The sequence below is a fragment of the Mauremys reevesii genome, linkage group 3 (assembly GCF_016161935.1).
Source record: "Mauremys reevesii isolate NIE-2019 linkage group 3, ASM1616193v1, whole genome shotgun sequence".
In the NCBI taxonomy this organism is placed as follows: domain Eukaryota; kingdom Metazoa; phylum Chordata; order Testudines; family Geoemydidae; genus Mauremys; species Mauremys reevesii.
This window is the reverse complement of record NC_052625.1, coordinates 128,534,576-128,666,178: the sequence shown is the minus strand read 5'-3', so window position 1 is coordinate 128,666,178 and position 131,603 is coordinate 128,534,576. Positions and strand designations below refer to the sequence as shown.

The 131,603-nt window shown below is 42.8% G+C and overlaps 3 protein-coding genes and 1 long non-coding RNA gene across 15 annotated transcripts; 2 read left to right on the top strand and 2 right to left on the bottom strand.

Moving 5' to 3' along the window:
* Positions 1-51,053: 51,053 nt before the first annotated feature.
* On the top strand, positions 51,054-51,311 carry LOC120401155 (histone H4-like). The gene has a single exon (XM_039530817.1). It carries the CDS (start codon positions 51,054-51,056, stop codon positions 51,309-51,311), a length of 258 nt encoding a protein of 85 aa, XP_039386751.1.
* A 3,469-nt stretch (positions 51,312-54,780) lies between these two features.
* LOC120402298 lies at positions 54,781-63,253 on the bottom strand. 5 transcript variants are annotated; one of them, XR_005597120.1, is made up of 7 exons: positions 62,885-63,253; positions 59,821-59,871; positions 59,238-59,294; positions 56,371-56,631; positions 55,827-55,933; positions 55,512-55,665; positions 54,781-55,264 (listed from the first exon to the last, which is right to left on the bottom strand). It is a non-coding gene; the product is annotated as an uncharacterized LOC120402298 (long non-coding RNA). The 5 variants fall into 5 exon arrangements; XR_005597117.1 differs by lacking the exon at positions 62,885-63,253 and adding an exon at positions 62,607-62,856; XR_005597116.1 differs by lacking the exon at positions 59,238-59,294.
* On the top strand, positions 62,395-90,820 carry NR2E1 (nuclear receptor subfamily 2 group E member 1). Of its 8 annotated transcripts, none has more exons than XM_039532821.1 (10): positions 62,395-62,743; positions 63,482-64,191; positions 68,843-68,988; positions 72,861-72,948; positions 75,334-75,569; positions 77,740-77,886; positions 83,054-83,150; positions 83,536-83,685; positions 83,941-84,046; positions 86,088-86,321. In XM_039532821.1, the coding sequence occupies exons 2-10, from the start codon at positions 64,131-64,133 to the stop codon at positions 86,278-86,280; spliced, it is 1,224 nt and encodes a 407-aa protein (XP_039388755.1). In that variant the 5' UTR covers positions 62,395-62,743; positions 63,482-64,130; the 3' UTR covers positions 86,281-86,321. The 8 variants fall into 8 exon arrangements, with proteins under 8 accessions (XP_039388755.1, XP_039388753.1, XP_039388756.1 ...); XM_039532819.1 differs by lacking the exon at positions 62,395-62,743 and adding an exon at positions 62,832-62,949; XM_039532822.1 differs by lacking the exons at positions 62,395-62,743; positions 86,088-86,321 and adding exons at positions 63,161-63,375; positions 89,580-90,820.
* A 5,309-nt stretch (positions 90,821-96,129) lies between these two features.
* On the bottom strand, positions 96,130-124,321 carry SNX3 (sorting nexin 3). Its single transcript, XM_039532945.1, has 4 exons — positions 124,054-124,321; positions 100,854-100,949; positions 100,360-100,484; positions 96,130-96,837 (listed from the first exon to the last, which is right to left on the bottom strand). The coding sequence occupies exons 1-4, from the start codon at positions 124,213-124,215 to the stop codon at positions 96,732-96,734; spliced, it is 489 nt and encodes a 162-aa protein (XP_039388879.1). The 5' UTR covers positions 124,216-124,321; the 3' UTR covers positions 96,130-96,731.
* Positions 124,322-131,603: the final 7,282 nt, after the last annotated feature.

The following is a 131,603-nucleotide window of genomic DNA, read 5'->3' as shown; positions in this document are numbered from 1 at the left end:
CACTTCTTCTCTTGAGAAAAGTGCCACACAAGTGATGTGGAGTTGGAGTTCTGCTTCATCCTAAAGATGGCACTGCCGGGTGGCACAATCTGCCCTACCACCCTCTTCGGGTATTGGTTCAGCACTGGCTTAGATGAAAGAGAGCCCCCTACTGAAAGACCAGCATCGCTTCCTGCAGCGATTTTCTTAAAGGTTTCCTGTTCAAATTTTGAGGTAGCCTGCTTAATATGAGATCTGGAAAACCACAGCCTGAAATGAATTAGTTGCACATAAAAGGTGATGCGTACTAAAAGCAGCCAGGTTACAAAAGGTTAGTCATATCAATGACCAAATAAAACAGGGCACAATTAGTAATAATTTGGTTTTCCAAGGATCTTTAATCTGAGTTCATGATGCCTCAATGCCAAGTTAACCTGAACTGTATCTTGTTTAATTTGGTCAATGAAATGGCAAACATTTTGTGAGCGGGTGATTTTCCCATCCTGCTCCAAAACATAATGCACCCACCCCCAGAGACTCTGAACTCACCATCTCTCAGTGTTTGGATTCATTAGCAGTAAGATAACACAGATTCCAGCAAAAGCATCTCTGCAATGCTAGCTGCTCCCAGGGTACTTCCCTCAAGACTATTCAGCCCACACCTTAAATCCTTTCTCCTCAAAGAGCCATTCACGTTTCCCTTGGATCCAATTGGGTTCACAAGACACTGGCCTCTGTGAGTCGTCAGAACCCACTAATCCCTTTCCCAGCAGAAATACCCTGCTAACAATGCTAACAATGTGCGGGTGTTCCAGGCAAACCCTGCCAACCTCGTACCAGATTTAACATCTCTACTCTAGTTTATGCCACACACAGGTTTTTTTCTGCCATATCTATCCTGCCCACTGCCACAGGGATCAAGGAGCCCAAACCCTCGCCACTATTCCAGTACCCGCCAGATCTTTACTTCCCTTATACAACATCTCTGCCAACCTCAAACTGGCCATCATCGTGCCACAAATGCTGCAGCTGAGCTGGGTTCCAGGATAAGGGCTTTCCAGGGCAGGCTACAAAGGCTCAAGCAGCCTGTTCACGCTCCCAACACACCACCACCCTTCCGACATACGCTGCCAGCTCCCTCATAAAAAATAATATACCCCCCAGCCCCATAACTCGCAGGCATAATTCCCCCAAACTCTCCTGCAAGATACTAATCTTCCCCACCCCATTGCAACAAGCCCCAAAAGTGAACTCCTTCTTGATGAATAAGTCACCCGCCTTCAACCAAAACAGGGGGAAACTGTCCAAAGCATTCCTGCCTCACTGCCACTGAGGGTGGGCCATTGGGGTGATCTAAAGTGAGGCAGGCAGAAAAGCCATCATTAATTCTCACACCCACTGCTTGCACCCACAACTGTACACAATTAGCCCCTCTCCCATGTAGCACACCCACAATTCCAGAAAAAATAATAACTCTCTGTTTCAGATTTGCTTCTTTGTAAAACTATAGGGATTGTTATGGATAGAGAAGGCATGGATGGGACCATCTAATCCTCTCCTCACCCTTAAATGTTTGCACATAGTATTCTTTGTGAATCAAATGCAATAAAAATGCCATTTTAATGCACCTGTCAGGTTATTTTCTTTAGAAACAAAATAAGAGGGTTTTTTTTAAGCCTGACTAGGAAATGGTTCATTGTTAATAAGCAATCATGTTATACTGAAAAGATCCATCCTGAAATAAGTTTACATTTTTTTTAGGTGGGGAATGCTACATCTGAGCAATTTAATGGTGCAACATTTTGTTTAGGGGTCCTGGGTAACTCTCAATTTCTTTTACTCATATGTTTCTAATTAAATCTTAATTGTGCCACATGAAGTGAAAGAAGAGCTGTTAGACTGGGTACCTTTCATGAGAGGAAAACAGGATGATCCTTGTAAAATAGCTAACGTATTGAAAAAGAAAAAAACATGCAAAAAAGCCTCTTAGAAGTAAGAACACTGAAAAAATGACACAAACATTAAAGAACTGCATAATAGTAAAATTATCATAAGTAACACTATTTCTTGATTGACATCAGTGATGTTAAAGGTACATGGTTATTAACAATCATAAAAATATCCATTTGGGGTGGATGGCTATCTATGTTCAGAAATCTATATGGGGCCAAATTATGCTGTAAGTTTCTCTGGGGTCAGTCTAGGGTAACTCCATTTTCGTCTCCATATAGCTATATATTTAATGTCTTGCCACCTTGAAAAGGCATATTTGTTAATATAAGAAACTGTTTACATATATTTATTGTTGAAATGCACTAACTAGGATATAAAAATGAATAGATATCTTTTCTTGCATAGTTAGACTCAGAAGGATTCCATTTTTATCAGTAAATGTCAGTCAACATTGATTTCACCATATGCACACAAACCAACAAAAAATACTTCCATCGGTAATAATCTAAATGTACAGGTAGGCAAAGTAAGAAAACATTGCTTCAGAACATATTAGACTTGATTTGCGGGTATTTACTTTGTATATTTTGACACGTTATGTTTACAAAATATGTTTTAACAGTTATAAAGCTTTCACCTTTTGAATCTCAGCATCTACCATCATTAACTAATTATTTTCGGATCCCCTATTGTTTGCCCCCAATAATTTCCCGAAACTGTGAACATTTAAATCAATAAAAATAGAAAAAATATCTTTAAAATAACCATTGATAGTATCCCTCAGAATTATCAAAAATAAACAGTGAATTCTGCAAATCCTATGCATAGTTCATTCAGAGCCAGATTCTGCTCTCATATCCGTACAAGCCCATTGAACTTCAGTGGGATTTCCTAGCTATACAGGCCTGATCCATAGCCTGTTGAAGTCAACAAGAGTCTTCTCTGCTGACTTTAATAGACTTTAGATCAGGTTCTCAGGGAGAGCAGAATCTCATCTTATATTTTATATTTGTCCTGGTGTAATTGCAATATGATTTTATGTATTGCACTTTTCATAACAGACAATTGCTATTGATCTTTATTAGAAGTGCTGCTCAGGGGCTGGCTATTCTCCAGAAACACAGAAGAATGTTCCCTAATGATCACTCCATGGACAACACGGGATGTATGTCAGGGCAGAAGTGGTAACAAGTTCGCATGAATACTATAGACATTGGCGCAGATGTCATCTGCACTTTTAGCTGGCTGTAAGCTATTGTAACCGCACCTATGAAAGAGAAATTGAGAAGGTGAAGGGGAAAAATAATAATCTCTTCCTATCTTTAATCCCCAGAGTGGGTCTAATCCAGATGACCTTCCTTGTACAAAGATACCCACAGAAGCAAATTAGCATCCTTTTCTCCTTATTTCCCTCCCAATTCCATTTTACACTGCAGTCATTAGGCAGTTTACATGCAGAGCAGAAGCCTATTCGTATGAGCGAAGAGAGAAGAATTTGGCAAATGTCTCCAGTTTGCTAGTTATTTCTCTAGAGATATCTGTTCTGGTCAGTCCTCTAAAACAGGCCTGCACAACCTACGGCCCGCGGGCCACATGCAGCCCGCAGAGCCTCACTGTGCTGCCCGCGGGGGGATTCTAAATCCCGTGCACACGGTGCTCTGCAGGCAACCCAGAGCCCTTTAAATCTCAGCCGCGGCCGGGATTCAAAGGGCTCTGGGCTGCCCGCAGCAGCGGGGAGCCCTGAGCCCTTTAAATCTCAGCCACCAACGGGATTCAAAAGGCTCTGGGCTGCCCGCAGCGGCGGGGAGCCCTGAGCCCTTTAAATCTCAGCCGCGGCTGGGAATCAAAGGGCTCTGGGCTGCCCACAGCGGCGGGGAGCTCTGAGCCCTTTAAATCTCAGCCGTGGCCGGGAATCAAAGGGCTCTGGGCTGCCCACAGCAGCGGGGAGCCCTGAGCCCTTTAAATCTCATCCGCAGCCGGGATTCAAAAGGCTCTGGGCTGCCCACAGTGGCGGGAAGCCCTGAGCCCTTTAAATATCAGCCGTGGCCGGGATTCAAAAGGCTCTGGGCTGCCTGCTCAGGGCTCCCCGCAGCTGCGGGCAGCCGAGAGCCCTTTGAATCCCGGCCACGGCTCCAGCGGAGGGCTGGGGCTGGGATTTAAGGGGCTCGGGCTCCCCTCAGCGGCAGGAGCTCTGGGACCTTTAAATCCCTGCCCCAGCCCCACATAGCTCTGGGGTCCCCCAGCCACCGGAGCCCCGGGCCCTTTAATTTGCCCCTGAGGGCTCCCAGCCACCTCTTCAGCTGGGAGCCCCGGCTGATTTAAAATCAAGTATCACCTCCCCACTCCCAACCTTCCTTTTTGGCCCACAGCTGTTTTGGTGGGGCGGCGCTGGGGAAGGAGGGTTTGTTTCTGCAGGGTTGGGCGGTGCTGGGGCGGGGTGTTTCCACGGGGCCGGGAGGTGCTGTGGGGGTGTTTCCGCGGGGCTGGGGGGTTTTGGCCCTCAGCTGTTTTCTTTGGAGTAATATGGCCTTCATCGCATTACGAGTTGTGCAGGCCTGCTCTAACATAGCAGCTTCTGCCTCTTTGCTAACACTGCTCCTCGCTGACAGCTTTCCGCCACCCTCCTGCTAATTAGGAGATGTACTCCTCTAACAAGGAAAACAATAACAGAAGAGCTTCCTTTTAAGAATGCTGGATTATTTCAACGAAGGCCTACTCAGAGCCTGAGGACCCATTGTTCTAGTAGTCTGAAAGTGCACTGGGGCACTCAGTCTCTACACTGATTGGAAAACTTGAGGTCTCCAGTATTAAAACGAAGGGTTCCATGGGACATGAGTTTCCTTCAATGAAATTATGGGAGGAAGTGCGGTGTGGTGCTTAGATCACTGGTTGAGCAGGGGGTTGGACTAGATGACCTCCTGAGGTCCCTTCCAACCCTGATATTCTATGATTCTTTGATTCTATGATAGGGAACGGGGCTTTTGTTGTTCCGTTCCTGGCTCTGCTATTGTCTCACTGTGTGAATCTGAACAAGTCCCTTATCTCTGCCACTAACAGCTGTGTAGCCCCGTTACATGATCTGTGAAATGGGGTTACTAATACTTCCCTACTCACAGGAGTCTTGTGTGGTGTGATTAATTAATATTTGTTCAGTGCTTTGAAATACTGGAATGAAAGGTGCTAAGTATTGTTCAACATTGCAGCATATTTTACAAACATTGTTCAAGAGTTGTTTACCACTAAGGGCCAAATCTGCTTATCTTATTCATGTAAGTACTTCTGCTGACTTCAGTGGACCTACTTGCATGAATTACAGTGGCGGATTAATGATTTTGCCACCCCTTGGCCTGAAATAATTGCCGCCCCCAGCCCCATATGAACTTGTTTTAGTTATTTTACAAATTTGTTTGAACTAAAATGCATCTAAATATCATTAAAATAATTGAACATTTACAAGTTTTATTATAAATAAAATTACAAGCACAGCGGACCCTCGCTTGAACACGCGTCTGTATAGCGCAATGTCGCTTATAGCACAGGACTGCGCATGGATCCAAAACTGAGAACCGCTTAAATTTCTTCCTTCTGGTCATATTATTAACGTTTAGGATTCTCGTGAATATGTTTACTAAATGGTGTCGCGCCGTCATTGGTGGTTTCAATACGCGCTATGATTCGTAGATTACACTGATGCCACGATTACAAAAATGCTGCTATTATAAATTTGCCACCCCTGCAAATTTGCCACCCTAGACCTAGGCCTTGTTGGCCTGGGCGATAATACGCCACTGATGAATTAAGGTATGCAGGATTTGATTCAGAGGGGTATAAATACCATATTGGATATCAGATTATATTCTTTATGCTTTGCGTGAGCCAAAAAGGAGCCTTCTAGAGACTACAAATGGTTCAATGTGGTGAATGAAACATTAAAAATAATTGCAGTGGCATCATTTTGATCCCATACTGTTTGTTAAAGTCTTAAATTCACTCATCACATTCCAAGGATTCACAATTATTAGGCAACACAACCAATGAATCAAAGCTGTGTTTCTGTCTGGGAAAGATTTTGGGCACTACATATTTTTAATTCTCTCTCTCTCTCTCTGTTTAACCTTAAGGATATTTTTCAACACTGCACCAGCTCTTGAAAAAAACCCAAAATCATTCCCAATTTTAAATTCTGAACAGAAAATCTTTGTTTAATCTTTTCCGGTGAATTATAAAAAACAAAACATCTGTTCAAATTAGCAACTATCTAGACTACTCAGGCAATATTTCCATGCCAATCAATGGGCAAACCCTTACTCATAGGAGTAATCCTTACTCAACTGAGCAGTCCAATTGGCTAGTTCCATGGGACTACTCATGTGAGCAAACATTGCTCTTGTGAAGAAAGCATTTCAGGATCCAATCCAATGGGAGTTTTGCCTGGGTACAGAATGCAGGATTAGATCTGAAGGATAAAATAGTTAGCTGTGCTATTCTAGAGCAAGATGACATTCCATTTTCATATTCTTACTTGATTTTGTGTGTTCGTATCTTCTGATCTGCACAGTGATTGCCAATTCATGCAGCATTTAACTAAAATGTTTGAGGAAGGCTATTTATCGATAGATATCAAAACTTTGTATCTTCTTGGACAGCAAACTAATATGACGTGACTTGATCTCACGTCATATCAGAGGTACACAATACTGAGGATCTGGATGTGCTACATAAAGTCTGTCTACAAAATGACAAAACTGAAGGCTGCAGTAACATTAAGAGTCAATGGGATGTCCGTGGGAGTGGAGGGTACTCAGCACCTCACAGAAGCAAGCCCACATTTAAATAAATAAATAAATATTTCTTCTTGTATTTTAAAACAGCATTCATTGGTACCCAGGTGTTTGATATCACAAGACAGCTATGCAGGTCTGGTCAAAATTAATCTAGAGCCCACTTCAGCCCAGGTAGTGAGAGATTTGGGCAGACAGTGAATCCTTCCACTTAGCCTTTGGGGCAAACGGAATATTTATCAAAACAAATGTGCTCCCCAGAATCCTGTATATCCTGAGAGGTCTCACAGTTATTGTCCCTCCATTTTACATCTGTTTGCATATACCATAATGAGTAATGTATATGATATACATTACTCATTACAGTAATATATACTATAATAAGTCATCTCTTTGTAGTGCTTTAAGGAGTACTGTTTCAAACTGTACTACATTAAAGCACACTAGGAAACCTTTAGTGCACACCAGCAGGGTCTACGTGGACCAATTAGTACTCAGCATTTTAGTGCACTTTAGAAATCACACCCCCATAGCCTGCATTACTGCTCTATGTAAGCAAACTCATAGATACAAGTAACCATTGCTGGTGTTTTTTTCCTGTATTTGTTGGATAAACACAAATTTCATTTCTTCTTCTTCTTTATTTGTTTGTATTGAGGATATTTTATCAGTGTCTAGCAGTTAAAATCTAAAATCAGAAGCCCTCATTACAGTGCACAGGCCTTGCCGAAACAGATTACTGCAGGAAATGTGGGGCTCCCAGAGCCACACTGGCTCACATGTTTTGGGACTGTCCCAGGATACAGTGCCTCTAGGTAGAAGTAGATAGGAGGATTAATATGACAGTGGATATCTCCTTAAAAATTACTTCCCAGCACTGTTTTGGGATCTATCCCATCAACATGTAAACTCTCCATCTCATGGAAAGCACAATTCTCTGAAGCAGTGCATGTCGCCAAACGACTTATAGTGTTTTAATGGAAGAGCAAACTGCCTCCAGGGGCAGAAGTTCGACACAGTAACCTGGCTGTCTTGGCAGCTGAAGAATGGATAATGTTTTGGAGAAGAGAGACCTCAGACAAATTTGAGAAGATTTGGTCTAACTTTTTAGAAGCCTTTGATTAATCTCTGAGATGGAAAGCAAGATGTTGCTTTCCTTCCCCCTCCTGCCCCTTTCTTCCTTTCCTTTCCCTCCTTTCCCATTCCTTTTGGTTTTGTTCTTTTGTCATTTTCTGTTTTCCCTTATTTTGAGGAGGGAGGGAAAATTCAATGAGAAAGAAAGAAAGAAAGAAAGAAAGAAAGAAAGAAAGAAAGAAAGAAAGAAAGATCTTCCTCCCTGCTGTGCTTAATTTCAGAATTAATGACTATCACTGGTCCCAATCCCAGATTTCTTAAAATGACATAACTTCCATTGTGTTCAAGGGAGAGCTTTGCATGCAGTCAGAGGCCCCTTTAACAGTAGAAAAAAACAAAAACAAAAAAACCACCCTTACATCTGTGCCCCACATTAATCCAATTCTCAACTAAACTTTTTTCAAGTACTATCCCTTCTGACCTCTATAGAATGTCTGCTCCTTTAGTCCATGTTGTAAATTGATCTTGCCTTTCTGACAGAGAACCATAAAAAATCTTTGGGGGAGGGATTTTTTTAAGCTTTGCTGTGTCCTATCATTCTTGCATGAATATACACAAATATTTTGATTTATACACCTCACCTTCTGGGCCCAGTCTAAAGTGGATTGAAGAACAACTGCAGTGAATTTTTCATCAGAGCTGTGCAATCCGGAGAACAACAAGCCCTTGGAAGTTGTGAGCTTTGGTTTGTTACTGCCATTCACCCAGGGAGCGCTGTCTTCATCACAAGCCTCGACTGTGCCCAAGAAGCTTTCAGTGGAGAGCAAGGGTTTTACAACGAAACGCTGCAAATCACACCACCATGCTGGTGGGAAATTCAACCTGTTGTCAGCACAGGAGGCAATGGAGCTGCTGAAATGTTCAAGACGAGGTTAATGTGTCCTGATCTTCTTGTGAATGTTGAGAGGAGGCAGGGAGGAGGGGCGAAGGGAGCTGAGTCTGAGCTACTATGTGTTAATGAGAGAAGGAACAGAAGAGGAAAGGGAGCCTGGCTTGAGCAATACAATAAAAATAAAACAGGTGATAAATGTAAATCATTGAGCTCAGTGGAACTTCCATACAGTGAAGATTTCCTCACTGAACTGCACAATGGAAGTACTGCACTTCACTCGTTTAATTTCACTGTGATCTCTGTCTACGTGGAGTTCATTCTTGGAGTTGAATGTTGAATCACAGCTCAGCATTTTTAAGCGTCTACTGTATTGCACTGCACAGATTAAACCTGAAACCCTGGATAACATTTTAAAAGGCCCTGTTTCCAAACCACAGGATCCCTAGACTGAAACCACCTTTGGGTATGGCAGGTCCTAAAACGGAGCCTTTATGATAAACGTGTAACAAGGGTAAATTATTTCGACATTTCATGGCGATATGTATTACAAACACTAAGGATCGAATTATTCTGAATGCCAAAATCCCTTTGCTGTTGCTGCCCCAGTTACTCTGTGTCCTCATACTCTGCCCATTCATTTTGGGGTAGCGTGGTTAAGCCCAGAACTGCTGCTGTCATGAAGGGGATTGGAGCTGAGTTTGTGATGCACGACAGTTTTTTTCACCCAAGAGTCTGAATCCTTTCCGCCAATAAAAAGGACGGAAAGGATGCCAGCATGTCATTGGAGGGCTCTGGTACCTATTCCGGATGCAGGATCGAGCTTTTAATCTGAAAGTGAATCTGTAACAAATGTCCCTTTCCATCTCTCACGGGGGGAACAGTGATGGTCCTTGGGGAGTTTTCCTAGGTTAGTTCTTTATTTTTTGTCCACAGCATATTCCGATTTCCAGGTTCTTCCACCAGGGGTCGACGTTGCTTCTTTTTTTCTCCCGGCTGATGTGACTCCCTTGTTCAGTAAGCTCCTTAGAGCAGCTTTATACCGCCCCAAAATGTGTCGCGGTATTTCAAGCCCTGGAGGCAGCCGTCATCAAAACACCCACGGGCCAATATCCTGGAGGTGTGTCGCTCCATGTCAGGTTTCTCCCAAGCAGCAAGAATTAAAACCACACAACTAGGCAGAGATCCCTGGTGTAGCGGCCGGGGAGTTTACCCCTCAGGATCTAGCTGGCTGCTGAGGAACCGCTGAGAGTAGCTTTCAGAGCGAGTCTCGGGGAAGGTGAATGTCGTGGAGCAGGTAGATTTGTGAGGCAACAACAGCAAAGACTTTTTGTCCAGCTGAGTGCAACAGCCGCTGTCCTGCACCGCGGCCCCCTCTCGGGAATGATCTGATGCTGTCGGGGAGGCATCGCATTGTTGAGAGCTCCCTGGGGTGTCTTTCCACAGGCCTCGCGCCTGCCACTGGGCTCAGGGGGGACTTTGGCTCAATGGACAAAACCCCTCCTGGGACTTCGGCTCTATCCCTGCCGGGGGCAGCGGGGGAGCGGAACCTCTCCTAGGTCTCAGTAACGGCACTGATTGCAGTGTAGGTGAAATCCCGGGAGCAACCCCAGCTGCCAACGTGGGGTCTCCCGGGGATGGCCAGAGCCCCCTGCACTAGGCTGACCTAAGAAACTCCTTTGCTAAAGGGGAAATCGGAATGTGAGCTTTCTATGGCCGAGACACTCTCTATATAGCTCTCTCTCTTACACACACACACACACAATCTCACACTCTCTCTCTCACACAATCTCACACTCTCTCACGCACACACACACTCTCTCACACACACACACTCACTCAATCTCTTAGACACACACATAGACACACACACTCACACACACACTCTCTCACATACACACACACACACACACTTACTCACACACACACTCACAGAGGAATTCGACGCGTTTTGAAATCGGTTGTGTTTCAAAACAAGATTGTGACTTTGGGGGATGAGTGTTCGTGTGGCTCCCGCTTCCCCGCTCCCCCCACCCTCCCCAGGTCCCCCAGTCTGACTCCGGATCCCATTCGTCATGCTGCGGTGAAATGTTTACATGTCACTTTCACTTGTCTCGCACTGCCCGGACGGGCTCTCCGACTCGGCTTGCAGTTATTTTCCCAGAGAAGATATTAATTAAAAGAAATACATGATTAAAAAGTAATGAGTTGAATAAAAATTATCTCCGCTCATTTTCTGATTATGTTAATTGTTAAAAACCCTTCAATCACGCGGTTGCAGTCAATGGGTTTTAATGTGAAATTAGTGGGCTCTTGATAACTTACAGTCCAGAATAATACTGGAGGTTTAGTCATCATTCCTAATAACGAGCATGTTACTAAGAACAGCGATTTGACATGATTTTGCTACACGCAGCCCTTCCCCCCATAAAAGAGTCTGTCTTTGTGGTACACAACTTCTGTGCTCATGCCTACGACTACTTTGTTAATCCTGCCCAGCAGACTACTCTGTTATATGCCAATTACGATAGATAGATAGATAGATAGATAGATAGATAGATAGATAGATAGATAGATAGATAGATAGATCTGGCATACCAAAAGACAAACAATACGTTAGTGGGCATGTAATTGTATTTTTTATTTTTCTATCAAATTCTTTTTAGCCTTTTAACTGTTTACATTCTTTTATTAATTACATGCATAATATGTATTTAACCCAGAATGATATGAAGACCTGCATGAAATCTAATTAAAAGTATATGAAAAATTATTTGCTGCAAGAGTTTATATCATAGAGGGAGTTAAAGTACTATGAAATGATAATAAATGCGTAGTGCTTTTCCTATTCGTGATTACAAATGGCGATACATGCAGAATCATGCAAGTACAGTCCTCGTTTTCAATATTTTCAGCCCTGTGTTTTGGAAATACTATGGAATCCCCTAATATGGCACCTCAATCTCTTTCCCCAAAGTGTTTATCTACCAGGAATTCGTTTCAGAGGGATTCCACTTGTGTACAGCTAATTAAATCTGTTAATTTCTATTTGTCGTCGCTGAGAATTTGCATGTAAAATAATCTACTTTTAACCAGCTAACAATTTAGATACATTTCAAGTATTAATATAAAGCACACTCCTAAATGCAAGCAAAGAGTACGCCAGAAGAGACGGGAATGCTTCTAGGGGAATGCCAGTGGGACCGGCTGTTTCCGTGTTCTGTCCATTGCACACATTTCCTCACGAGACCACAAATTCATAGTTATGCCAGCATTTATGTTTGCCTGGGAATCAGACATTCGGTGTAAATGAAATTCACTCCATCCTGTGCCTTACTTGTAGATTTCCAACAGGAACACGCTGCTGGATGTTCTCTGCGGGTCTGTAATAAAAGACACTGTGACATTTGCTATATACATATATTTAGATTAGATTCCTCTCGCCCCAGCCCCGCCAACAAGTTCCCTGAAACAAAGTAGCTGGGGATCTATGTGTCAGGGGGGAGGGGCCGCTAATTACTAGTGACAGATCAGAAAAGACGTTTTCATCTACCCCAAGAAGCGGTGGGACATAAGGAGCAGAGGGAGGGAGACGTTCCCTGCCGGCCGAGCCACCAGACTCAACTCCCGGGAAAGTCAAGAGGGGAGCCTGAGTAAGGACTGCGGGATCCGGCCCCTCTGTGGGTTCGGCCCCAGCCTTACGTAGCACGTGGCTGTTCCCAATGCCATTGCTTTCGCGAGACCCCACAGTGGTAAGCATCATAGATCGGGGCCCGATCCCGCCCTGGGAGGCAAACCCGCCCCCTGCTTCCCAGCAGTTTCGCCGGAGAAAGAAGGCGAGGCTCGGGCCCCTAACGTTGGCAGGCGCGGATTGCCTTTTCCTCCTCTGTCTCCTTGTACCTGGCCTTGCACATCGGGCACGACTGAGCGTGTCCCTCAGTTACACACCCACCAAACGGAGCTGGAGCCCCGGTGCTGGGCTGGGATCGGAGGGCGGGGGGGGGAGCCTCTTCTGCCCTAATTTGTTGTTTTGTTTTTCTTGCACCTCGTAAAAGAGCAATTGGTTTTCAAAGCGCTCCAGTCCCACACCTACCCAGCCCTAAACCAACAACCAGCGGGGATCTCGGCGAGGGGGGGGGGAAGCCCCTCCGGGTAATTTCCTCTTGTTCATTTTCCTATTTGCATCCGCTGTTAGCTGAAGATCATTTTAATAAATAACAATGACAGGGACGCGCATCTCGAGGGCTTGTCGGCAACATTTAAAAGCCAATAGAGTTTATAATTCTACTCTATCATTTCTTATTGATTAGAGTAATCAAGATAAAAAGCTAGCCGGGCTCCGAGGAGTTCAGCGGCATATCATTAAAGATAAGAGTCAGTTAATTCTGGAGCTGGGGTAATGGTGCCTGCGCTGAAGAGTTCATTTGCATGAGCTGCTGAGCCCAGTAACAAGAGGACAAAAATCACTAATTAGGATTGCAGAGTGTCTCCAGCTCTTCAAGCACCCTCTGGAGATGAGAGATGATGCAAAGATCGCACTTTTATGGAAATCTGGGACAGGACACCACAGTGGAAATGTTGCTTATAAGCAGCGATTATCTGAGTACTCCTGACCGCCCCAAGGGACAGCGGTTTTATAGCCCTGAGGATAGATAGATAGATAGATAGATAGATAGACAGATATGCGCAGTTCTAGCGCTATGGACCAGATCCGCTTTGCAAAAGGGACCGGGAGAGAGCTGGGAAGGTCTGGACAGAGCATTTCGTTATGTTAAAAATTGCGAGTGGTCTGTCTCACTCGCTGCCCCGTTTGAAATGTCCTCTGTCTTCTGCATGCGTCTGTCAATTACCAACCCGTTTCTTTGATGCAGGCCTGAGCAAGGGGCCGGGCACTCTGCTAGAGAGATTCCCAGTGTCTTGGACGCTAGTAGACACTAAAATGAATGAAGAGGAGACAGCAAGGAGAATGGGGGCTTACTCATGTCGGATACACTTGAAGGCGTTCCCATCCTACACTTTGGTGAATTCCCTCTGTACCCTGAACCAAACACTGCCCTGGCAGCGAGGGTTCCCTGGGCAGCTAATTTCATTAATAATTTCATTTCGATCCCACTTTAAAAATAATTATATTCCTCGGGGTTGTTGAGAGAAAAGAGTAGTAAAGATAGTCAGTAAAAAAAGTGGATCTATCGTTAGCAGATAGCTTTTGGAAACTAGACCTAAGTGATTATATTGACAGCATTTCAAAACTGCGTAGATAGATAGATAGATAGATAGATAGATAGATATGCGCCGTTTCAGATGCATAGCTATGTGTGCGAATAGGAGTGTGTGAGATTCTCTGTGTGTGTATCCACGTGTGTGTCTGTGTCTATGTACACATCGGGGGTGTATACACACCTATAGACGTGTATAATGACTGAGACAAAAGATTCCGGTACTGTACTAGAAACCCACAGGCACATGTCAGTACAAAGCAGGGCTAGCAGACTCTTTGATTAGTTACATAGCCGGGTCTAACAAGTTGCTACATTTACCGTAGCTGTTTTCCAGGCAGGAGATTTCCCCCTCCAGGTCCTTAACACTATAAAAACCGACCCGCACACGCCAATATTAATGATCAATAGACAGCACGCAAAAAATTGTTAGTGAGGGGGGGCTGAACTTGGAGCTTCCCGGTGTTTGTTGGTGGGGGGGGGTTGGTTGCTTTTGCTGGAAATGTTCCGGGTTGCTGAAGGAAAACGGGCTAGCAGGTTTTGTATCCACCCTCCAGAGATCGTTGTGCTAATCAAGGAAGCTGCATTTCAGCAACTGTCTGTCCTGAAGGCGGGAGGAGAAGGTGAGGTCGGAGGGTGCACCACGGTTTGTCTGTTCCCAGTGGAGTCACCAGCGCTGCTACTGGTTTGCACTCGCCCTGGTCTGCGAGATGGGGGGAAGCCCACACTCCCCATCGGTGCTACATTCCCGCCGATCGGGCACAAGCGAGGGAGAAATGGCCTGTAACAGCACCACGGGACGGCTGAGGCTGGCCTCGCAAGTCTGATTTTCTCTTCACCAAATTAGACTCCTCTTAGTGGGTCTCCGTTACACAAAAGCCCCCTCTTCTAGCCGCTCCGGCTCCGAACAGCCTGCTCACAACACATGTGCCCGCTCTTGTTGTTTTCCCCGGAGGTTTGATTCAAACTCTTCATCTAGCCTGGAAGTTCAGAGGAAATAAATCGTGCGGGTTCCGCGCAAACCACAAACAAGCGCGGAGGTGACCCAAATGGGGAGGGAGGGGGGATCAATGGCGGATCAGGAAAACTGAGCGCGTGCAAGAGTGATTTTCAGGTCTGTCAAGTTGTTTACTTGTCTAAAACCAGCCATTCCCATGAGCGCTTGGCACGGGCAGCCAGCTCTTTGGTGCTGACTTTGCCCCTCACGTGGCTGCGGAGGAAAGGAATCCTGGCCTTATTTTGGGTAATTGCAGGTGTCAGCCTGGAAAGGGGCTTTCAGACGTGTCCCTGTCTCTCTCCCCCTTAACAGCTCCCGACCCTAGCCGTGCTGCGCCCCTTCCTCAGCTAGATGCGCGGTTTGCGCAGGGGGATTTTGAGAAAGATCAGATCAGGTTGAGAGTACAGGCAGTAGGCAGAAAGAGGAGCGCTCAGAGCACAGACCTTCTCACTCTGTCTCACATACACATTGTTACCCACATACACACCCCCTCCCTTACAGTTACACACACACGGCCTCACTCCCTCTCATTTTCTTTCTCCGGGGCCCGTGAGTGTCCCAGGCATGTTTCACACACTGTCTCGCACACACACAGTCTCTCCTCACATACACACCTCCCTTTCTCACGCTCACATTTATTCTTTGACGCGCGCTCACGCACACACACACACACACACACACACACACACACACACACACACACATATATTTCCTCTCCCAGATAGTTTCTCTCTGAAGCACATGCATCACACATTCTCTCTGTCACATACACACACACACACACACACACGGCTCTGTGCCGAGGCTACAGACTTGCCTATTTCTTCTGCCTCGCCTCCCTAGCCCTCGCTCTTTGGACTTTTTGTCTAGCTCTGTGGCTGAGGGCTCCTTTCCCCCTTGTTCTTCCCATACAGAATAAAGTCAGTCTGTATTTAATGGTTATGGCGGATGTGAGGAGGATTTGGCACATGAAGAGGCCCTTTCGCTCTAAAATATTGCTCCTTACGTCGTGTGAGTCTACCAACCCACCACGACCCCATATTCTTCTCCGGGTGTCTGACTCGAATGACAAACGAGCTGATTTTTTCAGTACATCGCTGGGAAATGTAGTGAGTGATAATAGAGATTTCTCTTTCATTTTTTACGCTTGACTTGGTTATTGTTGCTTTTCTTTTCCCGTGATTCCTTCTGCGGATTAGCTCTGACTTCCCCACTATTGGCGGTCAAAGTGGCCCAAACTCTGGATGACAATTGATGGGGATCAAGGGATTGCCCATTCTGTGCCTGTAAGAACTGATTTGTGCCAGAGAAACTCATCAAGTATAGGCGAAGAATAAAAAGCATTTGGGGGTAAATGTATTCATTGAGAAGGGTTCTCCCAAATTGCTTCTAAGTTTTCTTAATGAAAAGTAACGCTTGCAGCAATCAACGGCTTTTTGACGGATTACAAACCTTGACAGAACTATGGAGCTGCATTTAAAAGTGCCCCAGCCTTAGCATGGGGGCAGCTTACTCACAAAAGTGTAGGAACGAGGGTCAGTCCCGAAAACACAAAGCTGAGGTTTGATGCATGTAGGAGTAATGAAAGGTGCATTAATTTATTAACATGGTGCACACAGGCAAAGTGAAAGAACAGTCCAGTGTAAGAAGAATCATTAACTCCCTACCCCAGGCACCCACCCAAAGCCTGCCATTTACATCAAAATAGTTATTGTAGCTTCACACAGAAAAATCCTACAGCAGCAAAACTGCGTGTAAAAGCTCGGAGAAAGAAAGAAAGAAAGAAAGAAAGAAAGAAAGAAAGAAAACCAGCAATCTGAGTTCTAGACAGGGATTTAGATGCATTGAGTGTGCAAGTTGCTGGGAAGGTTCATTAAGACGGGGAGAAAGGGAAGTTGACTTCGTCCCAAGTAAGGACAGAGTTTCACAAGAAGATACTGATTACCCCCGCCCCCTCCTCCCACCCTGAACTGCCTTACAGATCTCTCTCTCCCTCCCTCCCAGCTATAGATCCCATTCTGCAGTCCTCACTCAGGCCAGACTCCTCATTGACTTCAGGGAGAGGGGTCTGAGTGAGCCTCAGTCCTCATGGCTGTTTGTTTGCAAGTCACCCACGTTGGTAAACAAAATACTACTAATGAATACAGCACGCTTAGCTGTATCGGGGGCAGAGCTGTAACTCAGCTGTCGCTGCAGAACCCCGAAAGCCAAGAGCCCCCAAAGGCCGAGAGTGTTTGTGTGTTTAAGGAAAAGCAGGGACACCCAGTGGAAAATTAGGAACAGATGAGCAGAATGTAGGAATCTGACTTTTTTTTCAGCTCTGTTGCACCGAAGGCTAAAAGCAACGAGTTCTTCCCTCCTCCCCTTTAAACAGCCCTCCCTCCCCCCAGCATCACTGACAGCCGCTAACCCAAAGCGATGGCTGGGAGCTCACAGGAAGAAAAGTCTTGCCCCAGAACTTTGTGACACAGAAGATATGTTATCATTATTCCATGCAGATCACACTAATCAAACTTGTCAGAGAAAGGACTCGACTTTCTCCCCCCGCCCCAAGCCTCTGCTATTTATTTGCCTTCCTCGGATCACGTCCAGTTTAGCTTTCCTGGCGTTAAAGGTCCAGGAGAGAGCCCTTCGCTCTGGCCCTTGGCATTCGGACTGCACCGGACCCCCCCGCCGCATGAAGTGTGGCTTGAGATGTTTAAACCTCGATGTTGTTGAATTAGTCGAATCATTAAGGACCAGGGAAAGCGGCTCTGGGGAGAGGCGAGGAAGAGAAAGGGAGACTATATTCCGAGGGGGATGAAACATACAAACAGCTTTAGGAGGCTTTGTTCATCTGGGCCATTTTTAATGCTTTACAGGCTCAGGGTGGGTTGGGTTTTTTTCCTTACGCACGGTGGAAGTGTACAATGAAAATGAAGAGATGGGGGGGGGGAATAGAGGGATCCTCGATCCCTTATATTAACCCCCTTCCCCAATCCTGGAATATTAACCTTTCCCCCCCTTGCATCTTGTCAATGCTATCATGGCTTTGATGGGAGGATCTTCAAGGTGGCACATTTCTGAACTTAACCCCTTTTCAAGCTAACTCTCTACCTCCTTGTTAGTGCCCAGCTCTGAACTTCTGAAGAGTATTTTTGTGTGAGTCAGGGTTCATTCACTCGGGCTCTTTTGTGGGACTTTCTTCCTTTCAGCCCTCAGTGTGTTACACCAATTAAAGGACGACGTGCTGTAAATGTAATGGGCCGAGGAGTGATTGTTTTTGACAAGCAACAAAACACATAGATCCACCCCTTAGATTAGGCCGTTGAAGGGGAGGTTCACGCCGGTCAGTTTACTGAATAGTTCATGAACTGTAATTCTGAGGGCTCGTGTGAAAGAAAATGTCTCTCTCTCTCTCTCTCTCTCAAACCCCCCTCCCCCCAAAAGAAGAAGAAACAAGCAGCATCTATGAAGAGGGGGGTGGCTGGAAGGGTGAAGGGAGGAGGAGGAGAGCGCTGATGGCCCTGTCTTGTCATTTAGAAAAAAGATAACAATCAAGCCACTTCATGATATTAAACATGCCAGCCTCCTTTACAGAGATGCCCATCCATCATCTTTACTTATAAGCTGATGTAAGGCTTTGATTTAATAATCACCTAGCTGGAGCAGTGTTTATACCCTCTGATTATTTCTATTGTGGCAGCACCCAGGAACACCACTAAAGGACCCAGGGTCCCATTATACTAGGCACACAAGACAAGGAACAGGAAAGGCAGTCCGGGCCCCAGGGAGCTTGCAGTCTAGGTGCTTCTGACTTTATTTCCTATGGTACAAGCGCTAATCGGATCTGTACACACTGCCTCCATCAAAGGCACAGAAAGCATCAGAAAGAGCCTAAAAGGATCCTTCACCATCTGCCTTCCTATGGGTCTGATCCTGTTCCTAAGACCTCAATGGCAAAACTCCCTGAGCTCAAGAGAAGCAAGCCAAAGCATTTCCAAACTCCAAGGGCCCGACTCTGCACTCTGAGTCACTTGGGATGGGTCAGGTGCTCCCCAGATGACTGAGGGAAGAGAGGGGCAAAAAATCTGACCCTGCCTCAACCAAGCCAGAATGTTCTTGTCTTGCTCTAAAATGGCCCTTCCTGGACTGGTCAGGAAATGTACTGAACTGTGAGTTGGATTTTTATAGTGTGTTTTAGAAAGGAATCTGTCTGTGACACAAAACTGCAAGAGATGTCTGCTGAGCAAGCCTGGGCAGTGAAAAGCAGGAAGAACAGAAGATGGCTCTCCTCGTGAAAATGGGAGAGTTCCTGTGGCTGTTTCCACTGCTAAAGTCACAGAGAATATATTTTGATAGCATTTTGTACAGTATGTTAATGGGGTTTTACTACACTGTAATTAAGTAAAGTGGAGCCGTGCCTGTGTTGTAAGTTTTCTGCAGTTCTATAGCTTCACAATAAACGCAGGGCACAGGTCATGTACGGGAATTGTGATAGTACAATCTGTTTAAGATAACATAACAGCAAACATATCCTATAGATCCCTTCTAGAATGGCTCCAGAGTCTCTGAGGGGGATTTGGCCCTCCATTACTGCCCAATAAAAGCCTCTTAATTCCCTGGGGAAGAAACCTCCCAGTGCAGGAACTACCTTAGACAGCCATAGGTTGTTCTGTGCAGGGCCCCTCCAAATCGGATCACAGAGAGTGTGCCAGGGAAGGGGGCATAGGCCATGCCGCTGCAGCCATTCTGGGTATCTCTGGGTTGTAGAGATGCCTATAGGCAGCCCAGGCAAGTGCTGCTGCAACTTAGAGCAGCAACTTGAGCTGCTTACGTTGCACTGGGGACAATCTCAGAGGGGCAGCTGGGTCAAATCTCAGCAGCATTGCGACCAGCAGCTGCCCTACTGATGGGATCACTGCTTAAAAGTGGGCAGGCCAAGGCCCCCATCTGCAGCCTATGGAACTTTGAGCAAGTGATAAAACATTTGGGAGGGGGGTCATTCACTCCCCCAGCCCATCCTAACTGGAGGCACTGCCATGGAAGGAGGGTTCAACCACCTCCCCTGCACCATCTTCACTTCCCTTGAGGACCCGGAAAGCCTCTCAGATCAGTGAGCTCTGTGCAAGGGAGACCAGGCAGATTGGGCAAAAGAGAGGGATGGGCTGGGGCCCGGGGGAAGCACACTAGTTCCAATAACTGGTCTCAGGGAGCCAGGAGCCAGGCAGAGGCAAAGGGCTTTGCTGTAAATGGCCCTGTCCTCTCTCAAGTCCCCAGGGATCTACTGGGTGGGGGCTGTTCCCTGGCCTCTTCCACAAATAGACAAACCCCACCAATTGGCCATGAGAGGATCCCCAAGAGCATGTGCTTGTGACAATTTCCTCCTGAAGAAACCCTCCCAACGCCATGGCGCACTCTCTCTTCACTGAGTAACATTTCAATTGGAGTTGCCCTTGAATCAGTATATTATTTTGTATTCCTACAGATGCCCTATCTATTTCCATAGGAATTTCGTAGTAAGTCAAGGACTTCTTCAAGCCTCTGCTAACAGATGCTAAATTCATGCTGTGCTGCAATGAACTGTGGCACTGCAGAAATCCTTTGGCTAGCCAGGTGGAGAACATCCAAGATTACTTCAGTGTAATGATATTGTAGCTCTGAGGGCACAGCTTGCTTTGCAAAGGAAATATTTCCTAACTCATTCCCTTCAGCTCAGTACAATGGGACCTAATTTCTGCAACAGCTTTGTGATGCAGGAAGTTGTTTACGTTATTAATAAGACTACTCTATGCTCTAAACTCTGTACATGTCACTGCTGCAAATTAATGAATATGTGAATCCCAACTGAACCATTTAACTCCCATTGACTTCAAAGATATCAGCAAACAAACAGACGTGTGCTAACTTATAAACAAAAGTATATTACGCAAATTCTAGTCTGCAGGGCCTCAGCATAGCAGACCTTACATCTGTGATTGGTGCAGGCCTGCATGTTGTCCACCCTGGGCCTTGGACCAGTTTCATTTTGGGGTGCAAATGGAAGGAACCACTGTGGAGGAAGGTTGTTTTAAAAAGGTGTCTGTTTGAAGCTGCCCAGAGGTTTGAAATCTGTTCCTTGCAGAGAAGGACTAATTAGGTAAGGCAATCAAAGGGGAACAATAAGTGCTGTTAATCACATGACCCTGCAGGTGATGGCTATCACCACCAGATTTGCACCCGTGTAACATCCATGCAATACATTGCAAAGCTATGTGATAAACATACAAAGGGGCAAAGGAGCACAGGCGCTCCAGTCCTGTGTCCTACTCCAGGAGGGGAAAACCTGACTTCCACTGGTGGCGTGATGTGAGGAATCTCTCTGAGCGGGACTTCTTGGCAAGTTTCCCTCTTTTAGCCCCCCCCCCCCCCGCCTGTGGGTATTGACAAGCGAGCGGATGATCTGGCCCATGATTACTAAGGCACTTCGCTTTATGGCTGGAGGGATACAAGAAATAATCCTAATGAAAGGTCTTTAAACTCTGAAACATGGCTCAGTTAGCATTTCTCTAATGAATGTGGCTTGTGCAAAGTACATAAGGGTATGGTGTGGTAGACAGATGTTAGTGAGTCTCATCTGGGAGGAGCTGCATAACCCACTCACGGTTTTGCCAGTTGTGGGTAACGTGTCCATCCTAAACGCATGCCAAAACACTTTATATCACCAGCTATTTTGCTGAAGTTTCTTTACATCAACCGCACAGTGGCTGTTTAGCTGCACACAACAATTTAGGACAGGAAGTGAAGAATTCTGCATGCCACTGACGCAGCAGTGTGTAATTCTGAATGGCAACTGGCCATCTCGAAAGACAATGGTGTAAGTGCCAAAGCCCTTCAGTTCCTGTGTGTCTTGCTGCAGCATCACAAATGGCTAAAAAGTCCAGTTCTTCAGTGACAGCCCTTGCCACAGATAATGCACGCATAAAGCACAGGGCCAGAAGATGACAACAATGGCTAAGCAACCAAAACCAATTTGTCTATGAAAAATAAAAGGACACATACACACACATTTGTATGTGTATATAAATATATTTGTATGTCAGTTGATTAAATGATTTACCCACAGTATTCTCCTGGATTTAGCTGTATCGTAAGAGTCTTGTGGGGCTTTATTAGTTAATGTTTGCACTATGCTCTGCGAGTCTTGGTTGAAGAGTGCTGTGTAAGTTCAAAAATGTATAGTAACACTGTTCCCTTGGGTTAGAAAATGTGTTATTCACCAGATCACAATCGGACCCCAAGATCTGAAAATTAAAATAATATTTACCATTAAATCATTCCACAAAAATATACTCTTGGACTGCAAGGGTTCACTGCAGAAATAATGCACCCTCGTGGCATATAAAATTAGTTGTGTGTTATATGGAATGCAGAGAAATGGGAATTTTCATCCACTTTTAAAAGTAAAGTACTGGCTCTTTTTATGAAAACGTAGCTTCTTTGGATTCTGAGAAAATAGGTGGGGAATGATTCATTTGTATGACAAAAATAAAAGTTCTAACAATTTCTGCAACTCTATTCTTTACTCAAGAAAAGCACAGAGTAGAGACGTGTGTGTGTGTGTGTGTGTATGTGTGCGCGCGCGCACTCCCTGCCCCCTGAAAATACTTTAACCTGACTGAGAAAATGTAAAATTAATATTTTAAAATAATCTTGTGGAAAAATGCATCAAATAAGGATCTCTAGATTGCCAACAAGCAACCCTGACCAAACGTGGTGGCAGTGTCCACACTGGTTAGCGTATATTTGATTGGCAAGTAATGTTATCTCCTGTGGAGGTGGTTTTCATATCTCTTCACTTTAGAGATATCAGAAACACTGGCCAATTTATCAGGACTTACACCTTATGAATACTACACTGGGTAGTTGCACGCAATAGGACTTTTGTTGCACTCTGATATGTGTGAAGGATCGGTGACAAAGAGAGATATATTGATAAGCAGCGTATCCAAAGACATTCCCCAAGTAATCTGCTTCCTCAATGTTCAATATTTCTCCTCTCTCCCCTTTCTCCTCCATTTATCATTCCATGGTTTGTGTAACCATTTGCCACCTATATCAGAACACTTTTTATCCAGTCCCACAGTTCTGGGACCTTTGTGTGGTTTTCTTAGAATGTCTCAGAATTTCACAAACAACTCAGTGCAGAGGAAAAAAAAGCATACTAAACTAGCCCTAGAAAGCACGTCAAATGATAGATTTTATGAAGGAAAGGGTCTTTTACACAAGGCTATTTTCTGGAGCTGCAGTAAAGGGAGGGCAGGGAGAGGCAGATTAAAGCTGTTTTACATTACCGGCTCTGTGAATGATCATTGGTAAAAGTAGAGGAGACTGACTGTTGTGCAGAGAGATTAGCAGAATTCACATTACCACTGAATGAAAAGGTGGGGGAAGGCAGAAAGCTAAGCAAGTGAATTCAATTACATCTGAAAAAGAATAGCCTAAATTAGGATTCTCTTCTTGGGCTTGTTCCGGGGAATATTTCTACAAAGTTGGTTGAAGAATACCAGTTATCCAAACCCTGATTTTGCTATTATGTCAAAACTCTTATTCCATGGTGGTTTCTGATTAGGAAATATTTCCCTTGTTTTGTTTATGCTGCTGGCAGGTGACCTCTTAATTTAATTTTGGTTTCTGATTACACCAGCCAGTGTAAACCTGTTTGTAAAGATTTCAAGAGGAACACAGGACCAGATCCAAAGCCCACTAGAGTCAATGGAAGAGTCTCAGTGATTTCAGCAGGCTTTGGATAGTCCCAGAGTATATTAAGCAATCTGAGTGTTCTATCAGTTTCTACAGAGCACAGTGGAGTAGAATATCTTAATGAATACACTTTGAATGACTGCTGTGCTTGGTGTTATGAAGTGTGTTGGTTCTACGGCGCTATAGTAAATGACCTGGAAAGTTTGTATTTTAAATATATTTGCTGTGTTGTGTAGTACTTTTTTTGTAGTAAGTAATATTATGGTGTAAGTATTATTAATTTTACAGTACATTGGAAAGAGATCCTTTGATTAGGAAGTTTAGAATTCCCACCTTTGTTGTCCTGTCTATTTAGACTGTAAGCTCCTGAGGGCAGGAACTGTCTCCCGTTCGGCGTTTTTTACAGTGCCAGGCACAATGGTGCTCCAGTCTCGGCTGGGCCCTCTGTACATTACTGTAATAATAAAAATGATAATGTTAATATAGGCTGGGACTGTAACTCCTCTGAGGGATGGATGTCAGTGTTGACAGAGAATAGCCTCCCTGGGGCTCTTAGTCCCCATCCCACACAGGTGGGCAGCCAGGGGTGGGGAGTAGGTGAAATCTTGGCTCTGCCCACTCGCCCTCATGCACCAGAATAAGTAATAAAAAAATAGGTAATAATTGGAGATATACCAATCTCCTAGAACTGGAAGGGACCTTGAAAGGTCATCTAGTCCAGCCCCCTGCCTTCACTAGCAGGACCAATTTCTGCCCTAGATCCCTAAGTGGCCTCTTCAAGGATTGAACTCATAACCCTGGGTTTAGCAGGCCAATGCTCAAACCACTGAGCTATCCCTTCCCCCAAATAAATTAATGGAGATATACCTATCTCATAGAACTGGAAGGGACCCTGAAGGGTCATGGAGTCCAGCTCCCTGCCTTCACTAGCAGGACCAAGTACTGATTTTGCCCCAGATCCCTAAGTGGCCCCCTTAAGGATTGAACTCACAACCCTGGGTTTAGCAGGGCAATGCTCAAGCCACTGAGCTATCCCTCCTCTGCCACAGCTGGGCTGCTGGTGTGGAGTGGGAAGCAACCTGCACCAGATATAGGGCTGGCAACCATCATTTCCCTCTGGGACAAGAAGGAAACCAGGGACCTGACCCTCTGGGTCACAATCTGGTTTCAGGTCTTCACTAGTTGTGCTGCCCCTTATTCAGCACTTATGAAAAAGGCACAGTTGAGCCCATAACAATTAGTTATTTGGACCATTGCATCTATTTTTACACACTTTAGGAGGCAACGTTCAGGTTGGGAGGGAAGAGTAAATGAGGTGGGGGATAGTGTATGGGGAAGGCTTATATGGCACTTGGAACCTGGCTGGATCCCTTCACTGTTTATTTCCACACTTTATAAAGGTGTAGAATTCTACACAAAGAACATGAACATTGCTTTGGTGTGTTAGCTGCGCTTCACTGACACACACTCACAACCTTAACTCTTCTGAACGTAGTGTTTTGTTTGTGAATGTGCCTGTTTTTTCATGAACAGGGAAGGCTTAAATTAGCTTAGCATACATAGCTACAGTCTGCAAGAGGGAAGCCTTGCCTGGCAGATCTCAGGATGCCCATCAAAGCAGGGCTTCTCTCCTGGAAATGTTAGTGAGTCCTTCGAAGGTAGGTGGGGACAGGCAGGTAAAACAGAAGGCGGGTGGACAGTGGAGGGAGGCGTGAACCACTTACATGGTTAGATCTAGAAATAGTAAGTGTGTAAAGTTTGACGTAAAGAGAGACTCTGCCTTTCCCTGTTCTATTCTCTACCTCTTCTGGTCCCTTTGCCCCCATCTCTATGCTCTCCAATTCCCTGCAACCTTCTCCCCACCTCTGGCTTCTGTATCTCCTGCTAATTTGTCCATTCCCCACTTCCTAACTCCTCTGCTTTCCATGGCTTTTCCCTGTGATCCCCACGTTCCCAGCATCCCCTTTATAGTCCCTGCATGCCAGCTTCCTAGCACCCCTGGATCTCCTAATTTCAAGAATGGGGAGCAGATCTCCATATCTTCCCTCTACATGCCCCCAGTACCCTGCCTCCAGTTCATTATTAATTGGGCTTGTATTTATTTGTATTGTAGTAGCACCTAGGAGCCCGAGGGCATATCTATGCTGCAATTAAAAACCCACAGCCAGCCTGTACCAGCTGACTTGGGGTTGTGGGGCTCAGACTAAGGGGCTCTTTAATTGCGGTGTAGCCTTTTGGGTTCAGGCTGGAGCCTGGGTTCTAGGACCCTGTGAGGTGGGAGGGTCCCAGAGCTCGGGCTGCAGCCCACACCTTAATGTCTACACCACGATTAGACAGACCCTTAGCAGGAGCCCCGCAAGGCCAAGTCAGCTGACATGGGCAGCCGCAAGTGTCTAATTGCCGTGTAGACATATCCCCAGTCATGGACCAGGGCCTCGTTGTGCTAGGTATTGTCCAAACACAATACAAACAGATAGTCCCTGCCATTTGTCCCTGTCACCCCCTTCTTTATACCCCTCATTCATATCCCCATCCTGACTCCAACCCCTCCAGATCTTTCCCTGCTCTCCTACCCCTCATCCATTTCCCATCCCCACACAACTGCAGAAGCATAGCATTGAGTCAGTCCGCAGCAGGTCAATTTACAGTTATAAACACTATCAAATAATGGTATCCATTGCTCTGTGTCACTAAAGAGCAGGAGGGGGCTCCTCGATAGCAGAGGCAACCTTTGGGCCCCAGGAAAGAGAATTTCAGCTTTCAATTTTAAAAAGCACATCAATGTAATTTCTAGCCCTTTCCTTTTGAAAGTAGCCTTGAAAAGATAAACTGATGTAAACCATTTGCAGTGGCTGAAAGATGCAAACATCTGGGCTCCCTTTCTGGATCAGCAAGCTGTTCGTGCAGGCACGCATGCACGCGCACACACACACCCCTGATTTACTGCACAAAAAGTGTGTCCAAAGAATTATATTGGTAACCCACCCCTAGAGTCTCTTTACAGAACTCACTTGTCTGCGCAGAGCATTTCTCCCCACTTATGGGGAATCAGAACTGGGATCCTGACCAAAACCAGACAAAAAAGAAAAACTGCCAGGAAAGGGTGGCTTGCTTCAGCCAAATGAAAAGAGCAGAGAGGGCCAGCTCTTCAGCTGAGGTAGATGAGCTTAGTTCCATAGAAGTAGATGGAGCCATAGTGATTTAGCCCGGCTGATGATCTGCCCTGCAGTCCTTACCTATGCATAGCAAGATGGCCAATTTTCCTTGCTGCCTGGACCTGGGAACTCCCTGACCCTGTTTGTTACCTGGGCTGGGTGGAGGTGGGGCGGCAGAGTGAGAGAAAGAAGGTGCTCTAGCTGCGTCTCCTTCATATATCCCTGCTCTAATTTGCCCCTAATAAACTCCTTTCTGGCCTACCATAGCATGGGGTGTATACACTCCACCACAGCCACTCAGAACACTGCGAGCTACTTTTCCTCAGCAAGGTTAGCAAAACAGAAAGCATGTGGTGGTTATAAACCAACCCTTCTGGAGCTAGGGTGAACCAAACCCAGAAAAAATTAGGAAGTTTTTCAAAAAGTGAAAAACCAAGGAAATGTTTTTAACGTGAAGGGTGGGATTCTGGGGGACAGCCCCAGGAGGAGCAGCACAGAAAGGCACAGCCTTGGGCCACCTTTTTGTCCTCCCTATTTTGGATTCCTCCTGGAGCTACCGCAGCCTCCCAGCATAAGTCAGAGCAGCCAGGAGTCTATCTAAGTCACAGTACCCTGCCCAACCTCCTAAGCTAATTAGGGCCTGCTCCATGGTCCACAACAGTGGAGAAGCCTCATAGCTGCAGGAGCTACAAGGACTGTCCACCTCCCCTTGATACACCCCTTTTGGCCCTTTGCACATTCCCTACACTGGGGCTTGGAAACGGCAGCCTACCCAGGGATTACACCCCCAAGGAAACTCTCCCTGGCTAGCTAAGGGGCTTTCACAGCCCCTGTAGCAGGAAAGGGAATCTTTCCCCACCCCAGAATTTTAAAACTGCTTTCCAATTTTTTTCCAGACTTCCCAGAAAAAATTCTCCTTTCAGTTGCGAAGTGGCAGAGGAATTTGGTTCTTTCGGAAGAAGTTAAGGGTAGGGGTTGAAAATCTGGTTAGCAGACAAAGGCATAAACAAAATCCAGTGACTAGACAAGTGCAGACTACAAGTAAAGTGCTAATTTTTAAGTTGGAATAATTAACCATTGGAACAACCTACCCAGAGCCGTGGTTGATTTCCCACCACTTGAAGTCATTAAATCAAAATTGGATGTCTTTCTAAAGAACAAGCTCGAGCTCCACCCGAAGTTATGGCCATGGTGCAGGAATCTCTGGGTAACATTCCATAGCCTGGGTTATGCAGGAGGTCGGATTAGATGATCATAATGGTCCCTTGTGGATTTAAAATCTATAAATCTATTAATCTTCATTTACTACTGTGGAACCTACTGCTGCTACATAATACAGTAATAATACTGAGCCTTTATAAAGCACTTTTCCTCTCTCAACATGCTTTACAATGGTGGAGAAGTATCTGTTCCATTTTACAGGGTGAGAAACAAAGACACAAAACAATGAGGACCAAAACTGGAGTCATGGATGCTCACCTCCTCTGGAAGTCGGGCTCTATATATCCCCGCTGAGATGCTCAAAATAAGAAGACACTTTTGAAAAGTTTGGTCTCTGGTGAGTTATTGACAGAAACAAGAATAGAACCATTATATTCCCCATCCCCTGTGCTCTATCCCCTGGTTTACCTACTTTATTCCCATATTCCCCTCTTGACCCACAGCATGTGGTCCATGAGCTCTATAATAATTTATGATGAGCTCTAGCTAGGACCCAAACAGAAGAGCTATGTAACCCCCTTTCAGATCACACTCCACCAGAGAGAAATACTGCTATGGAGCAAGGTGTGCTTAGGTCTGGGATCACATTTAAAAATGTCCATTCAGAGGCCCCGAGACTTACAGCCCTTACTCACCAAGTAATCCTTACTCACCAAGCAGTCTCTTTGAAAGCAAGGTGACTACTCACTTGAGTGGAGGTTGCAGTGAAGAGCTTCTAGTGAGTATATTGAGATTTCTCCACCATTTATATGGAAGAGATGCTGCCAGTTCCTTCTCAGTTGGACAAATTGCTTTCTATGGTAATGGTATTATTTAACTCTAAAATGTTTTAAGGTACCACTTGCATGAAAGATGTGATACAAAATATAGTATTGACTTTTGCTATAGAGTATAACAAATATAGACGGTAAAGTAGTGTTGTCCTGCATGTCTCTTATTTAATATTTACTTCTAAAATGTAGCAACAGATTTTTAAGGTTAGACTATTTCACGGTACAATGGAATAGTAGCAAAATTCCTTTTGATGGCGGGAGAAGTTTTGTCCGAGTTAGAAGTGCCAGCATAGGCACAACATCCTTTCAATGTCCTGGTAATATTTAATGGCCTGAAAGTGTGTATACATTTGTTGTTTATCATGGAGAAAGCCAATGAAATAAAGTGCTATTCACGCAACTACTTTATTTTTGAAATGTTACTAATACATTTTCTATCACTTGGCATCACTGAAGGTATCTGTACATTCATATAAGATTTGATCCTGTATTTTTGAAGTACTCAGAACTCTCACTGTGGTCAACAGATGTAATAGATGCAGAGTTGGGCCTTTAAACGTAAATATGTCATTTGCGGGTAACTGTTGTCCCTGCCTTCAGTCTCTGGAAAATGACAGCCCCTCATGTCCATGCGAAGTGTTGCTCAGATATTATGGTGATGAGCAATACATTGAGCGGGTGACGGGAGAGAGAGAGCCAGTGAGAGAGAGATGTGCAATGGGACTTATTTGGCAATGACTGCGCATCAGATTTTCCATAACTGCTACGGTAGATATGTAGAGACACACGAACAGAAAAGCCACCCCATCCGTTCAAAATGTGAAGTGCAAAATTATAAATAAAATAGTCACAAAAATCATGCCCCCGCCCCTTGCTCCTGGTAGGTAAAAGAAAATAGTCTCATTTTAAAACACGGGGACTCTACAATGTTTCACGTGGCGTTTCCACAGCGACACTGGAACTGCAGCGGTTCAAAGAGGGCAAAAAAGCCATAGTCTCCATCAAGGCCCTTCAACATTAAAGTGAATGTATGAGTGTAGGACGAAACGTTTCCAGCACAGATGCCTGTTCACTGACCACTGCTTAACAGACTGGTTTAATGTTAGGAAGGAAGGGGGATGGATAGCATTTTACCATGCAAAAGCAATGTGTTCTGCCCAGGAAGACTGGGATATTAACTACTAGGGCTGAGAGGCAGCAGCAACAGCAGCAGCAATGAGTTTCTCTTGCTCTTCTCCCCGCCCTCCCCCCCAACCCCATCTTCCAGGTTCAATAAAGATTACATCATGGAGAAAGTATGCAATGTAGCCTGAGACTCAAAGCCGTCACAATTGGCGGCTGTTTAACTGTAATGTCGCTGAAACACATACTTTCCACCCCCCACTTTCCCCCGACCAGCCCCCCCATCCCACCCCAAACCCTCGGCTTTTCGTACTATTAAGGGGAGCATTACTGGGGAGAGGAAAATCTGATCAAAACTGTCGACCGCCAACTGCCGATTTTCTATGGATTCAATAAAGGCCACCTTAACGATTTCCCTAATTAATGGATGACATCTTTGGCTGGAGGAGAGGCGATGTATTCTACTCTGCCTTAGTCTTTGTTAACCTTCTAATTAACTTTCATAGGTCACCCAGGTCTCCCAAACCTAAAAGTGAAGAGGGCCATTGTGCTAGGAGCAGTAAACTTACTTTTTCTGCCTGGATACTTAAAAGGGGGAATGATTATAGGCAGAGAAAAATAACTCCATTTAAAGTCTTTGTGACTACAGAGAATGCATAGGTCCCTGCCTTAGAAAATAATTGAAACACCATTTATACCAATATTTCCATGCATAATAAAACAAATTAGCAAAATGCATCTAAATTCAGATGCACACCTTTTTAGAATGTGAACTTGGGCAGGTCAACAAAAGGATTTAGATTTACTGTGCAAATTGCAACTGCAACAGCAATCAGTCTTTTTACTGAATGATCTCAGGCAAAGAGTATGGGCTAATAGTGTGTGCGTGCACGCGCACACACACACACACCATCTAATACTATAATATTGGGCCAGATTTATCCAGTGTAAAACCACTGAAATCAATGGAATCATGTCGGAACGAATTTGGCCCACTGCCTTTTGTGGAATCTAATATGGACAGACCATTGAACTGGAGACATCAAAGATGATGAACACAGTTCCCTTTCAAACAGACTGATGCAACCAAAAAAGGGTGGGCAGAAGGCATTTGGGTGGCCTTTTCCTGTGTCTACAATGTTTTCAGTGAAATTCTGCCCTCCTTCACACCCATGCAGCCCTACTGAAGTTAATCGGATTCTTTTCAGAAGTTGCTATTAAAGTGCATGGCGTAGGATGGAAAATAAAACTTCATGGTGGCAACCTGAAGTTAATAAACCTGAAATTAATGGTGTCTTGAAAAGTAATGAATATGAGTGGTTCTGTGGCTTTGGGAAAACACATGGAATTAACAGTTCTCTAACTAACGTAGAATAGTAATAAGATAGTACAGAATAGGATAAAAATATAACACACATATGCACACTCACACACAAACTCACATACAGCTCCTTTCTCTTATATAAACAGGAATACAGAGCCCCAACAATTTACTTGTTCAAAAATGTTGCCTGGGGAGGGATAATTTAGAGCACATTTTGCAATGAGGAAGAGGAAGTCTGATCTGTGATTAAAACACAGGGCTGGCAATCAGGCTATCTGCGTTCGATTCCTGGATCAGCTACTAACTTGTAGTGGGATGTTAGGAAAACCACTAAGCCAGGTCTACACTAAAATATTAAGTCAACCCAGCTACGTTGTTCAGTGGTGTGAAAAATCCACACCCCTGAGCGACTTAGTTAAGCTGGCCTAATCCCCTTCCATCAACCTAGCTACCACCTCTCAGTCACTGTAATGAGTGTCTACACTGATGCGCAACAGTGGTGCAGCTGTGCGGCTGCAGCATTTCTAGTGAAAAGCTAGGCATGGATTCTCTTTGAGTCGTTTCTCCATCTCTGTGGTAGGTGAGCCAATAGCGTAATGTTTATATAGTACGTTGAGATTCTCAGATGGGATGCACAATAGCAGTCCCAAATATTAAGCAACAAACCAAAAGATCTAGGTTTTCAAACGGTTAAGTCTTTTATTACAATGGTTCGATTCTGCCGCTGTGTGCATGTTGCATAGTACTGGATTTTGTAATAGGCCAAGTGTAAGGTCTGGCCTGCAGCCTGTTATATACTGCCCTCCGTTCATATAGAGAACTCCCAGGGTCACAAACAGGCATTCCCTGTGCAAATCCAGGGAAGTACATGGCTCCGCCGCTTAACTTTTGATACACTAGAATTCCATCTTCTTTCTAAAGTTTACTTTGGTTTGATAAGTCTTCTGCATTTGTGATGGCAAAGCCCAGCAGGAGATGTAGTTTACTCAAAAGGGGATGGCTATCCCTATACACATAGGGCTAGACTGTGAATTGTACTGAGGTAACATAAAGGGGCTGCAATGGAAACAGAAATGGTACCCTCCGAATCCCTTTGTCTCAGGAGGGTTCCTGGGCTTGCACAGAACCCAAGTAATGGCTTTATACCAGCCACTCTCACAGCCTGCAGTGTAGGGGATGGGCCAGAGGTGGGAAGGGTTAGGGACAAGGTAGGAGTCCCTACAGTGCAGCACAGATATTCTGTCCTATTTTGAATGAATCATAGAAGCCAATGCAACTTAGAGCAGCTCTGGATTGCTCTAGGTTGCAGTGGGAAGGGGCAAGGAGGCCCTAATCCAGGCCAGAATTCAGGAGACACAGAGATGACTTAAAGCAACTTTTGCCCACCTGATTCCCCTCTTTCCACCTCCACACACATATACTTTCGTGTATCCAGCACAGAAACAGGGCCACCCAGGGGAGGGGGGCAAGTGGGGCAATTTGCCCCAGGCCCCGGGCCCCGCAGGGGCCCCCACAAGAGTTTTTCAGGGCCCCTGCACTCCGGGGGCCCCAGAAAATTCTCATGGGACTTAGGTCCCCAGAGCTTCTTCCGCTCCGGGTCTTTGGTGGCAATTCGGCAGTGGGGGGGTCCTTCCGCCCCGGGGCAGAAGGACCCCCCGCTGCCAAATTACCTCCCAAGTGGGACCCGCCGCCGAAGTGCTATGTCTTTGGCGGCAATTCAGTGGCGGGTCCCGGAGCGGAAGGACCCCCCGCCGCCGAATTACCGCCAAAGTGGGGGCCCCCCACCGCCGAAGACCCTAGGCCCCCTGAATCCTCTGGGTGGCCCTGCACAGAAAAAGAGTAGGAGGGAATCAGGTATATAGGGTCAGGTCAAAGTCATCCTTAATGTAACTCCCCAGTGTAACTGGGGTTAATTTGGCCCATACTTTTTTTCAACTACTGTCTGAAACAGGGGACTCAGGTGTGAATTCATTGAGCATAAATTGCCGCTGAGTTTAATTGAGAATAACATACATCTTGATACTCTCCAGCTGTGTAGCCAATAAGCAGCTATTTGGCTTTGTGAGTTTTTCCATCTCTCTGACCTAAATCAAAGATTCAGATGAAATAGCTGGGACCCAGGGGCAACACAGGCCAGCTCCTGCTCCTGTTGAATTCCAGAGGAGCAGGAAGGCTTTTGATACTGTCTCGCATGACCGTCTCATGAACAAACTAGAGCAATACAACCTAGATGGAACTACTGTAAAGTAGGTGCATAACTGGTTGGAAAACTGTTCCCAGAGAGTAGTTATCAGTTGTTCACAGTCATGCTGGAAGGCCATAACAAGTTGGGTCCTGCAGGGGTCAGTTCTGGATCCAGTTCTGTTCAATATCTTCATTAATGATCTAGATCAAGGGTAGGCAAGCTATGGCATGTGTGCCGAAGGCAGCACGTGAGCTGATTTTCAGTGGCACTCACACTGCCTGGGTCCTGGCCACCAGTCTGGGGGGCTCTGCATTTTAATTTAATTTTAAATGAAGCTTCTTAAACATTTTAAAAACCGTATTTACTTTACATACAACAATAGTTTAGTTATATATTATAGACTTATAGAAAGAGACCTTCTAAAAACATTACAATGTATGACTGGCATGCGAAACATTAAATTAGAGTGAATAAATGAAGACTCGTCACAGCACTTCTGAAAGGTTGCCGACCCCTGATCTAGATAATGGCATAGAGAATAGAATGGCATAGAAAGTTTGCGGATGATACCTAGCTGGGAGGATAGGATAGGATTTTAGGATAGGCTTAAAATTCAAAATGATCTGGACGAACTGGAGAAATGGCCTGAAGTTAATAGGATGAAATTAAATAAGCACAAATGCAAAGTACTCCACTTAGGAAGGGACAATTAGTTGCACACATACAAAATGGGAAATGACTGCTTAGGAAGGAGTACTGCAGAAAGGGATCTGGGGGTCATAGTGGACCACAAGCTAAATATGAGTCAATAGTGCAACACTTGCAAAAAAAGCAAACATCATTCTGGGATGTATTAGCAGGAGTGTTATAAGCAAGGCACAAAAAGTAATTCTTCTGCTCTACTCCACATTGATAAGGCCTCAACTGGAGTATCGTATCCAGTTCTGGGTGCCACATTGCAGGAAAGATGTGGACAAATTGGAGAAAGTCCAAAGAAGAGCAATAAAAATGATGAAAGGTCTAGAAAACATGAGCTATGGGAGAAGATTGAAAATATTGGGTTTATTTAGTCTGGAAAAGTAAAGACTGAGAGGGGACATGATAACAGTTTTCAAGTACATAAAAGTTTGTCACAAGAAGGAGGGAGAAAAATTGTTCTCGTTAATCTCTGAGGATAGGACAAGAAGCAATGGACTTAAATTGCAACAAGGGCTGTTTAGGTTGGACATTAGCAAAAAACTTCCTAATTGTCAGGGTAGTTAAGCACTGAAACAAATTGACAAAGGGAGTTGGGGAATCTCTGTCATTGGAGGTTTTAAAGTGCAGGTTAGACAAACACCTGTCAGGGATGGTCTAGTTTTCATTTAGTCCTGCCTTGAGTGCAGAGAACTGGACTAGGTGACCTCTCGATGTCCCCTCCAGTCCTACAATTCTATGATTCTATTATGTGACTTTTACTTCTGCACCAGATAGAGGTTTATAATATTGTTCATTTAATTATTACAGTAGCACCTCAGAGTTACGAACATCTCAGGAATGGAGGTTGTTTGCTATGGTTGTTCTTTCAAAAGTTTACAACTGAACATTGACTTAATACAGCTTTAAAACTTTGCTATGCAGAAGAAAATGCTGCTTTCCCTTTATTTTTTAGTAGTTTACGTTTAACACAGTACTGGACAGTATTTGTTTTGTTTGTTTGTTTTTTAAAGTCTCTGCTGCTGCTTGATTGCTTCCTGTTCCAAATGAGGTGTGTGGTTGACTGGTCAGTTCGTAATTCTGGTGTTTGTAACTCTGAGGTTCTGCTGTACTCCAGGTATAATCAAGTCAGTGATACGGTTTAAAATTGTCTTCCTTTACTTAAGAACACATATGTGAGAGAACATGAAAAAATTGAAGCTGTTTTCATAAAAATTAGTGCAAGATGTGCTGTGCAGCTGAACTGTAAGTATTTTGTAACCATAGAAGTCAAAATTAAGATATGATTAGGGAGCCTGTTCTGAACCGGACAGTCAAAACGATGCATATAATAGATATAAACTTGTTCAGATTGACACATATCTCTGGATCAATGCAAGGATTAAACACTGACCATGTTTTAGAGAAATACTGCTCTGAACAACCATGTCCACGGCCAGATACACCAACACTGACTGATATATATCAAATGGAAACAGAAGGTATCAATCCTGTTGTCACTTGCCAGATCCTGCAATTGTTTAAGTCAGTGGGAGTTTGCCACTGATTTCAACAGGAACAGGACAGAGCCCTTTAAACTGTCCTCTGTCTGTGGGCCTAACCAAGCCATATACTGCTTCTAGGCCCTATATTGAGCTTCCACTAATCTCAGTAGAAACTGTATGGACAGATCTAGGACAGTATATGGCCCTCACATTTACATATGTTGGTCACAGATCTTCAAAAGGACAGAACTTGGCCTGTGTGAGAATATATTTTTGGTAATGATTTGAATGCCTTCAATGAGGGGATGTATAATCCTGTGTATCAAGGTGAATATTGCCTTTCACATTTGTTATGCATTTTAGCCCAACAATAAATAATAAATAACAAGTCTGAGTTATTTTAGATTCAAAGCCCTTCTCGATCTGTTGAAGAGTTTCTTCTCTGCCTTTCTCAGAACAAGGAAGTTGCATATAGAGTGGAGCTGGACAGTGAGAATCAACATTTGTAGAAAATTGTTTTAAAGATATCGTTCAGCTCTGCTCTTGCATGGCTCCAAATGACTTGTGCCTGGTGCAGCATCTATAACACTAATTAAAGGCACACTTTTCCAGAAGTTGCATGGTTTAAGAAGGTAAGCATCTGCATGCTCTGCTTTTTCCTCATATTATTCAGATTCGGCCCTCTTGGAAACACTGTCAGCTGGAATGGGCACTTTAATTATAACCTGGCATGTTAGAGCTTGGTTCTCCAAGCAAGAGCGCTACAGTCCCATTTATGGGATCACATACAACCGATTTTCAACACGAGGTCTCTGTAAGAAAAAGAAAGCTGATTGCAGCTAAACTTCCAAGAAAAAATGTGAATGGAAGTATATCTTCTCCTCCTGGCACTGGTAGGCAGAGACACTATTAATGTCAATGACATGCAACTAGAGGAAAAAGGAAGACCAGAACCCTGCCAGCCTGTGACTAAAAAATCACAGGCAATTAGGTAGGGTTTGTGTATTTTAGACTGATTAAAGATAAGAAGATGGACATTTCTGGGGGAGACAGATGATCCGTCGTTACTGGCCCTTTCATTTTGGTAGCTTACTTGGCTGAAAGTGTTCAGTGTCCCCAGTGCCACGTTCCACCTGTGGAGAGGCCTTCTTCCAAAAACAGGAGATCCTTAGGGAGGACCTTGTGGGTAAGGCACACAGGAAATCTAGGTTCAGTTCTTGGCTCTGACACCGACTTCCTGGGTGCCTTTGGGCAAGTCCCTTCATCTATCCGTGCCTCAGTTCCCCTTCTGTGAAATGGAGATAATAATATTTCCCTTCTTCCAACCTTGGCTTTTCTCAGCTTAGACTGTAAGTCCTTTGGGACAGGGACTGTCTCTTACTGTGTGTCTGTACACAACCCAGCACAATGGGTCCCCGTGTCTGGATGGCTATAATTTAGGTACTATAATCATAATGAATAATGAATAATAAATAAATAACTTAGATGCACTGTAAACTTCCTTTGAACTGCCTGTGCATCTTTAAAGTGTGATATGGTGAATTAATTCTGTATTTAGTTAAGATAAACATAAGGTCTAGTCTTTAATAACACACAACAAAATGCTTTAAACTTAGAAATGTGTCAGACTGAGGCTGAACAGGGGGCTTGGGGGTCCATGAAAAAAATTAAATCAAAATGGGGGTCCTCGGGTTGCTAAAGTTTGAGAACCGCTGTTCTAATGTAATGAGCCCAATTCTCACTTACACAAAGACCCTGTCATACTGCTCTCGCAGTGTAAAGGGGCCTTAAAGTGGGCATAAACTATATTCACACCCATTTTAAGGCTCCTTTACACTGCCAGAGCCATGTAAAGGGGCTTCGCCCTTGCTCCTCAAAGGTACTTAGGTGCCTACCTCCCACTGAAATCAATTGGAGGTGGGCACCTAAATACCTTTGAGGATCTGGGCCTTAGCGTAAATGCAGTCACTTTTCAGAGCAGAACGGCACTATACATGAAGAAAGAAGGAAACTATTCTTATCCCAGAAGAAAAAGTTACAATGCAAGGGCCTGATCTTGCAACCTCCACCTAGTATTCTTGTTGCTTATTATTTGTGTTGCGGTACTTCCTACAAGCCCCGTCAAGATCAGGGCTCCTTTGTGCTAAGCAATGGACAAGCAAACGGAGGAAAGGGGTGGAAGGGAGAACAAGGATAATGAAAATATGATCACCTGGTTCCCTAAGTGGCTATTGCATAACTTGATGGCTCAGAAGGTCTCTGTTTTTTAAAAATAAATAAAGTCAACTATCCCTGACTGATGTACAACTAAACTACTCGTAGGCCTCACAGCAGGGGTGGCTTTTGAGGAGGAGAGGGCAGTGGCCTTATCTATTTATTAAGGTAGAGTGTCCCAGCACAGAGAAGGTGGTGGGAGAAGCTGACATACTGACGGATAAAGCTTCTCTCATTGATGGAGCGCTGGAGGCCAGGGTGAGGAGCAACAGCACAAAAGACAAGAGACAAACAACAGGGCAGAACAACGCTGTAAAGGCCCTTGGCGATGAGAACAGGAAGTTTGACTGGGCTGTGGCGAAAGAGGAGGCGCCGGTGGAGGGATCTGAAGAGGCGGTGGCGGGGGGGGGAAGATATGGTCAGAGCAACAGGTAAGAAAAATAGTCTCGTGGTTGCAATGTGAATGGCGGTGGGAGGTGAGTGTGTCAGAGAGAAGCAGACTGCAGTAGCCCAAGAGGAAGGAATGATAATAAAGGCTTGAATTAAAGTTTAGCAGCATGGACAGAGTGAAAGGGTCAGAGTTGGAAATGTTACGGAGGACAAAATGGGGAAGGTATAGAAACCTGGATCGATAGGGATCTAGGGATGAGGTTCCAGGCCCAGCCTCGGGCTAGGGATGTTGGGGAAGCAGCATGCTCAGCCTTTGGGAGGGAGCACCTCACTTGGATCAGCACAACCCTCTCTGGCTAACTGAGTAGCACCAAAGCCAGGCTCTGCAGGGAGCCCCCATCCCTCAGTGATCCGGGCATTGAGGCCTTGAAGTGGGGGACTCACAGGGCTCTGACAGGAAAGCAGAGGCAAACTAGGGTGCGTCAGCATCCAGTTCTTCCTGTGGGAGAACTCCAGATGCTAGGAGTTCACATCTTGAAGCAATTCTACCCTACATCTCAGCACACCAATAAGTTTGTAAAAGGGGCACAGTATGTGGCGAATGGCATCAGATATCACAGCACTGAAGAAATAACCTGGGGAATTATTTTGCATAAAGTCTCTTGGAAAACCCACTGTTAAGTACTGAGAGTATTCAGTCTGGCCAGTCTTCCCATACAGAGACAAGCCCGAGCTGCTGCTGGAGCTGCGGTATGCTTTGCTTCCTGCTCTTTATCCTTCTGAGTCTCCTCAGATTTCCCAGTGATGGAGAACAGCAGCCTCACTCAAGCAGGCTGTCCTTGTTCACATGAGTCGCTCCACTGAAGTCAATGGAACTACACATGTGAGTACAGATTACTCAAGGAAGGAGGATTTCTTGTACCCATCCCCCAGCAAACACAGGATCCTTGGTTACTAAGAGCACTGCTGTTTGAGGTTCAGAAGCAGAAAAAAATGAAACTAAGCCATTCAAAACACCTAAAAAATGAACCTAAAGAATCGTTTTAGCCATACAAATGTCATCATTAAAAATCCAATGCCACAGGGCCTTTCAGCAGCAGCGGTTCCAGGCACCAGCACACCAAGCGCGTGCCTGGGGGGCAAGCCATGGGGGGGCGGCCTGCCGGTTGGCGTGAGGGCAGCAGTCAGGCTGCCTTTGGTGGCACGCCTGCAGGAGGTCCGCCAGTCCCACTGTTTCAGCGGCAATTCGGCGGCGGGTATGCCAAAGGCGCCGGACCGGCAGACCTCCCGCAGGCACGCCGCCGAAAGCAGCCTGACTGCCATGCTTGGGACGGCAAAATACATAGAGCCGCCCCTTCCTTTCAGGGCCAGAGGCACATTACATGTGTCCCATTGCGGGGGAGGGCTAGCTCAGTGGTTTGAGCACTAGCCTGCTAAACCCAGGGTTGTGAGCTCAATCCTTGAGGGGGCCACTTAGGGATCTGGGGCAAAACCAGTACTTGGTCCTGCTAGTGCAGGCAAGGGGCTGGACTTGATGACCTTTCAAGATCCCTTCCAGATCTGATGAGATCTGTCTGTCTCTCTATATATATAGGGAAGTTCAGATTGACCCTTTCCCTGGATTTCTCATTTCTCACCCTGGATAGTCACAAAATATTGGATCTAAAGCTTTCAAGAGACTCATGGCACAAGTTTTTCTGGACCAAAAGGCCAGCTCTGAGTAGCTATGATGGGATAGCAAATAATCTGGGGTCAGTTACAACCTTTCAACTGGAGAGGTCAGTTTGCTTTGGTTGTAGTTTCAAGGCTGCCTCTGCAAGGAGGGTGAGGATTTACTTTTGTTTTTGAAAGAAAGCTGAGATTCTCCTTTACAGTTCCTGCTCTCCCCAAAAAAGGGAAGCCCCCCAACCCTGGGCTTTGTGAACCCCTGTGGGCCAGTTTTTGCAACTTCCTACAAAATACTACAGACTCTTTAGCAGACTAAACTCTGAGTAACAGAAAGCATGGCTTCAGTTGAGGATCCAGCAGAGGAACTGCATGATGTTTGCCTTGTATGTGATATGTAAACTCTGGGCACACATTTCTGGAACCCTGTGGGTCAACTGTTGAGACCTAGGTTAACCAGCATAATGGTATGTTATTGTCTATTCAGTCCTGTAAGTGTACACAGGGCCATAGAGTGAGGGAGGTGTAGCAAATAAATATCCAGGGTCCTTGTCCCAGGGGTTTAACGGTCTTGGCACATGCAGGCAAGAAATGGAATAATACAAGAGAACAGAGCTGGATTCATGATGCACACAGTGTTTGGTAAATATAATCCCATATCTGGTACTAGATTTATTCTTGTCTCAAATCTCCTGTTCTGAAAGGCATCCAGTCTCTCCTTAGGATTATACTGAGATGAAGGGGAACTAACTGGGACTAACACCTGATGCCCACATCTTTTCTCTCCCTGCCATCTACAGTCTTCTGGGCACCTCCTCCTCCCCCTCTGCTGCATTTTTGTTGCTTGGCTTCCTCTCTCTCTCTTCTTCTAGTGTCAGTCTCTACCTGGAGATTCCTGGGATTTAAACCAGCACCGTGACTATCTAGTCAAGCCCAGCACCCCTCACCTCCTCTGTTTTGGGCTCCAGCAATGGACCAACTCTCCTACTGGCTGACTTGCCGATTTATCCTCAAGTTCTAACATCTCTGTCTCCACGTTTCTTTTCTCACCACTATCTCCACTCCTTCAGCCTTGCCTGTTCCCTCCCCCTTGAGCTTCCTCTCACCCCGTTTGAGACTTCCCATTCATTCACTACTTCAATTTTGCTGCAGGCTTGGACTCTCTCCACCCTCCCGCCAATCCATTGATTCCATTGTATTTATCTATAACTTCATGCTCTCCTCAACACTTGACACCTGTTGCCTATTCGTCCCCACTGACCCCTAGACTTTGTACTATCTTCTGCTCTCTACTTTCACTCGTGCCTTGGGTTCCTTTTCTTTTTGTTTTCAAACATGTCCCTGCATCTTCCATAACAATGCATCCCTCTCTCCATCTCCACTTATCTCTCTATAGGATAATGGAAGGATAAGCCAAACCGGATCAGTAGCTATGATATTTTTATGTCAAAGAGGGCAGATTTTGGAGAATTAATCAAAGAAGTGATACGGATTGAGGAGCTTCAGGACTTAAATGTGAAGGAGGATCCCAAGCAAGGGGAAAAAACATGTAGGGAAAGGCTCCAGGCCCATCTGGATGAATATCCACCTCAAAAGGTTATTAGGAGTAAGCAGAGAGCCTATAGGGAATGGGAAAAGGGGCTGATCAGCAAAGAAAGTTTCATTGCAGAGGTTAGAAAATGTAAGACTAAAGTGAGAATTGCTAAAAGTCAAGCTGAATTAGCTCCTGCCAAAGAAATTAAAATTAATAAGAGGGGTTTTTTAGTTATAAAATAATAAGAAAATAAGGACTGATGAGCTTGGGCTGCTATGCAGTGTTGATGGGAAAGAGATTAAAGATATCTAGGTATGGCCCCAAAACTAAATGAATACTTGGCCTCAATTTTCAATAAGGATGATAATATAGAACATAGCCATGAAGGCAGTATGGCTGATGGAAATGAATGTCTAGAAGTGGAAATGACCACCTTTGAGGTGGAGGAAAATCTTAAAGAGTGTAATGCACTCAAATTGGTGGGAACCAGATAATTTCCATCTCAGAATACTGAAAGAACTGACACATGCGATTTCTAGTCTGCTAGCAAGGATTTTTAATAATCTATATAGAGGTGGTACTATATGACTGGACATTAGTTAATGTTGTAGCTATATTCAGGAAAAGGAAAAAAAGTGATCTGGGCAGTTATAGACCTGCTAGTCGGACCTCAGAAGTCTGCAAGGCTTTAGAACAAATTGTGAAGGAAAGAATAATTAAATTCACTGAGATAAATGGTAAAAGGAATGTAATGCAACTTGGGCTTACGGAAGGTTCATTGTGAGAATCTAACCTGATTTCCTTCTTTGAGAAAATAACTGATCCTTTTTATACTTGGACTTCAGTAAAGCATTTGACATGGTACCAAATAGGAATTAAATTAGGAAAGATGGGGATCAGTGCAAGAATTGTGAAGTGGATAAGAAATTGGCTAAAGAGTAGAAGGCAATGGATTGTGTTGAAAGGTGAGTCATTGGACTGGAGGAAGGTTATTAGTGGAGTCCCTCAAGGATCTGTATTGGGACCAAGCTTACTTAATATTGTTATTAATGACTTTGGCACAAAAAATAGGACTGTACTAATAAAATGTGCTGATACAAAGTTGAGGCATCACATTAGTGGCTCCTAGTCATCCTGCGGTCCTCCCCCACACCCAGGTCTCTCTTGTCCTCTTTTGCTTCCAGCTGATGAGCCCCCAGTTTATAGCAGAAATTCTTATTAGGGCTGTTAAGTGATTAAAAACATTAATCGCGGGATTAATCGCACTGTTAAACAATAATAGAATACCATTTAAATATTTTTGGATGTTTTCTACATTTTCAAATATATGGATTTCAATTACAACACAGAATACAAAGTGTACAGTGCTCACTTTATATTTACTTTTGATTACAAGTGTTTGCACTGTAAAAAGACAAAAGAAATAGTATATTTCAATTCACCTAATACAAGTACTTTAATGCAATCTCTTTATCATGAAAGTTGAACTTACAAATATAGAATTATGTACAAAAATACTGCTTCAAAAATAAAATAATGTAACATTTTAGAGCTTGCAAGTCCAGTCAGTCCTACTTCTTGTTCAGCCAATCGCTCAGACAAACAAGTTTGTTTACATTTGCAGGAGATAATGCTGCCTGCTTCTTGTTTACAATGTCACCTGAAAGTGAGAACAGGTGTTCTCATGGCATTGTTGTAGCCGGCATTGCAAGATATTTATGTGCCAGATGTGCATGCTTCAACCACCATTCCAGGGGACATGTGTCCATGTTGATGATGGGTTCTGCTTGAAATCATCCAAAGGAGTGCAGACTGACATGTTCATTTTCATTATTTGAGTCAGATGCCACCAGCAGAAGGTTGATTTTCTTTTTTGGTGGTTCGGGTTCTGTAGTTTCTGCATCAAAGTGTTGCTTTTTTAAGACTTCTGAAAGCATGTGCCACACCTCGTCCTCCTCAGATTTTGGAAGGTACTTCAGATTCTTAAATCTTGGGTCGAGTGCTGTAGCTATCTTTACAAATCTCACATTGGTACCTTCTTTGCATTTTGTCAAATCTGCGGTGAAAGTGTTCTTAAAATGAACAACATGTGCTGGATCATCTTCAAGACTGCTGTAACATGAAATATATGGCAGAATGCAGATAAAACAAATCAGGAGACGTACAATTCTTTTCCAGTGAGTTCAGCCACAAATTTAATTAACACATTTTTTTTTAACTAGCGTCATCAGCATAGAAGCACGTCCTCTGGAACGGTGGCCAAAGCATGAAGGGGCATATGAATGTTTAGCATACCTGACACGTAAATACCTTGCAACCCCATCTATAAAAGTGCCATGCAAATGCCTGGTCTCACTTTCTGGTGACTTTGTAAATAAGAAGAAGGCAACATTATCTCCTGTAAACGTAAACAAACATCCTTGTCTTAGTGATTGGCTGAAGAAGTAGGACTGAGTGGACTTGTAGCCTCTGAAGTTTTATATTGTTTTGTTTTTGAGTGCAGTTATGTAACCAAAAAAAAAATCTACATTTGTAAATTGCACTTTCAGAACAAAGAGATTGCACTACAGTACTTATATGAGGTGAAATACTATTTCTTCTGTTTATCATTTTTACAGTGCAAATATTTATAATCAGAATATACACTTCGATTTCAATTACAACACAGAATACAAGATCTATGTGAAAATGTAGAAAAACATCCAAAATATTTAATGAATTTCAATTGGTAGTCTCTTGTTTAACAGTGCAATTAAAACTGCGATTAATCACGATTAATTTTTTAATCGCAATTAATTTGAGTTAATTGTGTGAGTTAACTGCAATTAATCAACAGCCCTAATTCTTATTATTAGACCCTAACTGCATGATTTTGCACTTTACACTACTGAATTCCATCCCATTTGTGTAACTCCAGCCATTAAGGCCATACAGATCTTCCTGTATAATATTCCAATCCTTTTCTGTACTGATGATGCCTCAACTTGTATCAGCAAATTTTACTAGCACGCTCCTACTTTTTGTGCCAAAGTCATTAATAAAAATATGATTTGCTCCAAGACAGATCCTTGAGGGACTCCACTAGTGACCTCCCTCCAGTACAATAACTCACCTTTCAGCACAATCCATTGCCTTCTCCTCTTTAGCCACTTTCTTATCCACGTCACAATTCTCGTGATTGGCAGTGACCTTGGGAGTTTTTCCACCTTCTTCTGCAGCACAGGGCTGCAGGTCGCTGGCCAGGATTATCTCAATATATTTCATTTAATTCTTTCTCTGCCATCTCAGGTCTCTCCTATTCTCTACGTGTGGATCTCATTTACTTTGGTCTCATTTCCATTGTTTGGCTTAGGGTGCACGTGGTGGTCTGTGATATACAGGAAGTCAGACTAGTGATCTAGTTGTTCCAGTACATTTTTCTCCTCTCATCTCTTCAAGTGATTCATTTACTTCCATACTGCTACTGCTTTCTGCTACTGTTCAATCTGGTTTTCAGCCACTTCACTCCACTGCAGCTGCTCTTGCTAAAGCAACCAATGACTGCCTTTTAGTCAGATTTAAATGCCCCATCTCCAGTCTTTTTCTCTTTAATTTTTCCACCACCTTTGAAAAAAACTGGTAATTCCTGTTCTTGGAGCTGGCCTGGCCTTCCTCGGTTTAGGTGCTCTCCTGAAAATGTTTAGGTTTAGTTATTGGTAGTGAAATCGACAGAATCATGATAATAAAGGGGCAGAATGAATAAGACTAATTATTAAATTGTCTTCTGCCCTCTAAATGGGCTCCACATGAAGTTTTTAAGAGCAAAATCCAGCTGTCAGGAAGATCCCTTTTTTAGACTTGTGAAAAAATTTGCCTTTAAAATCTTCATGGTCTCCTAAGTGGGTTCTATTAAGGAAGAAGAAAACAGTGAATCATCTTCTGTGATTATAATCTAATTGTCTACTGCCCCAGACTCATTATTATCTGAGCCTGGGAGTTCAGTTGTCAATAACTATGACTAAACATGAAGCAATTCAGGACACATATCAGGGCGGGGGGCAGAGAATATAAAAGTACGAGGATCAGACAGTGGGTGCAGTGCAGTCACCGTCACTCTCAGTAAAGGCTTTACTATCTAGTAGAAGCAGATCCTGCTACATAGCTGGGTTTAGAATAGAAGCTTCAAGAGCTATTAGCTATATGCAACATTCAGCTCTAGTTGTACCCATTTTCAGAACACCTTACTTCTGCTGCATGAGTGTATGTAATAAAATCTAGAGTCAGTTACGTGGACTTTAAATTACAATTTCATGCCCAGAGCATATAAACACATAATACATGGAAATTATCTTAAGCTTCACATCAACCTGGGAAATCAAAATCACTGCACTTCATATTCTTCAGCCTTATTTCATGTTCTGTTTACCTACTACATAATCAATTACAAAACTAATAATACTAATTTATTAGCATAGCGAATACATATTTTATCTTCAAAGTTCATATTTAGATTACTAATAATTATGTCTATAATATTATTTTAAAGACTCTGAAATGGACTCCTTTTAATTTTGTGCTGTAGTATGCCTATATGCCCCTATATGTCAGAGCAATGCACGCAAATAGGTGGAACATCAGATACCTAGGTCAAAGGTGGAGGAAAAAACCTAATTTCTGATTTTCCCTTACAAGACAAAAATACATGAAAATGAATGGCAGGTAACTTTTTTGGTATTTGTGTGCATATATCATGTCATTAAACCACCCCAATGGGGAGAGCACCATCTGATAAGAGTCTCTCTTCTTCATGTGTGGTATTGTAAGGATCACCTTCTCTGAAAGAAGGACCAAATATGATGAAATGGTGTATCAAGTGTCATGAGATCATCACAACCATTAAAGTGATTAACTACCCCGAAACTATGCCCAGATAACCGCAACCACGGAATGACTGCAGGAATCTGAAATGTCTAGTAAGATCTGTATGTAACTTGATATTTGAAAAGGATACATCACCTCTCTTTTTATTTCTGACTGCTCCTTTATAAGTTGCAAAGTTTTCATGCATGCATTAAATCAACCAAGTATGGGACTTAACCTGTATTCCTTGTACATCCAAATCTCACCTTGAAGTCAGTGGGAGTTTGGGGTGAGCCAGAGAGACCACTGAAGTCAGACACAAAGTAATCAATGCGTATTGCCCATTTCCACATGGGAAAACCTCCATAATTAAAACAAAGAATGGTAGAAGTAGTAGTAGGCCATGATGTCCTCTATGAACATGTTAAAAGAACAGGAGTACTTGTGGCACCTTATGCTCAAATACATTTGTTAGTCTCTAAGGTGCCACAAGTACTCCTGTTCTTTTTGCGGATACAGACTAACACAGCTGCTACTCTGAAACCTATGAGCATGTTATTATTCATGATTATCATACAGTGCCTTGCATCCAAGGAGCACAAAGCATTAGAGAAAACTGTAGGAATGGCCTTATAATATATGGAGACGTTTATCACCATTAAACAAGAGCTCACGTTAAATCCCCCATGCACAAGTACACACACCTAGGACCCAGTTGGTTTGCTGGCATGCACACATACACCAGTATGGATGGTTTGTTTGTCCTTTCATTTGTTTTTTTTCCCTCACTCTTGTCTTAAGGGAGAAGCAACTTTAAAGCATGGGAGAGACAGACAGAGAGAGCATGACGCCCTATAATCCAACAAGTCAACTTCCCGAGCTCAAACACGAACTGATTTTTTTTTCTTCCCCCGCCTTATAAAAAAGAAATTGACTTTTGTTTGGAGTTTGTGAGAAGTGGGACTCGGGGCCCAGTCAATGGGGCTCCCCGCGGCGCAGGCTGAGTGGAGCCATCTCGAACCAGTCAGCCGCGGCACCAATTAATCCGCTCTTTGTCACAGCCCCAGCCTCAGCAGCAGCAGCGGCAGTGGCAGCAGCAGCAGCAACACATTTGCCCATTGTTCAGCCCTTCATGCAATGGGATTTACCCTTTCAAAGAACCAGTTTTGTCCCAAAGAGTTCGAGCGGAAGTTTCTCACTGACAATTTGCCCCAAATAGATAGATTTGTCAGCAGCAACCTTTAAAAGCAAAAAGCCACACCAGAAAAAAAAAAGGTGCATCCCTCTGTCTGTGGATCTGGCCTGGTGAGGTGAGCTAGGGATGCAGTCTGGCTCTGAGGTAGGGGAGAGCTAAGCAGCCTGGATGGGGCACTTGTTTCCCTGAGACAGATCAAGGGAAGGGTAAATGGCATGGATGGGGCTCTTATTCATCTTCTGACAGATATCACAGGGAAGCTAACATGCTCCCAAGGCTGCTGTATGGCTGCTGAGTTCTGAAAGCCTTCAGGGGTGGGTGTTCTTTTACATGCCGTTGGCATGCTTGCTCCACAGCATTGCATTAGGCCAAGCAGGCTTTACTGACTCCAGAAACACCGGTGGCAGGGCTGGAGCAACAGGCCAGGCCCAGTTCTCCATTGCCCAGCCCCTGGGCTCATCATTTACACCAGTGCCAACGGGATGTAAAATGCTACCACATCGGAATGGGACCACTTCACACATGCAATGCACTGGTGCGAATGACTACCCAAGGGGCAGGGCCAGGGCAAAACAGCCTTGCAGTCTTTTTTCAGGAGCAGGGCTGCTTCACTGTGCTGGGGCAGGTCTTCAGCTGCTGGTATAAATTGTCGTAGCTCCCTTGTAGTCAATTTATACCAGCTGAGGATCTGCCCCCCTAAGGCTGCAAAACATAGCTATTTGCACCTGACAAGGTGAGCAGAGGAGTATCACAGCCTAGCCCAGGAGTGCAGGCCCACTGGAGGGTAGCCTTTAGGAGCTGTGCCACCCTATCAAGCATACAGAAATGCACACGCTAGAGGAAGTAGGGCTATCATCAAGGATAAAGTTTCAATAATCTCAGTTTAGAGCAACAGTTTGAGAGAGAGTGAAACACGTGATTGATCTCACCAATGACTCCACCTCCCTTCCCATAACACCCTTTCCCGCGCATAGAGAATCATAGAATATCAGGTTGGAAGGGACCTCAGGAGGTCATCTAGTCCAACCCCCTACTCAAAGCAGGATCAATCCCCATAGGACGTGGGTGGATGTGACACTTATGTGAGCTTTGTGATGCTGGAAATTAAAGTCCTCTATTTATCCAGAAACTGCTGGGAGGGGTTCAATGGCCTGACTCTTAGGATCAGCCTTGTACATGCCAAGGAACTGTATCAAACCCAGGATTAGGCAAATGTTCATGGAATTTGCCCAATTCCAGGAGCCCATCCTTGGCAAAGATGCCCAATTCATTGAATAAGTAGTTCTTTTGTAATAGGGGCCCTTAAAGTGGACTGGGTCACCGGGGCAGGCAAGGGAGGGGGGGCAGGCTCTGTGTCACAAACCAAGCCAAGAAAACCAGAGATCTCTGAGACAGGCCCATGGCAGGCTGCCTACCAAAGAGGGGGCAGTTGAAATGAAATCTAACCCAGCTATCCTGGCCCTACACTTTTGCAGGGAGCAAATGAAATTACATCATTGGGAGATAACAAGTCTGGCTCTTCTGTGGGACCACTTCAAATGTACCAGAGATAAGGCAAGAGACAATCTACTTCACTCAAGACCATCATCACTTGAGCATTGCTTGACTTACAGCTAGCTATTTTATAGCATGCAAACGTTTACTAGGAACTTCACAGAAGACTGAAAAATATGGAACCAGGTTCAGAGTGATGTGTAAGATGGTGTCAACCCCTTTACACTCACTTAAGATCATGTAGCCCTGCTCTTTTGGTGGGTAATAGCATGTCAGTGGGTGTAACTTATAAAGTGGGGTGTTAAATGATGTTTGGGACGGCTTTAACTAACTCCTCCTTCTGGCTCCACAATGGGCAAGTTCCACTCCTTCAAAGCAGTCGTTCTCGACCAGGGGTACACGTACCCACAGGAGCACACAGAGGTCTTCCCGGGGGTACATCAACTCATCTAGATATTTGCCTAGTTTTACAACAGGCTACATTAAAAAGCACTAGCGAAGTCAGTACAAAGTAAAATTTCATACAGACGATGACTTGTTTATACTGCTCTATATACTATACACTGACATGTAAATACAATATTTATATTCCAATTGATTTATTTTATATTATGTGGTAAAAATGAGAAAGTCAGCAATTTTTCAGTAACAGTGTGCTGTGACACTTTTGTATTTTTATGTCTAGTTTTGTACGCAAGTAGTTTTTAAGTGAGGTGAAACTTAGGGGTGTGCATGGTAAATCAGACTCCTGAAAGGGGCACAGTAGTCTGGAAAGGTGGAAAGCCACTGCTTTAAAGCCTCTTGCACCTCAGTAGGGCAGTTTTAAGTGAAAATATGGCTCTCAGAGTAAGCATGGGGGTGTATCTAACTTAGACCGCCTTACGCTTGTGAATTTGGTCACAGCACCTAGCCCCAAAAGCAAACAAATCTAAATACTAGAGTTGACAAAATGGGAGGATGACCAAAGGTAGGAAGGGGACAGGCTGAGGAAGGGCAAGCGTTACACAGCAGTGCAATCATGTGGTCACTCAATTTAGGCATAGCCACCTTGGCGTGGTGTTTTTCAGTTTCACTGTTGTTGTTTGGTTGGCGTGGATGGGAGGGTGGATTTTTTTAAACCAGACTGTCCACACTGACCTCACTCGGGCTCAATTCGGTGAGATGCTGAGCATTTCCTGAAAGGTGAGAAGTGCCCTCAACTCCCAGGGCACCGAGTATCTCAGAGGATCAGGCCTTGAAACTCTTCCCCCTCCCTCCCCCAAAAAATACTCTCTGGCTTCACTGTTAAAAGCAGATACTGGCCCTTTTGAATTTAATAGCAAGTCCTGCATTTTCAGATATTGTTTTGGTTAAAATCATCAAGATATGGGGCTGTGTCTCCTGGAGAGACCTGGACTTTGGGCCTCTAGCCATGGAAAATCCACCTAAGGATGGGGTCCAGGGAGGTTGCAGTGGTCCAAGGCATCCGCAAGCTTGGCTGGTTGGCCTGGCACCAGCTAGCACAACTCCAAATGCAGTCAGGACCCCCAGGAGAGATGCTTATTCCACATCTCTCGTGGGGAAGCTCCACTAGTGGGATTCCTATGGAAGTCCAATGGTAAATTAAAGCTGCCTTCCCCTGGCAGAGCACTGGAAAACAGCCCCTGCATCCGTGAGGGGAAACCAAGCTCATGAAGTTAACATAAGCAGAGCTGTACTTTGCTCATTGAGTGACGGCTTTGCTGATGATCTCTTACAGACCAGAAATACAAACAGTTGGTTTTACAGTGTGCAATAATTCCACTGCAGAGCAGTAGTCGATTTCTTATTGTGATGCTGGCAAACCAGGTGCCAGCTCATGCCAAGGGCCCCATGTCTCAACTGAACACTGACAAATACAGAGCTAGAATTAGTCTGGCTCACTTGTGTATTAGTATGGTCAAAACAGGTATTAGAGTTATAGAAATGTGCTCGGTCTTTAGTCTGTATTGAATGCTTGTATGTTGCCGCATGCATCAATCTCACTTAACATCTGTATCTCATATTGTAAGGTATCAGAGAGAGCTCATGCTGCAAAACATCTGTTAGTCTATAAGGTGCCACAGGATTCTTTGCTGCTTCATATTGTAAGGTGAGCGTTTGCATTATCGGTTGTGTGTGACTTGATTTCGCCATGTCTGGTCGCGGTAAGGGTGGTAAAAGCTTGGGCAAGGGAGGTGCGAAGCGCCATCGTAAAGTGCTTTGGGATAATATCCAAAGTATTACCAAGCCAGCTATTTGTGCTTGGGGAGTGCTGAAGGTGTTCTTGGAGAACGTGATCCGTGATGCTGTCACTTACACTGAACATGCCAAGCGAAAGACTGTAATGGCTATGGATGTGGTTTATGCCCTGAAGCACCAGGGTCATACTCTCTATGGTTTTGGTGGCTAAATGGGTCATTAAAATCAACAGGATAAGCCTCTGTAACTGTGTAAATCACCAGACAGGCGACAAGCATGAACTAGCGTGAAACAATAGACTCCAACAGAAGGTGTTAGGTCCTGCCAGACGAAAAAGGGCCTTCGACACCAGAGAAACTATTCTGGAACATGACAGGACAAAAGACTGTTGATTGCTCTCCCCACTCTCATCCCCCATGAAGAGGCAATGTGCCAGTATCTGCAACTTGGAGCAGAAGTGGGGAAAGACTAAAAAGCCCTAACAAGGAGGAACTATATATTTATACCACTTGGACTGGCAAGAATTACTAAACATAAGCAAAAGATCCCCAGTGCTTAGCCTGGGTTAGCCCTAAGGAACATATAGAACTTGCTTATTATAGAAGCTATCACCTTTTGAAAATTAAGACTAACTCATTTGTGTGTACATGTTTACGTGCTTTAACCTTGTAAATAACTCTCTTGCTTCTTTTTCCTAGTTAATAAAGCTTTAGAGAGTTTATTATAGGATTGGCTATATGGATTGTCTTTGGTGTAAGATATAGCATGCAACTGAGCTGGGTTAAGTGACTGGGCTTTTGGGACTGGGAGTAATCTGAATTTATCACAAAGGCAGGTTTACCTGGGTGGTGAGATGGATCAGGGTACCCAAGAGGATTGTCTGTGACTCCATGTTAAAGTTGTTATAGTGCCTGAGGAGTTTACAGCTGGTAACATCTGAATATAGAACTTGCAACCAATTTGGAGTTTGTGCCTGAGACAGGTACGCAGGATCTTACGCCACTGCAGGGTAGCTTGTCATTCATGTGTAAGATGTGAAAAGTGAAAGGAAAGAACTTGTTCTTTGTTCAACCATCAGGTGATTAGGTACTTAACCTCATATAGAGAAAAACTCTAGGAGGTCTCTAACAAGACTTCAGCAGAACAAGACTTTGAGCCGCTACTTGCTGCTGATGACAATACAATAGTATTTAAACAAATGTACTTGACAACAGAAAACTGGTTAATTACCAAGCAGTGGTTTTGTAGTTAATTCTCCCTGTACATGTGCAGTATTTTGTCCATTATTAAAAGTGTTTTTATAAACCATTATTTAAAATTTAGGACAGTCCCCTCTGAACCTCACCAAAGGCTCTTACGCAAAGTAAGCTGCCCCGGGGTAAGAGGGAAGGTGCTCTCATGGATTGGTAACTGATTGAAAGATAGGAAACAAAGGGTAGGTATAAACGGCCAGTTTTCAGAATGGAGAGAGGTAAATAGTGGTGTCCCCCGGGATCTGTTCTGGGACCAGTCCTATTCAACATGTTCATAAATGATCTGGAAAAAGGAGTAAATCGTGAGGCTGCAAAATTTGCAGATGATATAAAATTACTAAAGATAGTTAAAACCCAGGCAGACTGTGAAAAGTTACAGAAGGATCTCTCAAAACTGGGTGACTGGGCAACAAAATGGCAGATGAAGTTTAATGTTGATAAATGCAAAGTAATGCACATTGGAAAACATAATCTGAACTGCACATATAATAAGACTGGGACTTTTCAGCTTGGAAAAGAGACGGCTAAGGGGAGATGTGATTGAGGTCTATAAAATCATGACTGGTGTAGAGAAAGTACATAAGGAAGTGTTGATTATCCTTTCACATAAGACAAGAACTATGGCTCATCCAATGAAATTAATAGGCGGCAGGTTTAAAACAAATAAAAGGAAGTATTTCTTCACACAACACACAGTCAACCTGTGGAACTCCTTGCCAGAGGATGTTGTGAAGGCCAAGACCAGGAACAGGGTTCAAAAAAAAACTAGATAAATTAATGGAGGATAAGTCCATCAATGGCTATTAGCCAGGATATGCAGGAATGGTGTCCCTAGCCTCTGTTTGCCAGAAACTGGGACTGAGCGACAGGGGAGGGATCACTTGATGATTACCTGTTCTGTTCATTCCCTCTGGGGCACCTGGCACTGGCTATTGTCAGAAGACAGGATACTGGGGTAGACGGATCCTTGGTCTGACCCAGTAGAGCCATTCTTATGTTAATCATCATCTTAGTTGGAACAAAAAATATTTGTTAGAACAAAAAACGTCATCTCCAATTTTGACTCTTTGTAACTAACTGAAAAATAATAGCTGTAAATTATAGTGCCAGGCAACTGTGCTTTCACCCTGCTAGCACTACCCCAAAGCAGAATAAATATAAAAAATGGTTAACATTAAAAATATTAATATTAATATTTATAAAAATACTCTCTACATGTATGTCACCATATTACATTAAACCATATTTATTGCCATTACAATGGCATCATCCACACTAACCCTGAGAGAATATTTAAATATACTGTATATGGCCATACACAGAATCATGACACAAGAGAAAGAACTATCCCAGGATTCCCAGCACTGCTTACACTGATCTGTGTTTCACTAGGAGAAGGCTCTCCCCCAACAAAGATGTAAAATATTTGAAGGTTCTCAGCCTTTATCATGTGGGCCACATCTTGCTAAAGAAACTGTCTCCTGCACCATCTTCCCTCCCATTCCCAATCACCTAGAGTGCCTTCGTTTGCATTTTTTAATCACAAAATATCCCTGCGATAGCTACTTTTCCATGTGCACAGTTTTTTGTAACATTGGGAAAGACTTTAATATATATCTGTAGCTTCTTTCAAAGCAATTTAGCAGGTGAAATCCTAGAATGTTAGCAGCATGCAATCAGTCAACTCTCTGCAGTCCACCAGCAAGTCCTCCAGGAACCACAATTTGAGAGTCCCTGAAACAGACCACAAATACAAAGAAGCAGTGCCCAAGACTTCAGAAGAAGGCAAACCCTGCATGACCTCATAAAGCACCCAACCAATACTGCAATGCAGTACATGGTGCTATTTTCTCCCCGGCCTTGCAGGTGATCACTTTACAGCCTGAAGTATGTGATTTGTGTTCTATGAAGCGAGTGATCACCTGTATTTTAGCCGGCGTAGCTATAAACACTGCTAATGATCACACAATTTATGCAATTGTAAAACCCTTTCTAAAATCCAGACACAGAAATTGACTTAATCAGTTCAAGCAGCCAAGAATGCCATACACTGGCTCTGTGCTTCCTAAGGGAATATTTAATTGTGTGAGTTCTAAATTCACTGCCCTAACTAGACACTTTGGGCCATATCCTCAGTTGCTGTAAATAGACACAGCTCTGTTGAAATCAATGGAGCTGCACCTATTTACAACAGCTAAGGATCTGGCCCTTTTGAAGGACCTTCTCTGTTGGCATTATGCTGTGTATTCTGTGATTGCCTAAGAGATCCGATTATTAATATGGTTCTGCCGCCAACTCTGTGAAAACAGTCCACAAGACAGAAAAATCCTAGGCTAACCTATATTAAACAGGGCCATATCTGACACAACCCCCTCCCCCACCCACACCAAAAAAAAAGAACTCAGGGCTTAACCATGGTTGTTGCTTTAATGCATTTGTACAATGATTTTTGGAAAGCTGAAGTGTGGTTGCAAACCACATGGACCACTTGTAGTCAGTAATCTTTTCTTCACAGTTTAAAAGTATAGTATTTTAACTTTTCCCATATCAGAGTGCATTGGGCCAGATCCTGATCTCACACTAGTTTTACACCAGTGTAACTCCATTGACTTCAGTTGAGTTATTCCTGATTTAGGTACCAGTGCCAGATCAAAATTAGGCCCATTCTCTCCAAAGTCAATGTAACTATTAGATTACTAAAATACTTGTATTTACTTCTAACAAGTAAATCAAGATGCAAATTAGAACAGCTTTACTAGGGATTTTTGCTTCACGTTGTCCTGATGGGGTCAGGTAACAATGTGGGCATACAAGCCAAGCCTGCCATTTCCTTTTATAAAGGCATATGGGATTAATGGAGATTTTTCATTGATGCAAGTGAATTTGGGCTGAATTGCCTGTACTGCTTCATCTATGAATAAAGAGAATGAGAGAATGTTCAATGGCTAGAAAACTTTGTTAGTGTGGCCAGTCTTTTTCTAGATATCACTCCCCCACCCCTTTTATGCACAGTATATTATATATCCTCACTCACTATAAACATACACTTATAGGATATACATATAGTATATACAATGATCATACTTATATGATCATCTAATATAGTCATCAATTGATTCAACTGAGCATGCACGGTAAAGAATGATTAATTTTAATACCTTATCATTGGCACCTGCTGGAAATTGTCTCAAATATGTATAACCTTGTGTTTTGTAGCTTATTACTTGATGGCTAACCAGAGCGAAAGTGTTCACTGAAAACAAGTGAAGTAAAAGAACGACCAAATATATTGAGATATAGTCACTGGAACCCCTAAAATGAAAAAAGTCATCAACCACAGATTGAATCAGAGAGGTATCAACAAGAACTTTGTGCCAATTATACAAATGTAATAATAAACAAGATTAGATGTTGCATATTCCGTGGGCAGGGATAGTATTTATAGGTCAACCTTAAGCAGCATGTCCACTTACCATTTTTCCATTCAGAAACTTTTGTTTTTCCTCAACTGAAGAAAACACTTGGCTTGCATCAAAAGACTTTTGGTCAGATATTCTGGACATGCCCCAGGGGTGATTAACTAAATGTGAAAAAATCAAGTTTTATTTAAGTCATGATCATCTAATCTGATTTCCCACATAGAACAGATCATAGAATTTGACCTAGCAATTCCTGTTCACATTAATAACAGTTCACTTTAACTTGTTTTCATTTTTTCTAGAAGCATGATTACTGGTCAGCAAGGAATACAGGAAGTGATGGTCACTACCAGGCTCTGCTTGAGAGAATATTTAGTGGGAGGCAGCAGATAGCCAGCTTCCCTGCCCACCAAGAATGGAGAAAGCATGACCATAGTGAGGCGGCTGCTGATGGCCTTTTGTCCCATTAAGACTCACACACCTCCACTTTGTGCTACTCCCCTGTGCACTGCCACACAGCAGAGACACCCATTCTTCCCACATTAAACATCCCACCCCATAAGTATCCATCCCTCACATGCCTGTATCTCTGACATACTCCAGCATGAGCACTCCAGCATGGCTCCTTCCACTGCAAGGCATACATCCTCCCTGTGAAAAACACATCCTGTTGTACTGTCTAACTATTTGGGCTTGAGCTGGCCTAAGATTGTAGAAGGAACTCCCACAGGAATTGAGGTCCATCCTTCTGCTCCAAGTGCAATGTTCAGCTCTTTGAATTTGCCTCCTCTAACATAAACATCCCGCAACGTGCGTATAAATTCCAAAACAGATCAGTCCATTGCACACCTTTCTCCCCCTGGAGAAAGGATGAGAGAACAAACACATGACAGATATCAGTCACGTTGCTTAATGCACTACTGGAAGGCATACAGATACTATAGCAATAAGAACTGTATAAGAATCTATATAGAAAGGAATAAAATAACACTTTCACATCCCAATAGCTAATCCATCCAATCCACTCCAGCCTCTGCTCCATGAGATATCCAGCCATCTCTTGCACTCCTCTCCCTCCAGGAGAGGCTTGGACTTCATTTTGCCACCAACGTTCCATAATGTACCTAGTCCAGTGCCAGAGTAAGGCCCTGTCCCCCAGGCTCAGATTTCAGCCACAAAATTTGAGATACCCTAAAAACTGATAAGAAAACCAGCAAAAATAGAAAGCAGGAAAGTAGGAGGAAGAAGTTTCCCCTGCACAACAGCACAAGCATTTTAAAATAATTTAAGAAATTCTGCAACACAAGGCACTAAGTATTTGGGGTTTGTTTTTTTTTAAAACATCTGGCAACTTACTGGGGCTCTTCAGGGCTCCAAGCTGGCCATTGCCTAAGAGAAGCCAAAGTTTCCTCAGTAACCCACCCATAGGAGAACTTCAAGAAGGCTGAAAATGGTCACATAGGCATGTTGCTAGGCAACACCTTGACCTCCCTAGGTGGCAGCCATATTGGATGAGATAATTTATGCTGAGTGTTGGGAAGATTAAAATAGTTATTGTTCAGTGTGAGTTACAGAGCTAGTGTATTATGCTGAACGTACAAAGTATAATCCTCCAAAATGAATATCTGTCATCATGGGGCAGGGGCTTTCAAAAAGAAGGGAGCAGAAAGAAGCTTTAAAACTATAATAAGGCTCATGAAAAGCATTGTTGCCACTCCACAACTAAAGCAAAATATGACTAAAGGACACAAATTGAAGACTAAGAGGGACATCAAATTCAGCCAAGTACAGAACATGGGAAGTGAACTGAGCTACAGAAGTTCTGGAGTACAATGAGGAAAGATGTCAAAGAAAGCATGTGCCTCCAAGTTGCAGAAGCTGAAGTTATAACCTCTACCAATACAACAAACACCACTCTGCTGTGTCCTGGAGGATGTGTACTTTGGCCTGCCATGATTGCTGAAGATATAAATGAACAGTCTGCTCACAAAACTCCTTATTCAGTCCAGGGTGACACTTTTGCAATGGTCACCATTCAAATCTTTACCAGCCCTTGCAAGAGCCATTTACTACAATTAGTAAGTGACTGTGTGGAATGTTGTTTCAGGGTTGCTGCATATTTTTCCTTTGGTCCAGACTTATATTGGGGTTTTCTTGTCATCATCCTTTGGGAAATTCTCACAAAATGCTTTGAAAGAAGTGACTGATCAAATTCCTTTCCCAGGTAGTAAAATGAATGGGGATTGTTGGTGGAGTAACTTAAGGTTGAGGTGTAAATGGAAGGGGGGCTGGTGGGTGGAAGCAGCCACAACCTTCAGAGTGGACGTAGGAATCCTGGAGACCTTACTCTAATCCCTCTAGGTACCAGCTCCCCTTTATAAGCCACTTTCCCCGCATGCACAGATCTCAGTCCTCTGGGAGATGTGGGGTAGCCCTTTCCATCTGATACCCCCAAGGAAGTAGTGAATTGGGTGTGGCTTCCCATGGGCTAATCCACTGTTAAAGAAGTTCTGGGTTTCCCCCAATGCAGAAAATGGCTCAGTCTTTTTCCTCATCACCTCCATAAAAAGGAAAAGGGATAGGTTATGTGTGCCTGATCCTGCCTATCTGCCCCAGAAAGAGAAATTAGAGCCCAACTTTCTAGTCAAGTCCACCATACACAAACACAGCCATCCAGGAAGGCAGATTCCCATGGCCTAATCATGCCCTTCCTCAATGGAAAGGAAAAGTAGAAAAAGTACCTGTTGTACCCTGAACCTCTTTCCTCCATACTCCTCTCTGCAGCAATGGAACTTTTTTCACTCCAGGTGTTTAAGACTCATTTCAAGTTAATAGCTAATAAGAATAAGGTCAAGAGGGCTGGAGGAGGGCATTTGGTTTTAACATGAGTTGCTCTTAGACACCATCAGAGGAAAGAATATTGCTGACAAATAACAGAGAGCCCTGTTATAGCTCAGCAGAGTTAGAAATCACTTTTATAAGAACTATGTTATGCTGAAGGCCAATACAAATCTTAACGAAAAGTTTAACCCCAATTTCATACTATAATAGCTACTTCTTTATATTCCCCAAGCAGGGACAACAATATGATACATATACATATAGTTCATTATTACCCATTAATAACACCCATTACTGCAGATCTTTTCTCACAACATAAGAATGGCCATACTGGGTCAGACCAAAGGTCCAGCTAGCCCAGTATCCTGTCTTCTGACAGTGGCCAATGCCAGGTGCCCCAGAGGGAATGAACAGAACAGATAATCATCAAGTGATCCATCCCCTGTCACCCATTCCCAGTCCTATTCATTTCAATGGGACTTGACCCAAAAGTTTACAAAATTGGCCCCTCCTACAACAGCTTTTTGTGCCAAATAATATACTATATAATAATTGCACAAGAGGAATAGATTCAAGCAGTGACATGAGCATCCACAAGAATGACAATTTTATCTGATACTCAACTTTTCTTCAAATTTCTTCTTGAGTTCCCCACCCCCTCCAAGAATTATGGGATGTGATCTGAAAATGTACAGAACTTACTTATCAAAAGAGTGGTTTGCTATTAAAATATCATTCAATGTATTAATAACTCTGACCATAGATGGGGAAAAGGAATGTCATATGTTACAGAAAATTGCTTGATTCAATAAGATTTCCAGATTCTTTAATTAGCAAGTCTTTCTTCTGTGATTGCTCACAATTTTAGTGTAAGTGTCCAAGGATGCACAATTCTGCCTGCATGAATAACTAGAATTTCGGCACATTCTTCTTGTGGTTTAAAAGAACTGTTACTCATTAGGTTACATTATTTTAGATCAAGAGATTACACACACAATTTTTTAAATCTTAGATAAAGTATACAAGTTCTCTGCTAATAGAGCAATGTAATCAAATTGAATTTATACATTTTCACATACGCAGTTACAGCCATAAACTTGCTCTAGTGAGTGCAGCTGTTTTCTATAGTAGTGACACATCTGCCACAGGTAACTTCAGCACTATCATATATAGGAAGGAATGTAGACTATTTGTTGAATATTCCTACCTAGAGGGTTGTGAAGTAATCTCGCTGTGGTCAGTTTTGTTTATCTTCCTCCTAAATAAAATATCCAGTTAAAGAAGAAGGATGAAATATATTAGTGTTTTAAGGGTTAAAGATTTAAGTGCTTTAATCCATTCCCATCTCAGTCAAAAATTCACACTATTGTCTGCAATCTTGGACAAGAGTCTTTACCTCCTGTTGGTGCAGTCAAACCAACTCTGGAGGTAAACAGAGAAATCTCACCCAGGGACTTCTATGAGGATAACTATCCAATCCTGCTCTGGCTGAAATAATTGGAGTTTGGCCTTTACCTTCAAAGCCAGCAGAATCACATCCTAAATCTTTCTGAGCACTACCCTGAAATGTATAAGAGAAATAATAAAGAGTCCTCAGAGAAACAACAGAAGAGTTAAATTATTTAATTGATATCAGCTATTGGAATTTCAAGTGACCATGACTGAAAGCACTGAGAAGTGATAGTACTTTACGGTATATCAAGGGAGCTATCTCACCCGCCCGCAGCTAAGGTACAATGGCTTGTGCATATTTTTTAAAAGGGTTAAAACTTTTTTAAAGTTTTTTAACTTTTTCTGTTCTTGTTGCCTGAAATTTGTGATCTCATGATCACAACACAATGATCAAGACACCGTCAGCCCCAAAAGGCTGGGTGCTGTGAACTTGGCGAAGATGAAAAAGTTGATTTTATTGTACCTGCCAAGCAGGGTAACATAAACTGTAAGAAACCCCATTCCAAAAATGTAAATGTCTGAGTATGCATGGTTTTGGATAGGCAAAACTAGGCAAAGGCCTTTGCCCATAGTGTCAATGTTTCCAGTTTAAACAAACAATGTAAGTCTGCCTAAAATGCCTTGGGTTGCATTCTAAGGAACACGCACAATCAGTAAAGTGAAAATCCTGCTTTAATGTGCTTAACTAGAAAGGCAGGAGTGCTTATGTCCTGCTCATAATAGACCAGTATAGTGCTGATGCCCTCTGCTATTGATGTCTGAGGGAGGAAGAGTTTTGAGCTATTTCACTTCATTTGTATCTGACATCTGCAGCTACCCCAACCTTTTATGTTCCAGCCTGTAACTCCTAGATCCTCTATCTACCTTGAACTACATTCTACCCTGGCTTGCACTCAGGTAACCCCAACCGGGGGTCAAATGTGGGTAGAACTGGGGCCCTATATGTTTAGGCTATTTAGGCACAACACGAGTGGTTGAAACGCCTACTGCATGGAATTAATAACTATGTGCGGTTGGAATGAAAGTCTTGCTCTAAATGACTTGATCGATCTATTTGTTGCTTTGAGTCTCTCCTACTACGTTCCCCATATGATTTAATTCACTTAACATTCCCATTTGGGTGTCTCTAAATAGTACAGTGTCATTTTTGGTTTATCGCTGCTGGATGCGTCTCCCTGTTATTGACATATCAAGCACAAAAATAGAGAGCAGAAAGTGATGACTATGATTTCAGTATGCAAAACTGGGGAATAATTATTGCTAGACGTGAAGGGAGAAAATACAATGGGGTGTGTGTCCCATGTCAGGCATGGAAACAGAATACCTCGATTAGGCTTTGGGACGATTTATTCAGCTATCACATTCTGAAGATAGTCTGCTATCAACAAATGAAATATCAATAACGGTAAGAAAACCAGGGAAAGGAAAATGAACGAGAAAACAGTGTGCTGCTCAGTAACATTGCATAGATTTCAAGGGTGCTCGGCGATTTCAGAATCTGGTCTTGGATCCTACCGCACATCAAACCTAAAATCAAAAGGATTTCTGAGCGGATTCCCATGCCTAAACACACACCGTCCTCCCAACTTTTCCGGCGGATTCTTATGCCCATTTGCCGCTGTGGCGTATCTGTTTTGACCTTGATCAACAGTTTTCAGACACAGAAGGAAGGGCTTTTAAGTCACAATTTGAATCAATATATAGTTGCAAACCAAGGCAACAGAGTTTAAACCTAACCTTTCTTAGCTTCCTCCTTTCTTCTACACTAAATCTAGGTGCCTTTCTAGGTTCCTTATCCAGGGTTGGTGCGGGTTTGTGTGTCTTCCTCCCCCGCCTCCTTGCTAATCTGACTCGGTTTCACAATAATAAAGCTGTGGTCCCAAGTCAAATGCAAACTATTGACACTTTAACAAAAGTAGGTTTGATCATGCTGCAATCTGGGACTTTAGCTTGTGCTTTTCAGACTGCCCACTCAACCCCACATGTAAAATCGGGCTGTGATCCCCAGAACAGCAGGTTTAGTGACTCTTCTGCACGTGTGACAATGCCAGCAGTTCTCTGGTGCTGGTTCCTTTCTACCCGTTTCTCGTGGGTTTCCCTAGACGGATCTGCACAGAAAGGCGTTGTCACGTGTTTGGTGTAATATAGATACCCACCGGTGGGGTAATGACCTCGGGTTTGCATTCCTGCCACTAGAACCGGCAGAAATGAAGTAACCTGAATCACTTAAGGGATTGATCACAAACAAAACTTCCTCCTTTCAAGCAAGGGATTTGCTCCAAAGCCCGGGGAATAAATACGCCATGACCAATTTGATACAGCCAGCGACCCCTCTCGTTCTGTCGTTAGGGAACTGTCGCAGATTTAATTGAATTTGCCGACTGCTGATACACAGCCAGATCTGTGGCGCCCAGGGCTAAGAACATCCCCCTACAAGCAAGTAAAACAATGTTAGGAGCCCTTTAAATTTCCCAGCGCCGATAGGGATGAAGGATAGCCCAGGAGAAGGAATTAACTAAACCTCCAAACAAAACCACACACCTGGCAGAGGTTAACAAGATCTTGCGCAACAAACAGCTGCGAAAGCCTCCGATTTTGATTTAAACCGGTATTAATCTCGTAACAGATCAGGAGAGGCCTGAGAAGGATTCCTGCAGCCAGCCCCGCCCTCGGCCTTGGTAGGTGCGGGATGGACAGGTTCTCTGCTTTAAAAACAGCTGGGCCTCCACCCTCGCCACCAACTCACTCCTCCTTCTCGGGCCTAGCTCTTGCCCATACATAAGGCCCAGTGTATAGCTGGCAAAGGATCGTCCGCTTACCTGGTGTTAGAGCCAAGTTTTATCCCCAGGGACGGGCCTTCAATTGACACCTGTATATTCAGAAGGTGATCACACCTCTGTCATCAACGCAAGCCCCCTCACCTGAACACACACTTCACACTCCAGCCACTGGGCGGGGGCAATAAGGGGAAAGGGGATTTTGAGAAAAGCCCGATCTCACTTGTAAAAACCCGCTTGTATTACAGGAGAGGCACAATACGCACACACACCAAAGGGAAAATCAGCTTGGCAAGCGCCTGCGTTTTCTATGGAAGCCGCTCGGGAGTTCATTAATATCATTAGCATTTAACCCACTCCCTGCCCAGCGCAAGGCTGACGTCACAGCCCTCGAGGAGTTGTGGGGGGAGAGGCAAGGGGAAGCTACGTGGGCGAGGGGCGTCTTATTCCCCTCCCTACTGCTGCCTGTCAGAGCTTCTCGGGGGATATTACAGGGGCTTCAGCCTGGAGCTCAAAGCACAAAGTCATCCAGTGTAATGAACTTCTGGAAACCTTTCCCTTTTTGTGCCATTCACTTTGAGAGAGCCAGAGACTGCCTCCTCTGACGCTTCTCCCCCCCCCACCCTTATTATTTTCCAGGCTCTGATCTCTCCTAGCTGCACTAAGGCACTCAGCACAGAATCCAGCTCACACATCCTACCTTCTCCTTTCATTGCTGCTGGTATTATTTTTCTTCTGGGACAGTAATAGCGAGCCCCCGTCTAAACCGTTTGGGTTCTCCTCGGCTCCGGGAAGGATTTTCTTGCAGGACCAACAAACCGCAGCAAACTTGTCTCTGTCTCAAGAAACCTTCCCAAGAAGCTGCCAGAGCTGGGAAGAGACGCGAGGATGTGTCGATTCCCAACGGGCAAGGACTTCTGACTGCTTGGGAAACACCTGTCACTGAGAGAGAAAACCAAGAAAGGGGAGAATAGAGATCTCCCCAAAGCAGCAAGACTTTAGCCAGAGTTAGCGATTTCCAAAGGGATTCAAGCATGAGCAAGCCGGCAGGATCAACAAGTGGGTAATATGTGGTGCAGATTGCTAACTGCCTTTAGAAGAACTGGCCCAGCCTGGGTGTTTTGCAAAAGCATGTTCTATTTCCATCTGTAGCGGCAGTTAATACACAGTCAGGCCCCAGATGGGATTTGGGGAGATTGGGACAAGTTCTCGCAAAATGCTGGGTTTGTCATTTCCAACAGCTTGTTTTGATCGTGCAGCTCTCTCATGAAATCTTGCTCCACTTTTGATGTCGAGCATGTCTGACATGCAGTTATACGTGCAGCGAGTTAGTTATATTCCACCTGGAGGTGAGCATTTGTGTGGAGGGCTGCGTGATTTTGTGGGTGGGGGGGTGTTTGGTTTTAAAACAGCATTAAAGAGCTGAAACGTGCTGCTTCTCTCATGGGATTCGCTCAACCTTTTTCTGCAGGACAATATTTTTATTTTAAAAAGGGGGTTTAAAACTCAGATCATTAAATTACACCGAATCGCATAAGCAACTCTGTTGAAAGAGGATTTAAATGCAATACTTTGCACACCATTTCCAGTCATACCAAATAATCCTGCAAAGAGGAAAGCAGAAACAACTTAAAAGTCACATTTCCCTTAATCCTAAATCCGTGTACCTCATAACTGGGGAATGTAAAGTATGACTAACCGCTCTTGCGAAGAGCGGCTCAATCGGTCTAATCCCAACTGGCACTTTCGGAGTTTATAATGTGGATGAAGTCAGTAACAAAAGAAAAAAATACGCAATCCAATTTAATGTGTGACAAGTGACTGACTGGACATGTATATGCCTTGCTATTTAATAGCACTGTGTAGAGCAGGATCATGGTGGTGTGGTGAAATTTAAACAGGAGTCTGAAAAGTGGGTGTACACGTGAGTTTGTGACAATAAGTACATAACTGCTACCTTCACACTCCTGCATGTACATCGAACTCACACATGATGCTTATCTTTGCCTCTAGCGTCTATTATTTTGCCCCCTAATTCTCCTTTGTCCCTTGGAGGTTTGAATCCATCCAGGGAGAAGCCGCTGTTTTTGCTAGCTGCCTGGCTATTCTTGTTCGGAGTTTTGCCGTTGTTACTTCCATTAATACTGTCTTGAATTTGGGGGTTTTCTTTTGGAAAAGCGAGCGGGTGAAGTTGATTTCTATGTACAGGGAGTTGCGTTAAGTATTTTCCTACGGATAAATTAAGGCATTTTTTTCTCCCTAAGGAACTTGATTTGTCACTAACAAAAGCCGAGCCAAAAAAAAATGAAGATGTAAGGACTTGATCTTGCATTTCTGGCGCACCCAAAACTCCCGCTGAAGTCCACATCCATGGGGAACTGGGTAGCAAAGGATGAGGGAGCGAAAGCAGCAAATTAAATAGTTTCCTGGCATATTTGTTTAAATATAAGGATAAAATAAAGCGGGGGGAGGGGTGCAGGAAAAAAGCCCCGTGTCCCTAAATATGTTTGAAGGGACAGAAAACATTTTGGGGGAGGGAAAACCCAACGCATCTAGAAGCTTAGTTCTGGACCGGCTGCCCCAGCGTTCTGTGCTTTTCACATTACTTTTCTCGTTTCTGACACCGTGAAATCAATAGCGCTTTGACTTCTGGCTCCGATATTCCCTGGAGCCCATTCAAATGAAGCTTATTACTTACGGAGTTTTCCTCCCGCGAGAGCTGGCGGCACCGATTGCTGTTTGAAATAGATTTGTTCACAGCTGCACCCCTCCCCACCAGCTCCTTTCCCAAAATCGGGCCAGATGTTCTGTTTCCTCTTTCCGTTTTGGGGAGCAGGGAAGCAAACGACATTTTAATTACAATCTAGGGCTATTTCTGTGGCCTTGATTCGCTTCGTGAAGCGCGGGACCAGTGCATGGGGAACGGATGGCTTGTTCTATATACGCACACGATGGTGGTTGTTGGTAAAGAAGGAACCGGGGGGGGGCATCCCATGGTTTCAGGAAACCAACCATAATATTGTAACTGATGTGGTTAAAGGTTTGACAGGCGTCCACGCGGCTCCTTGGCCCTTTTTTCCAGTTGGTCTAATTTATAAGATTTTATCCAAGGGACAAGTTAGAATTTAGAGAGCTCGGGAGAGATAGTGAGAGAGCTAAAGAGAAATCTGCAAACTGTCCCCGAAGGGATGGGTGTTGGCGCCGGCTGGAGCCACTAAAGGACTACGGTCTGCGGCGGAAGACCTGAGGCAGGCTCAGACCGTGGTGACAGAATAGCCCGGGGAGCTGCAGGCACGAGGTTTGTTTTGGGGTTTTTTGTTTTGTTTTGTTTTTTTGCGGTGGCTTTTCTTCTTGGCCTGAGTTTGCAGTGTGGCTCTTGCTCCACTCCCCCTCCAGTGAGTGTATAGTTATGTCAAACGTGATCTCTGCCTGGGTGGCAACAAGACCCCATCCCGCAGTCCCTCAAACCCAGACTAACTTCTTTCAACAGCCTCTGATGGTAATTACAGTAATCGAAGCTGCCATATATCTTTAAGCAATTATGACACACAAAAAGCTGCAAAGGACCCCCTGTCGAGGGATGTTAAAAAACGGTTTCCCAGATCAACAAAATTCAATTTTCTTAACGCTGGACTTCTGAGACCAAGCTCTGCTTCGTCAAATGGGAGCTCTTTTAAACAGGGGGAATCAGTTATCTCATGACCCCGTGGCAGGTTAACATTTCTCTCTCGCTCGCTATTTTTTTTCTTTCTTTCATATTTGTTCTGCCTAAGAATTTTCTCATAACAACAGCCACGTCTACAATAGTCTGAGGGTCTCACACTCACTAAAGATGTTGCTTAGTCGAAGAAGAGTCAGAATAATTGCAAAAGTGATCAGATGAGACGGACACAGTTGGGATTGGGAGAAGAAGAAAGTTTAGTTAGGTCTTGAATGGAGGGTGGGGAGATCGACGGATAGAATTATATTTTACATGAATTACTATACATCTGGCTGCAATTTGCATCACCACACGCCTCTTTTTATAATTTACAGCGGCAAATGCTGAATCTAGCATTATTTTATTAGCTCTAGGTCTAGAGGAGTTAAAATATTATTTTATCTTCTCTAGATCTGGTGACATAAAATACAAAATAGAAACCGCACCGTAGTAAAACTACCTTTCATACTAAATAAAAGTCCCTCTCTAATGTTATACATATACTGCTACCGATAAGAATTATTTATTTAAAAAAAAAGAGAATAACCGCACTCCTTAATTTCACTGGTTCACTGCCTTGCTGTGATTGAAAACAAAGTTCAGGTTTATTTGGAGCGGGAAGCGACGATTTATCTGCAAGCTCCAGCCAAGGGGGAAGAAAGTCTGGGATTTGCATAGCTAAAATCAAACTCCAAAGTGCCTGTGAACTCTGCATTTAGTTTGGCGGTGACATTACATACAAGGAGATGGCACAGATGCATGTATAATTTCACTGTCTTTTCTTCAGTGTGTGTGTGTGTGAGAGAGAGAGAGAGTGTAAAAGTCTATCAGTGGATGCTGAAGCTGAAGGCGATGGGGGGAGTCGAGTGCTCGCCCCTGTTGGCATTGTGTGATATCCGAATTCCCATGCTACTCTTTTTGACGGGTCACTGGTGACCCAATAGGCAGGTGGCAAGGAGGGCTTGTAATTACACAATTCCAGAAATCATTCCTTGTCCCCAAACCCTCCTCCTACCTGCAGATCCAGAGCCACAATTTACGTTACAGGCTTTAGGGGGAGAGGTGCGGGGGGGTGGCTTTCCTAGCCGAACTTGTTATTAATTGCGTAAAAGTTTTCTATTCTTTAACCCCTCTACCCTCCCTCCTCAGCCCCCTCCCTTCCCCAGTCCCTAACCTAATCCCCATTCCTCTAGCCGTGTTGTATATAGCAGCTGTCGAGTTTCATTTAGGGGAGAAGCTGGCAGCTTGTGCTGATTGGAGGCAGTCAAACGAGTTTCAATGGGGAAAATCATTAAGTTAACACTTTATCTAATGTCCCTATTGTCTGCCAGGAGGCATTGTTTCAGAGCCTCCGGATAAACATGTCTGAAAGCATCCCGGGCTCCTAAATTCTCTAGGGAGCAGAAGAAACTTCTCTGAATCCAGCTCCCAACCCCCTCCCCCATCCCTCTTCCACCCCAAACCCCCCACCACTCTTAAGACACTCTTACTGAGCTAATTCAAAGCAAAGCAAATAGCTATAAACCAAATCGGCCAGGTTTTTCATACCCAGGTTTTGTGAGAGAGCTGCACCTTTAGCTTGAGTTACTTCGGGGGTGCGGGGCAGGAAGGAGACTTTGAACGGATGCTAACAAAAAGAAAAGAAAAGAGCTGGTCGGGGTTTTGTGGTGCGTTCATTGAAATGGGGTTTAATAAGCTCTATAAATTTCATGAGACTCAGTGCATTTGCAATTACAGTAAAAGTCGCTGAAAAGTAAACATAATTCAGACAGATAGATAGATAGATTAGATGATAGAAACAAACCAAGCATTTCAAATATGTTTGGCAGTACATAAACTGCACTTTCCCACAGTTAATGCAGAAAGTTTTGCTTACATTTTAGGGTAATGGGAAACACATCCAAGTTAATGGCGGGAACAAACCCAACTGGAAGCTATTTTTGCGAGTTGGTTTTCTCCACTCCCAACCCACAGAACGTAGCTTTCTCCCTGTTTGAAGAACACTACAGATCCAGCAAAAACTTTTCTCTCCTAGCAGGAAGGTTTTTGCTATTGCTGCTGCTGTAATGTTTCGTTGCAAAAATGGGTCTTGGCGATTATAGAAGATTCAAATAAATGTAGCGGTGCATGAATAATTCTCATTGTAGAAAACTGACACTTGCTCAAGGAAAAGAAGGTTGCCTATAAAATCACTTCATTATTTGCTTTTATCGCAGCTCTGGTGCTAATCCCTTCAGAGGTCAGATTGCTTAGTTCTCTCTCTCCCTCTCCCCCCTCCCCCTTTGCCTCCGCTTTTTCAGGTCGTATATTAGACATCCCTTGTAAAGTGTGTGGGGACCGCAGCTCCGGCAAGCACTATGGGGTTTACGCTTGCGATGGATGCTCAGGATTTTTCAAACGGAGCATCAGGAGGAACAGGACGTACGTCTGCAAATCTGGAAATCAGGTACTAGTGACAGCACCGGCTCATTCCCCTTCTACTTCCAAATAGTTATTTATTGTACTGTGGCTCCAGACTTCCCCTCTGTCATGCCGAAATATGGATCAAAATCTAATATGCTTCCTGCCAACTGGATGCCATCCCAGGCCCAGCCTAATACATTCTGGAAATGGGGGGAAGGGGGGGGGATACTAGATTTTGTCTGTAATAGATTTAAGCAGCTCGGGACGTTTGCTAAACATTTTAAGGATATTCACATTTTAACAGAACGTTTAATGCAAGCTTCTTCCGGACAGGTATTATAATGGAATAGGAGTCAGCTTCCTGGGGGGATTTAAACAGCAAATCAAAAATCAAATCTCATGCTTCAGGACATGCGGTGGTCAGGAAGAAATGCCTTCCCCATCCACTGCATTGTGGAGGAGTTTCGCCAGATATACTGGCCACCGAACGGTCTCTGAAGCATTAGGTATTGGATTGAGGTAGGATAACGGATTTCATGGACCGAGAGTCTGATTCCACACGTCAGATATTTCCTCTCAAAGCAAGAGGAGTTCAAAATTAGAGTAAATTGTTATGTGTCAATTAACACAATGTATATTAGCATTAGGTTGGGCAGTTTTCCAGGGCCAATGCCCCAATCTCCACGTGTTGAGATTACTCTCCCGTTGTGCGCATATGTGGAAGTGTCTAGGTACATAACTACTCCGTTCAGCAGCACAGAGACCAAATAGATTCAAACGATAAACCAATTTACTTTAACGACAGTGACATAAATTGGTGTGGCCTTCTCTTGCTACAGGTTCTGTTTGTCCTCAGACCCACTCTGCGTACTCCTACCGAGCTTATTGAAGCAGAAAAGAGGGCAGAGACTCGCAAATATTTTAAGACAATGTTCTGACATAACCTTTGCTATTAAAACATAACCAAGTCGGAGAACAATCAACCCCCCAGCTTTTGATTTCTGTCTCCCCTACCGCTAGCCCCCCTTCATTAAAATAAAAGCGCAGTTATGGAGAGGGAGGGGGTGAATGGAGGAGCTGATGAGTTCAAGCCAAGCCAATACCATAGTTACAGGGAAGATTTCTTGAAAACAAAACTTCCCCTCCCCTCCGCCCGCCCATCTCACTAGAAAAGACGTTTGTACAAACTTTTTGAACAAGCTTCTCTCGCTAAAGTTTCTTTTCCAGGTCACTATGAAACTTAGGACAGTAAAAATCCCAGCTCCCACCAACTATCTAATAAATAAAAGATACAAGGTCAGTGAAGTAATATATTTTACTGGACCGACTTCTGTTAGTGAAAGAGACACGCTTTCAAGCTCCGCAGAGCTCTTCTTCAGAACAGTGCAGCTCCAAAGCTTGTCTTTTTCACCAACAGAAGTTGGCCCAATAAAAGATATGACCTCACCCACCAGACCAAAAGGCTACAGCAACGCTGCAAATATATGATAACAAAGGCAACTAGTAGATTCAAGTAGAGGGTTAATTGCCTGTGTGGTAAATAGAATGAGTGGTGGAAAATAATCTGACGGCATTTACTATCATACTTGAAGGATTAGCGCTAGAAAAATGAATCCAGGTTTCCCCTTTCCGGAGTATTTGAACCGTTCACTCACTGCGGAAAATAATTTTCACTTTACACTGTGCTCCTTGTCTGCTGTGTGTGTTTACAAACACGATCCTGCAGTCCTGTCTCAGGCGAATTCCCACTGATTTCACTGTGAACTATGCCCGAGGAAGGACAGCAGTGTGGATCAACATACAACTAGATAGTGCATCCACAAGGGGGCTGTGTAACTTGTGGCACCTCCACTCACCCTCACACATTTAAAGATCGGCTAATATGTAACCGTAAAAAGAGGAAAGGCTGTCAAGTCAAAAGGCGGATGGCAAAGAGAATATTGAAGTAAATTGGTCCGACAGCATCAGCTTTCTACTGCTACACAATTGAACCGTGCAGAGAGAGTAAATCGATTTTTCCGAAGCAGCTACCAATCATCTTTACTCATATCGATATTGCCTTAGGTGTCCTCTGCTTCTGTTCAGTGGATAGTGTCGGAAGGTGTTTTAGGTGGGAAGCTTTTTTTGTTTGAGTGCACTTTGAAGAGCTAGAGAAGAGAGAATGTCTACCGGGCCCGAACCTAGTAACTGAAGTCTGCAGGTATTTCGCACCCTACTGCAGTGAGAGCTGGAGACCCCCATAAGAGTCCGGAATAAGTTTCGCTTTGCAATCTGACTTCTGTGAAAGGCGAGTTTCCATTGACCGACGAGGAATGTAAATTCTACAGGGTCTCGGCAGGTGCGAACTGGTTTCCAGCTCACACCGCAAGTCAGAACTGCAGAGTTACAGCCAAGTTGTTTTAGAACAATTAACACAACGATTTATACCAGGTCCCCACCTCTCTGAGAAGGGGGTTTCCTTCATTGTCATGTCTCACAGAGCACCGGGGGCGTGAGGGTATGGCAGTATAATCACACATGGAGTCTGGAGTTAGTACCAAAGGATAAGGGGCAGACTGAAAAAATGACCATTAGCCTTTGCTTGCATAAGTCAAGTTATCTGAGGCTCCGGGGCTAAATGAATGTAGCCGATGCTAGAGTATAAAGACACACACGCACACAGGCACGCACAGTGTGTCTGGTTCAGGACCTTTTTTTAGAATTCTGAGATCTGTCACCAGCATTTACATTTATTTACAAAATCCACCCACCCCTATCTTGGCCCATCTTCTTGAGGTCTCCATGTCCGCTACCCCAGTAGCGGCTGAAGTTTGACTTTGTGGCTGAATATTTCTGGCTTACTGAGCCGAGGGCTGCACGCGACTTTCTGGGACTGTGCTGTCTCTAAGTCTATACTCCTCCTCTTCGGACAGGGGCGCCTGCGGAGCTCTGTTATTCCGGGGCGCAGCTGGAGCCTCTGGGGGTGGGGAGCTGTCTCAGGTGCTGAAACAGATTTGTCCGTAACCACCTGGCCACTCATTCGTTAGGGGCCAAATCCTGTTCGTCTTACTCACTCCAGTAGCCCCATTGGGCCAGATTCTAATCTTACTTACACCGGTGGAAATGCTTGGTAACTTCATTTGGAGTCACTGTAGAGTGACTCCGGTTTTCCCCTCTATGTGACTGAGACCAGATTCTGCTTTATTGATTTCACCCGGGCTGCCTCCAGGAACGAGGCCAAGAGGATTTGGCCCCTTACACCTCGTTACATCCTACATACACACCAGTATAACCCTCGATATAGTCTCCCCAGGAAGGAACCCCTCTGTGACTAGATCGGATTCCAAGAGCATGGACTCACACCCGCCAAACGAGCCCTTTCTTCCGTTTCTCACAGGGACGCTTCGGTACATGTATAGTCTCCCCCTTCATTTGTCTGTTTCTGTAGAAGAAACTCCTTTCTGAAGCGAAGAGATCCTGCAAACCCAAACGATTCTACCTCCTAGCTGTCCTCTCCAGCTACAGACTGCGCTGACCAAGGGGCCAAGTCTGAGCTGCTTGCTCAGGCCAAACTCCTATCTGGCGTCGCTGGGAGTTTCGCCCGAGTAAGGACCGTGCACACAGGTGACCCAGGGAAGGTTACGCAGTGTAAATACACAGACCATATGGTGGCATCGGGTTAAAAGCAGAACTCTCCCACTGCTTTCGAGCTGCTGTTCCGCTTGGAAAATCGTTGGCACCATACAACCCTCCGTTCACAAATCCTTCCTAGGCAGACCACAAGCAGAAAGGGCAGAAGCCACGTGCTGGGGCGGGGGGGGGAGGAGTACTCCCTAATGCTGTGATCACTCAGCTGCCCCGCCGTTCGCTTGTCAGTTTCCCACCCCATGCCTTATGCAAGCCCATTTCTTAACGAAAGGAGTTTCTCTGTTTTAGGGAGGTTGCCCCGTGGATAAGACACACAGGAACCAATGCAGGGCGTGTCGACTGAAGAAATGCTTGGAAGTCAACATGAACAAAGACGGTATTTGCACATCCTTTTACCCTTCTCCTTTTGGCTGAGTAGTATGAACCATGCATCGCATGTATGAAAAAAACGCATCGTAATGCAAGCGCCTGGAACCCACGGCCCGTAGTATTTCCTCCCAGCTGCCCTCCACCTATCGGCAAAATTCTCCCTTCCCTTCCACCGTGCCTGGCTCAGCTCAATGACCCCTTCCTGCCAACGAGCAATTAACGCTCAGCCCCAGCACCGACCCTTCCCGGCTGACCCAAAACAACACCGCCACTGCCTTTAGCCCTCCTGCCCCCACCCCGCCCATGCACCCAATTCGGAGCCGATTCCTTCCCATCGGAACGTCTGTTATTCAGCTATGTACAAATAGACCCAAAGCCAGTGCCGGGCAAATTGTTTGCGTTGATGACAAAAGCAACTAACACAGTGAAACAAGTGCAATGAAACCACCAATTAATGTATTTCAGCCAAATCCAGCCCTTGGCGTGGATCCATTCGAGTTAGCGGAACTATGCCAGGGATGGATTTGACCCATAGTGTCCAGAGCCAACGTTTGGTAAGGAGCTGCCGGATTTTTGTGCAGGGAACAGAAATGTCATAGAAGTCCGAGTAATGACCCAGTTATTCCACACCCCTAAGCGTTGATCAGGTTAGACACAATCCAGTCCCTTGTTTTAATGTCTCGATCAGATAAAATAATAACAATTCATAATAATAACGGCCGTTCTATAACAATTGAACGAAGTGTAGGCAGTGGGTGAAACCCTCAGCTTATTGAAGGCGAGGGGAGTTTTGCCACTGCCATCAGTGGAGACAGGAATCCCTTGCTTTATTCAGAGAATGAAGAACCTTGCTGTTAAAATTAGCCCTTCACCTTAGCTTTTCTGCGATGCAACTATTAATAATAGAATTAAGAATCACTTAAACTCTCAATTTAAGTCGTCACTTGGAAGCCGCGCGGCCTCGCACAGGTCAGCAAACTGTGAACTGTAAAATTTCCCTATACAATAAACAATATGATGAGCCATAAACCGTCTTTGTGGAGGAAACAGTAGCCCGAAACAATGACGATTTTTTCAATTGATAATTCACCAGCAGTCAGCCTGGCTTGGCATTCATTCAATATACTCGTGTGCAACCGTCTACTGTCTTCTAGTGCCCAATACATCTTTTAACACATTTCGGTCCGAAACAAGGAAAGTGAAATCCTGGCTCCCGGGAAGTCCCGGACAAAGCTTCGCTTAACCTCGATGGGGTCAGGATTTCACACTTGTTTATTAGCACGTGGCCGTACATTGAAGATGCCGAGACAGAGAGATTTCCTGATGCACTTGCCACAGTTATTGGCATAAATCTTCTCAACTTGAATCCGATTCCGATCCTATGGAGACCAGCAACAGAGTTTAATCGGGCAAACACTCCAAGTGATTCATTAGGTTGAAACTCTTATGGAGTCTTGACCATTTCCCATTATAATTCTTAATTAAACTTGCTTAATTTTTGGTGTTTTTGTTTGTTTTTGTTTTTTTCTATTGGACGGGTTCTAATGCCTGCCAGAGTTAGTCTGGAAAGTATTGTGCTGTCACTGCTGACTAGGGTTGCCAACCCTCCAAGATGGCCCTGGAGTCTCCAGGAATTAAAGATTAATCTTTAATTAAATATTATGTTGTGTGATGAAACCTCCAGGAATACATCCAACCAAAATTGGCAAACCTATTGCTGATGGGACAGGCAAATATTTCCTTGCAGATTCACTAGAGCTATCCCATAAAACCCCAGGCAACAAAATTTAGACAAGGCTAATGCATGGCTGAGTCCAGATTACAAAACTCAACCTGTATTTCAGACACTTCCTGGGGAATAGCACAATCAAAGTTGTGGAATATCGTGACCTAATAAAACAGGACTTTAGCGTCCTACTGATTTGCGCCTCAACATAATATGACCCAATAACTACTTACCACCCTACCCCACAAAAATCCTAAACTAGACGTCGCAGAAAAAGAAAATCAGGGCTATAAAATGCCTATTGCCACAAAATGAATAATATTGTCATGCTGAAGAGATGGCTACTACATCTATAAATGAAATCCAGACAAACTTTCAGATAACTATTTTCATTGGTTTTTGGGGAAAAAATCTGGAGGTTCATGCTGCATTTTAAGGCCAACCATCTAATATTAGGCACTGAAAGTAATGATATGGTATGCAATATCAGGCACTTCATTCTGCATGCACCATTAAATAACCGAGGGCAATGAAGTATAGTAAGTCAGTGAGGCCCTGTTCCAAAGTCCTTTGCAGTTAATGGGAGTCTTTCCATTGATTTCAATGGGCTTTGGGATCAGACCGCAACTGGGTAATGTATTCACTCAATGAGCCCTTTATTCCCAGCTGTGCAACACGAAAGAGGTCCAAGGACATCCACAATAAGGAAGCAAGTCGCGCTGTATTTCAGAGGACACAAGGAAGAGAATGGAGCTACACCTCACTTTCCCTCAGCAGCTTTACCTGCTCCGGCCTTCTTTACTGCTGTCACGCAGCTGGAACCCCACAATCTAGAGCTGGCTGCTGTATCGACGACCCCCGAGCGGCAGACGTTGGTGGGCCTGGCACAACCAACTCCAAAGGTCAGAGCTGCTTTCTGTGTTCTAATCGGGGCACTGCGAGAGTGTTCAGAGATTATGGCCAAAATATTAGGACCTGAAATCCGGGGTTGGCAAGTCTTGTTTTAGAGCTGGGGTTGTTAAGTGTCTCCAGAGGGTGTGTTTGTGTGAGATCCAGTCATTTCTATAGTAGAATACAAATCTGGACCTGCTACTATGAAGTGTAAATGCTCCTGTTGATTTTAAGGAGAATTTTGTTTGAATAAGAACTTTATGATTGGCCCCCTCAATACTTCAAAAACTATTTTGGTGGCGAGTAAAAGAATGATTGTCTGTAAGTTAAAATCATTCCGCTATATGGAGATAAATACACACCAAACCACTTTAGACAGAAGCACACCCCATTTGAGAGCTGTTATAGTATATGTATACATATGCATTCCCTGGAAAGACCTACTTACAGTGGAAGAGTTCATAGACACTGCCACCTGCAGACTACCCGCCAACCTACATGTTTCAGTCATGGACACAGTATTATTAAAATAACCCAAGATTGGAGAATCATTGACTTTCTGGACAATAAAAGGCCCAGCTCCATAATGATTGAGCCCATAATGCACTGTAATGTACTGAGCAAATTATTGCAGCCTATCCAAATATCTAGTAATGTATCTTTTTATTTCTGGACTTTGACATTTAATAAGCAGCATAGGAAATTGCTGTCATAAACTTGGAGGATGAGGCTTATCTATGAGTTATTTAAATTGATAACTCAAATATTTTCATGCTCTCCTCTCCAAAATATTCATAAGCACATTTGTATTTAGAGTAACAAATTACAGAAAAATTGTTGTAAATCAACCTGGTCTATTGCTTGGTGAAACCCACTTGCTTGTAAAAATCATATTTCTATTTTTGTAAATGTAAATTCAAAAATATTAAACCAGAAATTATTTAGAAAGAAAATGCATTTTACTCTGTGCTTTCTGCAAACCACTTAAGCACATGTTTAAATCCAATTGAACTCAATGGGACTTAAGCATCTGACTAAGGCTAAGCATGTGCTTATGTGCTTTAAGGAATAGGAATAGACTGCTGAATCTGGGTGTGAATTAAGGGTAACAATATAAAATATTGATTCAAAAATATATATATATATATATATCTGCTCTAGAAAACAGAGAACGCTGAATAAAGTAATGAGACAGGGACCGGGAATCAATCTACATTTTTAATAGGTTTCTTCTATTGTTAGAATTTATGTCTGCCATACTATGATCTTATGCTTATATGATCCCATTCATCCCCATGGATAGCAAAGCAAATAACCTGCTTTATAAAGGGCCCACAGAAGCCAACAGAAGTTTTGCTATTAATTTCAGTGGGTGCAGGCTGGGATTGCTTCAGTTATCTATATACAGGAATGACTAGTGAAGTGCAGGCATATCTGAGGTGAAGAATAAAGAGGGCAGGGCTTAGCAGCCAACGGTCTCACTCCTGGTTTTTGTTTATGTCCCTGAAAGCTCATGTTTCAGGGTTTCAGCCAGCCACCTGCAGAGGATTCTCCCTCTCCCTTGCCCCAATGTATACTGTTGTTTGTTTAGGTGGGTTAGTTTTGTAGTTTATTTTATTTTTTGTTTTTATCTCCCTTCCTCTGAAGTATCAGAGATGCTTATGGCTGGAGATGGGACATTGACTGGGGTGGATCAGGACTCAGAGGTGGCAAAGAGCATTCTCTCTCTCAGGTTCTTGACTGACTAGTTCTTGCTCACATGCTCAGGGTCTAATGGGTCACCATATGCTGGGTTAGGAAGGAATTTTTATAAATTGAGAAGGTTAGACTGGCAGTGATCTTGGGAGGGGCGGGTTACCTTCCTCTGCAACATGTGCATGTGGGTCACTTGCCAGGATTATCTGGGAATATCTCACTTAATCATTTCCCCACCACTGCAGGGGCTTCAGGCACTGCTGCATCTCAGTCCCTCCTATTCTCTGCCCATGGCACATAATAGTCTAGTCTTCTGGAGGCTGTGATATTTTGGTCTCATGTTAGTTGCTGGGTTTAGTGCATGGGTGGTGGCCTGGGATAAACAAGAGGTCAGAAAAGATGATCTGGTGGTTCCTTCCGACCTTAAACTCTACAGATATCTCAGTCACTTTTTATTATTATTCCTTGTTTTACTTTTTATATTAGTATCCCCATGAAGTCAATGGTACACCTATGTACCTCTATGAAGTGGCCACTGAATCTGTTTGTGAATCTGCCGCCAGGCTTCTCTTTATGAGCATCAAATGGGCCAAGAGCGTTCCAGCCTTTTCCACTCTGTCATTACAAGATCAGGTAAGACTTATACAATGAGTAATTGTCCTTAGCCTCACAACAATATTAAATATGGTCCACAAAATTCAGATCTAGATCAGATTTTTCACCCCCCAAAGGAATTGGCCCCCGTAGTTTTTGATCTGGCCCATCTCTAAAATAATATATTGTTTTAACAGCAATTTTCATCAGTCTGAAATGGATATTTTATAGTGAAACTCAGATAGGAAATAGATGTTGCTATAAGACAAATATTACAAGAGGCAGCATGTTGCAGAGCACCGGGCTGGAAGTCAGGAGACCAGGGATGAAATCCTGACCCCACTGAAGTCAATGGTAAAGCTCCCACTGACTTAAATGGGGCTAAAAATTCACCTCCAAGATCTATTCCTGGATCTTCCCTTGACATTCTGTCTGAACTTTTGCAAGTCATTTAATCTGTGTGCCTCAGTTTCTCCAATTGCAAACTGAGTATACTGGTATTTATTCTCCTTTGTGAAGTGCTTTGAACTCTCTGGATGAAAAGTGCACTCTCAGTAAACATTTTTACCATTTAATCTTACTAGTGTACACTGGCCAAATGGTTCTCTGTATCACACTGACTTCAGTGAAGTTATTCCACATTTACACTGATCTGACTCAGAGCAAAATTCAGCCTACTCTTTTTTTCCCTGCTAATTAAAATCCTCCTTAATTTGTCTTGTTTTCCTCTGTGACAACTTGCCTTTGCCTCAAGTGATTTGAGAGTGAACCAAAGTAACTAAAGCAATTTCGTAATGACTTGATTGTTGATGAGGATTTGATCTCTTTAATCTAATGCCTTCATTCTGAAAAGTAATCAGACAATAATAAGGAAAAAACTACACAAAGCCCCAACCACAAAAATGTATCTAATATTTTGATATCAGTGCATTTAATTTTGTAATATAATAACTAGAAAGGAAAAAGTCATATCTTAAATATTACAACTAATTGTATTAGTCTGTGGTATGTTAGTGTAAGGACATAAACAAATGCATATTGTGAGCAGAAAAAGATTTTGAGGATGACAATAGAGTTTTCTACCTAAATACTTATCACATATAGCACAAAAAGACATTTGCTTAGATAAACTGAAAGGTCCCTTTTCTAGAGCTTGTCCCAGATTTTGAGAGCCCTTTTTTGAGGTTAGATATGTAGGGCCGCATTCACCTCCCTCTATGTATTGTCACCAGCAAATCAGGTATATATAGAGTGACCAGATAGCAAGTGTGAAAAAATCGGGACAGGGGGTGGAGGGTAATAGGCAACTATATAAGAAAGTCCCAAATATCAGGACTGTCCCTATAAAATCAGGACATCTGGTCATCCTAGGTATATACATTCAGGGCCACTGGATGAGTGGGATCTTAAAGAGGTGGCAGAGCTGGCATAAGCCAAAGGCTTAACAGTCAACAGGGAACAACTGACAGGAAGATAATGGGAGTGGGCCCAGTTCATCAGTTACTCCTGTGGATTGGGAAGCTGGATCAGGCTTATGAAGGAGCTGCAGAATCAGACCTAGAGTGTACTTTATTACACAGACATCATGGGAAATGGTTTTGCTTTGAAAACTACTTCCATTTCAAAAGAAAATCTCTGTCATAATGCCACAACAACCAAATTCAGCCACGGACTATTTACATCAACAGCAGTTGCATCCACCTAGGCCAGGGCTCAATTTGGTCTAATATGTAAAAATTCTCCAAGAGCTCATCCCCCCAGGAAGAATGGGGTGAAGGGAGTGGGAAGGAGGAAACATCTTTCAAGAGAGAGGCCCATCAATACAGTAGAAATGGCTAACGCATATTCCATATAATTGAATGTTTCCCATTAAACTCCTCACAGAAATCAGTTTATCCGGTCATCTTAAGTGAGCCAGCGGCGTAGCTTACATTTGAAATGAAAGGCAAGTGTTAGTGAATTGTAACATCAATTGAATCTGTTTTAAAGTTCTAACAACATCAACTTCACCATTCTTCCCTCCAGGTTGTAAAGATGGGTCTGAGTTGTAAAGTTTAGACCTGGATCCAAATTTCAGAGAGGTTCAGATATGGAACTATGGTTTGAACCTCTCTCCAGCATGATTCCTCAGCTTCCTCTCACATTCTGGAGAATCTCAAAGGAAATAACTCTTGTTTTAATAGCCTTTTTCCATTGTTAGAGAATCAGACAGATGATCCTTACAATAGTACTACTGTTCAATTTAATTTGATTGTGGCATAGATAAAAGTGTCTGCATTTCCTCTGCATGTCTTGACATCTAGCTGAAGAGTCTAAAATCTTTTCCTAGGATCTGCTTTTGTTTTGGGCACCTCTAGAAAAATTAAAACATTACAATTCTACGACTGTCACTTTTCTGTCTTGAAAAATGTGGAACCCCATCTGTTGACAAAACACAAGTAATCAATAGCAGGTTATCCTTATAGTGCCTGATTCTGAAACAGAAGTAGGTCCTTTAGAAAACCTGGGATTTTCTAATTCCTTTGAGGAATGAAGGCCATTTATAAACCCTCACTAAGGTCAGCATGAGCTATTCCAACTGGAGGCTTTAAAGACATATTAATAGGAATGAGGAGAGCCTTAGTGGTGTTGGAGGAGAAAGTTCCTTTAATTTTTAAAGTCTTCTGACTTTAACTGCATGTTGATATAAAACTAGGAACCATTGTTCATTGCCGTCTGCATGAACAAGTCACAAAAAGTTTTACAAAAGCCAATTAATGCCCAAGAATCAGTTTATTTATACCACATAGACACCCGCATATCTAAATGAAATATCAGTTCTCTAAGGCACAAGGAATGGCTGGTTAGTAGTCTTCAGTGGAATGTAAGTTCTGTTTCTCTCACCAAAAACCTGAGATGGATATGGTACTTCAAATAATTTCATATCAGTGGGCAGTTTCTGTTACTATAAAAGCCAACGCAATTAATTAAAACCCATATTATGTGCAGAGACACATTTACATTTCAGTCACAATTTCTTTATTAGAGTTGAATAAAAGCTCTGCAAAGTCTAAGTATATGGTACAGAAAGGTAACTGATGTCATGATGATCATAGTTCTGGAATGCAGTGGTGGTGCAGCCATGTTAGTCCCAGGATATTAAAGGGACAAAGTGGGTGAGGTGATATCTTTTACTGGACCTAAAAGGTATTACCTCATCCACAGTGCTTAATTTGTGCCAGGGCTGAGCCCTGGCACCTCTAGGCTTGGCAGGTCATAGCCCTGGCACCTCTGGGCTTGCTGCATCAGTTATGAATGTAAAAAAAATTGCTTGAGCCCCAGTATCTCTTTCAGTACAAATTAAGTACTGCTCACCCACCTTGTCTCTCTAGTAGCACTGTAATGACTTGACTCTGGGAGAGCTCTCTCTGAATCTAATTAAAACAATATGGCTTAAAACACTGGGTATCAAAAATTAGAACTTAAATAAGAAATTTCCAATTGTTGGATGATTTCAGTGCAACTGAAATGCATCTCTTAAAATTCAGATGTGTAAGAACAACAAAATTCTATTGAAAGGATTCTATTTTATAAAGGGACATCACTATACTCAGTTCCAAAATGTATTCTTCCCTTGTTCCCAGTATACCCTACATTTCCAAAATCCATGTAGTGTTTTCTCAGCAAAATCTTTGACCAACACTATAAGTCTAAGTGTGTGTTATCCTGAGTCTTGAGAATGGGACCCCTTCTCTTTTCCTGCCAACTGCATAACACCAGTGAAACTTCTTTGCAACTGCTACTGAAGTCTTAGGGTGACAGTAGCAGCAACAGGCCCTTGTGTGATGCCTCCCTTCTTTGTAGGGGTTTTGGGTAATGTATCATCATAATCATAGAGCCACCAGCCAATCCTTCCTGAGCCTAGTCCTGCTCTGCTCACAAAGTCACTTCCACCTTGTTGTGGACCACAAAGAGGCATCAAGTCCCAACTGTGTGTGCTCTCTGTGGTGTGCCCCTCAAACCATGCCATGGAACTGATGAGATTGAGCTGGCTATAGGGCCCCTCTATGTCCATGCAAAGGAGGTGGGCTAAGCCAAAATGTCACATGTGCACTTAAACAAATTATTCTTTGCTGCCTTTGCCACTGTAAATCGTAAGGACCCTAATTTTCCTCTCATGCCTACCAGTGTATTTGTACTTAAATCAATGGGATTGCCTCAGTGAAAACAGAAAAGGGAATTGGGCACACAGTCCGCTACTCAGCCCTCACAAGGAAAAATAAATCTACAAAAACAAATTAGGGTGGAAAGATTATGGAGAGCAAATAGCAGCACTGGCTGCAATATCTGGATCCAAATCAGAGAGGCCCCAACCTCTACACGTGTTTGGCTGTGGAGTTGGGGTTTGTCCCTTGTTGAAGAGGGACAATCCAAGATGTTTGGACCCAGATTCGAACTTCCCCAAAGTTCAGTGACATTCTAGGGTTTGGATTTGGAACTTACTCTAAAGTAACCAGATTTCTGTGTCCAGCTTTCAAGGGCTCTTTTCAGCAAAAGTAAGAAAACAAATAAGATTTTAATATACCTTGATAGTCTTTTAACCGACCATAGATTTGTTTAACCAACAGTGGATTAAATGTAAAGAAGAGGATGCCTGTCATTGTGTAGTAGTGCTTTGAATGGACACACTATCCAATGGTGCCAGTTCAGGCCACCACCTAGTAATCCACTCATTTCACAAACCACATGTGTTCAGGGTAAAAAAGTCTAATAGTACAGAAATCATTAAAAGAACTATCTGGCATCTATTCTGCTCCCAATACACATGTCTTGACACTAAGGAGGAGAAGAGAGCACTTATTGAGCAAGCCTGCTTTTGAAAAATATGAGTAGATATTTATGAAGAGTGTAAGCTCTTTGGGGCAGGGACTGTCTCTCCCTCTTTATGTTTGCACAGCATCTAGTACAATGGGCCATGAGTGTGAGTAGGGACTCTAGGTTCTCCAGTAATACAAATAATTAATAGTAGTAATATTTGTGCCAGGGATATTCTTATCCATATACACCTCATCAAAAAGATAAAGGAAGAGCTAAAATATGCAGAAGGGGAAAAATACAAAGGCGGACCTTTAAAGCAGTTTTTAAAATAACAGAAATTTACATATTGAAAATGTTTATAATCTATAAATTATACACCATGTTATATTGTACATCTATTGTATGGCAGCTGATGCTTTTGGAAGATGCTTGGAGAGAACTGTTTGTTCTAGGAATAGCACAATGGGCCATTCCAGTTGATGCTAACACTCTACTGGCTGTATCTGGTAAGAATTGCACAATTTAATGACTTTGTTATAGAAATTTCCATAAAAATACATTACTGAAAAAAGAACAACATGTAAAGAATAACAAATTCCCACTGAACAATAGAGCATACCTGTCATTTATAAATCTATATTTAAATGCAAATAATGTTGTTTTGTTGTATTCATGACTGCTTGCATTGTCATTTAAATGCAAATTACTGTGTTTGTTATCATCCAAGAGAAGATTTTATATTAACTTTCATACAATATAGTCAGTTTACATGGAATCGGATATCTAAGAGTGACAATTGAATAGATATTGATAGAGGATTTTGTCAGAAATCGATATACATTAATGCAAATGCCTTAATAAAGAGTATTTTTTCATATGTTTCTATTCTAGGCATGAATGGTGACAATACAGATTCTCAGAAGCTGAATAAAATTATTTCAGAAATACAGGCTTTACAGGAGGTTGTGGCTAGATTTAGACAACTTCGGCTAGATGCTACTGAATTTGCCTGTCTCAAATGCATTGTCACTTTTAAAGCTGGTAAGCAGAAATAATCTCTTGTTTTTCGATAACTAGCCATTTCGCTGGTTAGCCAATTCAAAGTCTACACTGTCATTTTAAAACAGATGTGATAACATCAGCTAATTGGTTTTCTGCTGTTGAATTCTGATAGGCAGTGTTACACTTTAAATATTAAAAATTCAATGTTTAAAAATGCATTTTTATTTTTACATTAAATCAAATATTTTGACCTTCTTAAGAGTCCACCTGACTAGTTACTGATCTGCTTTCCAGTACCTACACACAGTGGTTCTGAACTGAGAAGTTTTCGAAATGCTGCCGCCATTGCAGCTCTTCAAGATGAAGCTCAGCTCACTCTGAACAGTTACATCCACACCAGGTGATCAATATTTTCTTACAATACTTTTTTCAAACACTCTGGGTGAAATCCTGACCTCAACGAAGTCAATGGCAAAACGTCCATTGAGTTCAGTGGAGCCAGGATTTCATACCATCTTCACAGTGACTGTATGCCTATAGTAGAACTTGGGTTATCCAAATGGAATGGGGAACATGGAATGTATTCAAATCAGTGGGAAAATGAAAAAGAGGGAGTTTTTCCATGGTATGCGATACCTAAAACGAAACATAATACATTCAGAAAACTAGAGATTTTGCATGTCTTCTACTGTATTTAATAGCAACAACAAACATCACATACAGTGCTTTAAATTTTAGAATCTCAAAATCTTTTATTGTATTATTCCCATTTTTCAGATAAGGAAATGGAGGCAGTGACTTGTCCAAGACCGTAGTGAGAGTCATGGCAGAGCTGGAAATAGAAAAACCCAGATCCTGTGACTCCTAGCTCAGTGCCATCTTAACCAGAATGATGAGAATAATAGTTTATATGGAAAACCTCATTTCAATCTTGTTCAGTATAAAACATATGAGATACAGAAACCTTTTATACCAACTATAAAAGCTGTAGTCGCCACCTTGTGAAACTAACAAGGGTAAAACCGGGAATGTGTGAAATGTACTATGCAGAAAACCACTGTTGTTCTCACTATGTGAGCAGTTGTCTTAATCTGACCACACTTTAGAGCACCATGCTTTGAATACTTTTTAAAACTATCCTCCAGCCCTGAACCAAAAGGGCTAGGAAGACTACTGCCAAAGCAACTCACTAGGCAATTGGGTGGGGAAGAAAGGAAACAGAGAGGAAGGGTGTGCTTTGCATCTCATTCAATAGCGACTCCTCTAGTCATTTCAGGAGCTATGGGTGATGAGCTCTGAAAGGCATGTTGTCCAGTCCCTAGCTAGAAATAAATTGGCTGTAATGCAAGGCCTGGAGCAGTGGGAACTTGAGTAGCGGCACAAGGGTGGGGGAGAAGGGGGAATCCTCAGGGTTCTATTGTGGACATGGAGGTGCACCCAAAAGAAAAAAGGTCTAACCTCCAGTCTGTGCATCTCCATTTACCCATTCTTTTGTCACTTACCCTCATCTGTCCCTTCCAAAATGTCAGCTTGAAATATTAATTGAACTTTTTAGCCGGAGTGTGTCTAGTGTCATAGATCAGATGTACTTCCCTCAATATCACCAAACTGCCTCTTCTTAAATGAGTATTCTGAAAAGGGACAACACTTAGACTCACTGCTGTCAAACTGGGCCTCCTCCCACTTTTGTAACCTTGAATTTTAAACGTTGTCAATTAATGTTAAATCACTAAAGCTAAGAATATAATAAACCAAACAGTTTTCAGGTTCATGCTTCAAGGTCACTTACAGACAATTTAATTGACCCTAGATGACACTTTGAATTATAGAACCAAACTTTTTTAAAGAGAAAAATGATTAGTTAAGCAAACAGGCATACAATTACTATTTACACAGTACTACAATTATACTCGCATTCAAAGATGGAATGGTGTATCAATAGACGATCAGTCCACTGACAACCAGATAAAGTACAGCCTTATAATCTTATAACCTAATAGTACCCTTTTGGTGTTAGCTGGAGCTCCATCTAATTTAAAAGGCTATTACTTATATAACCCATGATAATACTAATTAACATTAAACCTATCCATTACCATAGTCACATTTCCTCCACCTCTACATTGGCTCTTCACATTACACATTATTTAAATTAACATTTGCACCAATGTTCTTTCCATGCTATCAGTAGTCATAGCATTTTAGTAAAACATTCCTAATTCTCAAAAATGCTAATTAAAAACCATTCCAAAACCAGTTCTAACCAAAACATAGCACAATATAACCCTAGGTCATGTCCTTGCTAACTTCAATTTTCCCATCTTACTGTCTCTAACTTTTACTCACAATAACAAACTCAATTTCCCATACTCCTCTATACTTAGCCTAATTAAAGCCAAAGCCTAATTTCTATTTATTTCTTGACCTAACCCATTTTATAGGCTACAACTTCCACCAACAACTTTTCTCCTCTGGCACAATGGAACTCTGTACAATAAGGGTGAAGCCTGTCTGTGTGGGAGACAGGGCTTTCTCGCGGGCCAACCCAAGACCGTCCTACAAACTTTCCCAAAAACTAAAGACCATCACAAATCTCATCACCTTCCGCTCCATGCGCTAGGCACATTTCTTTGACTTTGCCTTCTCTAATAAACACATAGCAACATGTCTGTGTGTGTATGTTATGTACCATTTAAAAATAAAATCCAAAACAAAATACTCCATTGCACACACTTCTCCCCAGTGAGAAGATGAGAGAACACACACATACCATGACAGACATTAGTCATATTGCTTAACACACAAATACTATGGTGATGAGCATGGTATAAGAACCTATATAGAATAAAATAAAATCTCCAGCAGAGGATGTAATTCAGTGATCTGAGAGTTACATGTGTGAATCCAGATGACAATGTACTCCTAGGGAAACACCCCTGCATCAGCACCAAGTACTGCTATAACTAGCCTTGAAAGGATTAGGTTTTTAATCAATAAATATCGGTAAATATCCATTTCACTGTACACACACAAACCGATGAAAAAATATTTCCATTGATAATAACCAACATTTACACATAGGCAAAGTAAGAACAATGCTGCTTGTAGGGTGACCAGATGACAAACATGAAATATCGGGACGCGGGGGGGGGAAGCAAAAAAAAAAAAGCCAGGCGGCAGTGGCACAGCCCCGTCTCCACCCAACTCTCGGCTCTGACCCCCGATACACTCCTCGCTCCTGGGCCCAGCCTGGACTCCAAGCTGTGCAGCCAAGCCATGCTCCGGGCCCCTCTTGCAGCTCCCGGCCCAGCCGCTCCTGGGCTTCATTGCACCAGCCCCACAGCAGAGGCTGCTCCACTCTGTCCCGCCCGGGACACTCGCCCCGGGCAGCCCCGCTCCGGCTGCAGGGAGCTTGGGGACCCCCCCGGGCAGGGGGCGAACCAGGCAGCCGGGCCTGGCCCCTCCTGGCAGGAGCGTGTCCGCTCCACACTGCCCTGCAGGCCTGGAGCAGCCTCCGTGCTGTGCTCCCAGCCCTGGCCATGGCCCGTGTGCAAACCTGGGAGGGAGGAGGAATGCCGCGTGCTTGGGGAAGAGGCGGGTCCAGGGCAGGGAGTTGGGGAGGGATCCAATGGGGCAGTGAGGGGCGGGGTGGGGGGGGGTCCAGGGCAGGGATTTGGGGAGGGGTCCAATGGGGGAAGGTGGGGATGGTCGGGGAAGTGGGGTGAAAGCCCCTCCGGGCTCCGTCTATGCACCGGATCGGAGGGCAAAATTGCTTGTTTGTCCTGTGTCCCGACCGAACATCGGTCGGGACGCGGGACAAACAAGCAAATATCGGGACAGTCCCGATAAAATCGGGACGTCTGGTCACCCTACCTGCTTGAGAACTTATCAAAATTTGACTTAGGGATGTTTACTTTGTATGTTGACCCCAGCTCCCAGAATTTCGTGCAACTGTGAAAATTTAAGTATATAAAAATAAAAAATGCTTACAAATAAACATTAATATAGTCAATTGAAATTGTAGGGGAAAAAATGAATTCTGTCAATCCTAGCTATAACCTATACTGAAGTTCCACCACCAACTGCATTTATTTTGCAAATCTAAGGACATATTTAAAAAATTGCCTACTCTTAAAAACAACGTTCACTGGCAGAAATCTTTGATGTCCTTTGTTTAGACTATAGATAGAATCCTTCACTGCAGATGTGAGCAAACAAAAATACCAGCCAGTTCTGTCCAGAACATACTAAAAAATGAAAAAGCAGCAGCTGTGTGGCATGCTCTTCCCACCCCCATTGAAGCCCCTTCACATGAATAGTGTGCCATTGGAGCTCAATGGGAGATAGGGTTACATGGCCAGCTAGTGGGAGAAGAAGCCAGGAAGCAGCTGCTTTACATGGCAAGATCCTCTTTCCAAACTCAGCTTTCCCACTGGTAAACACTCTGGAAGTCCTCTAACTTACACCAGTTTTACACCAGCATAACTATTTACATCAATGATTTACACTGGTGTGAAAGGAGAATACGGCCTTGTAAGAACCAACAACTGGGTTGTGAGAACAGGCATGAACTGGGGATCTACAGTCTCATGGTTCCAGAGTGATCCATGTTTCTGAGGTAAACATAAGGCACAGAACAGTGAAACAATATAGAGAGGCTGCCTGTCAGCACAGATGCCAAAGCAATATGTACTACAGACTAGATAGATAGTACTTTTCCACTGGTATTTGTGCAGGAGTGGAATGCTGAGTTCTGCACCACAAGGGTAAAAAGCAGTGAATGACTATACACTGTAAATAAATCTTGCAGTCTAAATAAAGGCAGCAATTAGGAACAGCATAATTCCCCCCCACAAGTTTTAGGCATATCAAAGTCTATGCTACTTTTCTGGAAAGGTGGACATGCAAAAAATATTGTTGGCCGTGTTTGATGGAGCTAGGACCCATCATATGAGGATATTTATTTTCTTTTGCCTATGCAATAGCCTTGGAATGTCTTAGAAGTTCCATTGTACGTTGATATATTTTCATAAGAGTGTTGGAAATTTTGTAGGTGAAAGCCTAGCCCCATTGAAGTCAATGAGAAAACTCCATTGTCTTCAGAGTCAGGATTTCATCTGTATTTTTATTATGTGACATCATGTGAAGAAAGAGGCCTGATTTTGCTCTCATTCTAGTTTTACCCCAGTGTAAGTCCTTTGATTTCAATGAGGTGACTCCTGATTTACATTAGTGAAAGTGATAGAAGATCAGAGAATCGGGCTCTAAATGTTTCTGATAGTGGGCCTGATTCTCCTTTTACTTACAGCAGTGCAAAATCCAGAGTAACGCCTCCAAAGTCAGCACCAGCAAGATCAGAATCAGGCCCATATTGTTTTCATCTTTAAAAGTTGGGAAGAATTCTGTGGCTAAATAAGATGGAAAATAGCCTTTTATAGATGTATATTTTCAGGGGGAATGAAATGTTGCTTCTCACTCAGAATTTTGTATTCAAAATGTCAATTATTAAAAGTGACACTGCACTCAAACATCTGCAGCATACTGGGTATATTGAATTTCCAATCTAATAAACCCAGTTTATTTAACATGGGCCAAATTCTTCTGAGTTACACCCAATTCAAGGTTATTGTTTGAGGTGTAAGTCAGGGCAGAGTTTGGCCTTCTATAAGTTATTCATCTGAGAGATCAAACAAAATGGCCAAACAACAAATGTGGAAACAGTAGCCCAAAGCCTGCTTACCTCACTCATGTCAGCATTCCCATTAAAGTCAACATATCTACTTTTATGAGAAGGCAAATAGGATTTCACCCAGCCAGAACCAAACCCTACAATTTGCTTAATTTTGGTTTTGTTGCTCATTAAGGTAAGTGATTTTGCTGTTTGGAGAAACATATGACACCTCAGTAACATTCTTTGTCGTTTTATATTCTAGGTACCCCACACAACCCTGCCGTTTTGGAAAACTCTTATTGCTTTTGCCAGCTTTACGTTCAATTAGTCCATCTACAATAGAAGAAGTGTTTTTCAAAAAAACCATTGGGAATGTGCCAATTACAAGACTGCTTTCAGATATGTACAAATCCAGTGATATATAAACCACCTTAAAAATAAACAAACAATCAGGACGGACAGTTTGATAAGAACTTATCTATGGAGAATAAGCCTCAACTAACAAAATCTACAGGAAGCATAAGCCTGGGAATGTTTAACTTTTAAATTCATTGAGAAATTTAAAAAAAAAGTCCCATTAGATATGATTTTGCTGCCTTGAACAGAGTGATTTAGAGCATGGAGAGAGTGTTTTGCTCTACAGAAAAAGTTAATTGGATGGAATTTGGCTGCTTCTCTTTCTACAGGGTGGTGGCAATTCATTTGTCAGTCATAGTTAAGAAAGACTGTGCAATTCTATCATTTAGCTGGCAGATCTGAGATAAAAAGGAAGTACTTTAGTTCTTTCATTTGGAACATTGGGTAACCAAACATTGCATCTGTTATAATGCGTCATGAGGTGGCCTTCAGATCTGTTTTTAAAAGTAGCTTATATGGTGAATATGTTCATAATATTATAGACAACATCTAAAACCAGGTTACCAAAACATTGCTTCTGTTGTAATACATCATAAAGTGGCCTTCAGAACTGATTTTAAAAGTAGCTTATGCTGGCAGTTACATTTTGGATTCAACAGGCCAGGCCTTCCTGTAAAATGAACTGGTAAACTTTGATGCAAATCATCAGAATTTCAGTTTGGTTAACATCTCAAAGACAGAAGAGCTTTACACATAAAAAAAGGAAAAATGAATACAAGTCAAGTAAGAAAGACTAAAACAGCAAAACCAAATAAAATGTAGATGATTGATTCAGTGAGCTGAACGCTGTCCCATTGGCATAGTGCTGAAACCAAAGGCAATGGTGGCCAAACTCTTTGTCAATGAGATGTGCAGAAAGGTGAAATAACTTAATTATGAAGAAATAAAGATGGTCAATTGATACAATGCTAATAGTCTCCAAGACTCTCCAATGCCTTTTTAGAAAACTTCGGGTTCCAATTAAAGCTTTGATCTCTCTCTCACACACACACGTTATAAGCTGCTTATTTGATATAAGACTATACTTATTAAAAATGTAGAAAAAACATAAAAAGATAGCTGCTGTACTTTTCAAATTTTGATTTGTTATTAGGAACTAGCACTGAGAAAAATCAGCACTTGAACTATCATAGAATGAGTAAAACTTTTCTTGTACAAAGTGAATTAACTGATTTGTGAAGTTAAAAAGTTGTACTCATTGTATTTACAAAGAATAAAAATATATTGAATTTAAATTATCCTTATTTTGTTTCTTTCACTTCTCCCCCTCGGGTCCTGGATTAGTTTCCTCCAAGTAAAACTGTACACTGCTTGTTAGAGAACAGAAACATTCTTCAAATATATATCTGCCTACTGCAAGGTTTCTTTAACCTTTCTCTGAAGCAGCTGGCATAGACCTCTTCTGGAGACAGCGTACTGGACTCAATGGACCATGGGTCTAAGCTAGCTGGACAATTCTTATGTTCCTATGCTAAAGTGATTGTTAATAACTAACCAGACAGCTAACAAGGCACTGTTGATGGGATGGAGGGGACCACCACTTCTCTCCCCCCCTCCCCCGATTAAAATGACTTTCTTTTTAGGTGTGCAATCCAAAGATCGGAGAATGTAACTCCCAGAGGGCAAGAAAGAAACTGGCCGTGGGAACAGAAAAGGTAGAAATGAAGGAAAGGCACTGTGGCCATATGATCAGTGAATGAAGAGAATATACATTAGAAATGTAATAGAGGTTTACATAAACTAAATGTCAAGGAATAAAGACCATGGGTGAAATCCTGGCAAAAACACCCTTAGACTGAACATCTGGGAAACAGATAAAATCCTAGCCCCACTGAAGTCAAAGTTTTTTGCATGGCAGCCTATCCAAGGCAGCCAAATGGAAATATACAAGACTAATCCCTCTTCTGTTTGGGGACGTTGAAGCTCGCTCTCTCTCTCGTATTAGTTTTCTAGTCATTAGGGAGACACAGAGAAGCCAGCATTCTTGATGGGATAAAAGAATCCAACATTTACAAATTTTTTTTAAAAACATTCATTAAGGTTTCTCTCAGCAATAAACTAAACCATAAAAATAGGAAATAAGTTAAGGATTAAAAGGTGGCAAAGTCAAGCACTCCCAAATTTGGAAATGCCAGAATTAACGTTGCCCAGTGAATTACCCAATGTCACATAGGAACTCAGGAGCAGAGGCAAGGATAGAATCCAAGTTTCTAGGGTGGCATGTAAGTGCTTTAACTTTGAGACCACCCTTTTTCCTCCCTGCAGTCCCATCTCATTCACTACAAATGAGTCAATTTCTACAACAAAACTAGACAATCTTATATACAGAATACAAAAATCTTGATTCATCCCCAGAGCAGATTGATCCCATGCACTGACTGAACCAGTGTTCCTTTGTAAAGATAATACTGGATCATTTAATTAGACTGTATCATAATGAATACAAAGGTTGTAGGGGGAGGAAGGAGAATTAAGGTTGCATGAGCAACATTCATTCTGGCATGTCCTAACTTGAGCATGCTTGACTTTGCAACCTTTAAATCCTTGACTTCAAATTTCCTAATTTATGGTATAGTTTTATTGATCAGACCAACCATAAACTAATGTTAAAATGAAGTTTTGAAAAAACTAAGGAAATTTACAAAGTCTTCTATGCACTATTTAAATAAAGTGCCTACACATTGGTTTACTGAGTTAGGTTTCATAGTATTGGAGAAAAAAATAGGTAAGTTTTACTGCAACTTCTAAATGATATTTTTTAAATAATTGTGCAATAGAAAACTGAATAGGGAGTCATGCACAAGTACTTTTTTTTTTTAAAGTATTGAGAAAATTGTGCTCCTAATTTGTAAGAAGCATGAAAAAGAGCTGCAGTTCTATACCTTACTGTTCATTAATGCTTTTAGAGGAAAGTGGTAAACAATTTCCCTTTGAAAGGAAAAAACAGTAACTTACCAGAGTCCAAACCCAAAGGAGCACAGCAGAAGCTTACCCAAAGCCAGTCTGCTTTCATTACAATTCCTCCTGAGATCCTTCTTTGTAAAAATGTTATGGTCATCTGAGGAAAATCAGTTGAGATTCTCCCCAAGTATTGTGCATATTTTAAGATAGCCATGGTCTCACACCTGATAATTATGTTTATATCTGCATTGCAATATTCAGAAAAGGTGTTTAGATGACAATGTCAGTTTCAATGCCACATTACCATATGTTTGCTCTTTAACTCAGCAACTCACCAGGTTTGGCATACACAAATATTTAAGGGACAAATTCCATTCTCACATAAATCAGTGCAATACTATTGACAACGCAATTGTAAAGGAGAGCTGAATTTGGTCCTTGCTTATTTTTGTACATAAAACCTGGTTAACTGCAGAGTTCTGAGGTACATAAAGAAAGTGTCTTTCCTCCCACTCAAGGAGTTTTGTTCTTTCCCATCTCCAAATCAGTCAGAGCTTCCCTCTCCTCTGTTGTGGCCCTGATGCTTCTCTTGGGGACCAGGAGGCCCTTTGGTCAGGAGACACTCCATGGGAGGGCAGTGGGATCTTCACACACTGGCTGGGAGAAGTGGCAGCGGCCCCATAAGGAAGTGACTGCCTTGGGAAATGATGCGGCTTCAGGCAGAGTAGATGGGAAGGTGAAGCGGTATGAGAGGTTGCAGGGGCCACAGCCAATTAAACTCAGCTCTTAGGGCAGTGTTCCTCTAAACGACTCCTCAACTTGCAGGGCAGGTAGTTGTTGCAGAGGTGCTGCCTCCAGTCACCTCTATAAGGCAATAGTGGGGAGGGATAGCTCAGTGGTTTGAGCATTGGCCTGCTAAACCCAGGGTTGTGAGTTCAATCCTTGAGGGGGCCACTTAGGGATCTGGGGCAAAAATGGGTCCTGCTAGTGAAGGCAGGGGGCTGGACTCAATGACCTTTCAAGGTCACTTCCAGTTCTAGGAGATATACACCAATCTCCAATTATTACCTTTATTACCTAGGTTTAGCCAAAACTCAACCTCAGTCACCTTCCTTATTACTCCCTGCACCCTCTCAGGCAGTAGACAAAGGGGTTCAGCTACCATACTCTTAGGCAGAGTAAAGGGGTTTTCCTCCACCCCAGAAGAGCTTATGTGCCAGGAGATGGGGAGACAAGGGCTGACTTTTCCCCAGGCTATATTTGGGATTATATATCAGAGGGAAACCCCATCCTTCTGAGCATGAAGCATGGCCAGGCTCCTCATATATAGATAGGCTTTAAATTACAGTAGGCATGGGATGGATAAAGGTCCTTCTGAATAGACCACCATCCCTCATCCTTTGGATTGGAGAGCAGTGGCCTTGGCAGATCCCAGATATGAGAGCGCAGAGAGTTAAAGCACCAGGGGGCTGGGATAGAAAGGGTAGAGATTCAATTAGCTTTTCAAGAAGATCATACAGGTCACTTTGCCTCTGCTCTTATTTCAGCTCAAGCCTCCAGCCCTTTCTTCTGGACTCAGACAAGCCAAATGCATCAATTCCATCCCAGTTTCCTTCCACCTGTAAGGCAGCCAGATCCCCAATAAAATAAGAGAATAAAGACAGAATATAGAGGCTCTGCTCTAACAGGCTGGCCCCCTAAACCTCTGGGAGATAGCTGCAAAGCTTCAGGAAGACCTTTGTGCAGCAAGGAGAACGAGAGCTTTCAGCAGCTCCCTAAAGATCCCTTAGGTGGGCACAAGAATGTGTTGAGGGGCTTTTAGACATTATCCATGAACAGCCCTCTTGGGCTGAGCAACACATACACTTTAACAGTTTTTAAGGTGAGTAACACTGACATTTTAACATGCATCTTTAAGACAGATTAAGAGTAATCATTTTTACTACACTAAATAGGAGTTGAACTAAACTCCTTTGGGATCTCAACTGACCATACCTGAAAACAAGGTTGACAGCTACTAATAATATGTATCCAATATTAAAGACTACTAGAATAGAATCCAGTGATCTACATGTACAACAACTTATAAGCAAGGAGGCAATTGATTTGAGTGACATTCTATGGATTCAGCCTCTGCAGCTTCACAAAGTCTTGTGCAATGTTGTAGAAGGGCCCCCAGCGTCTTGGAAGGATGGGGAAGGGAATGTGAGACTAATGCAACTCACTCCAATAGGGGTCTCCATAACGTAGTAATGTAATAGCTACTCAAACTGCCCAACTTGTACAACGCTCTATAGACAGATGACTCTGCAGCTAAAAGAATATCCAGGAGCTTCAGAGGGGGAGCATAAGGAACAGCAACCATGCAAATTTAATTTTTTTTTTTTTTTAATTAAAGCCACCACACAAACCCATTCTGTGTTCTTAGAACACTGTGGTATGTTTGACTGCAGGTGTTAGAATTTGGATTGATACTGAATGTTTTCAACAAGTGTTGCAATTTGATTGTATGTACACAAATTGGATCTTTATACTAAAAAACCCAACCAACTATGTACAGTTGTTTCAGTATTCTCATTCCCTTGAGACTGTCCAGAGAATTACTTGAAACTCAAGGCTGTTCTTGGACTTAGTCTTCAGCAAACCAAGATTAATAATTCATTTACATTAAAACAGAAGTTGTGTAACACTAAAAAAGAATGAGAACCACCAATGCCGTTCTGTCAAATGACTCACTAATAGGCAATTCTTAGTATATAAAATTCTGATTTATTACTAGATTGTAGGAACCAGCCCCTACTCTAGTCCAAGTTGCCAAGACAGGCAAGATATTTCAGTATTTTTGAGCTTGTCAAAGATTTGCAGGGTTTACAAACCCAAGCTGATACATAGAAATAGATTTAACGGCATGTAAGCTGGTGTATCTGCAGTTATCCAGTTCTGTTAGTTCGTTTGAAACAGGTTCCTTTTACATTACTAAGGGAACTATTTTTTCTGGACAAGTCAGTTTTCAGTACAAGGAGTAAGCATGCTAGTTGTATCCAACTATGAACTGGCTTCCATCTTCAGTTTGATCACAACTCAGCCTCCTTTTCAAGGGAAGTTCAGTGATAGTGAAAACCTTGTAGGAACATTACTCCCTCCCATCATCTTGTAAGCAGTAGGTGCAATGCAGTTAGCCCAGCTAGAGCCAGTGACCAACTCTGCGACTCAAGTTAACTGTTTTCTAGATGTGACCTTTTACTCACTTTCATACAGCTGAAGCATTCTGAGCCCCAACCTTGTTACAGGTGCACTACTGTAACGCAAGAACTTGTAACCTATTACTGGCTAACAGGATGGGATACCACCAGAAGTGGAGAGACTATCACATTTATACTGTATTAGAGCTGAGCTAACTTGCTCAGGAGACGAATGAATGAATGTGAGGGAAGAAAATATTTTTCTCCCTCCCCTACTCAATGTCAGCATCAGAGCAAGAGACTCACTGGAAGTGCATTTTCACTTTTATTTCAAAACAACTTTTGACAAATGATTTTAGTATATAAATTTGATTTTTCTTTTTACAGAATATAAAGATAATTCCCTCATTTTTCAGTATAAAGTGTTTTACAAGCTTGAAGACAATTGCAGAAGTGTCTATCTTACACATGGGGATATTTGAAACAGAGTGCCTTAGGTCTCTACACAAAAGTTAGACAGATAATATAGCAGTTATTTTAACAAGAAAAAAAGTCAAGTGATTTAATCAAATGCAAGTGAACATGTGACACTGGGACAGTGCTAGTTTAAGTAAGGCCAACTCAGTAAAATGTGTTAGGGTCATTCCAGATAAGAGTGGAGAGAACTCCATCAGTAGTGTGGATGGACTCTAAATAGCTTTAATGCTAGTATAATCATAAAAGATTCATGGAGTGATTTAGCTAAAGCAAGTTAGTTCTTTACTGCCATAAAATTAATGCAAAGACTGAGCAGCGTACTCACGTTAGTATAGTGGAGGCTTATTGTGCCAGTATCTGCAGCATGCTTAACTATAAACTCTTAAACCAAGTGTATTAATCACTAACATTTATTTTGAGGTGGGTATTTAGAGCATTCAGGCATGTCTTATTTTGGATGGTGTGTAGCTTTTGTCTATTACTTCATCTTGTAAAAACATGTGAAGACAGCGTTCATTCTGTGCTAGAGGGTGGCCAGCAACTCTAGGAAGAAAAGAAAAAATTAGTTCCAGAAAAATATAGTGAAATAAAAGCTTAATATGTTTCGCTAAAACCCCCTTCAGGTTCTTAACGTGAAGACACTTAAATCCCCAACCCCAGATAAGAAATGCATACACTTAAAATGCAACACATTATGTAAGAATGAGACTTCAAGTGTTTCCTCAATTTCCCATCCTGACCCCTGGGAGATGTGTGTTTATACCATATATTGGAGACACATGACAGGATGTTCTCCAGTGAGCCAGGTGTCTTAAACATTGAGGGAAAAGCAGTTAGATTACAGCACGGCATGTTCATGGGTTCCTTTATTAATTATCTCCACATGACAGTGGCTGCACAGACCAGTTAATCTGGTCTAACAAACATAAGGCCAAATCCGAAGTTTGTAACAAGGACGATTCACTGGGTCAGGCAAGTCCTCAGACATACTCCAAATCAAAAAACCTTCCTACATCAGGGCAGGATGAAGTAAGTTCAGCAGCGCATGTAGGTATTCTTCTAGTCCAGTAAGGATCAGAGTCCCTGATATAGCAACCAACACCAGTGTTTAAGTCTACACTGCAACAAAACTCCGATGGCTGATCTGTGCCAGCTGACTTGGGCTTGGGCTGAGGGGCTATAAAATTGCAGAGTAGACATTTGAGCTCAGGCTGGAGCCTGGGCCCCTGGGAGGGGAGAGGGTTGTAGGCCCTACTCTAGCCTACACCTGAATGATTATATTGCAATTCAATAGCCCCACAGCCCAACTCCTCTGAGCCCAAGTCAGGGGATATGGGCCAGCTGTAGGTGTTTTATTGCAGGGTAGACACATCCTAAGATTTCAGCACTCTGTCGTGGTAGCAGAGATGGATTCTTAGATACCTTCCATAGTAGTGTCCTCCATCCCAATCATTCAGGTCAGGGAACATGTTACTCCCAGCCTGTGCAACTAGGCTGCCATTACTGAGCAGCATTGACTCCAGACCAAGATTGGTAGTTCTATTGTACTGAAAACTGGAGAGTCATCTTGTGGTCACAACATGCATGCAGGGATCAGAAGGCTCAGATTCTCCTTCTCTTGGAAAGGAATGAGTCCCCAGAATGACCATCTTTAACTTTTCTTTGAATTGATAGAAATTCCCAAAATCCAGGATAAGACAGATGACCTATGGCATGACAAGGCTTGGCAGTTTTTAATATTTCAATGTTTTAAATATGTTATCTATTTACATTTTCACAGTAACAAAATTATGGTTTTAAGCATCATTGATAAAGTTTTCACTGTGTGGGAAATTATGGGGAGGATCAGATTTAATGATAGAGGTTATGAAGCTTTAACTTTTTTAATCTAACTTAAAACAAATTGTCAACACCACATGTCCAAATATACAAAGTAAATATTCTTATATCAAAGTAATAAGTCAGGCAGCATTTCTGACTTTGCTTATCTGTGAATTTTGATTATTACAGATGGATTTTTTTTGATCATTTGAGAGATATTATGGAGGACTTAGTCTCTCACTTCCTGCAAAACGGCCTGTACTTTTTGGACATGTTCTAGAATAAAATTGCCATTCAGATCCAGAAGAAGCTCTGACTAAGACAGACACTTGCCACCCCATGCAGCTAGAACGTACTTCTGATAACCAGCACTTTCCACTGCATGCAAGAAACTTGATGTCATGGGAGGTCAATGGCCTCAAGAGAGACCTTCCACAACTCTTTGCTCTGTAAAGATTCTCCACCAGTGCAATCCTTCCACATTTTGAAGTGACCTTTGGCTATGTAGGTCAGCTAATCTACCAGCAAAAGCTGTTATCTTGGCAGCTTCAGTTTGGCCACAGACTTTACCAGACAAGTCCTGGCATCCAGCCTTACATTTCTGGTGCACGGAATTTGACAATAGCAGTCTTAGTCACACTGCTCTTATATGGAGGATGAGAAAGTCTTTCCACCAAGTGGGACAAGGAAGAGTTAAAGGTGTGACAGACATCTCAACACCAAATCATCCAGAAGATGCAGCAACCTGGACCAGGCACTTTCTTCTTTCCCTTGAATTTTTGTGTAGATACTAAATCAGTACAGGCTGCATTATCAATGTTGATGTCTGCACTGTGCACACTGGTGAAACAAGAGACAGCTAATCCAACTGTGAGTACAGTATTGAGGCCCATAAACTTGCTGGAAAAATTAAATTCATCTTGAATAGTTATATAGTTTGAAATTGTAGAACAAGATAAAATCAGATTTTTAATGCAGGTATTGATGCCTCTTGAGTACAGCTGGAACTGACAGGCCACATTTGAAAGTTAGGTAATAGGTAATAATTGGAGATATACCAATCTCCTAGAACTGGAAGGGACCTCAAAAGGTCATTGAGTCCAGCCCCCTGCTTTCACTAGCAGGACCAATTTTTGCCCCAGATCCCTAAGTAGCCTCCTCAAGGATTGAACTCACAAGCCTGGGTTTAGCAGGCCAATGCTCAAACCACTGAGCTATCCCTCCCCCCATAACAGTTCCTAGCCTGAGCTGTTTAAATTCTGAAGTGGTATTCTAATCTATACACAGGAGAGAAACCACATTTTGCCTCCGAGCAAACCAAGCCATTTAACCAATCGGCCATAAAATGTCAGACTTTGTGCTAATCCCAAGCATTGAAAGTTTCATGCAGTTTAGGTCTCAATGACATTAAAATGCCAATGTAATTGTTTATTGTCCTTTAGAAGTGCTCATCTTTCAGAATGATCACTTCTAGGATTACCTTTTTTTATTTTAATCATCACTGGTTCTGAAAACAGATGAGGTACACTATTAATTTTACAGGTCAGAGTGCTGTGGGGCTTTTGTACTCTTTTTTGAAAACACTGTGCCTTTGAAACTTTGTTTCACAGTAAATGGTATTAGAAAGCTTAGACTTACTTTAAATAGTTGTGTTTGGGTCAATACAGGGAGAAAAAAGGTAAGTTGTGCCAGGAAGCAGAGTTGGCCCAAGACTTTAGGTTATTTTAGCTTTTAGACAACTGACTCAAACTAGTAGTTTCAAATTGATATTTAGTTTAAGTAATATACCAGATTGTTGATTGCAGACGTGAGGTATCAGCTCATGTCCTAGGGCACATTTTTTTGTGTGTTAAAATGTGGTCTTTTGAAGATGTAAAAAGACTACTTGATTGAGACAAAGTGTCTGGAAGTCCATTGCAAGCTTAAGTGTTTGTCTGATGGAACGTACCTTTTTCCAAGAAGAATCATAAAAGTAGAACTTCTCTGAATGCTGTAATTTGCATAAATTAAGCAAAAATATATATAGAACTCTGGTCAACACATCTGAATGGTTGAATGAGTAAGAGCTGAATATCTGACAAAATATCAATTTTTGAATATCATAACATTTTATGTTTACAAACTTGTGGTTTGAGCTTGTTTATTGTTCTAAAACATGGTGTTGCCACCTTTTAACACTAAAAGATGAAAACGAGCTAATAAAACTCAGATGTTCATAAGACGAGAAATAAACCTCAAACTTACTTGTTTATAAACTGCTCAAGACCTTGCTTCCTTTCTTCTATAAATGAATCATCAAATATTCCATCGTCTCCTCTAAAAGGAAGCTGACGGAAGAGAGCTTTTCCAGGTAAGGGTGGTACTACAACCTGAAACAATTTTTCAAAAAAAAGTAACCATAACCCCAGCCTGCACATAGATTAAAACACACACACACACACCAATCCCCTGCCCCCACTCTCACCCCCTCAATAAGCAACACTACATTTAGGCTGTGAAAAAGGAATATGTTTGCCTACATTGAAGCAATGAAGAAAGTTAGCCCATATAGGAAAAGCAATTCTATACTTGTGTCACAGTAAGATTACTACATTTAAATTTGGAGTTAAAACCTGAAGCCCCTTTACAACTTTTATATGGTCTTCAGCACCCCAGTAGATAATATCAAGCTTAATATGTTGTGATAATTAAGCTTTCCCAAGTAGATTTGTATATTTACTTTTTGGCATTCGACTCACCTTGCTTTCTCTTTCGAGCTCACTTCTCAGCCATTCAAAGTCACTGTATCTTCTTCTGACTGTAGACTCTTTCAATTTAAAAATGGGAAGGTTTGTCTGAAATACGAGACAGATCACTGTAAGTGACTACACTTTCAAAGTGATCAACAACTGATCTAGTTGAGGGGAGTGAATGACAAAAATAGGTAGAAGTTTCTTGCTAAGTTCCGAGTCAAGACATCCCCAATACCCTTCCTTAAAAACGAGGAAAGGAGTCAATGTTTTCCCTCATCATTGCTCTGAAGTTAAACAAAAAAGTTAATACTGATGTGCGAAGTCAAAACATTCAAGTTAGAAAATGCCAGTATTAAGGTTGTGAATTTGGATGCATTGATACAGTCTATTACATGATCAGATACTTTCCCTCACCTGCCACCTCTCAAGACACAAAAAAGTCTCATTTTGTGCACAGGACAGACTGTGCTCTGGGAAAGAATCACGGTTGTGTTGTTTGTATGACCCCTGCCTCAGAAAGTTGGAAGGTGTGTAGTGAATGAGACAGGGGATTGCAGGAGCAGAATCTCATGGCTACAGCAGCTGAATACCACTGTGGTGAACAGTATTCTATCTGTGCCTCTGCAAAAGAGCTGTAATGCAATACTAGGCAAGTCACTTCAACCAAAAGCCTCACGGGTGGGTTTGGGTTTTTGGGTGTTCAAATAGATACTGTGGACCATGAGACAATAACTTTCTATTCTGCACATGGTGTATGGTAAATAGAACTGGGGCCACACAGTGAATGACAATTAAAATATTAAATAGCTACCCATTCAGTGGGCACAGTCAATCCTGTGCACTGAATAAGGCAACGGTCCTGTGGAAAAAATAATGTGACCAATTAGAGACTATCATAGTACATACAAATTAAGATTGCAGAGGGAACCTTACGTCTAGCATGTCCTGAAATTTAAGTGCTTAACTTGGCAACATCAGTAGCATTCCTTAAAAAAGGAACAGAAGAGTCTCCCTGCTCTCTGTTCTGGTGTCTGGCAACACAATGGCTCTCAACAGCCAGATGCAGCAATTACAGGGAAAGTCCTGCTCAGCTGCTCTGTGGGGATAAAGCATTTGCAGACCAGTCACATGTGGGAGCAGTGGGGGGAGAAAAATAAGCATGTTCAGTGAAGACTGAATCTTCAGAGAATTTAGCCGCCAGCTTTTAAACAAGCCTGCAAGCACTCATTGGCTGATTTTTTTAGAGAGTTATACTTTCAGTGAATTAGAGACTTTACAGCAGGGATTCTCAGACTTTTGTACTGGTGACCCCTTTCACACAGCAAGCCTGAGTGCAGCCCCCCTTATAAATATATAAAAACATGTTTTTGATGTAATACCTTTATAAATGCTGGCGGCAAAGCGGGGTTTGGGTGGTGGCTGACAGCTCATAACCCCCCATGTAATAACTGTGGCCCCCTGAGGGGTCCTGGCCCCCAGTTTGAGAACCTCTGCCTTTCAGGGATGTGAAGAAGGTATCTGACTCCAAGGTGATGCCCCTGCCAAATCTGAAGTCCTTCCAGAACATGGAGGCACTACAGCCTCCCAATAAAAGACTACTGAGATTTTTTGACATGGGCGTTTCCACTCATCCCATCCCCCAACCTAGTTATTTAACATGGCTGGATGGGAAAAAAACAAACAAAAAAAACCATCCACACACAGGATGTTTCAGCCTGGTATAGCTTATAAGCAATTGACAAGGTCTTGTGATACTTGTTAGACAATCTTGACTACAAGCAAAACTACAAACTCCTCCTGTAATAGGCTACATAATTGTTTACGAGTTAGTATTAAAGACTATTTTTTGGCAGCAAATATCACTTAGGTCCCAACAAACTGCCTAGAGACAGAGAGAGAAGGGGAAAGACCATAAATAACCTGTGATCATTAAGGTCAGTGAAATATGAAAGACCTAGCAATGGGTCCCCATCAGTTCACATTCAGCAATATTTAATCTTGACCCTCAGTGTCACTGGAAGTGCTCACTTCCTAGGTCAAGAACTCCCATATGTCATTAAACTAAGTGAGCTCTAAGAACGGGTTCTCTGATTAGGCCTTCTCAGGAGTATGCCACAGCTACAGAGCTGACTCATGAAACACTGGAATCCCCACAGATCTTTCAAAGCTCAGACCCAATGTAAGATGTATTTGTTCATCAGGATTCCCACAACAGCTCTTAAGCAGAAGGGATAAGGAAGAGGTTTTCCTGTGTGCAGTTATTTTTAACCAGGAGGTGGTACTTGATTCTAAGGTTGGCAATTGGACACTTTTCCCTCTGGTACACCCCACCAAAAAAAAACAAAAAACACACACACAAAAAAAAGTCTTCACCCCACTTATAACCTTCCCCTTAGAACTTTCTATAGTTGGATCATTGTAGATATGTTAGTCCTTGACATTCCTACAGAGGCAGTATCCATTTTACAGATGAGGAAACAAGACACAGGTGTGTGACACTGTCTCATAGCATGTAAGTGTCAGAAAAAGGATTAGACCTCAGGAAGAGAATTCTTGACTCCCACTACCACATTAAGGCCACTTGACAGAGTGGACATGGAGGAAAAGTTTGACAGTCACGTCATGTACAAGACTAATCAGACAAACTTGCACTGAGCAACTTGCTCACAACTGACAAAGGAAAATATTACCTGACAATGCTGGAGCTCTACCAAGTCAGAGTAATTTATTAACCTACTTTCATAGTTTGAGATTCTGTATGTTTTTATGCCGAGAACTTACAAACAAGAGCAGAGCCAACATTTAGATACACATGTTAAATTAAAGCTCTTTCCACTTCACTGAATCCTACTGGCGTCTTATTGTCTATAATAATCCTGGTTCATCTCATTGCTGAGAACAGCAGTGCCTAGATACTAAGGTTACATACACAATAGTAACAACAAGGAGTCCAGTGGCACCTTCAAGACTAACATTTGGGCATAAGCTTTCATGGGTTTAAAAACAAAAAAAAACAAAAAACACCCTCACTTCTTCAGATGCATGGAGTGAAAAGTAACAGATGCAGGAAATACATAATGGCACATGGAGAAGGGAGTACCTCACAAGTGGAGTACAAGTGTTGACAGGGCCAATTCAATTAGGATGCCTGCATCTAACTTTCACTCCATGCATCTGAAGTGAGGTTTTTTTTACCCATGAAAGCTTATGCCCAAATAAATCTGTTCGTCTCTAAGGTGCCACCAGACTCCTTGTTGTTTTTGTGGATACAGGCCAACATGGCTACCCCCTGATACTTGATACACAATAGTAGATACTGGACAGCTACACACTTGAGATTTTGGTCTCCCTTTTGCTATTTCACATACACCCACCATCCTGGATAAGTCACTCTGACTGATGAATGGGTTTAGCCAACCAAAGCTAGGCTCCTACACTCAACCCGATGGCAGTCTCTTTGCCTAACATGATAACTTTTCACTACAGCATTCAATCAATTCCAAAATTTCAGGGAATGTTCTAAGTATCAGTGGGCAGAATTCTGGTGAAAAGCTAGCAAATTGGAATACCCTGATTTTACTGGTGGGTCCAGAATACTTATTTGGTGCTGTAGACTGAAGAATCTCTGGCATTAACATAAGAACATAAGAAAGGCCGTACCAGGTCAGACCAAAGGTCCATCTAGCCCAGTATCTGTCTACCGACAGTGGCCAATGCCAGGTGCCCCTGAGGGAGTGAATCTAACAGGCAATGATCAAGTTATCTCTCTCCTGCCATCCATCTCCATCCTCTGACGAACAGAGGCTAGGGACACCATTCTTACCCATCCTGGCTAATAGCCATTTATGGACTTAGTCACCATGAATTTATCCAGTCCCCTTTTAAACATTGTTATAGTCCTAGCCTTCACAACCTCCTCAGGTAAGGAGTTCCACAAGTTGACTGTGCGCTGCGTGAAGAAGAACTTCCTTTTATTTGTTTTAAACCTGCTGCCTATTAATTTCATTTAGTGACCCTTAGTTCTTGTATTATGGGAATAAGTAAATAACTTTTCCTTATCCACTTTCTCACCATCACTCATGATTTTATATACCTCTATCATGTCCCCCCTTAGTCTTCTCTTTTCCAAACTGAAGAGTCCTAGCCTCTTTAATCTTTCCTCATATGGGACCCTCTCTAAACCCCTAATCATTTTAGTTGCTCTTTTCTGAACCTTTTCTAGTGCTAGAATATCTTTTTTGAGGTGAGGAGACCACATCTGTACACAGTATTCGAGGTGTGGGCGTACCATGGATTTATATAAGGGCAATAATATATTCTCAGTCTTATTCTCTATCCCCTTTTTAATGATTCCTAACATCCTGTTTGCTTTTTTGACCGCCTCTGCGCACTGCGTGGACATCTTCAGAGAACTATCCACGATAACTCCAAGATCTTTTTCCTGACTCGTTGTAGCTAAATTAGCCCACATCATGTTGTATGTATAGTTGGGGTTATTTTTTCCAATGTGCATTACTTTACATTTATCCACATTAAATTTCATTTGCCATTTTGTTGCCCAATCACTTAGTTTTGTGAGATCTTTTTGAAGTTCTTCACAGTCTGCTTTGGTCTTAACTATCTTGAGTAGTTTAGTATCATCTGCAAACTTTGCCACCTCACTGTTTACCCCTTTCTCCAGATCATTTATGAATAAATTGAATAGGATTGGTCCCAGGACTGACCCTTGGGGAACACCACTAGTTACCCCTCTCCATCCTGAGAATTTACCATTAATTCCTACCCTTTGTTCCCTGTCCTTTAACCAGTTCTCAATCCAGGAAAGGACCTTTCCTTTTATCCCATGACAGCTTAATTTACGTAAGAGCCTTTGGTGAGGGACCTTGTCAAAGGCTTTCTGGAAATCTAAGTACACTATGTCCACCGGATCCCCCTTGTCCACATGTTTGTTGACCCCTTCAAAGAACTCTAATAGATTAGTAAGACACGATTTCCCTTTACAGAAACCATGTTGACTATTGCTCAAGAGTTTGTTTTTCTATGTGTCTGACAATTTTATTCTTTACTATTGTTTCAACTAATTTGCCCGGTACCGACGTTAGACTTACCAGTCTGTAATTGCCGGGATCACCCCTAGAGCCCTTTTTAAATATTGGCGTTACATTAGCTAACTTCCAGTCATCGGGTACCAAAGCCGATTTAAAGGACAGGTTACAAACCTTAGTTAATAGTTCTGCAACTTCACATTTGAGTTCTTTCAGAACTCTTGGGTGAATGCCATCTGGTCCCGGTGACTTGTTAATGTTGAGTTTATCAATTAATTCCAAAACCTCCTCTAGTGACACTTTAATCTGTGACAGTTCCTCAGATTTGTCACCTACAAAAGCCAGCTCAGGTTTGGGAATCTCCCTAACATCCTCAGCCGTGAAGACTGAAGCGAAGAATCCATTTAGTTTCTCCGCAATGACTTTATTGTCTTCCCTGCTCCTGCCTACACTTAGCTTAATATGCTATTCTCTCATTGGGTATAGCGTTCAGCCTACATAAGCAATACACCATTTTCCATTTCAGAGTGGCAGAGAGGTTTGTACCAAGAGTTCAGAATTGCACTGGGGAAGCTGTCGCAGCACACAAGTCCCTGCCCCAAGGGCTTTATGATCCATTGCAGATCCAGTCAGCAGGTCAGACCTATAGAGCACACCACGTGATGTGTGCAGAAACCTCAGAAGCTCCAGTAGGGAGGAATATGAAGGAGGAACTGAGATGTGACATATGGGAAGAGGGAGAGACACTGTTCCACACAGAAGGCAGGGGCATGAAAGGCAGCATAAAGGTGTTGGTGAAAGAATATGAAGGCATAGTGGGAAGGGAAGCTTGGGCTGAACAAAGTGCGGGGGACCAGGAAGAACTGGGTAGGGCCTTACAGGTGAGAAGTCAGCCCTAGATGCAGAAAGCAAGGGGAGGGCTGTGCAGAGATCTGAAATAGTGAGTGACATGAGTAGAGGGGCAAATGGGGAAGACAATTTTTAACAGTGACACTTTGGCTGGGCAAGGGGCAGCAAAGGGAGATGGAGCAAGGCTGGAGAGGCAACAGTTACAAGAATCACAGGGAGAGATGACCAAGGCAAGGGACCAGGGTTTAGTGGTGATGGAAAATAGGATTCAATGGCAGTCTGGAGGTAGGGGAGTAAAAGGCAACATGGCGGTTGCAAGCCTGGGTGGTGGGAAGCTCAGGGGGCAGAGGAAACAGGAGGGGGATCAAGGCAGCAGGAACTGACTAATGAATTTTACTTTGTCTTTTTGGTCCAGGAGAGTGAAAAGGTGAATTCTCTCAGGCTCTGATATCCTCAGGTGGATAGTGCCATAGTGGAGAGGAGGGCAGGGTATTCCACCTGAGATACCAAAACATGTAGTTCAAGGCAAGCTAAGGTGCGAATCTTTGCCTCATTAGCCTGCTGCACTCTAACTGTCCATGTGCACCCTGCTAACACATTAACAGTTTGTTAATGACCTTTAATCTAGTCTGACTCCTTTGCAAGCACATGAGCTTTGGCCTGATGGCTTTTTATGCAACAAATCTGATTAATTCCAGAGTTTCACAGTGTTCTAGGCATCAGTGGGGAAAGCCCTATGGGGGTGGGGGGGGAAGAACAGAAAAGTCTGATTTCCATTGCTAGCAGTGGGGGAAGGGGAAGGAAGGAGAATTTAGAAATCAGGCCCATGGAGTGCCTATTCCATGCTGCAGGTAGTAGATTCTCTCTGGCAATCCCTTCTGCTGCCTACACAGACCAGCACCTTAATAATTTGCTCCAATTGTATGGAGAGTGCACACTACATAAGCAACTAAGTGTGTGATCCTCAGGTGTACTACACAGGAAGAGCTGAGACTCCTTAGCCTGTCATACACTGTTGTGAGCAACCTTAAAATTACAGATGAGTGGTGGGCTGATGAAACATTTTGGTTTTGAAACGTGTGTTGACAGTTACTGACTATATAAACTAGTAAGCTGTGGTCAAATTTTGGGCCCAACTCAGACAGCTTCCATTTAAGAGAGGAAGTGGGCAGTTAAGCTTGATGGCTACCCAAGAGATATTGAGGTTGAATGAAGAGTTCAACCACTCAGGATAAGTTTAATTGCCTATAATTGCACTACCACTTATGAAACTGCTTCTATATAGGAGAAATAGGCTATTTAGTGGTCACTGCACACACAGGTGTAACTGCCAGTCAGTAAGTGCTTGTATTATGCCTAATGTAGTAAAGCAATTCTGTTTAGTATTAAGCTGAAGTGTTTGAACTTTTAGACTGCTACTTACAGCCTTGTACCTTCTACAGATGCTTGTGTGAACACTGCACGTTTCATACACTAAATCTGAGCTCACTGGACCTTTGAAAGCACTTGAGTTCTCTTTCCCAGGTAACCACAACATTGTTCATTGTACGAATGACTAAGAGCAAAAATGCAGCTAACAAGACTCTTATTATACTAAAAGTCAGGCTTATATTTAAAGATGCTGGCTTTCTGTACAGAACAGTATTCTTATCCCCAGCAGGGAATAAATTAGGTCCCCCAGAGTGCAGGATGAGGATTCCCAGAAATAAAGCACTGGATTATTTCTCTCTGATTTCACCTATTGGCTTTTTAACTGAGTTCAACCTTCCGCATTAAAATATTAAGTCTTTGTAAGTGTCTAAAGATAGAAAGGCCTTTACAATATTGAGTGTTTTCTGCAGGTGAGATTTCACATTTTAGATTCCCTCCTCTCAAGTTACTTAACAAAAGGGATTAGCTGCTCTTTTATTCAATGCTAAAATCAAGCCTATGAAAAAAGAGTTCCGTAAGATTTTTCATACTTCTGGGTACGGAAGTCTATAAAGTTAATCTCTAAACAACATATCAGGCTTACAGGTACAATGTTGGGGTAAAAGGGCCAGTTCAGCTCATTTTACCTTCCACATTTTCCCTTTTGAACTTTTGACACAACTGTGATTAAATCTGACTCATTAGTTTAACTATTTCAACACTTGGTTTGTTTCCTGTGCCTCCCAACTTCCATCCATTCCTCCAATTTTGAAATACCCTGTGGCTAATTGATGCAGTTTCAGTGTTTGTGAAAGTGTCTACTGGTACTGGTTAAATCTACTGCACAAAGCCCAGGGAAACATAATGGGTTAGACATCCAGCAAGAATTTCATAACTAAAAGTTATTGATGAGGATAAGTCATGTGGACTGGACAGTGTACTACTCAGAGGTGCACCTTTTACTATACTTCAATCCATAACCTGAAGGAAGCTATGAAAAGGGACTAGCAATGTATTAACCCCCTTTTTTCATGTAACATTCCTTCTGAAGGAAGTAGAATCACAGCAGCAGTTACAGCTATTTTAAATAGTGCTGATACAGCAGTATTCATTTCCCAGAAGTACACCTGTTTGATACATCTGAATGGATCTCCTTTCAAGCAAGACTGCAGACTGAAAGCACTGTTTTGCATTCCTGTTTCTCACCCACCCAGCTCTCACTTTATGGCCTCTCTGTTAACCTGGCTTGTATTCCCAGTGGAAGTGGGCTATACATGCCTCTTTACAGGAGCTGCATAGAAGGGCTCTTGAGCGACCCCAGAGTCCCAAGATGCAAAAGGTATTTTACCCCTTCCAATAAGATGCATCCCTTTCAACCTCTGCTGAAGAAACAAGAAGAGCAGGCATCAGATGATCTAGCCAGGCAGCTGCCTATTGTACCAAAAGATTCATGCTACAGTTATACAGAAGCTGTAATTTCCAACAGGCGAGGACTGGGATCCCAATTCCTCATGGAGAGCGATCCTGCTAAAACAGTGCAAGGAGGCATAATCTATGGCACCAGGTAACAATGCTAGCAAGAAAAAGATTCAAACCAAGCCTACCAGAATCTCTGGCTAATATGAGCCACAGCAGGGTTAATCTTTCATTCACTTACTCATTGTAACAGCCACAGGCCATCATGACCCATGAGATTAGGCAGAATTGCCATGGATTCCAGTAGCTATTGTTACAATTAACTGTTTCCGATGTGCTGTACTAGTCCTGTAAGAAAAATTCACTAGATTTGATGAAGGCTGGTGAGCCAACCTATCAAATTAAGCAATAACCTCAGTCTAATAAAAGATGACAACAGAAAGAACAGCTTTTTTGCATCGTCTAAGATGGCACAGTAAGTGTGGCTGGCTATGGCTCATGTTAAAAAAGTGGGACCACAAAAGAGCTGAAGTACTTAGATCCCTGAAGTCTTTTTTTTAAAACTATTTTATTCCCCCCCCCTCCAATCTATGATCAAAAGGGTCAACTAAAAATACTTATTGGGGTCCCTTTACTGCTTACAAACTGCTATCCAACGCATAGTCACCAGACTGCCCCCTCTTGAGCATTCACCAGGCTGCTACAAGGGTGACCCACCTCACCACCGCCCATCTGTTTCACACCTCCCGAGTCTGAACAAGGTTCATGCACTATGTGACACTCTGTACCCAAGGGGAACAACCTGCATCCCCATGTTCATCCTTATATGATTGTGTGGTATCCAATGCAAAGTTTGTCATATATTAGGTGTCTTCGGAAGGCTCATGATGCACTGAGCATTGTTACAGTAATGTTGTATGTTGTCATTTCATGTATTTAGTTTGGAGGCTGAAAATGTGTTCTCATGGCTTAAAACAAGCCCAGGCAACACTCTCCAGGAGTAGAGGGGCAGTTCACATCTCATCTGGGCATATATGGAACAAACCCAGCCCAGCCTCACAGGAACCAAGGACACTGGCCTAGGCAGCAAGAAAGGATCTGTTGGAGTTACTCCCCTTCCTTTGGGCAGTTTGGGGCTACCATAAGGTAATACTGACTTGACTCTGAAGGGCGGGGGGGGGGAGGGGACACAAAGCCAAGAGGGAAGAATGAACATTATGAAAGGGAGAGATGTTTGCCATGCTCTCTCTTCCACCTCCATCTACAACCACCACCAAGAGACCGAAGCACTGATCAAAAGGAGAGAGCCTGGCTGAAGGGCAACCAGCCAGCCTGTGGTGAGAAGCATCTAAGTTTGTAAGGGCACTGAAAGTGTTAAGATCAGCTTGGAATGCGTTTTGCTTTTATTTCATTTGATCAAATCAGACTACTTGTGCTTTGATTTATAATCCCTTAAAAAAAATCTCTTTTGTAGTTAATAAATTTGTTGGTTTAGTCTACCTGAAGCAATGTGTTTGGTTTGAAGCATGTCAGAGACTCCCCTTGGGAGAACAAGCCTGGTACATATCAATTTCTTTGTTAAATTGATGAACTCATAAGCTTGCAGCATCCAGTGTGCATAACTGGACAATGCAAGATGGAGATTCCTAGGGGTGTGTCTGGGACTGGAGATATTGGCTAGTGTCATTCGGTTGCACAATCCAAGCAGTGGCTGGCCAAAAGTGCTCACTCACATGCTGGGAGCAGCTTACATGCTAGAGGCTGTACAAGAACAGCCCAGGAGCAGGGGTTCTCACAGCAGAGCAGGGTAAGGCTGGCTCCCAGAGTCAAAGATTGGCATGACCTAGGAGATCACTGGCCCAGATAACACCATGGCAATGTCACACACTGCCCTTTGCTTAAGGTCCCTAAAGACATGTTCAGGAGACAGACTCCCCATCTAGGACTCCATCTTGAGAGTTTAGACCTCAAGGTCTAGTTGCTCAGCCCCCAGAATCAGTACTGACTCCCAGACTCCTGCATAGCTTAAACATACCATCTCCCAGAACCCATCCACATGGGCATTCAGGGTCTATGGTTAACTTCAGGGAATGCGAGAGATGTCAGAGACTTTGTACAGGATTCTAGACCATCCTTGCTCTTAAGCATGAGAAAAATATATGAAGGGGGTATTTTTGTATAACTCAGTTTATTCACCACTCTGAAAAATTCTTTGGACTGCAGTCAGGGCCCTCTATGGACTCTACAGGGTCCTGCTACAGCGTATGGCTTTTCTTCTTAGTTATGGAACCCCTCTCTCTGCCAGCATACTTTGACCTTGGTTGATCCTGCAGCTAAACCAAGCTTCTACTGCTACAAAAGCATTCCTGCCTCTGCCCTAAGCTTCCTTTGTGGCTTTGAGAGTCTCAAAAGGACTCAGCTGTTACTGGTGGGACTTTAGTCATGCTTCTGGTAATTTTCCATTCTCCAAACCCCAGCCCTTTACAGGCAAACAAGTGGCTTCTCCCAGCTGTACCCAGCCTCCTTAGTATAACTATTAACCCAGAGTAGTCATTAAGGGTAACTCCTCTCCACTGTATCTAGTCTGGGAGAGACATGGTTACAGGCTTGTAAGCAATGGTGGATACACATAGCTATACAGACATTCATTATACAGCAATTTTCATAAGGAAAAAAAAATCACAATATAAACCAGAATTCATAAATTCTACAGATTCTCCAAAGCATCACAGTTCTCTAAAAGAAACTAAAGTTGGCATTGTGGAATACTAGAAGTGCAATCAGATGCTTCTGAGATGACGATATAGATGCAAAGTGCCAGCCCCACAAATTGAGTTTGGAATCAGAGTCCAAATGCATTCTTTCTGGGTCACTCAACAAATATTCTGCAATCTGGACTTCGAGTCAGGGACAGAGTGACTAACCACAATCCAGCTCACTCTTTTAGAGCAATGTTGGCTCTGCAAGACTAACAAGAACTAAAGGTGTGTCAATAACCAGACAGAGAGAAAAACAAAGGCATCTTTGGACTCCAAGTTACTTCAGAAAGGAATTGCATCAAGGAGTTATTCTGCTAAAGATTGTAACCCTCATGATTCCAAAGGAGTCCAGTTTATTTTGGATGGGTCCATCTACTTTGACAAAGACACCATCAGATGATCATTGTAGTGTACACAGGATATGACTGTTCAAACCAATGCTTTGTTTCCCCCCCTTCATTAGAAGAGCAGTAACGGTAAGAATTTATATTTCAACTCATGGAACAAGTTCCATTAAAGAAACTATCACCAATAGTGTTTCATTTGCATCCAAGTGAATCTGCAGCACTTTTGGCTTCTGGAGATCTTTCATAACCAGCTCCTTTATAGTCCATACTCCCTCCTCTAGCCCATGTTGCTCCAAGGGCAGAGTTTGACCTCAGGGCACAAGGACTCCCCACTCTCTTGGTAGGAGCTGGAAGCGAAGACAGCTATATGATGGGGCAAAAATGTAGAGGCACCTTTGAAACTGAGGCAAAAAAGTTCCTGAAGTTACCTGACTATTTTCGTATTTGCTGATCAAATTGGTATGAACATCCAATCTCACAGCCCTGCTGAACTCTAGCTCCCCCTACCCTCTATATCCTTCACTCCTATTGATTCACCCCTCCCACCTTTGTCTTCCACTAATGTACAAAGGACCAAAAACAAGTTAGATACCTGAATTAACCAAACTGCATTCCTTCCCAAACCCTTCATCTACCTTGTATTTGGGAGTAAACGCTTCAGGTCAAGGACTGTGGTATGCATCCAAAACACTGGATGCCCAGTCCTGATTGGAGCATTTGGAATATAAATAAATATTCCTTCTGCAGTTCTGAAGTAATAAGCCACTTACACACAATGGAAGGGCTATACAATTCAAAGCCAAGCCTAAAAAGGCATAATATGCAGTAAGTCATATCTGCTGTATTTTGTTTCAACTTAAGTATGAAGAGTGTTTACATTTTTGTTGCAAGAAGTTTTTATGGCGAGCCAGTAAATTATATTTGTACCACAAACAAAATCTGATGTTTGATATGGTTGAGCCAATACACCAGAACTTCAAGGGGAATAAATTCATTATAACCAAGAGTAGCTACCAGCTACCATCATTTAGTTTCACTCACTCAACAAGGGGTTTAATTTGTCAGATTTGCCATTGTTAGCACTTCAGTGGTCTCTCCCATTCCAATCCATTGTGCGTCAGCTACAACTCCCCTCTCCTGTTGCATTGTTCTGCTCCATTGTGCTGGCTAACAGTCAAATGGAATTTGCTAAAATCCTATCCTCTAATATATTAACAGATTAATTCTGCTAAGAAACATTTCCCTAGCAGCATATGGGAAACAGGAAGAGTACAGCTATGAACCCGATTATGTTTGCTTAAGCCAAGGACAGGTTTGTGTACTTGGAACAATCACTTTCCACTCTCAAAAGAGGCTACACAGTGGCATGTGCACTAATCAGTGACTTATGGGCCAAATCCTACAGAGTTCCAAGTACCTCCAACTCCAAGTTCAATGAGAGTTCCAGGCCTCGTGCACATCTCAGCATTGGTTCTTGGTTATGAGGAGACAATGCCAGAAGCCTGATTTTTCAAGATGCAATTAGCTTGGTTGTAAAGTCACCCAGGGTAACAGGTATGCCCAGCCTAGGATTTAAGCACTTTTTAAAAAGAGCAGCACTTATGTTATGCAAATGAAAAGCTGAATACTAATTTAGAAAGGCTGATCATTGAACTGAAATTTGGCCAACTGTTGCCCTTGAATGTTGTCTAATCCCCTTCAGGCTTAGTTTTTTTTTCTAACCACGATTATACATACGGTAAATCAGGTAGGAGCTGAATTTAGAGGTTTAAAAATTTAGCCTGTAAACAGAAATTTACATTATGGAAGTAAAAGTAATCAAGCTTTAGATGCTTTTTAGAAAGTGTTTAAAGTAAGTACTCAATTGGTCTAAAGAAGCCCTTCCACAGCAGCCACCCTTGTTCCTACTACAAGTATGCATTTTGAAAACATTTGTGCAAAAGACATCAAGACAATCTGTATACTGTTTTGGTTACTTCAGAGAGGAAGGAACGCTGAAGTTGACATTCCATCTGTAAGTCATTCTGCATGCTCTGGCAGCTCACCCCCACAATTGCATGACTTAGATATTGAAGGAAATGTGAAATTCCTGTTTTTAGTCAAAAATAAAAGTTATCTGCAAGTAGAACTCAAAAACATTGTAGTACTTGTCCCCCACTATACACTCTCCTCTTAACATCCAGGAGCACTGAGCTGCCTTGTTGCCATAGCACCTCTTTCGATATGGTCTTTTGAAGTAAGCTATGTTAGGTCTTCATAAAAATGGATTTAGTTCACTTTTGCTGGCATAAGCTTACATGCCATTAACTTTCAAGAAAGTTGAGTTTTATGGAAAATCTACAACTGAATCAACACTTTGAATTCAGACCTGTTAAAAAAACACCCCACATTTTCTTCAGCAACAAAAAGCCTCCCATCATCCCCCAATAAAAGGTGCATCATCCCAGGGGAGCTCTGACACACTGTAAAGCAGTAACATTCACGCCTGGAGTCATGATCCTCCACTACCTTCTGCCAGCCAACTTCTGGAGAATTGAGGGCTTTAACATATAGCCCATTCATTGTTATGGCAAACATCTAGTGAATATATTGACATTACCAGAGTTCTGAAGTAGGAAGGCAAAAGCTATTAAGTTATTAAATCAAATTCAGAAGCTACAGTAAAAGGTCTCCCTGGAAAAATCTCAAGAGTAGATGGATTGTTACTCAAAAGCCAGGAGTTTTTCCACTGTCCAAGATGTTTAGACCTGCTCTTACACTTGAGTTACCTTACACAATATACTCCCCAGAAAAGAAAGTCTTGCATTTGGATTCCAAAATACAATTAGATACAAGTCCAGTAAGGCCATGCAAGACTATTTAATACTTTTTGGAACACTCTCTTGCTCTGAACACTCTGAACTAGTGTTACATATACACTTGTGTCACACAATTCTCTTTTCTTCCCCTTGTTGCCACTTAATGGGATATAAAGAGAAGAGAAGCGATAAGTCAGACAACTTTTTTACAGTGCTGTAGTCTTACAAAGACATTCCTATATTGAAAGCATTTTGCTTTAAGTTCAAAGATGGAGTTCAACTTTATAAGAATATTGTCTGTGGATACACCCACTAATGTTACTATTGAATTTCATACTTCAAGCTATGGCACACTAGACTAAGGCGTTGGTTTCCCCCGAGCCTGCTTGTCAGGATAAGTTTTCAACTTGCCATTGATGAGTTAAGCTACTTACTATCAATTTCTGCAGAATTGAGACTCCCTCAAGATAAGCTTCTAGTCCACCTGGGTGCAGAGTAAGCCTTACAAATGCACGGTTGTCTTTAAGACTGTAGATTATTTCAGTGCTTGTGGTGCTGCTCAGAGCTTTAAACACCAACAGAACACTGACTTCGGGCTAGTCTACACTGGCAACACTACATTGCTGCTGCAGCAGTGCTTTAACGTGCTCTCCCAGCACTCTTAAAAAAAAGGTCCACCCCCACAAGGGGTGTGCTTCCCAGCACTGGTGCACTATACTGTCTATACTGACGTTTTACAGCGCTGCAGCTTTCTTGCAACTTTCTTTCAGGGTATGAAAAAAAAACCTTAGATCAGAACTTTGTTGAGAGCCTATTCTGCTAAGAATTGTCAGTTTCAGTCTGCTGCTCCTAAATAAAGTTATCAGCAATAGCAGAGCCAGGCACTGACATTCATAGAGGTCAAAAAGGAGGCTCACTGAAGTAGAGTAGAGTAGAACTCTAGGGTGGCTGGTGCCAAGAGGAGGCAAACTGTTCTCACAAGTGATTTCATTTTATCCAATACCTTCTCCCCAGAAGCTGAGAGATGGAGACGGAAGCCCACCTAGAAGGTGGAAGGGATAGTACTGTTAGAGGTCCTAGCACTTCCCTCTGACCGATGAGCATTCTGTGCAAACCTATTGCAAGTGGGTTTAGCTTCTAGAAGTTTTTCCTCCAGCCCTGGATGAGTATCAAAAGTGTATAAGCTACATCGCTTCTATAGCATAGTTCAACATGATACATCAAACCAAGAAGTCATTCTCCATATCCCGCACCCACAGACTGCAGTCTCCTCTCACAAGCTGCCTCTATACCACATAAGCAAGAGTTAGCAACACTAACTTGAGAAGACTTGAGTATCTAAAATAGGAACTAGATAGGTATAATATATAGTTTGTCCTCTGCTTACATCAGCTCCTCAAGTTTTAAAACAGCAAGCTTTTATAGCAGCTACTTGTATATAGTTTGGTATGTTTTGGGAGCACCATTGTGTGCAGTGCTCCCAAAACACACACTAAAAATAGAGCGCTACTCTATTTTTCTGGTGTGAGTCAGTCAAACATCTGAGGGCAGATGTCAGTCCATTAACCTCTACATTTGATCTTATTGCCTCATTCTAAGTTTGTTTTGCCTCTAAAATACAAGATTGTCACCAATGCACGATTACACAAGGCAAATATAAATTGAGATAGCAAGAGCTTTCAGGAGACCCAAAGACTGAAAGGACACCATCATCACTTATGTCACAAGGGAGCAGCAGTTTTGCATCTCCAGCAGTCTAAATCAAGACAGGTTTTATGCTCAATAATGATCAAACAAAATATGATTTCACACAGCTGTCCATTGCTGTTAACTATAAAGCTGGAGTACTTGGTTGCAGGTTACGAACTACTACAATGTTTTATACCAGTCAGACAGGCCAGAAATTTTCATATGCCTTTACTGCATTCAAGATGAGCCTACAAACATAGGAATCAGTGTATGAAATGTTCAGCTAACTGGGAAACTATATTAGTGTACAAAAGTTGCTTTGTATTCATAAATTTAGAATTTTTTTTAAAAACTAAGCGATTCCCTTCACATCCATGTAATTATTAGGAAAACATCTTAGCCAGCCAACTGACTGACTTGAACATAAATTGATCGCTCTAGAGTAAAGTGATAATCAGTTTGTTATTTCATAACTATCCTGGGATTTTACCTATTTTTCTATCAGCTATGGAATGAATTCTTTGGCACTGATTTGGTATCTTTTCCAGTAGGTTGTTCACTTAGGGCTTAAGTGCTGGGTATAGCTGGAGACCCAAAAAATGAAGTTAGTTGTTTACAGTTCCTTAATCCTGGAGCCAGTTTTCCCATTATCTTTGTCACCAACATAGTTTAGAGCAGTCTTGGGGCTCTACCTTGTAACTACACATTCCAGGTTATATTGGACATCCACCTCTGTGTCCTCTCTGATGTAGAGATGAAAGTACCAGTTATGCCATTTGAATATTCTCCCATGCTAGGGTAATCCTCCATTGTGCAGTTAGGATTGCATTACAGGTACTTTGTATCTAAACTGTTGTGTGACGAACTCCCAAAGATTGATATCCAGGAGTTGTAATCATTGCAAGTCTTTCAAATGGCCAGACAGAGGCACAAAGTTACTTCTTGAACGTATAGGGCTTTCTGATGCTACAATGGTCACTTAGTTCAGAGAAAGTGCTTCCTTTACAATTAAGTTTTATTTCCCTTAAAATAAAGCAGTTGACAATATCAAGTCAAGTTTTCACAAGGCTGAGTAGGGGTGCAGATTTGTCCTGGTATAAAAACCCACACAAACACACACGAAAATCATGGAGCAGTCATAGTAAATTTAGTAACAGTTATGGGTTTTTGATAAAAATGACAAATGAGACACAGGGACTGGGAGGGAGCAGAAAGGGGAAGGAGATGGAGAGTGAGCCTGCCCCCATACTCACCCCAGGAGGCAGCTCTTGTGTCTCCAATCCCATGAGGCTGGGCCTGCCTCATTATTCTAGGATTTGTGACCTGGCACAAGTGGTTGCAGCACCACCCACTCAAAGTAGGCCTGGCTGGGGGATGGCCAGGCTGAATTTGTGTGAACAGTGCTGTGAACCCACGTGCCAGGTGACAATGCCCAGAGTGGTGAGCCAGCTTCAGCCCCATGGGATGGGAGCTGTCCCTGCAAGGTGAGTGTGTTAAAAATCACAGACACAAAGACAAACAGGAAAATCATGGTATCCATGACATTTCCCTCCAAGCATCATGACACTGCTGCATCCTAGCTAGGACATCTGATATTACAAGGCTTCCTTATTTTCTATTTGATGTTGAGTTGCGTTTCGGGAAAGATAAATATGACAGTATGACGTTCAGGCTGACAAGAATGTTTTTGGCGAGCCATCTAAAACGAGGAGGTATATGAAATATTCTGGTATCACATGCCTACTCGCCCTAGCAAATGTAACAATGATTAATTTTACTAAGTTCTAATCAGTATGAGACAGAACATTAGGAATAGAAAACTGCATTTTACATACAAAGTAGAAGTATTTATATGAATACAACACACCATTAAGACCTGCATTATCTGTGTAAACCAAATCGAAGTGTTCAGAATCAATATAATGATGGAGCAGATAGCAGGAGCATTGAAGAAATGCAATTCAACTAAAGGTTTGGAGTTCCTGGATTTTATAGGATTCTGAATGTGGAGATACCACCACTTCAATATCCTGTTTTTTAACGCAGGTAATAATTTAGATACATTTTCCTAATGAAGACTTCATACTCAAATCATTCAGAAATGAACGGATGGGCATATTCTCTGCTTCCCATTGTCCTGAAACACGTTACTATTTCAGAAATCTCTTTCCATTTCAGAAGTTGAAATTCTAATTATTTCTCCTAAGCTAGTATCCTGTAATATATTTTCAATTCCGCACTTGCCTTTCAACAGTATGTTTCTAGCAAGTCTAAGAGAGAGTTGTGAATGCAGTTTTATTGTAAGTAAAGTAGTAAAACTTTCAACTAAATAAAAAGCTATAGAAGACAGGAAATAAAAGGAAGTCACATACAATTAAAAAAGCATCAAATTTGTTCCTCCTCTGCTAATCAGTGTTTTTAAAAAGCCTATAAAGGGTAAAACACACCACCACTACAACGGATTGTGTTACGTTTCTGCTTTCTCTTGTCCCCTCTCCCCTCCAACACACGCTAAAAGGAGGAACTGAACTAGAATTAAAGCCAACATTCTTATAACATGGAACTTTTCTTGTAGTTTTCTTGTACAACAGGAAGCATAGCTGAGTTCTTTATTTCTCTAAGACACACAATATCTTCCAAAGAATGTCTAGCCTTTATACAACACTACATGATCACCACTTAGTTATGAAAGAATGCAGTAACATTACAATACTATATTTCATACTGCAGAGCCCCACAAATATTGTTCAAGCTGTTGGCAGATCACATATACCAACATATTTAACCTCCTGGCATAAAATCTACAATGTAAACTCTTCTTGCCTAAGTCATTTGCAAAAACTGAAGTACTGGAAGCTGAATCATTGTCTCAATAAATTTAGATCATGGTCAATTTCCATTAGGTTTATTTTTCTAAAAAAGCCTGTACTTTTTTTTGAAGCATAGATTATTATCCACCTTAAGTGCTTAAGTCAACTGACAATGAGACCTATACCCTTTCAAATATTTTACCCAAAATCAAGTGGTACTGTTCAACAGGAGTCTCAACACACACAGCTTATGAAGAAACATCCTGAGCCATTGGTTAAGCATTCACAAATTCAAAGCTAAAGTGCTCGCCTAGCTGTATACATCGTATCAGCACACCCATTAAAGACTTGTGCTTCAAGTATAGTCAATTATTATTTTCCTGTCTGGATTGCAGGAGGGGAAAAAAGATTGAAGTGCTGCAAGAATAGAACAAATATGAAATTCTACCACTTATTCGCCTCCAATGTCATGGTCAGAGCAATTGAAATGTTAAAAGCAGAAAGCTGATAGAGAGTAAGACTACTATAGAGTTCTGTCTAGTCACAAAAAAGCATGAATGAGAACTTACAAATAAAACTGTTAGTTGAGAAGTGTTCTCAGAAACAATTCCTTTTTTAATTTGTAGATGCTGGAGGAATTTATTCTATGCTTTAAGAAACAAAGGTAATACTGGCAAGTGGGGTTATTAATGCATAGTGGCTTTTAAGTATCAGAAGTTTAAGCTTGCTAGAAATAACTTGATCCTTCCAACTGAAATTCAGCCACCAACTTTTTAAGCTAGTTAAGTGAGAAGCATTTTAAAAACAAGAGGTGGACAGGCTGTGAACTCAAAACTTGATTCTACACAAGTAGTCATATCAAACACTGCTAATCAAAGCTTCCAAGCTCTCAGATAAAGTGTAGTTTAGGAGTAATTCTAACCTTGGATTCCAAGCTCTAAGAGTGGCCTACTGTAGATAAGCTGTAAAAATTCATAAAAAAAAAACTACTGTATCAGGTCTCCTCTGCTGACTGGCAGCAAGCTCTCTTGTATGTGTATGGAGAATTAAGCCAGCAGTTTCTGCATAATTAAAGCTTTCAGTTAAAGTTTCTAGTCATTGTTTGTGAAGATAGGTTTCAGAATGGTAGTACTGTTAGTCTGTATCAGCAAAAACAACTAGCAGTCCTTGTGGCACCATAGAGACTAAAGGTTACATGCACTGTCAACCTTGCAAGGTTGACAATGTTATCTTCTTGTGTCTAGAGACTGGTAGCTCCAGTACCATCACTGCTGCTTACCCAAACAGCAGCAAGTAAAATTGAGAGAAATAGTTTCATTTCTATTAATTATAACCCTGTGGGTAGTAGTAAAGCCATCAAGAACAGCTTCAAGCAGCAACCTGGAGTTCTTCACAAGAGAGGATTTCTCTCCCACCTCTGGGAGGGGAGGGAGGAGACTGGGGAGGAGTACAGTAGCACAGGTTTATTCCTCTACCTCCCCAACAGTAGACAAGAGGCTATAGAGGGGAGGGACTAGACAAGGCTCCTTTTACCATCCAGCATCTAGAAGAGGTAGAGCTCCACATGACACATACTAGCCATTTACTACTCAAAAACAGTTAGAGCAACTAAGCCCCAAAACAGTCTTGAGACAACACTCCAGTAAAAATCCTAGCATTCTCCCTTTCCCTCTCCACCAAACCTGGCAGAAGGCTGGCTTTAGGAAAACACTGCCCCTTGCTGGTGGGACCCATTCCAGCCCACCCACCCTTTCCCCACTTCCTGTAAATAATTTTAAGCAGCCAGCTAGTACTTTTTTCTCTTCCCCCCCCCCTTTTTTTTCTTTTTTAAGTCCTGCACTATATCAATATTGTAGGCAAAATCCACCTCCCATCAACTTCACTAGTGCCACGATTTTACAGGTGTCTATGTTAGTTAATCCAAGTCAAGTGAGACCAATGTTTTAAGATAATAGTTCTGAATCAAAGGGAGTGAGGAGGGTATTCCATAAAAGAGTAAGTATCATGAGATACATCCAAACTCATAGGCATTTCAGAATTTAGGTTCTAGTACACTCTAAATTGGATTTTAAAGTTAACAAACATGCAGAAGACACACTAGGTAACTGAAGTGTCAAATTCTACTTCTCCCCACCCTGTTTTATACACACCATTCATCATTAAAGATGAACTTAAATTGCAATTCAAGTTAAAGATTCAATATTTTGCTCATATGTCAAGGTGGGCACCATTTTTAGTTAGCATATTTCTAACGGGGGTTTGTTAAGAAGTAATTCAGAAGATTAGGAAGTTTACTTCAGCCCATTATTTTGATAGTACAAGTATAGACACTTTTAGACATTTGGTTTGGTAAGATATTTCAGTTTGATATTAGCATTATGTTGCTACTGTGCAATTCAACTGCCCCATTTACTAGAGCAACAAAAAAAATTTAATTAGCACCCACATACATTAACACTTTACAAGACAGCACATTTTTTATTTGTAAGTTGTCTCTTCGTTGTCTTAGTCAAGAGCAAAAAGCCAGTTGCAGTTTTATTTACAGCATTTTATTTCCATCAATAAGACTGTATCCAGCTCAACAGACTCCTCTTCCCTCTCCAAAAAAAAAAAAATTAGCTCCTTTGCTCTGCATAAGGATGGGATCCATTACCACACAGCTCTCATACACTTCTCCGGAATATCTTATAATCTAAAAGAAGTTCCCATGCTTCTTTCTATTAGCTTAGCCCCATTACACCAATAAAATACATTCAGCATTACTATCATCCCTGGCAAACACACACCTACCAGACATATGTATGCATATGTTAGCCAGGAAGATTACTGAAGGCCTGAGCTCCAGTAGCCTGACAAACTATTGACACCCAGACATATAGGACAAGCTGCTTTTTTTTTAAATTATAATTTTAGGTTTTGCGTATCTTCCTTAAAGTGAACCTGACCCATTTCACTTAGAGACAAGGTGGGTGAAGGAATACTGTTTACTGGACTAACTTCTGTTAATGAGAAATATAAGCATTGAAGCTACACAAAGCTGAAGAGCTCTAGGTAAGCTCAAAAGCTTGTCTCCCTCACCAACAGAAATTGGTCCAATAAAAGAATTTTTTCACATCTTAGCTCATCTTAGCTCCCCCACCAGGTCTCTTGCATATCCCGGGACCACCACAGCTACACCACCACTACAAACTTGTCACTAGCACAAATGAGACCCCCTGCTAGCTGGTGTGCCCTGCAGAGGTGAGGTGGATAACCTAAACCATACAAAGGCCATCATCAAGCTTTCCCCTAGTTCCATAGGGCAGACTGGCTCACACTGGATCTAAGCCCCACTCTGGTCTCTCAGTGCCACCCCCACAAAAGGTGAAGTGGGAGGGAAGGCAGATTCAAGTTTCCCCCTTATGACATGTTTATACTATGAGCTAGGTGGAGGTTTCACACAGGAGTTCTCAAACTGGGGGTCAGGACCCCTCAGGGGGTCACAAGGTTATTACATGGGGGGATCACAAGCTGTCAACCTCCACCCCAAACTTCCCTTTGCCTCCAGCATTTATAATGGTGTTAAAATATGTAAAAAATGTTTTTAATTTATATGGGGGGGGGGGTGTCTCACTCAGAGGCTTGCTGTGTGAAAAGGGTCACCAGTAGACAAGTTTGAGAGCCACTGGTTTAACACCTGGGGCGAACACAGTGTAACAGCAGCGGGTTGGTGCACCAATCTAGGCAACATCACCTCAGCTGCCCACGCAGGGCTCGTAGCCGGGCCCCAGGCCCGCCCGCCAGCCAGACCGGCCCCTCCCAGCCGCAAGATGGTGAATGAGACGCGGCGCCACCGCGGGGGATCCGCAGCCCCAGCAGGGCGCGGGGGTGGAGTCCGACTTCAGCCCCGCCGCAGTGTCACGGTCACAGCCCCGAGGGGTTGGGGACAAGGTCCAGCCGGGAGTGGGAGGGGGCAGAGCAGACGTTACCCCACGCACACGGCGGGGGAGGGGAGACGCAACCCTGGGGGGGTCACTGGGCAGCCGCACAGACACCCCCCCCCCCGCAGCCCCAGGAGACCGACCGACCGACCGCCCCCCTCACCTTGACCCTGATCTCGTAGGTGGTGAAGCGGCCCCGGCCGACCCCCACGGTCTGCGGGTTGCTCACGTCGATCTCGAGGAAGTTGCTGGGCGGCCCGTAGGCGTCGTTCAGGTTCTGCGGTTTGCTCATGAGCCGCCTGGTGTCCGCGATGGTTTCGGCCATTTCTCTACCCGCCCGCGCCGGGTCCCCGCCCCCCCTCACAGACAGCAGGGACGTAGCGAGCCAACCCCACTCCCCTCTCGCCCTCTTATTCTCCAGCAAACAGCTGACTCCCCAGCTACGCGCAGCGACCCGGCCGCCGCCCGGCACGAGCGGATGCGCCCACCGCCCGCGCAGGGAATCCCGGGACTTGTAGTCCTTTCGCTGCCGCAGAACTCGCTCAGAGCAAGCACGGAAAGAGATGAGAAAACTACAACTCCCATGCTGCACCGGGAAAGGGCGCAACAGGCAGGACTCTGACAAAAATTATCTTCATAGGCCCGTCCGCAGAGGGAAATGAAAAGCAACGAGGGCAGGGGGAGCAGGGCCAGATCAGTAATTGGGACCCAATAATAGTTATGGGGAAACTGCCAGGAACTTCACTAGCCCTAGGACTGAGTTCATAGTCTCTGCATTTGTGGGGAAGGGGGAGTTGCAGGCCCCTCAGTCACTTCTCCTTTTTCCTTTATAGGTAGGGTTGCAGGTGTCCGGTTTTGGACTGGAACGCTGGGTCGAAAAGGGACCCGGATGGCTCTGGTGCCGCTGACCAGGGCACTAGAAGTCCAGTTGGCTGCAGCAGCCGGCTCTATGCGGCTCCCGGAAGCAGCCAGCACGCCCCGCCAGCTCTTAGGTGCAGGGGCCCAACATAAGAACCGCCATACTGGGTCAGACCAAAGATCCATCTGTCCCTGTAGCCTGTTTTCCAACAGTGGCCACATCCCCCAGAGGGAATGAACAAAACAGGTAATCATCAAAAGCAGCAAAGAGTCCTGTGGCACCTTATAGACTAACAGACTATGGATGCATCCGACGAAGTGGGTATTCACCCACGAAATCTCATGCTCCAAAATGTCTGTTAGTCTATAAGGTGCCACAGGACTCTTTGCTGCTTTTATAGATCCAGACTAACACAGCTACCCTTCTGATAGGTAATCATCAAGTGATTCATCCCCTGCCACTCAGTCCCAGCTTCCTGCAAACAGAGGCTAGGTACACCATCCCTGCCCATCCTGGCTAATAGCCATTGATGGACCTATCCTCCATGAATTTATCTAGTTCTTTTTTGAACCCTGTTATAGTCTTGGCCTTCACAACAGACTCTGGCAAGTAGTTCCGCAGGTTGACTGTGCGTTGTGTGAAGAAATAGTTCCTTTTAAACCTGCCTATTAATTTCATTTGGTGACCCCTAGTTCTTGGGTTATGAGAAGAAGTAAATAACACTTCCTTATTTACTTTCTCCACACCAGTCATGATTTTATAGACCTCTATCATATCCCCCCTTAGTCATCTCTTTTCGAAGCTGAAAAGTCCCAGTTTTATTAATCTCTCCTCATACAGAAGCTGTTCCATACCCCTAATATTTGTTGTTGCCCTTTTCTGAACCTTTTCCAATTCCAATATATCTTTTTTGAGATGGGATGACCACATCTGCATACAGTATTCAAGATGTGGGTGTACCATGGATTTATATAGAGGCAATATGATATTTTCTGCCTTATTTTCTATCCCTTTCTTAATGATTCCCAACATTCTGTTCACTTTTTTGACTGCCACTGCACATTGAGTGGATGTTTTCATCCACAGTGACTCCAAGATCTCTTTCTTGATGGGTAACAGCTAATTTAGATCCCATCATTTTATATGTATAGTTGGGATTATGTTTTCCAATATGCATTACCTGGCATTTATCATCATTGAATTTCATCTGCCATTGTATTGGCCAGTCACCCAGTTTTGAGAGATCGTTTTGTAGCTCTTTGCTAGCTTGAGTAGTTTTGTATCATTTGCAAATTTTGCCACCTCACTGTTTACCCCTTTTTCCAGATCATTTATGAATACGTTGAATAGGACTGGTCCCAGAACAGACCCCAGGGGCCACCACTATTTACCTCTCTCCAGTCTGAAAACTGACCATTTATGCCTACCCTTTGTTTCCTATCCATGCGAGGACCTTCCCTCTTATCCCATGACAGCTTACTTTGCTAAAGAACCTTTGGTGAGGAACCTTGTCAAAGGCTTTCTGAAAATCTAAGTACACTATATCCACTGGATACCCCTTGTCCACATTCTTGTTGACGCCCTCAAAGAATTTGAGCAGATTGGTGAGGCATGATTTCCCTTTACAAAAGCCATGTTGACTCTTTCTCAACAAATTATGTTAACCTGTGCTTCTAACAATTTTGTTTTCACTATAGTTTCAACCAATTTGCCCAGTACTGAAGTCAGGCTTACCGGCCTGTAATTGCCAGGATCATCTCTGGAGCCCTTTTAAAAAATTGGCGTCATATTAGCTATCCTCCAGTTATTTGGAACAGAAGCTGATTTAAATGATAGGTTACAGACTACAATTAGTAGTTCTGCAATTTCACATTTGAGTTCCTTCAGACCTCTTGGGTGAATACCATCTGGTCCTGGTGACTTATTACTATTTAGTTTATCAATTTGTTCCAAAACCACCTCAATCTGGGACAGTTCCTCAGATTTGTCACCTAAAAAGAAGGACTCAGGTTTGGGAATCTCCCTCACATCCTCAGCTGTGAAGACTGATGGAAATAATTCATTTAGTTTCTCTGCAATGACCTTATCGTCCTTGAGTGCTCCTTTAACATCTTAATCTTCTAGTGGCCCCACTTGTTTAGCAGACTTCTTGCTTCCGATGTACTTAAAACATTTTTTGCTATTACTTTTTGAGTCTTTGGCTAGCTGTTCTTCAAATTCTTTTTTGGCCTTCCTAATTATATTCTGACACTTCATTTGTCAGAGGTTATGCTGCTTTCTAGTTTCCTCAGTAGGATTTAACTTCCACTTTTTAAAGAATGAGTTTTTGCCTCTCACTGCTTCTTTTACTTTGTTGTTTAGCCAGGGTGGCACTTTTTTGGTTCTCTTACTGTGTTTTTTAATTTGGGGTATACATTTACGTTGAGCCTCTATTATGGTGCCTTTAAAAAGTTTCCATGCAGCTTTCAGGGATTTCACTTTTGGTGCTGTACCTTTTAATTTCTGTTTAACTAACTTCCTCATTTTTGTGTAGTTCCCCTTTCTGAAATTAAATGCTAAGTGTTGTGATGCTGTGGTGTTTTTCCTGCCTCAGGGATGCTAAATTTACCTCTCGGTAAAGCTATATTCACCTCTTGGACCAGATCCTGTGCTCCACTTAGGACTAAATCAAGAATTGCCTCTCTTCTTGTGGATTCCAGGACTAGCTGCTCCAAGAAGCAGTCATTTAAGATGTCAAGAAATTTTATCTCTGCATCCTGTCCTGAGGTGACATAGGGGACTCCATGTGCTGCCCCTGCCTGTGGCACAGGCACCGCCCCGAGCACCAGCTCTGCAGCTTCCATTGGCCAGGCCACCATGTCCCCCCTGCAGCAGAAGTGGGGGGCCTAAAACTGGACATAATACTACAGATGTGGCCTCAACAGTGCCAAATAAAGGGGAATAATCACTTCCCTTGATCTGCTGGCAATGCTCCTACTAATGCAGCCCAAAATGCCGTTAGCCTTCTTGGCAACAAGGGCACACTGTTGACTCATATCCTGCTTTTTGTCCCCTGTAATCCCCAGGTCCTTTTCTGCAGAACTGCTGCTTAGCCACTTGGTCTCCAGCCTCTAGCAGTGCATGAGATTCTTCTGTCCTAAGTGCAGGACTCTGCATTCTCCTTGTTGAACCTCATCAGATTTCTTTTGTCCCAATCCTCCAGTTTGTCTAGGTCACTCTGGCCCCTATCCCTACCTTCCAGCATATCTACCTCTCCCCCGACCTTAGTGTCATCTGTGAACTTGCTAAGGGTGCAATCCATCCCATCATCCAGATCGTTAATGAAGATGTTGAACAAAACTGACCCCAGGACCAACCCCTGGGGCACTCCCCTTGATACCAGCTGCCAACTAGACATCGAACCATTGATCACTACCCATTGAACCTGATGATCTAGCCAGGTTTCTATCCATTTTATAGTCCATTCATCCAATCCACACTAACTTGCTAACAAGAATATTGTGGGAGACTGTATCAGAAGTTTTGCTAAAGTCAAGGTATATCACATCCACCACTTTTCCCATATCCACAGAGCCAGTTATCTCATCATAGAAGGCAATCAGATTGGTCAGGCATGACTTGTCCTTGATGAATCCATGCTGACTGTTCCTGATCACCTTCCTTTCCTCCTTGAGGACTTGCTCCATAATTTTTCCAGGGACTGAGGTGAGGCTGACTGGTCTGTAGTTCCCTGGATTCTCCTTCTTCCCTTTTTTAAAGATCTGGTTTCTCTCTCCATTCAATAAAAAAAAAAGTGGCATCTAATATTTTTGTGTATGATAAATCAGGAAAATAAACTGTCCCCTCTTACAATTGAATTCTGACAACAGATAAGAATTCAACAGCTTTCTTCTTTACACTTTGTCTTTGGACTGACACTCAAGTTTTCTTTTTTTCCTGCTTCTTCTGACACAGGTCTGTGGAGACAATTGGGAGGGAGTGAATGCTTCAGTACCAGTGTGTCAGTGCTTAGGGTAAGTGAGTGGTAAAAGTGATTTGCTAGGATTTCTAGTCTATAATTTTTCAGTGGATTGAATTTATCCACAAGGATGTTTTTGAATTTGATTAGGTCCATGAGCTTCTGGGGATGAACTATTTATGGTTGCTGCTTCTTGTCTGGAAACTAGAAGGGTTCTCATATCAGCTTGGAGAAAGTAATGGTCATTCCAGGAATAGAGAAATGTTTGTGTTCGCAGTCTCCACATCTGGTCCACAATTCAGGTCTAGGGTATGATCAGCTGTGTTTGTAGGTACACCAGTTATCTGGGAGAAAAGAAGACTTTAGCATGGAATCATGGAACCCTCATTTGCTACATTATTACTTACTTTACACAGAAACTAAGTTGCCTTGGCATACATACAAGAGGAAACTTATACCATAATATCCCTAATATTATGTATTAATATATTATTAATCCCCTGAATGTGTTTTTACAGTAGTACTCTTTTAAAAAAAAAGTGTGTGGGGGGGGGTGAGAGAGACAATAATCCAGTCACATTTAATAAGAAAGGAAACCAAACTTCTTCATTAGCCACTCAGGATTCTCCAGCATTCTGACAGCTGCCCAAGATGACACATTTGGCTGAGGATTCTTCACAATCATGGAGAATGCTGACTCAGAGGAAGACAAAAAAAAAGCATACTACACTGAATCGATTGCACAGAGTGTCGTGGAAAAATAAGTTCCCAATCCCTGCACTAGACAGCTAATGCTCTGAGGCTTAATGTTTGAATGCCCTTATCCTGTCCTCATCTTTCAAAGAAAAAGAAAGAAAAAATATGAACTAAGACACAGGGACTATAAAATTAGAAAACAAAACAAAACAAAACACACCATTATATTTACTCAGCCTCATCCATTCCCACAGAGATAATTCCCAAATCTACCTCTCTGTCCCTTACTTCTCTCACTTGATCCATTCTCATATCTCCACCTGTCTTTCAGACATCTCCTCCAGGATGTGCTCTAGGTGCTACTTTCACCTTCTGACTCTTTGATATGTAAATTACACCAAATTAGACTCTCTTGCACATTGATAAATTGGATTTAAGGAGGTCTAATTTGACTAGTCTATATATGTAACCCTTCTGTCAGGTGGAGCCAGCAGCAACTAGGACCGGGTTCAATATCTAGCAATTCCTTTTCAACAATAGAACATAGAACCAGCTCGAGCCCCCACCCAGTAACCTGGGAAAATTAAAACATCACCCCTGGGTGTCTCTGAGAGGCAATATTTCCCCACTCGCAAGCAGAGTCTGAGTGTAGAAAAAACAACAACAACCACCCCACAACTTTTAATGAAAGGAGAGAAGTCACCTGACATTAATTAGGGAAAATGCTGCAAGCAAGCTTCATAAACAAAACTGTGACCAGGATACCCGCCCCTGAGTGCATGGGGCAGAGTCTTCTGCCTCATATTCTTGAGTTCTACAATTAAAAGTTCTTTTACTGTGCATCTCTCTGCTCCCTTACCATACCCCACTCACTGTGGTTGTCCTTGGTTAGTGAGAACTCTGGGTTCAAAAGTGCATGTGTGTGAGTTCACCTCCCACTAGCAGAAGAAAGCACCTGGCTTGCTTCACTATCTGAGCACCTGCTCTGGCTGGCTGCCCTTCCAGCCAGAGTTCCTCACCACCTGGCCACCCCACTGGCTGCTGTTCCTCACTGCCTGGCTGCCCTTCTAGCTGACTGCTTGCCACTTTTGCCGGCTGCCTGCAGTCACCTTCTGCTGCCACCTGTCTCTCCGCTGTGACCTCTGTAGGTCAGTCTTAATGTTTTTTAGCTCTCAGCAGGCTAGGCAGAAACAGAGCCCCACCACAAATGATTTCAGCTCTTATTGAGTACTTAAAATAACAAAAGGCTCCTAATGAAGCCTATTGAGCTCTATCTTTGAGCAGTGGGGAGGAATAGACCAGGGACCCTTAGGGAGAGTCCATACCTCCTGGCTGGGACACCTGTCCCCAACCCTTTACTTTCACAGGAAGCTGGCATTTGAGTCTCTGGCTCAGTGAGTTCCTTTCACCTCAGAACAGTTCTGTTCCCCTTTACTCATACAGTGAAGATAACATTGCTAACAATATTTCACTACCCCTGCATTCAGTACTAAAGTGAGTTGTAACTCAATACCAGCCAAAGCTGATGACTTGGAGCTACACAGCTGCTGTCTGCTAGATACATATGCACAGTAGGTGTGTTCATGTAAATAGTTTGCTTCTGAAGTCGCTCCCCCTCCCCAATTAACTGTCAGGGGAGAGTTCATTCAGACCCTGCTTACATTTAAAAGCATGACCATGAAGTGCTTCCTGTGCACACATAAAACTTCTTCCAACTATCCAGAGTCACTCATATCACTACTGTTAGGCTCTGGCTTTGACTAAAGCTAAGCACCATTACATCCTTCACCTTTGCAGTGCCATTGTGGACAGGACATCAAAGTGTTAAAGCTGCAGTGGTTTACTTGTTCCTCTCAGGAAATACCACGAAGTTCCTGCTCACTGTTCAGGGACAGTTCTGACAAGTGTTACCATCCAAGCCAAGTGAAATGGAAGATGTAAACAAAACAGCCTAAATAGTGAAAAAAGTCAACTAGACTTGTAAAATTCTTACTAACCTGTGTTGCTTATGATACTTAGATTAATAATAATAATATTTGATTTATTTCTGTAATATATTTGGCTAAAATCAGCCCAGATTTACCCCAGATTCTGATGACATAAACATAGGCACAGGACCCCAGCAACAGGATGTCCTCTGGAGGAAGCTGCAGTAGTGAAAAGCAAGTATAAATTCTCTTCTACCAACAGGCATACAGCA

Coding starts and splice junctions, on each gene's coding strand:
- NR2E1 (XM_039532821.1), top strand. CDS start 64,131: ATGTCGAGCATGTCTGACATGCAGTTATACGTGCAGCGAGTTAGTTAT. Junction 68,989..72,860: donor TCTGCAAATCTGGAAATCAG/GTACTAGTGACA, acceptor TCTCTGTTTTAG/GGAGGTTGCCCCGTGGATAA. Junction 72,949..75,333: donor AGTCAACATGAACAAAGACG/GTATTTGCACAT, acceptor CTTTATTCCCAG/CTGTGCAACACGAAAGAGGT.
- LOC120401155 (XM_039530817.1), top strand. CDS start 51,054: ATGTCTGGTCGCGGTAAGGGTGGTAAAAGCTTGGGCAAGGGAGGTGCG.
- SNX3 (XM_039532945.1), bottom strand. CDS start 124,215: ATGGCCGAAACCATCGCGGACACCAGGCGGCTCATGAGCAAACCGCAG. Junction 100,950..124,053: donor CCTACGAGATCAGGGTCAAG/GTGAGGGGGGCG, acceptor CTCGTATTTCAG/ACAAACCTTCCCATTTTTAA. Junction 100,485..100,853: donor AGCTCGAAAGAGAAAGCAAG/GTGAGTCGAATG, acceptor AAATTGTTTCAG/GTTGTAGTACCACCCTTACC.